Source organism: Chelmon rostratus, chromosome 3 (genome assembly GCF_017976325.1).
Source record: "Chelmon rostratus isolate fCheRos1 chromosome 3, fCheRos1.pri, whole genome shotgun sequence".
NCBI lineage: Eukaryota > Metazoa > Chordata > Actinopteri > Chaetodontiformes > Chaetodontidae > Chelmon > Chelmon rostratus.
The window spans coordinates 23,305,277-23,426,491 of record NC_055660.1 but is presented as its reverse complement, the minus strand read 5'-3'; the positions used below and the strand labels follow the sequence as shown (position 1 = coordinate 23,426,491).

The following is a 121,215-nucleotide window of genomic DNA, read 5'->3' as shown; positions in this document are numbered from 1 at the left end:
GTTAGGTGGACACACGGCAGTATGACAGCATTTTACATTAGTTATTGCTTTTTTGGCTTGGAAACTGGCAAGTGTAACAGTCCTATAACTGAGCTGACAAATACTAAATCTAACATAGATGGTCGGTTGTATAATAAACTTGTAGCTTTTTGTTCCCGCTTGCTGCCTTATGTATGAATGCTGAGTTTAAGTCACCGGGTATTTCTTTCTTTCAGTGTGGTGTTATCAGTCCACGTTTTGATCTCCAACTCAAGGACCTGGAGAAGTGGCAGAACAACCTGCTGCCCTCAAGACAGTTTGGGTGAGAATCACAAATACAAACTTAACCTTTAGGGTGGTGGTTAGTGTTGAACCAACTGGAATGATGAGACATTTTAGTGCTGTAGGGCTGTTTACATTGGGTGGGGGGTGAAAGATGTTTGATTATTACCTCTAAAAAGAAATGCATAGGTTCAAACCGTTGTCTGTGTGAATTATGTCCAGAAGAGGGAAAACCAATATGAGGCATACTACATACCTAATAAATCTACATACCTGCTCTTCATGAAATAGACATGATGTCTTGTACAGTTTTGTTAAATCATTTGCTCGTATTAATCTGGCCTACATTACATTTTCAAAGTGTCCGCATGTTAAGATTTGAATGTCCTGTACCAACCGATCTGATTATGGACCCTATTTTCCCATGTTTTTGTGTCTAAGTGACTACTGGGGTCAATAAGTTTGTTCTTGCCACTGACAGGCTCAGATTGTTTTTCTAAGTGTCTGACAACATTATGGAAAGGGTCTCAACAGAGACAGGCTGCTTGGTCAAAGAGAAAGATCTGTTTTGTTCAACCAGCCGTTAAATTGCTCTCGCCAAAGCCACCAGACTCCATTCACAAAAAGTGATTTTATTAACGTAAAACACTTCATCTCATCTTTTCACTTTCCAGTAATCATCACTATCTCTGGATTTGTTGAAATAAACTCTTAAATTTACTGAATCAGGATAGGATCAAGACAGAAGGCAGAACATCAGAGGTGCAACAAAAATAGGGAGAAAAGCCAGAATATTTTCACATCTAACTCAGGAAATATTCTCACCAGACATAATGACTGGAGAGTAACTAGACAACAGACACTCTGGTTTTGTGACTCCTGTCCGCCATGCAGTTCATTCCGCTGCGGTGGTGGTGCTCGCTCGAATAAATGGATTGATCATTTTATTTTTTTCAATTTGACTATAAACTCATTGAATATTTATTGACAGTCCTCGTCTCTTGTACTTGATCATTTAGTCACTGTGGTGGCTTGATTTCATGCCCAACCTGCCTGCTGTCCTGGTTACTTTTTGCTTGGTTTTCCTGTGTGGTTGCTTTGGAAAATTGGTTGTTTTGGTTTTTTCATCCAAGCGATCCAAAGATCATGTTAATGGTCCTGTTCAGAGTTAGAGCTGTGTGATGAAAAGACTTTGAGGATACAATGCAAAATGTAATAACAAATAGGCATTTTTGTGTGGTCATTTTCTATAAACCTTATTCATTGAATTGACAGAATGTGCTGTCTATTGATATTTGTCATTATGTGGAAATAAAATGAGCTGTATGGGGATTTTTTTCATATCACACATTCAGAATGTGTGTGCAATATGCTGTACGTTTGAAACAACTAGTGAAGAAACAAAACTGAAGTGCTTTAAGTACTGGACAGAATTGACTCTTTTCTGCAGTGGTTCATGCTGTCTTGAACAAAATAATTGCTAATGAATTTGATCAGTGGTTGGCTGACACTGTCACTGAACCAGAGTAGGTGCTAGTAAGAGCCTGGGAGTAGGTGTGAATTGGGGATGGGCATTTGACTGACTGTGCACACTTGTTGTAACCTTGTATGGTAACAGCTAGCTTTGACATCCTGAGTAGCATATTTGTGGAGAGTGACTGGCTTTAATGCGCTGCTTATATCACTAATGCAAGGAGACTAAAATTCAAACCAAGGAGACTTGCTAAGTTGGTTGGATATTGTGAGTTAGTAAATTGTGGAAATTTACATGACTTGATTGTGTACATGATGCCAGCTGGTGGTTATTTAGAAGATTTGAGGTGTAAAAGATGCCAACCTTTTTAAACCCACTTACTAATATTGATGACAGGCTTCTGTTACCCAGAGCACACATCAAATGGATGTTTTTGTTTTAGTCATTGAAAGAAAAAATGTGGGATATTGCTGAGCTGCAGAATTTTTTTTCTTTGAACTATGAAGAACAGTTACAGGAACCATGGTAAGAAGTCTCCACCACTATGACTTTGCTATTATAGGTATTTTTGTTTTATCAGATGTAACAGACAACAAGAAGTGGCATCTAAGACTGTTCAGACTGCAGATTTAAGACACTGTCTGCACTATTGAATTGCAAGTGGTCAGTTTTGGATTTGTGAGTCCACACATCATTAACTTGCCTTCCAAACGATAACGCTGTCTAGTCGCAGTTCAGGCACTCCTCTGTCGCAGCTGCCAAACTCAGCTGGAGATTTGTTCATTTGATCAGATCGCCTGTTCTTATTGTGTGGTGATTGGTTTGATGAATACTGCCTATCTTGCTGCACACCAGTTTGTTTTATTACTTTTAATTTGTCTTGTCTGGTTCCACCATGCTCAAAAAGCTTTTCCATCTGATGAGCACACGTTTATCCAACCTGCCTGGATTCGTTTTCACTGTTCTTTGCCTGTGGAGCAGGATGACGGTTGTAGCTGCAGTCTAAGTTACGCTGAACACAGTCATCCTGTCATACAGTTTAGAAAAGGTTTTCTTAGCAGTTACCTCTTAAAATGTACAATCCAAAATGTTTTAAATTGTGTTTTGCTGCTGTTCTTGCGTCTTATTGCTATCTGTGACACTTGCAGTGTGATGGGTTCTTTTGAGTTGTATGTTAACATGCTGACTTTTGTTTCCACAGATACATTGTGCTGACCACCTCAGCTGGCATCATGGACCACGAAGAGGCCAGACGGAAACACACAGGAGGCAAAATCCTTGGATTCTTTTTCTAAAATGTAAAGAACTGCAAATAAAAAAACAACCAGGGGAAAGCTGGTAGTCTGCTGTGACTGATTTCATAGAAAGAGGTGTCTGTGGAGAGATGGCTTTTAATAGACTGCAGCTTTGTCAGAGGTTCAATAGAGCAGTCCTTGGGACAAGACAAGGTCACCAGGGTGCTGGTATTCTTTAGTTGTCTGATAGAAACACAACTTACCACCTGCAACAGTGATTCGGTCCTTTAAAACACGCCACAGAAATACATGGGCTACATGTCATGGAAAACAGAAGTAACTTATGAATGAAAGCAAATGTGGGCTGACTAAGGAACATGGTAAAAAGTAGAATCTGCACACTTTCTGCTACAATGTTTTCTTACATTTACCGTTGCTGTGCAACATTTTAATCAATCGCATGTTGAGGCACTAACAAATTTTTTAACATATCTACAGATACATATTTCAAATGTATAATCGCTATATATCTATATAGCAGGTGACGAAGCTTAAAGGCACTGGCTTTAAGCCGAGTTCAGTGTTCATTAAACAAGGAAGTGATCATTGATCACAGCTGTCAACAATGATACATATTCAGAACCCAAGCAGGAAATGGGGGAAGAAAAAATGAATCACATCAAGTGAAAGTGATGATAGGAGTTAGCAAAGCATCATGAAACAACCGATCACAAGACAATAGTCCAAGGGCTTCGTGCCGACAAGATATCATTTGTGAGGCTCAAATTGGCCAACAGTATGTCCCGTCTGTGGTCATAGCTCTGCACCTGATTCGAGGAGAACAGGTTGTTACCAGCCTGTTATGACTTTGCCAAGCTTCTGACTAGAAGTGGAAAATCAGTCAACCCACCAACTGCAGCTGGTGAGGAAAAAGGTACATGAGAAGCATGTGGACGCCTATTGAGACAGTAAAATCATTACAGGAACTCATGACCGGGGCGCACACCTCAGCGGGCCACATCCATAAATGTTGTATATCTGACCGTGTACGGAAGCTCTAATAAGCACATCCCTGTTGCTGCTGTGGTACCAGCAGCTATTAGGAGCTGCCACATCACTGCTACAAGGCTGCCAGCTTGTAAAAAGCCCCTCAAATCCTCTCACCAGTGTGACCTTTTCTGGGGTCCGATGTGTATTTTGTCTTGTCCCCAACCTCTTTGGCGTCTGGCTGCTGACCTCGCTGTAGACACTGAAGAGGAGAGGTAACAGCCTGCTAATGCAACAGCTCTGTCCAAGTGCTCCTTGTGGGTTAAGAGCACACAGACCGCCTGCCTCCCTTGTGGGTTCGCAGCACTTAAGCGCTGCCTTGTAAAAGAAAAAACAAACTCTTACGCCGCTGCAGTTTCAAAGATCAGGAATACCAGCCAGCATACCGAGCTCAGTGAGTTCAGAGGGGCTGCAGAAGTACGGCTTTCATGCTCCGTTAGCTGTGAACCCTTTTGACTTTAAACTGTCTGGGGTCAGCCGCCTTGGCTGCAAGAAATAAACCAATTGTTCCAAAAGCTTGAGTGTGTAAACAGTTTGATAGTACTTAAAGTGCTTAAAGTGGAAGGATGCTGTAAAGTATCAAAGAGGATTTTAGCATTCAAGGGCAAATTCTCCCAGGGTGCATCTTACCTGGTTTGGCCACAGGTTCTGAGTGAGTTTCAAAATCTGCCAGGAAGCTTAAAAGTCTCAAACACCCCCTCTCTTGACTCTCTGCTGTCTTTTTCTCCACTTTGAACTTCCTTGTAAAGCAAAAATACCTTAAAAATCAATATCTGAAAGAGCACTTTCTGTCAGACTCCAGGGTAAAGATGCTCCCCTGGGGAGAAATTTGTGGAAATCTGCTTTTAAAAACCTAATTTCTGTTGAGCTTTGGATAGCATCATTTACATATCCTTTCAAGGGGATAAAAAGCAATATTGTTTGATTTCTTACATCTCCTCAAGATTCGTATGTTCTTACTGACCTTAAAATAAAGTATAAAATGCCAAAAATTGAAGTTGGAAATATCAAAAAGGAATGTTTGTAATTACCAAAGAAGTCGAGAAGGTATGTAGAGAGTGTCAGAATGTCTACATTATTTTACTTTGCGTATTCAGAATACTTGTGGCAGTGAACGAAATTCCACTTTAAACCAGAAGTTAACGTAAAGCTGAAGTGAATCAGGATTTACTGTTAGAGGTAAGAAAACCCAATGAGTTTTCATAACACAAATTACTTCAAGTCCAGCCCGACAGAATAACACCAGCCTTCAGTATTTGGTGTGGTTCATTCTATATATCCAGATAATGATGGTAAACATTTTTAAAAAGTGATCTGGTATCTTTGCTGATTTAACATTTGCCTGAATGAACACCATTTCTCACAAACCTGAGACCAAAGCGACTTAGTGGGTAGTCCAGCCAGGACCTTCAAAAACTGAGGTAATCCAACAAGTGACATAAAAGTAGTCTGATTTAAATATATTAAGTGTATAAATACAATAATTAGGCAATAAAACACTAACCATGTGTTATTAGAATATTTTGTTGCCTTTTTACCAAGAACCCAATTATGAGACAAAACATGGACGACACAACTTCAGTGACGGTCTTGGACCAGGCCTTAACGACGGCCTTGGACCAGGCTTTAGTGGCGGCCCTGGACCAGGCTTTAACGACGGCCTTGGACCAGGCTTTAACGGCGGCCCTGGACCAGGCTTTAACGATGGCCTTGGACCAGGCTTTAGTGGCAACCCTGGACAAGGCTTTAGCGAAGGCCCTGGACAAGGCTTTAGGGACAGCAAAACGTTTTTATACTGCAGAGATTACATCTGACATCTTACATCTGAGTTGTAAAGATGACTTTGGAAGAGATTGCTGATTGGTGGATTGGGGAGAAAGTTGCGATGACCTAACTCTGCATGTTGTCATGCTGGTAGATTGAGGGGTTTTTGTTTGCATGCTAATGATTGAACAGATGAAAGAGATGCTGAATGAGAGGTAGCGCTGAGTTAGAGAAGCTGGTCGAACAGCAGCTTTTTCTCAGTGAAGCATTCATGTAACCTCACCTGCAGTGCGTGAATGTTGTTCCGTTATTAACTAGCCTACATTAGGTAATAGAGCTTTAACACACTTCAAATCCGTTCTGGCTCCACGAGATAAGTAGAGAAGTAGCATCGCCGTAAGTAGCACTGAGAGCTCGAGGAGGGAAGCGTGAAGTTGGAAGCGCCCTCTGAGAGGCTTCCGTCAGTGTTTGTGCCACAGTGTCAGAGTCTGTTTGAAGACAATATGCTACCGCACATGTGGGGATCGGGGTTCGCAGCCTGGCAGCCTCCACGGCTCTCCGGTCTCCACCATATGTCAGCTGGATCCCTGAGACATCCCTGAAGGGTTTAAGGCACCGCTGTGGAGGAGACGAGGAGATGTGCAGCTCTCCAAACAAATAGAATACATTAATACCGAAACAAAAAGTCTGCTGTTTGGCCCACTTTGACAGAGAGAGCCAGAGGCAGAGGGGGTGAGCGAGCATCTTTGTGGGGGCTTCGCGTCAGACTGAAAACATTGTATTTCTGAACACATGATGACACATTTCTGGTTTTAATATTTTCAAATAGCACAGAATGTGAGATGGTTGAGCAAAAAAGGGGTTCAAGAGTCACAAAAAACACATTTTCCAACTTAACCGATGTGCTATGTTGCCTGGCAGATCGTTCTGAGTTGACTTGCCACTATTTCTGAGATGTTCACCTTTTAAATGTGTGACAACAACAAAATATAATAGATGTGAACAAAATTGCCTATAAACACTGATTTGGCAGATCAATGACGTGCAAATCATCAAATTTGGCAGTTTGCAGGACAAAAGAAACCATTGAAACAACTGTTGAATGAGTGCATGAGCAGGTTTTAACTATGCAATGTTTGTTTATTGGTGGTGCTGGTGAAACAACTGTTGCATGCAAGCAGTACATTTAAATACTTAAACTTTTGCTCCATGTTAAGCTCAGTTGTCCTATGGTGCGACTCCCCAAATCAATGCAGACTGGCTTCCTGTGTGTGCCTCCCAAAACATTTAAAAGTCCAATAATAACAGCATGTCTTCCTTTCTTCGTTTCCCGCAGCAGGGAGGGACTAACTAAAACAGTTCACATTAAAAGGTGAATAGCTCAAAACCTTGTCAAATAAAACAAAAAACCCTGCAAATGTGCATTACAGCATTGAATTTCACAACAGGAAGGACTTTCTTTTGCCTTTAGTTTTGTTATTTGTTATTTTTTTGTCTCAGAGCTCCTTTTGATTTTTCCCGCCAACAGTGGTTATGCTGCAATTACACAGCAGAATGAGTGAACTACTGAAGTTCAGTGTTTTTGTTATTATTGTGGTAAAAAAAAAAAAAAAAAAAAAAGAGTCACTGTCAATGGGAGCAGTTCCATTCCATTTTTCCAAATTGTGAAGTGAACGGGACACATTTTGTTCTGTGCCCCTCCGGCGCTGAAACAGCGCAGCTCCATCCACATTGATTTTTGCTCTGCTCGCTAACCTCTGAGACAAAATCTCCATCGCCTCCAGCGGTTCTGTTTGCGGCTCGGGCTGAAAAATGGGAGTTCTGCGAAATGATTTGGTCACTTGGTGTTCTTTCCCAGTGTGATGGTGATGGAGCTTGAGCAAAGCAATTCGGTGCTGCGAAGTCCTGGCAGGGAGAAAGCATTTTGCAGTTGACACCGAGGTCCTTGTGCAAACATCCCATCCATTACCACAGAAAAGCGAGAGACTGACCGTTGCAGTCTGGAAACTTATTAGCTGTTTGCTATCATGGCATCAGTTTTCATAGAGGCCCCTTGTCCAGCTGCGCTGTAGGTTACTGATGGTGTCAGTAAGGTCTAATACAAGTAACTCTATTTGTACTTTTATTGAAGTTCCCCTACTGACCACTTGAGGGCAGTAGAAATATGTCTTATCCAAATTATTCCTCCCCAGGTCCTGGTCCTCATACTGCATTCAGGCCAGGCTGGTCGGCAAGCAGCAAGACTAATTATGATTGATTCAGAGATAACAGAATTAATATTGGAATAGCAGCAAAAGTATGAAACGTTGAATCAGTCAGAAGAGAGAAATTTCTTTTTACTCAGCTCTACATTGTCTTTGGCCCCGTAAACCACTTAGTGGGTCACAGTGAAATGAGGGAGAAAGCCAAAGACGATTAGAAAAGTAAAAGTGGATGAGCAAAAGTGAATCGAGGCAGTTTTTGGCTTATAAATGTATATATTAAATGTGCTTTTAATATCGAGATTCAAACACAGGCACACAAAGACTGTTGGATATTAAATCTGACTCCTTCATTGATCTTGACAAGAGTTGTTTCCTGCAACAAAACAGCTCAGTCCGGTGTTTTTTTTTCCATCTAACTTCTTGATGAGAGTAGATGAGCTATTTTCACTTTGATCCTCCATCACAATAAAATCTGCATTTATGGGGAAAGAAAAGTGGAATCAAAAGCAAACAATACCCTTTGTGTCAGTGTACACATCAGCATAAAAGTGATTTCAGTTTCTCAGGTTACGCCGGCTCAGGCGGGGCTGCTTCTTCCACCAAAACAAACACATCTTCTTTATGTTGCCGTCGCCGCTTTGCATGAGATCATACTCCGCACTGCACCTCCACTTCCAGCCATGTGATTTATTCCACCACCCAACACGGCGCCGACAGACGCCGTATCTACAAAGACCCGAGGAAATTCGGGAATAAATGGTGACCAGCTGAGGAGAAGATATGAAAATGTATCTTTTGTAGGAACGAATGAACGAATCCACACATTCCAAGGTGAAAGAGAGGGCCGCGCATTGTCATATGGTCATTTCACTGATACACTTATCTCATGTTTTTCACTCTCTGCCCTATCTCTGTCTGTATGCCTTATTTACTAGGACGAAGCAGGGAGGGACGACTGCTGGCTGCGAAGTGTGCATGTGTGCAGAGGAGTCTGGTGTGCATATGATGAATGAGATAGTTAGGAAGCAGTGAATTTATGGCTGTGAATGCAGCCATCCATTCTGCCCTGCAGTCCCTGGTTGTCCTCAAGGTCATCGTGCTCCTCCGGGTCCCATCTTAGGTGCGGTGGCTCATTGGGGATCCCACCGCTGCTGCTGCTGCTGCTGCTGCTGCTGCTGCTGCTGCTGTGAGGACCACACTCGGGTCATCAAGGTAAACTACGCAGCAGCCATCCTCCTGCTCCCCTCATGGCATGTTAAGCAACGGTAAATTAACAGGCAATCAACGCAAGCTGCTAATGTACATATAATAACAGGGAGGCAAAGAGGTGCCAGCTAGAGACTGCCGTTATTAATTAGGCCTCTCATTTGTCCGCTATAGATCACCTTGAGCATTACCGTGCAGCTTACCCTCTTATGTGGATGCTGTACAGTATACCCCACAGTAAATCACAGCCTGAGAGCTGATTACTCTTCAGGCTTAAATAGTTAATCAGTGGGTATGTTATGTTATGTAATGTAATGTTACTTAAGGCACACTCATCATATCACATTACAGAGCACTTTACTGGGCCCGAGTACAAGCTGAACAAAACAGACACGATCAGTTTCTGATTTGACGGCCCTATCACATGCACGTTGTTTGGAAGTGCTTTACACGACCACCATAACAAGCCGGACTCACATGACTGGTTTCTGATCTGCGAAGGCTAGGTCACCCTAAGTCACCAACCCAGACTTTAGCACAAGCACTGGAGCCATATCAGAGGACCCCAGGTCACGACCTGGCATATCTGTGGGCTTACACTTCCAGTTTCTGGCAAATGAATACAATAGATTAGTCTATTGTATTCATATATATGGGCTCTATAGAGAGAGAGCGAGTTGATCTTGATTAGTTGAAATAAATGCGTCATGAATCATGATGGTAGGTCATGATTGTGCATCCATCCTTTATCCACCTTTATTTTTCTCAAAATGAAAAATTGAGATGAGCGTTCCATGGTTTTATCCCTTTCTTGACTAGTTCAGTACGATTCATATTGTGTGCAACATGATTATCTGTGCCAAAATTTCATGGCAATTCAAATAGTTGTCAGAATATTTCACTCAAAACCAAAACTGTCAGCCTGATTGTGGCTCTACAGGAAGGGTCTGGGAGCACCGAAGCCATGAGAGCTCACATTCTGGTGATTACTAGCGTGTCTTTAGGGTCTGTGGTTGATGGGGTGAATACTGGTCATACACTGCTCCCACCCTACCGCCCTGACCTCCTCCCTGAAGGCTTTTACAGCGTTAGAACTATTCCACACTGTTCCCTCCTCAGCTCCTCACACATTACGGTAATAATTTGCACAGCCACAAGAGGTATTTGATAGGAACACGTTAAGTCTTTTCATGCGTTTGAACAACTGATCAATCAAATCGAACCCATAGCATCATTTGTACCAGAGCATTTCATGACATCACTTGCATCTCCTGCATTTCCTCAGCTTCTATTTGTATCATATACTTGATGAACATTTTCTGTGCAGTCGCCGCCTCGGGCTCCCACCTGCCAATATCCCAGTCAGTTTATTATTCGCAGGTGGTGAATCACGCTCTTTAAGGGTTGTGTGTTCTCTGCATCTCAAAAATAAAACCTTTTTCCAATTATGCCTCCCGAACACAAGCATTTCATTTGCAAAGATTATGAAAATACCTATTGAAATAAAACAGAGCCTTCTGAAAGCCAAGGATTTTTACTAAATATGTTAATAGTTTCAACATCCCTCCAAGCAATATGGGGATTCAGGGACATTACGGAATAAAATCCTCACAATCTTAGCTCAAAAGGCAATAATGGGAAAACTACCATTCTGTCTTATCTTTGCTGTAGAACAGCCTGCTGTGGGTACACTTGTTGCTGATTTTGTTGTGAAATTTGTTGATGCATTTGTTCAGAATAGAAAGAAAAGACTATTAATTTCCCCATCTGGGGCTTAATAAAGTCTTCTTCTTACCTTAGAATAATTCACAGGGAGCTCGAGTGTGGTGTCATGTTCAAGGACACTTTGACTACAGCCAGGCAGTTGATGGATAGACAGGAAGTGCACCTTCTGTTAACTGACTCTTTCTCTAACCACTGAGCCAGCCGAGCACTGCTGTCGAGTGTATTTGTGGTCCTTTCACTTGGTCGTTTTTCAGATTTCTTAAGTTGTGTAATTTGGCCTCTGCACTGCTGTTAATGCCCTCTCAGCACCAAAGACTTTGTGAAATGACTTCACCTCCCAATTACATCATCCTGTCTGTGCGGGCAGAGGAAGCACATAAATGTGGAGGGCCAGTAAAGCCGAATGCTTTGGCTTTGTGTCTGATGAGAGTGAAGACCACTGGCGGACCGAGGGCCCGTGCGACAAGACGTGTGCACGTACAACTGCAAGGACATTAGAGATCTGGGGCACATGTGAAGGTTTGTGCTTTTTTTTCCAGCGCGTGTGATTGTTTATGTTATTTGTGTGTGTTTGACAGAGAGAGAGAGGCAGCAGCTGTAGGATCCGGGAGGCCCCCCCGGGCTCTAGAAGACGTCAGCCCCAGCTGGACGCCTCCAGGGGAGGTCAGGATGTGTTGACAGCTTCCTGCGGCAGATGAGAGAGCAGAAGTGGCTCTGCCTCTCGTCTCCAGCTTATGTGGATGTCTCGGAAGATGGCGCAACACGTCACACCAGGTTTTCGCTGTAATTAACACTTTTCAAGGCTTGCTGAAGGGTAGGTGAGCCTGATGGGGCTTGGAAGTTGTGTGTTTGCGTAGGCATGTGTCATCAATTCATGCAGAAATGGCTGAAGTTATTGGAAAAAGCGTGTGTGCCCTCGCGCCCTTGATGTCTCATTTGTATAAAAATGCCTGTATGTACTCATGCTTGCACGAAAAAGTTACACGGTGGACCTTTCTGCCATCGCAGAATCACTCCCCCTCTCATGCAAATGGCCATTTTAAAAGACAACACTTCATTCCCAACATCTGCTCCCAGGTTCTGTCCCCCTGTTCATTTAACTTAATGTTGAAGCAGCTGAGTAAAGCCAGATATCATTACCTCAGGATCGCTCCATCCTTCTCGCACAAAGAGATCCACCCCGCCATCAGTGCCACTGGCCCTCATCAGTTACAGCCTTGAAAAACTGCCTCCAGGTGCAAAGGTCAGAGGCGGCTGTGATCCAGGCAGCCATCCCGCCATCGAGGTGCCTTCCTCTTCGCTTGGCAGCCTCCATATTGATTTGATTAGTTGCTAATTAAAACTTGGCAGGCTGGGCCGGGCACAAAGGAGATCGCTCAATTAGCGGGGTGTCAGAGAATCTAATTCTCTCTCTTTCACCCTCTCCCTCTGTCTTCCTCTGCCTCTCCCTTTCTACTCTATCACACATCTCCATTCTGTTTAATGAGTATGAAGGATGAGCGAAGAGAGCGGGAGGACCGCTCTCTGCGGAGAGGGATCGAACCCTCTCAAGGAGCGAGCATCCAGCCCTGTAATCCTTGAGCTAATCTTTGCTTAAAGACGCAGTTTGTAAATTGCAAAGAAAGCGCCGTCTGCCAGTGGACGTTTGTTTGGGCACGTTGCCTCCAGCGTGCCTTGATGCCTGCTACCTTCTCCTCTCCTGGCAAGACAACCAAGTAACACGCAAGCTGTTGCAGTTTTAGTGGCGCGCCTCCGGGAGAAGGAGTTATGAGCTTTGAGATCCTCTTTTTGTGTTTGTCAAGACACCAGATTTTCAAAGCTCTCTCCGCGGGTACAGTGTTCTATTATGAAGGCTGCTGTCACCGAGGAGCCTCGTGTGTTGATCCCTCTCATTTCGCCATGAAATTTGAGGCATTTTGCTGAACGGCCATCTCGCAAAACTGCGTCTTTGAGGAAACATCTCTGGTAGAATAACGCGCTGCGGCTTTTTGGGGTTGAATGTGCTCCTCGCTGAATTCACCCTTTTATCCAAAACGGCCGAGCGCCTGCTGTGTTAGATCCTTGTCTGTCTCTGTCTTCAGCCTGCAGAGAGGTGTTGACAAGGGGAGGAGGCAAACTCCCTAATACCATTTTTATTAAAGAGATTCGTCTCAGCGCTCCAAATACGTGTCTTCTAATTCGTTCACTTTGTAAACCACATACAGCTGAATATATGATGCAGAGCGGAAGGCACGAGGGATGTATAACTGGGACTATTTGTTGATGTTGTTATCAGTTAGCAGCAGGAGTCTTGGCTTTTCTGATTCTTCTTTGCTTCCAGCGACTCTGCGTCTCCGGAGTCAGCTCCCACGTGGACCCCGGCTTTTCAATCAGCTTCCCACCAGCTTAGACGGGCAAAGTTATCATTGTCAAAACGGATTTAGATACTGTATGCGACTCTGATGTGTGTCGACATATACAGGCGCACACAGTCATGGGCTCTATAGGACGGAGAGCCGTTAGAGATTTCCAGACGGATAAAGACAAATGTTTTGCCGCTGTCAAAGGAGCGAAAGCAGCACTCCAACGGAGTCTGAGAGCAAAGAATTGTATAAATCAAGCGTTATATCTGGTTTTCATAACATATGAGTTTAGTTCTCTTCACTTTATAAACCCGTAAGGCTACAGATGAACACCTCCAAAACTCACACCCACACACACAAATACAGCCCTCCTAAATGTCCGTATTGTTAAGCCTAGCTGTCATCATCCTCCCGCTCCTGGCAGACTGGACAGGGCCCGCATTCATTAGTCAGCCTCATACTCTTATATAATTTTACAAGCAGCAGTATATGTGACTGCAGAGACCGGGTGCTTCCAGTGAGGCCTGGTCGGGGCGCTGACTGCAGGAGAGCTGGCTCGCCTCGGACCTGATTGACTGTGGCTTTTATACCGTTCCTCCATTTTGCAGTAGAGCCGCGAAGCCTAAAATGTCAGCAGTTGCCAGCTGTGGGTGCCAATGGCAATCGCTCATAGGCTGGCACTGATTAGCTTTGAATAAGCCTGAATGACAACCTGGTCTGTGGCGTACATAGTAGCCTATTGTCTGATGTCTGGATGCACACTAGGAGGATATCCCCTTGACATGCATGGATAATGTGGACAGATTAGTCCTATCATTCACACAAAGGGACTCCTACAGATTATGTTACTGCAGTGTACCTGTAAAGCTGAGGACAATATACCAATATATTATCCATAATGTGGTGTGAGGCTATCTGGGATTCTGGACAATATCATGATATGGTTTAAATGCTGTGTTTCCCATCTTAAAGCTCCTGCACACCTATTTTCTCAATCAGCGGCTTACTATGAGCGATGTAGCGCTCCATAAACAGTATTTTCTGCCAAAGGTTTGGTTATTTTATATGAGAAATGTCTGTATTTGTGGTTTTCTCTGTGCTCTTCTCACTGGTTCAGAGTGGGTGGGGCTCGGTTGAAAAAGGTGATGTCACATACTCCCCTAGACCAATCAGGTGTCAGCAGTGTCTCAGAAATGTTTGAATCAAAATGTGATGGATGCATTATTAGAGCTGGATAGTGAAAACTGCTCACCCAGTACACAAGTCAAGAAACTTTTCTAACTGGCGGGTTTACTTCTGCGTCACATGTGCCTGCTTGTTCCTGATCGGTCCGAGTTTGCATGTTCTCCCTGTGCAGCGTGGGTTTTCACCGGGTTCTCCGGCTTCCTCCCACAGTCCAAAAACATACTGAGGTTAATTGATCATTCTAAATTGTCCGTAGGTGTGAATGAGGGGTGTGCATGGTTGTCTGTCTATATGTGTAGCCCTGTGGTAGGCTGGCGACCTGCCCAGGATGTCCCCTGCCTTCGCCCAAGAGACGGCTGGGATAGGCTCCAGCCCCCCCGTGACCCTGCAAAGGATTCAGCGGTGTATAGATAATGGATGGATGGATATTGTTGGCCTCTTTGGGTCAGCGGAAACATATTGAATACAACAATGCCATATTATCACTTTTTATGACGAACTTGTTAGCAAACAGTTATTAAAATACCGACAATTATGGAGTAACTTCATCATTCACTGGAGCTGTTTCTGTCCACCATGATCAAAGTCCAATCTTCACTCTCTTTTAGGTCTAGGTTTGGTCTCAACCTTCACTTTATCAACATCAAGACCTTAAGTCAACCCTATTATTTGTGTGACAATCGACACAGCTGTGAATAAGATAAGAGGTCATCCGAATTACAAAAACAAAAACATCCTTTTTCCCGCTCACCTCTCGTTTTACCTAACCACTCAGATAGCTTGGGTTTAATTTGAACCAGGCTTTGAGATTTCTGCCTCCATCCCAACACCCAATACAACCGGGATGGATTTAGTTTCCTATGCTCACGGCACTGAAAAAAGGTCCACAAGCAACATCTGTTTTCAGACACACACATTTCTCTGGATAATCCCCAGAACACACTATCAACAAATTTCACCGGAACTACTTCTTCAGTAAAAAGCAGCGCCAAAGAAAACTGCCCACAGCGAGGACTTTTTTTTCCCATTTTAGGTCAATCGTGCGAAAATGTAACGGATGATAAAAACACAGACCTGAACGCATGCACTGCAGTGCCACTCTGGGAGTTCATCATCTTAGTTTAAAAATACAATCTCTGTGGAAGTCAGCATGTGTGTGATAGAGAACAAAAGGACACATGAAGAGGATGGAGATTAAGAGAGTGTGCATGTGAGAGTGAGTCTGTGGGTGTAATGGAGATGGTGAGAGAAGCAGCGAGTCATATACAAAAAGAGAAACGGAAGGAAGCCCACACAGACTGAGTGTGTGTGTGTGTGTGTGTGTGTGTCTGCGTCAGGTGACAGGGAGGGATGGGGACATGGGCAGGTCCTGGTAATGAAGGACTGATAAGTCCCTATTTCCTGGGCCTGGGTTAATTGTGCCTACAGATAAAGGGTAATAAATTGTCACAGGGCAATGGCAGGAGCCTGGGCTGGGCCCTGTTCCACATTCATCATGACTGGCTGGGCCGCTGAGCCTGGAGAGCAGGCAGGACTGAATGACTGCTAGAGGCCGGCGGGCAGGGAGGGAAGACGAGAGGGAGAAGAAACCTGTCAGGGGTGGAGGAGGATATGATGTTGATCTGTCTTACTCACAAGGCTTCTGCAGTGGGCTGGACTGTGTCGGAGCAAGGACAAGAGATGAACTGGTAGTGGAGTGGATGAAAAAACGAGACAAGAAGACATGATAACATCTGCATTTCTTCACCACTCACAATGTAAACAGCAGAAGTGGAAGAAGTACCCTACTTAAGTAAAAGTAGTCAATTACAAGTAATGGTTCTCCATCAAATAAATGTATAGTCCAGATGTTTTATCAGCAAAATTACATAAAGGAATAAAAAAAACCCTACTAATTCTGTAGAAAAATGGTGATATAATAATGCACTGTATTTTAATCTTAAAGCTTAAACATTAAATGTAATGGACTAAAATGTACAAAATTGTTCAATATACAGTATGTAATTGTTGCAGAAGTTTAATGTAACATAAGATGTGCAAGTAAAGGACGAGTATCTTGAGCCGAGTAAATGTGCTTAGTTATGTGTACTTTTTTGCAGTGGATATACCAGAATTCACTGCACTTTACTGCTTTTTCCTGACAGGCTATGATGCTATGGTGTATAATAGCTCTCGGACTTTGGAATACCGCTGCCAGCTTCGAATGCTGCCTCGAGAGCAGCAGCTCCTCCACCTTGTGCATTGCATTACGGGACAACACTGTGCATCAACAGCACGCTCAAAAATCAAGCGTTCTTAAAGCATGTCTACTTTTTAAGAGAGCAGCTAAAAACCTGCTGACCTAATTTAACTTCACCTCACTGCAGAGGTGTAGAAGGGTGCTCCTGGGTGGGGTCAGTGCAGCGTGATATCACTGTGGGGTGTGGTTATGGGTGCAACAGAGCACACGTCTGTGGCTCAAAATCCAAATGATTTTACCAGCCGAGTTATCGCAACACGCAGAGATAAAGATAGAAGATGAAAATAATATTCTCCAACATGCATATTTATAGAATCAATTGCAGCCAATGCTCATTACTCTCATTTAGCATGTGATTAGTGTGTGCATTCAGGCGGCAGTGGTGCACAGTATGGTGGCAGCTGTGGGAAAGGATAATAGGTGTCTATCTGTTCACAGTATACCACAATGATGTCGCTGTCTGCTGAAAACCTCGTTTCCAGTCTGCTGTAATTGTTTTCAGGTTTTCAGATATTATAGGAGCACGTGCGAGAAGTTTATGCGGCCTGCTGCGCTCATAAAATCTTTCAAAAACGCAGTTTCATCCAAGGAACATCAAGGCCGATTATGAGGATCTTAAATGCGGATCTTGGAGAACGGGACGTGCAGAACCGCCGGTATTACGTGTGCAGATACACGATGAATACATTCAGACCAAACAGCCGCGCTTGATGTCAGTGAGATGTAGTTCATTACATACAGAAACAATGCTCAGCGCGTGTTTTAGAGGGACTCGGTGTGCCACCTTGCCAGCATGACAGATCACTTCTTCACACTGAGGGATCGTGGTGGTTGGAGGTTGGTGCAGCGGCTGAGGAATGATGCATCCCACGCATTATAGCAGCAGAGCTGCTCTCACAGAGGAAGTTGATGTCCCCACCATGCGATGATGACACTCAGCGCGGTGTGACATATGATGTGTGTACAAACAGTAAGCACATGGGCTGGGGCCGATGTGCCTTTTGACTGTTTTATGTGGGTCGCGAGCGGTGTGCTGGGGCGCAGCGGGGGAGAAAGGACGTTTTTCATGCAACCCATAAAGGAAGGAAAAACAATGCCCTTGAGATGCGACTTCTTGTCTCGCAGGAAATCACCATGCAGAGTTATGTGGTACACGTCCGTGACATTGAGCCGTGAAAAACGTTGCGCTCTTGCGTGCTCTTCCTTTTCTGCCCTGCATCCAGCCACACTTTCCTCTCTGGCTCTTCTCTTTTCATTGAATCTCGTTTTGCCAAGCAGGAATGTTACAAGAGTCTTTTAACGAGAAGGAAAATGGCGTGTTAAGTGGAGCTGCATCGCAAGTTTAAGCTTTAGATTTTTCTGTCGTGTGGTTTGCGTTTGTCCCCAGGGGATGAAACGGGGCCTGCAGGAACTGTGACGTTTGATAATCTGTGATCACGGCTTGCTTTTCATCACTTACTGTCGACATCATCCATCAAATGATGGCAAGGAAAGTCTTGGCTATTTGTAAAAGAGCGGTTCTTGAAAAAGAAAAGAATTATTGAAGGATGCCTGGTCACCCCAGCATTTAAAACACAGACATTTCCTGGTTAAGTCTATCCATTTCTATTGAATAAACTGTGTGAACTTATCGTCCCGCTAACAACCCGCTAACTGACAGGTAGCTACAGCTTTACCCCTGGCTCAGTGACTCTTTCTTGAACGAAATGATCTACAATCCTGAGAGCAAAATGCCACGTGGGAGTAAACAGCCCAGTCCAGAGAAAACAGAAAGCTTGGTAACCTTTTGAGACTGACTAGCGCTAGCCCTGCAGGCTAAACCGCTGCAGCTCGCCATCAGATACAGTTGTTTACCAACTAGCCCTGCACGTAGTCACTATGTGCTTGAACAACATGTTCACAAAGACATGCGAAAGTGAATGTGTGAATTTTGATGTGTTACCATCTGGTCCATATTTTATATTGTACAGAAATTACATAAAATGACCAAAACCAACAATAGATTAATCCTACAAAGCGTGATGTGTTTTATTCCATGTGTGCCGCACGGCTCCACAGTTTAAATACAAATACACATTAATAAGCCTCACACGTAGCACTGGCTGACCGGGTGATGTTCCATCATGGCCGCTGCAGTTTATTTTGAGTAAATCCAACATACACCATGCTTTTATCCAGCCCTGAAAGTGCTTTGAGTTTGTGACCTGTTTTTAAAGATTTACATCTTCAGCAGGAACGAATGGGCTGAATGTCACAGTCAGTCAGGGGCAGGAAAGTGGGAAAGCGCTGAAAGGCAGACTGGTGCTTCGCCGGTTTCGGCCTGTTTATGCGTTTTGTTGAATTTAGTGTCGCCAGTCTTATCCTTTGAACAGCAGCAGAGAGAAAAGAAAAACACTAGAGGAAATATTAAAACACGCACGCGAGAGAAGAGCTGAAATCTGTTGTTTTGGACACAGAATAAAAGCTGGAAGGGAGGGGAGGAGAATTTCACAGTACAGAGGAGATGACGGCGGATATCAAGGGAAAGAGGAGGAGGCGAGAGTTAAAAAAGGAAAGCGGGGAGATGGAGAACCAATGAATGCTCAAATTCATTTGTTCTCTGCCTCTCTCTACCTGGCTGCACACACCTTCTCTCTGCTCCAGCAGCCAGTGTTCACAGCTATAAATCTTGGAGTGGCATTTTGGCCGGCGAGTCCCGCGTAAACACGGCCGGTGAAATGTCAGTGCGGAAGGCAGACAAGCCTGACTTAGGAAGAGGGAGAGTGGAGGCAGTAATGTCACCACACTTTAACGCACCCGCCATCAGTCTTCATGACATTTAAGAGATCTATCCCTCGCTCCCTCTGGCCACGGCACGCAGAGGGAAAGTTTGGAGAAGAAGCTGCAAGGACCTGATGAGTCAGGGGGTTTAATGGCTTGATCTGATCACAAACAAAAGGCTACTGCCCTCACTTAACGTGTAATCTTTCTTGTTATACCAGTCAGCAGCTTTCCGAGCCGTGCGGCTTAACAGCCTCGCATTAAAAATGAGAGGAAGAGTGCACCCTGGAAGGTAAATCCATGACGTGTTTTTATTGTTATTTTTACGACCCTCTGATCCGGGCGGGTCATTTAAGAACACATTCCTCTCGCGGTGCTCGTGCTGCTTTGTCTTTCAATCGTCAGCCTAATTCTAAGACAGCCATGAAACAGCGGCGAGGACGGTCTGACCTCGGCGTCTGTGTCTTTTCCCTCCACACTTTCACAAGTGCTGTATGGGGCTGTATGGAAATCACAGGCATCCATGGCTAAATAATTGATTAGAAATTAAAAACAAAATCAGGTGGATTCCATCATCCGCCTTCTCCTCTCCCGACGTTCTTTCTTTAACCTCCCTCGCTGCTGCGTGGGGGTCGTATTGATTCCTAAATGAATAATTGAGAAAGCCGGCGTAACTGCCCTTTTCAGTTCTCCCTGGCCTCCTCTCTAATTCACTTGGCCTGCCTCCCTCCCGTCTTTCTTCCCCCCTGATCTACCTCTTTCCCTTATCGTTCCATCTCCTCCCTTCTCACCTATTCCTCTCACTCTTTCCTCTCCTCCTCTGACCTTCCCCTCCCCTCCTTCTCCCCTCTCCTCCCCTCCCCTCTCCTCTCCTCTCCTCTCCTCTCGTGCACTGCTGATGTGGATCCTCTTCTGTGACGGGTTGTTCAGGAGGGAATGGGCTGCTCGCATGGCTGGCCAGCCGGCCTCGGCGTATCATCCGTCAGCGAGACGCGCTGTTGTTTTAGAGTTCTGCTGGGAGCTGTCTCCTTGTCTCTGTCTCTTTCTCTGTTGCTTCACTCCCCTCTCTCACACACACACACACAAACACACACACACTCTCCTTCGCCGTCTTCCTCTGTCTCTATGCTTACTTCTCAGTCTCTCCTGACTTATTTCCACTGTACATCTTAACTCGAACACACAGCTGATCAGCATTTTAAAATCGACCGCAGGCTCTTCGCTCTCAGTGGATCGATAGCTGAGTTAGACTGGGACTGAATAATCCTGATATGTTAATTCAGCAGACGTGGGCTTGGAGGAAACGTCTGCTTCGTTTTAGGATAAAATCTGTGAAACAACAGCACTCTCTGGTCTTTCTCCATTACAGGTGTTCCAGTTTAATGACCAGCTGTGTTTCTGACAGGTGTGTGTCTGTTGTGTAGTATATTATTGTATTGTTCGGTGTTACAGGCGGCTTGGACACAACCCTCCCTTCTCAGGTTGACGAGTTTTAACATATATCTAATATCAAAGTGGGCACTGGACAGACATGGTCACTGCTCCCTACAATTAATCAAATCACATCAAATATATCCAGCAAGTACTTCCTGAATAACTGAATCAAGGACTATATCAGCCCCTCCTCATCAGAAAAACAGCCGCACAGGTCTTCTAAGCAAGCAGGTTATTAAGACCTATGTTTACGCTTAGTTTTAGGTTGCAATCTCCAGTGGCTGTAGTAATTATGACAAAGCACAGTTGGAAGCCAGGTGGTGTGGTGTAAAGAGCAAGAAAGTCCACATATAGAGACCACTGGTCGAGTCCCATGTGAAACTGAAAGTTAGCTTTGACTTAAGTTGCATAATGTAAGCAACAGTAACATTTAAACCCTAACCACCATCTTTTGCTAAACCTAACAAGTAGCTTTGTTGCCTAAACCGAAGCAAACTGACCACAACACCACGCAGCAAACCGTTTCACAACATTAACCACATGACAGCGAAGGTCTGGGACGGCTATGGATGGCACTGTCCAACGGTCAGATATGCCGTTTTGGAATCATTGGCAATTGACTTATTCACTCATTTAAGTATGAGGACATGTTGGACTATGTGGTTCACCTTGATAAATAATAAAAAAAAGAACGGACTATTAGATACATAAACAACAAAACCAGGTCTCACAAAAACTACCAATATTTGCCTTTTCTGATCTCATGCCGCTAAGGGCAGGACAACACTGCTTGTCCACCGTTAGAAATGACCATTTTCTGATCTGCAGCCTCTATTCTGCTTCATAAAGTCATAAAGTCTGCAAACTGACTCAGTGATGTCAGTTAAACAACAGTATCTATCTAAAGCTAACATTAGCTAACAGTGGCTAACCATCAGCTACTTCACTAACAAAGACCACAGCGATAAGATGCAGATTTATAGTGATTTAATACGTATAATGGATGGAGGAGAGCATAGATGATGAAGGATGATATGTCAGGATGCGGGTCAAGGGATGAAGGGATGAGGAGATGAGGTATGACAAAGTAGGGCAAGACAAGTGAGAAATGAGAGGATGAATGGGGAGATCCAGGTCGTGGATGAAGGGATTATGGACAAGTGTGAGCTGTCGGCATGGAGACAGGATGGAGTTGATGACGTTATAACATACCTGTTAATGGAGTGTCAGTTTTATATGGAAATCTTCTCTGTCCTATGTGATGTAATTTTCCCCAGCCTGGAAATAAGCTAAATATAACAGTTCATTAAAGTTTACCACAGCATAGTATTACATAATGTCCCGCATTACACATCTGTCAGCCACTGTACAGTGACAGACTTATTACTACACAATGACGTGCACAGTTTGTTCATCACGCTACAGCTCGCCATGACGGGTGGATGAAGTAGTCACCATGAGACATATCATTCTAGTAAATGACCTCTGGGGTGGAAAACAACCCAAACACAAGATAGATGTGAAAGAAACTTACTGTTCCTTTTTTTCCTGTCTTTTAAAGCGGTACAAGCTGGACTACTGTGATATTAATCCAGGTGTGATCTATACAAGTGTGTGCGTGGGTCAAAGTTCCAGCACATTGAACTCTCTGGGACACTCAGGGCCCAGACTGCGGGTGAAGGATGGGTAGGCAGGGGGAATAAAACTGCCAGGCTTGTGTTTCTAGGCTGGTCTTCATGACTTGGATCCAGACTTTGAAATGTATGACTAGCGCTGAACCGGGCAGCATGATAATAAACGACAGTTTCTTGTATTTCCTCAAAGAAAATGGGATCAACAACCAACATCCATAAACCATCTCCACTGTTTTCTTTTTTTTTTATAAGATTTCATGTCTTCTTGATGTACAGCGGAGCTCTGAAGTCACTTTCCATTCTTCTTCTATGTACATACATTTATAAAAAGCTGTGTATGAACTCACAGCTTTCCCAGCTGGGCTTCCTCACCTGCGGTCATCCCCGCCTCCCCGCCGCTCACACACCTTGTACCGGCAGGTGTATAAGTGGGGCCTCAATGGATGCCCTCCCCCAGCCTCTTTGATCAGCCTGGCCCACATCTCACTCTTAACATTCCTGCTGTTGTCACTATTACGATTCCTGATGTTTTCAGACGCTTCCTCATGTAGCGCCGGCACCGGCCTGTCACCTCTCGCTGCTGCTCCCACAGCGTCTAGCACCGAGCCCTGCTGCACCTCCTGCGCCTCCTGCTCTCTCGCTCCCTTTCTCACTGTCAGTGAGCTGTTATTGAAATATTTAGCACCCACTAAAGCTCACAAGCATGTACTGCCTTTCTTCTGCCCGGCTGGAAATATATTGGCTTGGCAGTATAAGTTGAGGCTGTGCGGCGCGGAGCTGCTTCAAATCGGATTTGACTGTTAAGGATCTTTTTCTCGTGTTGGGCGAATGTGCGGCTGAAGCCTGCCGCCCTCCGTGGAGTAGCAGCAGCAGCATGCTGGCCTGAAAGATGATGTCATTATTCTGTCCACTGGAAGGAAGACAGCAGAGATAAGTGTCATTACCAGCCAGCTGGTGATCAAAATCTAACCATTTCCATTTCGTTTGAATCTCTTAGTGGCTGGTGATGGTGCCTTCAAATGGTAGTTTCCCCCAATCCGCGGTTTCAGATCGATTCTCATCCCAGCTTGAGTGTTTCACTGGCCACAGAGAACAACATTTTCAGTGGTGCCGCTTCAATGTTGCAGCGAGGAATTGTTCAAAAAGGCAGAACAGTGGTCGGTTGGACCATAAAAAAAAAAAAAAACACACACACACAAGGAGAAAGTCAGTGAAGCTCATCGCAAATTCAGTGTAGCTGATGAAAGAATACATGCATACCCTTGAGCTGTCACAAATTCTTCAAACTGAATACATTTCAGGCAGCAGTGGTGTCCCAGGAAAAGGAAGACGGGTTTGGGGGCGTTCAGTGAAAAATGCACTTCAGGGTGCATGTGATCGTTACTGACTGATTCCACGGAAATGGCTACTGTGAACATTTCCAGGAAGCAAGCATAATGACATTCTAATATTAAAATTCAGCAAAAATAAATATGTCATACATGTTGCATCATTGTTAAATACTAGTATTATACAGCAGCAGGACCTCTTGTGACTGTCTTCTGTATGTTTTGTTTAGTTTAGTGAAAGTTCGAGGATAAGGCCACGTTCTATATTTTTGTTTTTGTCAACAACGACCATGAAAAGACCAAAACCAACCAGGAGTTCATCCGCCTCTCCACACTTTCTGACTCCCCCGCCCTGTCTGTGGCGCTCAGCCCTCAAGCCTGTTTGTTCCAACTAAATCTTTAAAACACAACACAGACATAAAGTTTCACTCCTAAAAAAGGCTAAATAACTTCCTGAAACAGCTGCGCACTATAGTTTAGCAGTGGATTAATACTCAATACAGACTCTAAGTAACAGTGTCCGTGTTTGTGCTCATGCTTTGGCTACACAGGCAACACTTGTTAGGAGGGTCAACTCACGGCTGGTTTTGGTCTTTTTATGGGATTTATTAAACACAAGACAAATATAGAATATCAGCAGACTTATCTTTTAAATTATAGACTTGAATACCATTTTGTTTAAAATTACAAATACCAGATATAACACATTTAAGAAACTTAAAATCTTTACTACTTCAATTTTGAAATTGAAAACTTCTTGTCACCATACGTCATTTTTATATATGGGAAATAGTACGTTTTTTCACCTCCACTCGACAATGGGCTGGTTATTATGATAAGCTGCATTAATATGCAGCTTTCGGGTGAACTGAGGTACAAAGCGGGACACAACCCGAGCTCAGTCTGTGATTAGTATGCATGTGTGTGTGCTCAGTAAGGAGGCTGTGCCAGTTAAGGCAGACGTAATGTGCAGATTTATGAAGTCAGCTCAAAGATCTGAAAAACAAAACACTGCATCAGCAAAATACACGTTGTAATATTAGTATGGGTAATATAGAAGTACTGGCTAGTATACTAATGTGCTTTTCAAAATAAATGTGGGAAATGTATGTGCCGGGTTTGGATTATCGGTTGATTGACTCTTCAAACATGGACATGCATCAAAAAACGGTCCATCTGCGTGCTGGCAGGCCGACTGGCGCTGGTGGCCAGATGGACACTTGATGCTTTATTGGATTGACACTTGACTTGGCTGTGAGCTCCACGGTTAGACGGCCGCAAGCTTTGCTGATAAAGTCCTCATTGTTTCCAAAAGCAAAGTGGCCTATCGAAGTCTGGGCGTCCAGCAGAGCACCATGTCTGTGCTAGAGTTAAAACATTGCTGTTATACTGTTTTAAACTCTTATAAAGTTTGATTCAAGCATGCAGCAGGATTTTATTTCTTTTTTGTTTGTTTGTCGGTGTGCTGAACAGCATTTGCTTCGCTCCCGATAAAATATAATCATTTGAATCTCTTTCATCCAGTTCTCCATTGAGGTAGTAGTCTCCTTTACCGTCGCTTACAATATATGTTACAATAAACATTTTTTTCTTTGTTTGGACCTTGAAAATATGATTTGCAGTTGTCATAGGTTTCTGATATTTCGCAGTCAGTGTACCGTGAAGATGCTGGCTTGGCTTAAAGATAAGTTTGACTGCAGAACATTTTTGCCAGCTGGGATGTGAAAATCTTGATGCTCGGTATCTCAGAACTGCAGGCTACATCGAGGGTGAGGGATGAGAGGTGAAATCAATCATCGACTATCTCACCATTAGATGCTGAGCCTGTGACTTTAAATATAACTCACTGCCTATTACTTCGGATTTATGTAAATATTATTGGAGAGGAGTGATGCGCTACGCTATGCATGATACTATGTTTGACATTTAGAATTCCAGTATGGCGGAAAGAGGCCAGCAGAAAGATGAGGGCAGGAGAGAAACAGAATAGTTTATAAGGAAGAGGACACGTAAGACCCCCCTCAAGAGGAGTGGCAGCGTCATCCGGCGTCCCAAAACGACATGTATTTACGTTCAAGTGACAAAGCCCTCAAACCTCCACAGTTATTATGATGAGGAGGTGAGTTGACGGTGTTACAGAGCGTCAAAGTCCCCGTAAGGACGAGGTCAGGGTGGATAAATGGATTGGATTTTAACTCCATAGACCGCTGCTTCCTGTTTCCAACCGACAGTCGTTGTAACCATGACGCCAAAGTTCCCCTTACTTTAATGGAGTAATAATGATAGTAATAACTGTATTTATGTAGCTTTGCAAAGACATAAAACCAAGAAATACCAGATGTGTCGTTGGCATCCAGTAGTCAATCAAGTAGTCACTTTAACCCAAACCACATTGTTTCAGTGGGTGTGGACAAACAGCCGTTTAATGTCGAGGACGACCTGCCTGTGATGGTGAAACACACAGATAATCACACCAAACAAAACACTCAGTGCCACTCACGAGTCACCAGCACCAGACTGGTGTATTTCTGTTATTGTCAACAAATTCCATGAAAAGACCAAAAACCGTCAGCGTGTTATTCCCTCTCTCAGTACTTTCTGATTTTCGTGGCGTGTTTGTGGCTCTAAGCCAAAAACCCATCTGTGCTTCCTGAAGATGCAAATCTTCAAAAACGAATCACAAAAACAACAAAGCTGGGCACCGTTAAACACACATTGCTCAACAGGAATCATTTTGTTGCGGACTATTTTCAGCTGTGGATTAATACACGTTTGGCGAGCTAATGAGTGTTTAAGGCAGCAGGATGCTGCAGCCGTGGGATCCACTTAAAATAAACAACAGTGCCCGAGTTCATCGTAATAAGGGGACATGTCAGCCAGTGCAACAGTGTGCATATACACATATGCTTTTTCTTCGTCATATTTAAATAAATTTACATTTTCAGGTTCACCAGAAATAGAATTTGAACGCTGGAATCTTTACTCATACATTCCGGTGTCATACAGGTTATTTATCAGAAAGCCATTTTTTCCTTTTATTATGGCTCAAATGTATTCAGCGGTGATAAACATGCCGTCCCCTGCTCTCCATGTGCAGATGGCCACGCTACGGTGGTGAGAGAGATGCCTATTATTACAAGCTCTCTCCGTTTCAGGGGTCCTAATTAATCAAGCAGCGTGTGTGTCAGTGAGCTAGAGTTAAAAGCTGAGAGTGTTCATCAGAGTGTTTATCTGCCATTAATCCGAGTCATTTCCTCCCAACATCAGCAGGACAGCTTTTGGTGTTTCACATGGCAGTCAAACAAATATAATACCGCTCATCCCGCTGCGGGTGAGGCCAGCAGCGCAAGGATGCACATTTCTCTTCACATCCGCCGTAAATGACACACCCACACAGGCATGTAAACTTGCACGCAATGTTTTTTTGCTTCCTCACTTACTTGCTTACTCAGGAAACGCACACACAGCAGAGTAAGCGAGGACTAATTAGGCTGCCTGTCCCACGTCTTATGGGACAGTAAATGGGATCTGTTGGCACTGTGGTGTTCCTTTGATCTAGGCCTGTCAAACACTCAACAGTGCTGCGTTGTGCTAGAGAGCCTCTGGGGAACGCACACACAAACACACACACACACAAAGAGTGAACTAAAAATGAAGATTTGTTTGTGTACCTATTGACAGGACTCTGCTTTTGATTTCAGATGCTGCGAGCAGAACACGTGTAGCTGCACATCACGGCTGTACTTGTGGGTGAAAAGTACGACTTGGATTGTCTCGTTTGTAGGAAGTCATCATTTCAGTTGTAATGCTTAAACTGAGCTGTGTTTTAATGTGAGTGAGAATCTCTGCGAGAGAACAACTGTTGAAGCTAATTTGGTGGAAAACATATGGGAACAACTAGCTGTACCCACAGTTAACAATTCAACTACCTCAGTTTGACTGAGGAAAATACTTAAGGCATGAAGTGATGGTTAAAGGCTGAAATTATTTCCAACTGAGAGGCGTATAAAGATTGGAACGTCTTTCAAGTGTTGAGTTTAATACACGTTCCATTTCACATAATTTTTTTAATGATTTAAATTATTGTGTGTATGTATTAGTATCATTATTGTTTTTATTGATATCATTCTTTTTTAAAAAGCAGAAAACATGGATACTATGTATAACTTTGTAATGTGTTAGCGAACCGTTTCTTGGTTACAAATCCAGCAGACACAGAACATTAGCATTCATTTACAGCCATGTTTTTGACCACCTGGCAAATGTAAGTCCAACACTCACAGTCCTTTTAGCTCTACTTTGTTCTCCACCAAATTCAGCCGTGAAATGCTCCACTGCGTTAGCCAGCTAGTCGCTAGCTTTGTCTGCCAGCTGTTTGGTCCTGAGCAGATTCTGTGAGTTTATCGGAGTGTTTTTGCTGCATGCGACAGCTGGAAACGACGCTGGGCTGATGAGAGCCGTGGGAATAAACCAGTACAATAAAGCTGCGGGCTGTAAAACCAACGCAGTGAGCTGAAAGACAGAAAAATGCTCCCTGGAGTTGAGGGGAACTGCAGAGTCAGCTTCGAAAACTATGAGCAAGCCCTGTCACATGACAGTTATTTGATCCATTGTGAAGCTCGCATAGAATACATCCTTCCAGTCGTCTTGCTAAGCCTGTCTGGTGTTTCGAGACAGTAGAAGCTGAAACAAACTTAGTGTCCCTCCACTAACACTTTATATGAATATCCCTGACATTAAAATGATAAAAATAAAAGTAAAGTTTAATGATCCCTGTGAGTGAATAAAAATATCCCGTATTAAATGCATTATATTACCCAGTTAAATGGACTGCGGCTATATTTGCAAAGCAACGTGCATTTAATAAGCAGCGGCAGAGTAATGATGGAAAGATGCTTCGGCAGGCTTAATGCTTTGTTATCAACCACGACGTGCGCACTAGTACATCACCACACGAGCTGTTTTTCCATAGAATTTTATTTCCAAAAAGCAGTCAGAGAAAAGTAAAACAAGCCAGTCAAGTACAACAAAACAAATCCCCCAAAGGGACGAAATAAAAACAAAAGCTGATAAAGACAGAAGGCCTGATGATATATACAACAGCAGACATCTTTTTGGTGTTGCAGTACCAGTGAATCACTCGACATACTCGTGGTATTCTTCACGTGAAATCAAAACAAATAACAAAATAAGGTCTTTTCTTTCAATGGACAGAGAAGGTTCTAAAAGTCAGCTAAGGCACACAGAGCCTCCCCGCAAGAAAAGGAACGGGGGAAACGTCAGAGTTCAGAGAAATTTGTGCAACGGTTGCTCAACATTACATTCCAGCGAGAACAACAACAATCTGGCGTGTGATTTTCTCTGAGAGGCAAACGGGACATGGTTGCTGTCACAGCTGTCCATAAACACTGAAACAGGTTATGTATTTTTGATCAATAAACACCATCAATTCACTTTTTGTGCCCAGTTATTTCACTTCAAAAACTCTTAATAATTCAATGTCATTTTACCACATCTGTATTTACATGTACAATACCTTTTCAACAATAGTTCAATACAAAATACCTATGTACATCTTCTTCATTTGTTAATCATTTTGTTACAAAATAGGACTTCCACAATGAGTTACATTTATTTAATTCACCTTTTTCCAAAACTGGCATTGAGCTCCCGTAATGATGCGCATTGTGTGAAGTAACTGTTGTGAGCGCGGCGGCACTGTGAGTGAAAAGGTGGCAGCAGAAGCCGGCCGGTGAAAAACCAAAGTAGTCCTTTACGACCCATCCCCAGCAACAGGGTAGATTTGAGAGGGAAGGAGTGATAGCAGTTCTGACCGACACATCCGACTGAGAGGCAAGGTGAACTTGACATTAATGAGCAGTAATGTCTCTTAATTAGCCAGCGCAAAAACACTCACTTAGCTCGTGTGATGGCTAAACAATGTTGACAATCGTAGACTGAACTCCTAATTGGCTTCAGATGAAACTTATTTCAAAGTAAAACAAACGTGCGGCCGTCCCTCTTGTTCAGGATGTGTTGCTACCCTCCGCGGAATCGACTACTCTCGAATGTCCAGAGATTGTCTTGATGGCAGAAAAGGTACTTCAAATGCAGATAGATTGGAAAAGGCGCCGTAGCCCCGATCTAATACGTGATGCGTTTTGCAATCAAGACACGATATAATATTCACTTGAAGTTTTACATTATTGTCACAGCATGAAGATCACTACCACTCACTATCATTCTGAAACTGACGGGAACCATGAAACACCAAAAAGCACAGCTTCTCCTTCGACGCCCACACGTTGTCCGATGTGTTTGCTTGTGAGGAGTGTCCTTGTTCGCCTTCTCTGTTTGGTGAGGTTGTTAGGTAGCTGACCTCTGACCTCACGGGCCAGGGTGGCTTTCTCTTGTGATGCACTTGGCAAACAGCCACGTAAGAAAGCGAGACAAGAAGATCTATTCAGACAGGACAACACGGACTAACACACAGGTGCGGGCCATAAAAAGGTACAGTATAGGTTTGGGGTGTTGGCCTTTGTAAATAAAGGCGGCTTTCTTTACAAAAAAATATTTATCATGCTGCCAAGGCAGCGTCGCAGTTATTTAGTCACTGACTAAAAATATCAGTATTAATATAAACTTATAAATAAATAGCGACTCATGGACCCCCCCCCCCATTCACACTTTTTGAGACTTCATGTATAATCATGTACAACTCCGTCACTGAAATGACTGGAAGAAAGTAAAAGGAAAAAAAAAAAGATGACACAAGGAGGAGAATTTTAAGGTCAGGTTGAGATCATTTCAAGTTTGAGGCAAGTTGGTAAGAAAACCAAGACGGACAAATCAGTTCTGTCTCTGTCCTCTGCCTGTCACAACATCTGGGTTTGATTTAAGAAAAAAAACTACACTATGCGAATGTTAAGTCTTAAAATACTATCGTACAACAACCACAAACGAAGCGTTCATGAATTTAGAACGCTAAAACGTCTACATTAAGTTTCTATTATAATCCAAATAGGTTTCATTATTCTGAGAAGGCCTCTGGATTTGCATCTCTCTTTTTCCATATTGACGAAATGTGACTGCAGCAGATGTTTAGCCCGGCCGCGACAGTCCCACATCCTGATCAGGCACTGAACTGAAAGAAGTTGTGCTGCTGTTGCTGATTTATTCCACTGATTCACAAACGGAGTCACTGAGCTATCAGAGGCTCCAGAGTTTTGAGATAATTGGCTTTAATAATGCTAAAATATTTGTTGTTAAAAGTTTCTTCGTCTACGGGAAATTTGCTTTTATTGGTGCTGCATTTGAGTCGTATCAAAATGATCTTTTTATTCTGTTTACGGTGACGCGCACTTACGGAGGCACATTTCATTCGGTACCGGGCTACCTCCCCCCACACACGTCTTCCAGCTAAGGCCTTCGTGCAGCAGAGCTTCGTCTGCCACCGGTGTCGACAATCCGCACTCGCCTGACCGCTGTGCCCTGCGCAGGGCTTTAAAAGCTGACTTCATAATTCATTCAGCAGCAAAATAAATGCTCGAAAATTGCAACGTTTGATCACAGTAAAACTCAGCCATGAGAAGGAAAAATAAATACACTGAGAAACTGAAATAGCAAAGCCAGCATAATCCCCTAAAAGGAGGAACCCCGTGGGAGGATCTGAAAATCATTCTCCTCGCTCTCTGTCCAGACACCCTCGTCGACCCCCCCCCCTTAAAAAACCCCACATTTTCTTTTGTTTCTTTATCCTACCGAGACGGAGGAAGAACACTGTTCCTTCCCCCAACTGCAACAAACCCCTTAAATAAATAAAAAATCAACAGTGAATCTCCTGTGCCGCGGCCTCCTGTCCAGCTGGAGGCCTCGCTGCTACCTGATGCGGCCGTCGGCGCGCGGCGCTCCCATTTGGGATTTGGGGTCCGGGCTAAGGGAGCTCCAGCGGTTTTTGGGGCAGGCCTGCATGACGGGGCAGGCGGTAGGGCCCACGGCGCAGACGTCGGCTGCCTCCCACAGCTCGCCCACCAGGCCGTCTGCCCAGCGCTCGAGCTCCGGGCCGGTCAGGGCGGCGTTCCTCTTGGCCTGCTCCACGTAGCCCAGGCTGACGGGGATGTTGAGCACTGGGTTGAGGCCGTGGAAACTCTGCTCCATGTAGCTGTTCTTCGCTGGCCCGTTGTGGAGCTTCAGGGTATCCTCTGGAGAGACGTGGGAAGGCAGAGAGAGAGAGAGAGCGGAGAGGGGAAGAGATGATGCGTGGAGAGTTGATAATCAGTGGTCAGACAGAGGGAGGGGATTGCAGAAGTGGAAAAGAGTTGAAGGGAAAAGCAAGAGGGAGACATGAATGTTAAAATATCAAAGCAGAGAACGTGATTTGTTTTATTACTATCTGAACAGCTGAAACTGGTTGCTGATTTGCATGGATTGATTTCTACGGCCGGACTCCCTGAATCTCATTCCTTGACGTGGTGTGTCGAGCCACTGCAATGCTGACTGTTGGGAAACGGTCACAAATACACAGACGCGCCCTCATTCTTTCTTCCCATGACGGTCAAGCTCGGCAGGAGGACAGAACACGCAGACACAACTTTAAACACTTTCTCCACCCTGAGCACCACTGAAGCTGTAAATTCCTCACTGGCCCTCTAACTGGGGCGCGAGCCATCCTCTCTAAGCATGGCTGAGCAGACATCGGCGCTTTTCATGCACTGGTGACAAAAAGATGCAGTCAGACATGAGGTGCTCCACCAGGCAAGGAGATGTCCGACCTGTGCCAACTCGCTCTGCGGTAGCAGAAAGTGTTATGAAGTCATGCATCTGTGTAAAGTTTTGTGTTTGTGTATAAAAATGTGTAGTGTGTGTGTCTGTGTGTGCGTCTGCTGCTGCCAATGCGGGTGGAAGGCCACGCCATAAAGTTTTACTGGCACTGCACGTTGAAGGGAAACCTGGTGCCAGACATGGCAGTAAATTATAGATGTGTGGATGGAACAGCTAAGACGAAAGAACACACGCACGCACACGCGCGCGCACACATACACACACACACACACACACACACACACACACACACACACACAGTAAGCCAAGGATATGCACGATTATTACACGAGTGGCCACAAGTGACAATTACAATACATCCCAACACTGAACTTGACATGTGTTACCGTTGTGATGAAACGATTGAGACATTTATTAGTTAAATGCTAAAATGGAGTCTAACAGTGGGTAAGAAGAGTCCAAAAGTCAGTGAACTGACTCAGTAATAGCTACAGTTTACCAACATTAGCCACTATAAGCTTCTGGTCATAGCAGACCACAGAGTGTATGAATATTGCTTATGAATGTAATTTTACATAATCTGCCTCATTAGCTCGAGGAAGATTGTGTAATTTCTAAATGAAAAAGGTCTACAGTTTCACTTTTAAATATGCAATTACAGGAGTAACACAGGCCTATATTTTCAACTATGATCAGTTTAAAAAAAACAAAATACTGTGACTACTGTAACTCTTTAATCATGTATTAATATACCTCATATTTATATAGTAAAAAAACAAGCAAATGTAAAGTACACTCAGCTTCCAGTTTATTAGGTAGACCTCGCTAAACCTCATGTGATCATACAACAGCCAGCGGTGGAAAGTAACTAAATACATACATTAACTGTACCAGAAATGTACTAGTACAATTTCGAGGTACAGTTAGTTGTACTGGACTTCTGTACTGTAACTCCACTGTATTATTTATTACCATTGAGTAAATCTAGCTGATTATGCTTATGCACTTCTACTTCAGTAAGATTTTCCACCTCTTCCCACACAAAGTATGTCTGTGAAGATTCTCCTCATAAAGGCTAGAATGGTCGGGTTTGGTCAAAAAAGTTTCAGAGACATGCTGATTTAACTTCATGGTCATTCTGAGTTGGAGGCTGAATGGCTTTATAACAGGAGTGTTTTTCATTCCTTTTGGTTAATCCCATTTGTATTAATGAATCACCAGCAAATCATCAATGAATCAGCAGCAGCTGACTGTGTCTGACATTACTAATCTTCCTGGATAACTGTGCTACAGCATTGTAGGGACCGCAAGCCAAGAAAAACATGTATTGGGGTGAAACACAGTTAAATTACTACCAGGGAAATTTCTCCAGAGAAGCCACAGCATGATTATGTAATGTGATCCTAAACAGCCGTAAATCAGAGATGAATATTTAATGCATGCTGTCGCACAACAGACGCCCCTGCAGCCCCGCTGAGACTCAGGTCAAACACAAAAGCTGTAACTTTATTTGCCGTTTCTTTTCGTCATTAAAGCGGCTCAATGAGATTATTAAACGGAGAAAGGCGCGATTATGCCGAAGCTGGCGTCTCAACTCTCAGGTGACTTTGAAAGCAACGTGGCTGCTTACCATTTAGAACAATGCATTCTCGCCCCTTATCCATGCTGGCTGATTGATTTAATTGTGTCATTGTTTTTCGAGGGCTAAGCGTGCTGTTGTTTAACAGTCTGTTCAGTGTGTATGAGCAGCTCGCTGGGTTATTAAGGGTGACTTGATGACAAACAACCAGGGTCTGCAGAGGCCCACAGGCTTGATTAGAAAGGGCATCACTGCAAATACAACACTGCGTGTGTGTGTGTGCGTGTGCATGTGTGTGTGTGTGCAGACATTTTAGAGCACCTAAACTAGCAATCGTTACTTCAGGGTGATTGCAATGTTACTCTGCGACACTATGGCGGTGTCAACTGAAAAGAAAATACTCAAAATAAATCGTGTATTCAAGCTCTGTACTTTCATTTCCAGCATCCTGCATATGAACTACTGATCTATGGCAGATAAAGGGGCAGTAGGTGTGATTCAAATCTAAAATGAGCTGTCCATCATGGATTTATTGCAGCTACTAGTTACTGTGGAGAGCCTTCCATTCTACAGTAACTTACAACAAACACTTCCTTTGTTAGGCTTATAATGCTGAATGTGTGCCCAGACTGTGTCAGACTGAGCGATAACATGTCGCGTGTGACAAAATAGTCAATACACTCAGAGGTGGAAGAACAATAATCAATAATAAACTGTAATAAGCATCATCATTAGTACTCTTTCTCTGGAACGGCCCCTTTCATAGTGTTTTAGCATCTCATGTTATTGGATTTGTATCACCTTCGCATTCACCTTCAATCAGCATTTCAGTGTACGGAGGACTTTATTTTACTACTTTAATCATTATGTTATGTTTCACACAGAAACAAAACAGAATACAGGAGCTCATTCCTCTAAAATCAAGTAACAAATCTGACCTTTTTTGAGAAAAGTCATGAAACCAGCTCTATTAATTATTATTATTATTATCATTATTATTAAATTATTACACAGCAGCAGGTGTTTTTTCACAGAAAGTGAAAAAACACCTGCTGCTGTGTAATAATTTAATAAAGTCACTGGATTGTTGTTACTGATGCATTAGAGCTAATCACATCATTATTTACAGCGTTGCTTCGTCTCGATCATGTTTTAGAAGCTAGTGCAAAATGGAAATGCACAATAAACCACAAGCAGCACCAAAATGGACTTATGTACAACATTGGAGTAAATGCATGTAGTTACTCTCCACCACTGGCTACACTCGACAGTATAATGGCACAAAAATGACAAAATGAAGCCCAGATATTACCAACCAACTCCTCTGTGAACACTGCAGCAAAGTGCGGTGGTGCTATAAGCTTCACAAACACAGGATTTATTGCAGGGCTGTTGTATTTGATTGCACTCTGCAGCTCTTATTTTACCCGAGCAGTGCGGGACTTCCACCACATCTAGATATGTAGTGAGAAGTTTGGCATTTAGAGTAACACCTCAAGTACTTTTTTGATGAATGATGTTGTTGGAGAACAGCACATCGGTGCAATACGTCTAGATGGGCCATTTGTACAATCAATAGTCATTTTGTGTTATGATGAAGTGGAAACAAGTGCTAGTTATAAATAAGCCTTGTGACCATCACACAGAAACCTCTCTCTCACCTTGTCGTATGGGCTGGTGCTTGCTGTAGACCAGCGGGGCAATGAGGAAGCGCATCTCAGCCACGGGGCTCCAGTGGTGCAGGATACGAACGCTCCACACGCCTGGCCGCAGAGGCTGGTTGAGCGGCGGGCGGTAGTGGGTGAACTCGGCGCTGGCGTTGATGAGAATGTCGTAGGTGGCGGCGATGACGTTGGTGGGGTCGATCCACACGACTGTGACGGTGACGTTTGGACCCTTACTCCACTTCTGCATGCCCACCGTCTCGTCCATGGGGCCCATCAGGCCGCCGAAGTTTCGGAACATGCGTTCTTTGGCGTCCCACTCTGTGCCGATCTGACAACGGAAGGAGGCGGATAAGGGAATGAAAGGGAGCGTGAGCAGGGAAACAAGATTGAGTGACAGAATGAGGTAAGAAGAAAGACAAGGAGAGAGGCAACAACAAAAAGCACAAGACATGAGGGCACAGAAATTCACTCCTGCAGCTGCATGTAGAGTACAGAGATTATAAATAAGTAACATACTGTGTCCATGCATCACTATCTGACCAAGATCATACCATGAAGAACCAATATCTGCACTGAATTATCATGGGAAATAATCTTCAGCATGCATTTTTCATCAAACAGCACCACACTCCAGCGCAACCCTCCACGCAGCCATTATATAACGTTACAATATGCAGAAGCTGACAAGCCTGATTGCTTCGTCCTGCATGTTTGAATCCACTTGTCCACAGTCACTGCTACTGTATGCCTGAGCAATGTCTTTGGCAAGGAATATGAGAGACAGGCCGAGGAAGGCGCATGACTAGACCCCAACCATATCCCCCTGGGGTGAAGATCAAATGCATCCCTGTTTGCACATTTCAGACAGATAGAGAGGGGAGGCAATGAGCAGCAGTATCCAGTGTGAGCAGTGTTTAACCTAAACAGAAACTACAGGGGAGAAGATTACAACCTGACACGGACGGGAAAAATCCAAGCAGAGGAAGACACTTTACATACTGACATAATATGCAGACGCAGCGACCAGGATAAAAAGGAGCAAACCTCCATAAAAATAAGGTTTTAGCGCCTTCAACAAAAGGCTGAGAAAGGCGGCTTTCTCCGCAGCAATTTTGAGAAACTGAATGTAAAAATGTAACAGATAATGCCAAAGTCAAATAAATCTTTGGTGAATTGTGAGACACGCAGCGCCTCTGGCTGCAGAACACAGGACTAGCTGCCAGCCTGCCGCGCACTGGAGGACTGCCAGCGGAACAGTGAGCCATTTAAGATTATTACGTCCTTTAAGTTTACATAATTAACATTTTGGATACATGTGTTTGCAGGTTTGTTTGTTTGATTAAACTGAGATCTATAGGTTAAGTTCGAAGACCGACTCTGTCGCTCAACTGAAATGACATAAAGCCAAAAAAAAAAAAGAGCAGAGAGAGCAAATTACAAGAGGGGGAAGAAAACGGAAGTGCAGCTAATTGCCTTTAATGTCTTCGTGGCGGTCAAGGCTGTAACTGAAGAGGTGTGATCTGTGCTGGATCGCAGAGATTGCAAAAGCGTGCCATATGCAAAATGAGAGACATCGAGCGATCGAGATTGATGGGGGAGATGGGGTGATAGATACAGATACACACACACACACCTCACTCACGCACACACACACAGACAGTGAAAAATGTACCGGGTGTGAGCAGAAATATGAGAGGGATGGCGGCTTTAGGAAGCGCTCATCCTTACAATGGTGGCTGATTAACACAGCCTCACCCTGCTGCACGATCAATGGCTGACTGGAACTGATTCTGTCTTACATCCTTTGAGAACTGCGATTGCAATGTACAGTATAAATAGCCATTCCTTGCATAAATGAGGCAGCGTGTGTGTGTGTGTGTGCGTGTCTTGGCCATCCGTAAAAGACACCTCACTTTCTTCTCCATTATTGGACTGACCTCTGCCATTTCTGCCCCTTGGACCTCGCTTCTTTTCTCTCTAAATTACTAATCAACTCTCTTGTCTGGCACCTCTGTAGCTCATTACTTTATTCAAGGCTGACTCGCTGGCACGCGCCACATCCCCGATTGATTGGCAGCAGGCTCGTTCTCAGCCGCAGAAAGAAATGAAGGGAGTATTGACGGAGGAATCTCTTGGTAATCCACCGGGAGAGCGCATGCAGGAGGCCGACTAAAGTTAGAGTTGTGGGAGAGGGTTTCTGACAATGTTTGTGTTGGGTTTCTGCTTCTTGGCCCTAGTTTATTCTGCAACAAACCACTCAGAGCGATGTAAATTATACACAACACACCAACAAGTTGTGTTTTTGAGCCGTTTCGGGCCAGATGAGTGGGCGGATTTACTCCACAGGCTTTTCACTCTCGGTACCAACACACACACACACATATGGCACACACTGTACACACAGGTTAATAAGGGGCACATGCAACTTGTTGACTGGCTGCGTGCCTCGTGACCAAAGCTCGATGCCTACCCTGGTCACCACAGAAATAGTAGGCAGAAGGAGGCAGCTTTTCCTAAAAGAGTGTGAAAAATAGTACTATATATTGACCTATTGTGTTTTTCTGCAGAGAGCTGGAGGTCCTCATGCCCACACAAATATATGTTGTTGTTTCCACATCGGCTGAAAGTTTGCCGAAACACTTAAACTTCATTCACAAGGTTTATCGATTTAAAATGTTGCAATTACTTTTTCCCGTGGCGTCACTCTCTTGGCGATTCGGCTCAAGGTGCAGTGTATCTGCAGGTAACAGACGAGGCCACCAGCAGCAAGAAATTCTTTCTTCCAGTACGAAAGTGGGTCAAACAGGGATTAACTTCTCGCCCATTTCAGCCTCAGCCTATAGCTTACGCTGACCTCCACACTCAACCTGCCCCTTGCTGCTTCTACCCAATAAGCTTTGGCTTAAGACCAATAGCTAATCAAGCCTTATGACCCCTCACCAAGTCGCAGGCTTATGACCTTCTTTCACTTAGAGCCATACTTAGAGGAACCTGCCTTTGTGGAACTAGTGCTGATCTGGCAACCTCCCTGTGACCTCTACCCCCTCTTTTCATTTCCTCCAGTCTGTCTACCGGCCTGTTTACTCACACTTTCCACTCACTTGAACCAATTATTCAGACTTTCCATTCATAACCAGCAATTACCAACAATCAACTTTACAACAAACAGAAGGAGAAACTCACACCTGATGATGCACATTACACAGTATCGTACATTATACTTTTCTTCACGTATGCCTCATCGTTTAAGTCGATTACCCGCATTACTTTGATCTTCTACTCAATCTCATGCCGAGGAAACATGAAATACCCTCATCTCATAAATCACCTCTATTCCATTTCTTCCCTCTGACCCAGCAACCCTGCAAACCTTTTCTCCCCGTCTCCGTCTTGCCGGCGCCCACACTCTAACGCCTCTATTAAAAAAGACAGGTCAATTTGATCAGGCAGCAGCATGGACAGTCCCAGTCTACATCTGGCCCTACTTAAAACCACAGGGCATGAATGTCCCTCGAGGCTCTGTTCAGAGGCTTATTAGTGGCGCTCTTTGTGGGGGTAATCAAACACAGGTGCTCACCAGCAGTAGCAGAGGACTCCCCTGAGACGCTGTTTATGCTACTGAGGGACTACAGGCAAGATGGCTGCTTGCTAATAAAGATACACTCTGGAGCGATGTATGAGGAAGGAAGGGTGGCAAACAGAGTGTGCACATGGTGCAACAGCTACCCGGGATCTATCCAAAGGTCAAGAACATCGGCCCAATAACACTCACAAATTAACACGTTATATCCTGTTGGTTTATCCAGTAATGAACAGAAAAGGAAGTGTGAAGACGAGACGTTGTTTTATGGGAGGTTGCATGCTGGAACTGGAGCTAGCCAGTTTCCTCCTAATAATGAATAATCATCAGAACATAACTCAGCTGTCCACCTCTCCAGAAACTGTCGGTGCTCTGAATCAGCCCGTCTTTTAGATTTAGATGAAGTCATTTAGGTGTCTGGTGCATCATTTTGACAGTAGGGTGGAGGGTCAGCTTCATAAATATCACAATAAAAACCCTGCTTTTAGGCTCAGATTTTTCAGTTTTGATAGTAAATTAAATGATTACTCTGAAATAAAAGACTGAGGGGATATCAAAATTGGGTAGAAAAAAATTGCAACTAGAAAGGAGAGCACAGACTTCTGCACTCTGTGCACTCTGCAACTCTGCAAGCGCAGCCGCTGCACATGTCTGGACATATTTACAAAACTGCAAGAATCCTGTCAAGACATGTTTGTGGCCAGCTGAAGCCTCGTCATCTCAGCTGTGCATTTATTATGTACTTCTAAATCGGAAATATTTCACAAACTTAAACATTTGTGAAAAGCAGAAATCGTGACACAGCAGCTCCCATGAAGCCACTGTTTACATGCTGTGCTACCCCACAGGATTACTGCTACCCAACTATAGTTGTTGACTGTAGAACTGCCATTTACTGGATGTTAAGATGTATGCCGTTTATTGCCCTCCCAGGCACTGATAACAAAAGGGCTTGTCCGCCCTGTGATTCAGATCCGCTGTGGGTTCTTCCTTCACACATGTCACCCCCTTCTACCAAGTTTCATAAAAATTGGTCTAGTAGTTTTTCCATAATCCTGCTGAGAGACAGACAAAACAAACCAACAAACAAACCGGACCAAAACCATAACCTCCTAGGTAATAAATATGAAACATGTGGGAGCCTTATGGGACTGGATCTGGCCCCTGGGATGACACACAGTATACTACTTTGTGTGTACATTTTTATCTTTAAATGCAAACAGCGGACAAAATTACAGAAACACCTGGCAGTGTCCAGTCTGATGGGCTGCAACTCATAATGGAAGTTCACCATGTTCATTTTTTGTGTCAAGACAAATGTGTATTATACTTACATCAAAACGGGTTCCTCTCTCTCTATATATATATATATATATATATATATATACACTTACATTGTGGCAGACCATCAGTCAAAGTCAGTCATTCTACTGTATAAGATTTCTCGAACAAAGGGTAATGCACCTCTCAATGTCAAGTCTGAGTTGAGGTGAAATACTAATTTTAACTGTGTGGGCTGTAAGTGGCCCTACACTAAATCATGCAGTAAAAAGGCCTATAAAGGCAGCTGGGAGGCGGCAGTAGAGGAGTGAAAAGAAAGACATATCTGTCTTCCTTTATAGCTAAAGGAGGACAGGGAACACATTGTTAAGCCAACCATATGGTTTATCTAGCAAACTCCAGCGTATAGCGTTAGTATAATGGGTCATATCTGCTAAGCTGACAAAAAGTCTTATTTAAGCTCTTTCTGCTCTCGTTTTGAATGACAGATGGACAAACTGAGTGACTGTCAGCCGCTGCACAGTGCCAGACAGCGGGCGCTTTCTCTGGCTGAGCATCCAGATAAAAGCCACAGCTCACATCACTTCTCTGTCACTCACGGTTTCATAGGCCAGACACACAAACAGGCTTAGTGAGAGGGACCGGCAAGGCCACTGGAAAGAAGTCCAGACCCCTTCAAGTTCACTTGGTGACGGCTGGAAAAGGTCAAATGGGGTCAAGGTGTGTCAAGGTGTAAGCGTGTGGTCCACAGGCACAAACAAGACAAACACGTTCATTCAACGCTTTCTGCAAAGGTGTGCAGGATGAACCGGAGGAAAAGGTCAATTTATATTCCCTCAGTTAATTCTGTCCTTTTTAAAGCGACACTCTGAGGCTGTCACATCACAGCTGAGCTGTGTGTTGTGGTAAACATAAACACAGATTAACATAACAAGACAATCAAGGGAGGCATTCCAGTGTGAAGGTGAGAAGAAGTTCTATTAGGAAACAACAAATAAGCAGCACATGAGGCGCTCATCCCTATAAACTTGGATGAATTCAATCAATTTACATTTTACAAGGCCATTACAGGCACCAGTTTAATTGTGTGGAGATGCGCCGCTATGAGTCTTGGCAAGGTCGCCATAACAATGAATATAAGGTCACCATGGCAACGAGCTGTATATCGAACCTCTAATTATATGCACCACATAGGACAAACTATGAGGTGCTTAGGGTTTTAATGGAACTCATTTCCAGACACTGGCAATGGCTGACTGATTGTTTTGTGACTCATGCCAAACAAGCGACTTCAGTGAAAATGAAAACCAAACGTGGACCAATCTGCTGACTCACCTCTGCGTACTGCAATCTGCTGAACGTGCTGCTGGGCGGCGTGGTCAGCTTGAAATTCTTCTTGGGAGCCACCCAGGTCTCCATGGTCTCCAGCTTGCTGGTTGCCAGGTTGGTGGCGTGGTGCTTGACCAGGTAGCCCTGGAACTGGTCTGACTGGAAGTAGAGATGCACTGACACCGGGTGGCCCATGGGGAAGTACCTGGCAGAGCGTCGAGAGACAGAAAGAGAATCCATTAGCAAACTCGATACCCGCTGACCTACCTGCTGAGCCGCTTTTCGGGGCCGACAGTGTAAGAGGAGGAGAATATCTAGATCCATCTGGATAACGTCTGCGAGGGACCAGCCTTGGACATGCTAATGTGGCTGAATGCTAATGTATGCTCTCAGTGAAGATTAGCGGTCAATGTGCTCTGTGAGTGTGTGACATGGTGGACATTAATTCAATGACCTTTAACAGAAAACAAGTTGGTCAAAGACATGGGTCCACCATGCTGGTAATTCCCATTGAGTATTGCTTGTTGGCTGCTACGCCCACACTTGCATAACCGGGGTTTTCATCTATTTTTATGCTTGTACAAAGATAAGCAATGGATTAGTAAACAGTTCATCAAAGTGCCACTGAGCCCTTCTAAGTAAGTAAATGACAACCTTCTACTCTGCTAATTATGCTCTACATCTCGCTGGTTGCTTCAGCATGTGCTCCCGTTCTGAAGTGGAGAGGACGGTTAAAGAAGACATGTGACAGGGCAGCCCGCAGCGTTCTGCTGCCTCCAGAAAATTACAGAAGAGTCACGGGCGCTATTGGCAGCAGATTCAGATTAGTCAGAGTTCTGAACACACGCAGACAAATCCAAGTGAACACATTACAAGTCTGCTGAACAAAGTTGAACTGGGTCATCCAGTCAGCTGAAGCCCAATGAAGGTCTCGCCCCTCTGATTAGTCTGTTGTTTGTTTGCATGTCGCTTCATACGTGGCAGAGGGGCCGGCCCTCGGGGCAGCCAGCCCGAGTGACTTCTGGAAAAACAAAAAAGGGGCCAGGGTGGGCACTGCTGGGGAACGCTCCGCAGCTGCTCTCTGCACACGTCCTGACTCCTTCTCGCCCACATTTCTCATCCTTCTGCTTCCTTGAATTCGTCTTTATTCCCATCTCTTTTTGCACTCACACACAGACACACACACACAGACACACACACAGTCCCTCCCTGCCCCCCGGTGCCCATGGCCTCATCAGTATTCCACTAAAGGACCAGGAGTCAACCCGTCCCGGTAAATGCTACCCTGACAAGCAGAACAGCAAATATTTACACCCACAAGGATAGCAGTGCACACTCCCTCCTCTCCTGCTCCCTCTAACTGTGCCTTTCTCCCTTTCTCCTCTTCTTTTCTTCTCTCCTCTCCCATCTGCCTCTTCCTCTTTGCTCCTCTTTTCTCTTCTCCTTCTTTCATCCTGCTTTCTGTCCTCATCCCTCATCCAACCCCCCCCCGCCTGCCCCTGTCTTTCCCAAAAGAGACGTGGCTGCCAGTGTGAGAGGCGGCGAGAAGGGGTCGGGGCGTAGCCTGCACAGAAGCTCCATTCAGGCTTTTACTCCAGTCTCTCCAGCCGAGTCACAGTGGGCTGCTAAAAGAGCCAAATCCCTCTCTGTGGCCTTTTCCTCTCAGTCTCACACTGAGGCTGACCCATCCATCTGTTGGTAACACATCTGAATTCTACATGCATGCTAAATATGCGGCTACACACACACACACACACACCATATGTGGCCGTACTTGAGACTTCAGACCAGGACATGAATAAGATGGAAGACTTCAAAGCAGAACCTTGATCGGTTTTAATTACCTGGCTTGTTCAGTAAAAATCCAGGTCAATAAAAAAGAAATAAAGCAGGCCATGCCAGGCAGGCCTTGTGTGGTCATACACACACACACACACACACATGCACAGGGTGTGTTTAATTATAAGGCCTATAAATTCAAATATAAAATCACGGGGCTCATTTTGCTTTTTATTTCTCTGTTTTGTTCGGGCCGATCTTAACAATGCCTCACCGCAGCTGTGACTCATTGTAGCTCATTATTTATGTACGACGTCCTGATTCATAAACTGGTATCATATACTTATCTTGCAACACACCAAACACCATCGCTAATGCCTGTTTGTCTGTTTATTACGCGGGGGATTCGGAGAAATAGTGCATTATTTATGGCCTCCGCCTTGTGATGCTGCAGTGATGCATTTCTGACAGAACACATGATAGACCAGACAGGACCGCTGCGCCTTTCTGAGACTGCCTGTTAAATTATGACACCGTGTTAAGCCTCGGAAAATGTAGAGTACGGTATTACACGATAGCATGTGTAACACAATGCAACATGGATATGTTGGGCGCCTCTCATGTATTAGCATTACATTGAATCCACAGAGCTTAACACATGTTGGAGACGTTTGAAAGAGACACATTTACTGCTGCTCTGTCGTAAAAGCCTCTTCAAACCAACTGAATCAAGTGAAGACAAAAAACCTGTTTCTTCACGTCCTATTCCAGACAGCTGGAGATGACATATGTCTTTGCCGTTTTTGTAAAACACAATCAAATTATGAATGCACTGTTTTGAATTAAATATAGGAGATAAATATTAATATTTACCATCACTGGAATTATACAGTATGAAATTTTAGTCCACAATGTACAAACTGAGCAGCAGAGAAATGTCGTTTCCAGCAGCCATCTTTGTTTGCTGTTATGAAAAAAAGGGGCACAACTCAGGAAGGTTCACAATCTTTGCCACTGTGCAGCAGACAGAATGTTTTCAAATGATTAAAAGAGTCTCTGAGGATTCTGTAAATACTTTCAGGACAATGGAAAGTGATCTTCAACATCCTACCGGCTCCTGCAAAGATCACTGGGGAATCATTTGTTATTTTGTCGAAAATCAGACGCTTAGCTGTGTGACTCCAATGTAATGTTAATACACGAGAGGCACAAAGTGGGGCTAATGTTGGGTAAGCTTACGGGTTTATTTCTCCTTAATTCTGTCATTCACTGAGGAAATAAAAAATGCATTTATATATTCCTGCCACTATGTACCAGTAAGCAATACCTGCTTTTCACATATTCTGCTCATTTCAGAAAGGTGGGCACATACCACCGAAATCATTCTTCTCATTATGAACCCGCCTTCTCGTCCCAGCGAACCAGCGTCCCTGGACCCAGCGACACCAAAAACAGCTCCCAGGCTTCACCCTGACTAATAGTTTGCATACAGTTTGAGGACATGAGACTTGCCCCAAAAAGGCTTAATACAGCTCACACGCAAGGTGACACTTCAGTCCGCGTGCAGTTGCTTGATATGCATGGATACACTCGCCGGATCACTGCTGGGTGGAAGCCCACATACACCTACAAATACTCTACAAAACACACACACACACACATAAGGTGACATTTGAATTTGCGTGCGTATGTTAATAGGAAGCCTTGTATACGCAGACACATCAACAGGAACACTCTTGGGTTGCTTGCATAGACGCACACACTCGAAACTTACCCTGCATACACACACACATGCAGACATTTACAGTATTTCTCTCTATTTCCTCCGTTTTGGCCTTTGGCCTCTCAGCTTTGCTAAATTGCTTTTACATGTAAACGTTAAAGACTGAGGTTTGCTTGTGTGACTTAAATGCTTTTTCTTACGGGCTCATTTCCTGGCAGTGACAGAGATGTGGAGACCCCCCCCCCTCCCTGTTATACATGCAATGACACACACATGCACGGATGTACGTAACCACCTTTTCCTTGCTCCTGCTCTCTACTGCTAACAGATGCAGCCTACGAGCAGAAACAGCTGTAGCCAATAGATGGGTTTTGAGGTTTGACAGATGGAAAAATGCTTCCTTTCTCTTCCCGGTTTTACCCGCAGGACTTTACAGAACACCCACAATGCAGCGGGATGGGGGGTAGGGGCGGGGGCGCTGGCATGGGACACCTTGCTGTGCCGGAGTCCTGCTTACAAGGTGCAAAACATCTCAGCTGACACGAGGGTTTGTGCTGCCTCCTACAGCTCCTCTACAACAGCAAGTGACGCTGCGCTCGGAGACGCTATCAGTCAGCTTACCCGACGACTTCTGAAACTTTCCTGAGCAGAACAATATGAATCGGCTGCCTGGATGACTAGAAGCAAAAACAGCGTGCCTCCATATATTGCTGAAACAACTGCTTTCCATCATGTTGTGCTCCATTTACTTTCTGTTATCCTGTCTCATGTGGGGAGAATTCATCCTAATGTTTGTTGATGTCGTTAAGATGAACATAAAGATGCCATCTTGCTCCATCTTTTGTTTCGAGGTGAGATGCTTTTTGTGAGATGCATGGGGCTTCCTGTCACACGTACGCAAATGAGCAATCTACACCTCTGCTTTCTGTTTTGAATCAGCATATTTAATTCGTCACTGTTTTTTAATCGCTTTGTGTCTGGGTATCATCGCTGTGCAAATAAACTGAAACGGAAAGCTCACCTAAAATGCTCCTATGCCAGATGCTACTGAAAACATATGCTGCTGAAAACCCTCACTGAAGTACGTGAAGCTGAAATGTTCCATTTGACCATTAAATATGAAAGCACAGTGTGGTTCTCCCTTTTCCTTCTAACCACATGCAGTACGTTAACAGCGCTGGAATTCATACATTTCCACTAATAATACACTGGCCTGAAGGGACAGCTTTTGATGCTATGAACCATATAGCCTTATTATCTCTGGGATGAATTGCGTCATATCATGTTACAAAATGAACAGCAATACCCAGAGTTCCCAGCTGCTGACTGGAACTACTCATTGTTGTCTTATTTCCATGACATGCGATGCCAGGCAGATGTCACATGAACAGCGACACAAAGGGTTTTTATATGTGTTGTGGTTGCTCATGTTATGGGTGTGGCTGGCTTTTCAGAGTAAACACAAACTGAAGTGCACCTGTGGATGAAGGTGCATGTGTGTCATGATGCTGTGGTGGATGGTGATGGCGGTGTGATGGAGAACAGAACAAAAAAAAGTATTTGCATAGTGCATTCACAAAGCTAACCTGCAGCTGTGATCCTTCGGGTTTCCCTGCAGCGAGGCGGCAGCTCTGGCCAGGCCCAGCCGTGAGAAGGAGTGGTAGTACGTGAGCTGCGTGTCCGACAGACTGGCCACGCCGTCTGGCTCGTCGTACACGCTCTCCCAGTACGAGTTCAGGCCCGGCGTTCCCTGGGGAAACGGTCCAAACAGGTAGCTGTCCAGCTGGTTCACTATCTCCTGGTTCACACTGGCTTCAAACTTCCTGGCAAAGAAGGTGGGCCGCACCGTTTGCTGCAGAGGGACAGGGAGGCAGGGAGGGAGTGGAACAAGGCGGCAAAGCGGGGAGGGATGAGATAAAGAGAAGAAAAAAAGGAGAAGATTAGGAAACGGTGGTGTGAGAGGATGGCAGGGGAACAAATGTGATGTGTTAGATGTGTGGTGAAGTGATGTGTGGGCTGAGAGAAGAGAGAGGAGTATAGGTGGTAGCAGATGAAAGGGAGGCAAATCTGTTCTGTATACTTATGTGAATTAATTATTATACACATTATACACACACACAAACACGCACACACACAGAGCATATATACGCGTATACATAGATACATACATACATTAAACCATTGTCTCCTCAGTCTCCCTCTGTCGTTCATTTGCAGGGCGACCGTCAAAACGCATTAGTAGTGGCTTCCAACCTGGGGGTCAGGCCCACCACAAGGGGTAGCAAGATAAATTTGAGGGGTTGTGAGGAGATTAAAAGACTAATTTAGATTTGCACTTGCATTGTCAAAAAAAGGGATCCATCCCAATGCAGCAGAACCAGAGATATTGTCTTTTTTATTCCACAGCTTCTTCCACCTGGTGCCCACGTTACCCACAGTGCAACTCGACCCCCAGCAGCTCAGTCAGGGGCTCTGGTGTGCTATGCTAAGCAGAGAGGAGCAGGGGGCTACAGAGGCCTGGTAGGCTCACTTCTTTCTTCACAGTGACATAACTTGAGGCCACAAAAAGCTTTTTTTCCACATAATAAGTAAGTGAGTACCCTCCAAGACCTGTAAACAGACCTTGATGTGGAAAATTGACATAATTCCTCTTCGAGAACGGAGACACATTACTGGATAAATGTCCTTATTCAAGACTCTAAAACTTATCTGAGTAAAACAGGGGGAAAAAACATCAGCCTTTATGGTGATAACAGCTCACAAGCAAACATGAGTTTGTTTTAAAGGGTCACAAGCCAAAAAGATTGGGAACCACTGCTCCCATGACCCCTTATCCAGTGTGTCAGAACAATGCACCCACTATAATATTTGAATTAACAAGGAACTACACATCGTAAATGCGCTGCGTTAGCCCTGCAGACGAGATGAGAAAATCATACCGTACAGCAGCATACATTTTCTGAACTGAATACTTTAAAAGCCTGAAACGTTTATGGACAGAAAGACTGTGATTGCTATCTCAGATCCAGGGAGGGGTGTCAAAGGTTAAGGAGAAATTGAGAAGATGAACCCATTGAGAGAGGTCTTAAAAAACCTAATCACATCACAAAGAAACTATTGACGAAAGGCTGCAAGTCACTCTGTGCCAGACAGCTTCATTGCTGGAATTACAGTCAATGTTGGTGCCCAAAGGTGCCCGACGAGGAAAGATGAGAAGACGCCTCACATGTCTCCCTCATAAGGCACTGTCCCGTTCCCTCTGCTGTTTTTATCCACCCATTCATCATCTCTTTTCTCAACACTGCTTTGTATTTGTCGCTCTGTCTGGCCTCCTCCACTCCCACCACGTCTTTCTCACCCTCTCTGTATCTGTTGCTTGTGTGGTTGATGGTGCATCATGAAATCTGTCGCCTCCACGGCTTGGCTTCCACACAAAGACGTCTTTTCAGTCCCAGACACAAAACTATTTACTGATAGTTACCCAGCACCGAACACCTCGGTGCTACCTGCGAAAAAAAACAAACAGAAAAAAAAAACCCCGGAGACCTAATCAGGCCGTGGTGCACTTCGGCTCTTTCTAATGCTGCTCCGGCATGAGGAAACGCCGCCGTGGCTTCACGTGGCACCAGACGATGCATTAACCATTGGTTGATCGGCTACAGATATCAAATGAAACACCGAGGCTTTTTTTTTATTTTACACATTCCCAGGCTTTGTGCTTTCTGACATGCCCTCAGTGCAGTCAACTGAGAGAACCAGGCTGTCACAGCCCGTCTTTCCAACAGACGAAACACATTACTAAACAATGATGCGCGAAGACAAAAGGCACATCACCATCCTCCAGAACAGCCCCCTCCCCTGGTGAGTGCACGTCAGAATCCCTCTGCGGGACTCCACAGTTGTACCTTCAATTATTCGTCTCATCTGCAAACCAAACTGCTTTACTTGTCTGTATTTTCCCCAATGCTACGGTTCATTAAGTCCTATTAATACCGGGGCCTGGCTTTGCTTTTGGAAAGGCTGCTTTGTTCCCATGGTCGGACTTCAGTGATACCAGGGTGCCAACCAGACCCAGCGGCGGTGCCAAGGACCTGTGGTAACGTGTTGGCACCGGGCTGCCTGAGGCTGAGGCGAGACAGACGGCAGACGGGTCTGGCGAAGGGAGAGGCGAGGTCAGTGAGACGGCTTTGACTGGTCTGTGAAGGACAAGACAGACGGAGCGCGTGACGGCGCTTAAATGACGCGACTTCAAGAGAAACGTAACTGTGGCAGAGTGTTTTAAAAGTCAAACTGCGATAGTGGCTTTCTCTGGGGTCCTGCAGTCACTGCCATTCATTCACTTTCATTCTGAAAAGCTAACTAACCCACTTCTCTCCCTCATACTCCCAGCAAAGAGGATCTAATTACTATTAATTTTTTTTCTCCCCCCTTTCAGGGTCATACTAATCGAGGCATAATTTTGCCCATATTGATCGTGAAAGCTGTGGGAACAGGCTGGATGCTGAGGCTGAGAGGACAGACCTTGAGGGCAGAGAATTTAGAGATTGGCTGCAGCTGATTTCCCACGACATACTGAGACGCAAACGTCCGCTGGAAGTGATGTATTTCATTTTAATTTCTGAATGTTTGGAGGTTTGTCTGATGTCTCTGATGGACATCTTTTATCTGGAGCACAGCGCAGGGCCTGAACTTATCAGACTGCTGAAAGGGACATTTTGGACTTTAATGAAAGATAAAAGTGAAAATCCTTCACTTTCACTCCTACTCACAGATGTAAGAATAAAACCTACTGCTGAAATTTATTTTGACTTTAAAATACTCAAGACACATATTGTTTGTGTATGTAACCCTGAATCCTTGGATATTATATTGCTTTTTTCTAGATTTTCCTTATAATATATGATAGTAAATTTCCAACAGTTTCATCCCCGCTCATTGGATTTGAGGCTACTTGTTAACATCTTTTGTTAATAGCTGCTGAAGGTATTAGAATGAACAATATAGCAGCTGTAGGGTAAATACATGTGTCTGCTTCCTACTCTGAACATTAATGTGATTAATCACGCGATCCCCTGCTCTTTCAGGTTCCTCCTACATGTCACTGTCAGTAGGAGTAAGTAAGTACAAGTGTCTTTTTCTTCATTTTTAGCAAAGCAACATTTACTCCTAAACCTGCTCTTTGGAGGATTCTGCCTTTGCAACTACTGATATTTGAATGCTGAAGAGTGGGTCGACACGGGCCACACAATGCTCGTACACAGGCAGCGTCTCTCACTGACGTATGTAATGGATTACATCTTATAGGCGCGTATATGGCACACATGTAGTTAACTGTTGCAGCATTTTACATGATGTTCTTATCGTAGTCTTGAGATGAAGGCCGATTTCTCCATTCAGTGTCTGGAAAATGCAGTCCAGCCGTCCTTCGGTGGGGGGGTTTGCCTGCAGCTATTTCTTTGTGATGGCTTTCTTGCTCGCAGCCAAAAGGATTATAAAGAAATATTCAACCGGTACCTTAACTCATTAGCGACTTTGCCATGGCATTATGCAATAAAGGTTTTAAATAAGATAAGATATAACTTTATTGATCCAACACTGGGGAAATTAAGATGCTACAGGCAGCAGTAGTGGCAAGAATGAAAAGGAGACGAAGACATAGAACTAAATAGACAATAAAAAGGGATACAAAATAAAATCAACTATGTAGTATGTACATTATATACAAAAAATGTATTTACATTCTATAGTCCATGCTATGTTGCTATACTATACTATATATTATGTTATACAAAAACCATGGTTCATCTTATACTAGATTTTATATCAAATTCTGTACTTAATTTTATGCTTTAATATGTTAATATGTAAATCATGTATTATATCATATTTCTGTATGAATGTGGACAAACACTAAGTGTCATTGCTGAATCATATTGCATATTATTTTGGTGTACACTACTACAATAAATATATCATATTACTCTCATGTGTACTATAACCCCGCACCAACTAATCACACCAACATGCATGTCAGAGACAGCATTGCACTGTGGGTACTGTGTGTGCTCTGCCTGCTTCATAAGTTTGAGTTTAATTGCTCTTGTATAATTTCTATTTCAATTTTAAGTTAAAATTTTATGTACATGTAATAATTAATATTTAACTTTTCTTGATTTATCTGTACTTATTTATTAACTTGTGCTTAAACCTCACTCCTGTTGGATCAGTGCAGGCTTATCTTATCTGAATTATCATATTAAGGACAAAAAAAATGCCATTTTTCAGGCATCAGACAATATTTTTTTACCGGGCTGCCTTCAGCATTGTTTGTGTCAGGGAAGCCCTTTGTAGTACAGTACATTTTAATTTCAAGCTCTATAGAGAACGTTAATAAATTAGATGTTAATAAATACCGTCCCTGACCTTGCAGCGCTGCTACCTCTGCTTTTGGCCATCGATTGATTTTCTCCACATTAGTGATGTGTGTCATTATTACCTGGAAGCGGTGGAAGTCTGCAGGCTTGAAGTCATTAGGGGAGCACCCGCACCAATCCACGATGTGCTTGTACTGGCACTTGCAGCCCAGTTTACGGTTCCAGTTGGTGATGCGCAGGTTGTTATCCACCATGCTCTCGCAGTGGGCGCTGTTCTCCAGCACCGTGTGGAAGAACGACTGTGTGTGGAGAAACAGAGACAGAAATGGGATAGGGACACAGAGGGAGGGAGGAGGGGGGAGACAAAATTAGAAAATTGTATACTTTTTTATTTTTTACACTATTCAATTCACGGAGAGCAATAGAGCAGCAGCAGAGAATGGAGATTCACAGTAGCTCATGATAAAAATCCAATTTCCCCACAGAGATCATTCAGTTCTCATCCAATCCTTGTACACGGATGGAAAGTCAGCCTTTACATCTCGCCCTCACAGCGATGAAAAGACAGCGTATACTGTCTCTATAAGCGATGCTGCGTAAGTACAGAGCAGCGTTTACCTGTCAGTCAAAGGTTAAGAAGCACTTGAACGTGTGCGTACGAGCACGCGTTACCTCGGCAGGCAGCAGAGTGTAGGCGTAGAAGCGCTTCATGTTGGTGACCAAGTCGTCCTTGGAGTTGATGACATATTCCACGAACATGCGGTTGAGAAGGAACCAGTCGGACCCGCCGTCCACCGAGATGCCCTCCGGGATTTTACGGTCACCCAGCCTCCACATGTGGGTGTCGCACTCGTAGAACAGACGATCCAGTCCCTGCTTACGGATAAACCTAGTGAACACGTACAAAGATACGGTTAGACCACCGCTGCTGAACATATTTAAATTTACATAACCCTCTAATTATTTTTGTGACAGGAAAAAAAAAGTAAAAATCCAGGTGAAAATCATACATTAAGTTTAGCATTTACATAAAAACATGCGCATTACATTTAGAGGGACACGTGTGCATAAACAGCAGCTCATTTCTATTATTCCCTTTACTTTCTATCAACAGAAGACTCCTGAGCCGTGCTTTTCATAAGAAGCCCTCGCTGACTGTAAACACCAGCATTGTCCTCTTTCAGTGAGAAACACAACTTTTGAGAGCAGGGTGAAAATCTGGATCCTTCTGAAAGAAATCTGGGCTGAAACTTGGTGAAAACGGGAAAAGAGATGAGCTAAAAAAAAAAAGTACACCGGTAAAATATGCTCACAACTCACCTGCTGCAACAGACAGATGAATCACTTTTAACAGTAATTGTCATTAGTTTCTAATCGAAACACTTGCATGTCCAAACATTACTTTCCTCTGCATTATGGCAGAATTTGTCTCTTGTCCTCGGCCTTAAAAGACTTGACAAACGTGTTGTTCGCGCTGTCACGACACACTTTTATCAGCAACAACAAAAGTGACACCCGCATACATAATGGATGGCATTACTCCCCTGAACGTATCGAGTGTCAGATGGAAGGAGTCAAATTCAGGTCAACCCGGCTCAGATCGTTCCCTCTGTTCTCCAAACACTGACTGCTGAGGTACTGACCTTGTGGCTCACAGGCACGCACGCAGGCGACATTTTAGAAATGCACGCATGCATTTTTCAAGCACTTCAGTTTGCGTCATCCGTCCACACGTGTGGACACGCTGCAGTGGTGGATTACCGACATATTTGTTGTTTTTAATTTGGAATTAAATTGGGGAGAACAGCTTTACTCTCGTCAAACAGCACTGAACAAAATTCTGTGACTGCAAATATAAAAAGGTACTGCTGAGTCACGCTGACTCACACATCCTTGCTGACTGTTGTTTTCCTTCCCTTTTTTCATGCGTTTTGGGGGTATTTTTGCCCACAGTGTTGGGCGATGACTGGTTTGTCACCGGGGTGTGATGAGGCAGAAAGTAGAGGGCGGTGGGGTGGCGGCGGCGGTGGGAGAGAAGGCCGTTCTGGCAGCGACCTCGCTAGCTCACCCCACCAAGAAGGTTAATTAATGAAGCCACAGATGGGAGCTAATTGTATTATGATTCAGTGACCACGGCATGCTGGCAGGAGTGCACCGTGTGTGCACATAGGTGCTGCTGAGAGTGAGTAAAAGAGACAAACAGAGTGAGAGAGCGAGGGTGGAGTGTTGTGGGCTGATTAAAATGAAGGCTGAAAAATCTGCATCTCACCTGGCGTTGTCCCGGCCGTGGGACTTGATGAAGTTCATGTCTCTGTATTTGGACAGGAAGGCCACCAGCTGGTTATTGGTCCTGAAATGGAAGAAAATGACTGACTTTTGACTGGGAAACATATGGTGAGACGTAGCTGGAGGTGGACCGATCACTGCACATGCTGCGGGTAGAATGTGGGTTTTGGAGGAAAGCTAACTTCTTGCTATAAAAGTGTTGCTTAAAGACAGCTGAAGTCCTAATCCTGTGTCCCCAACTGTTCAGTTATCTCTCGTTATAAGCTAAATATATATATGTATATATATATATCTTGCCCATCTTGTGAACCCACAGCTAGCAGAGTGATATCATGGGCCAGAGGTGTGTGTCTGGATCTCAGTTGGATCTGTCTAATTTATTCATTTCTTTATTGTTCTCCTCCTCCTGCTCCAACAAAAGCAATCCGACCAGTTCCCAATGATTTGATTTAAACACCCCTCATAAACTGAACCCTGCCCATACAGTACATTCAGCTGCCCTGGGTAATACGTCATATAACAGTGACACTGAACTTTAAAGCATATTTTCTTAGTTAGCGTCCTGTGAGTGATGTGGTCTAGTATGAAGACACAGTTTTCTTCCAAATTTCAAATAGTTTGGGTTATTTGCTAAAAAGCGATATTTGCATGAGTGTTTTTACATTATCTTTGCTTCTCTCACTGGTTTGAAGTGAACTGGGCTCAAACGTAAAAAGCTAACGTCACATACTTCTGTGCATGAATCAGAATTTGATGTGACGTTTGTGAGAGCTGCTGTCAGTCAAATGTGATCAAACCACATCCACAAGTCCTGATCAAACTGATAAAGGTTTTCTGAACCGTTTTAAACTCTTAATGAAGAGTATCTGAGGCTCATTGTTCCAAACTTCAGCTCTGATTGTTGCATATTTAGTCATAAATATTTAAAGATCTTCTCAAGACACATAAAAACTCGGATCATCTTCTCAATCTCACTCATTGAAAAATCCCAAATCTACAAATATGCAAATATTTATGGTTTCAAAAGTCAACTACCACACAGAAGATGCCTGATGACACGTTCTCAGCGTGTGTGAACAGGAGCCTTCAAGTTTCCACATCACTCATGCGTAAGTTACAAACCGGACCAGGATTGGCTCCAAACTCCTTGTGATGTCACAGACCACTGCGGTGCGTGAGTGTGAAAACAAAACCCTGCACAGAGAGGGTTAAACATCAAAGAACAGAAAGCAAAGACACGTCTTTGAGTGGAGGCGGACTTTAATGTTATGTAGAGTTTCCAGCGGCTTTAAGTCACGTAGCGATCAATTAAAGACCTCGGCTGAACTCTGTGTCAGTCCCTCAGTTCCTTCAAGCCATTAAAACTATTTAGGGTTATACAAAAGATTCTGCTATCCATGATTTTGATGAATGACTTCATGCTGCTCTTATACTGTAGAGCAGTCGACTTCCTCATATACAGGCCAGACAGGCTAAAAGCTTTGCTCTGCAGGCTATGCCCCAGTCAATGGCTCTAACATTTCATCTGTGGTGGAGCCTTTCATGATGGCTTGGCTTGCCTTTCTAAAAGAGCAGCGAGGCCCTGGTAAAAAGCTCAAGGATCAGTGGGGGGAGGGACAAGCGCATATTAATGTCATTTTCTCTTGAAGGAGCAATTTCACAGCCTGGGGGGCTTATCTTAGGAGGTCCTGAGCCATAAAGCCTAACTGATGATGCGCTGTACAGACACATGCACACTTCTCTGTCTCTGCTTCCCACACACAGGCACACACGCTGCGTATCTGCTAGCATGGACACCGACAACACAATATACATGCACAGAGACACACAAATGCTCGTAGGCACGCAGACGCACACACACACACACACACACACACACACACACACACACACAGAGCGAGGGGAATTCATGTCAAGCTCCAGATTTGCCACCTGAGCGGTCACCCCGTCCTCTGGGTCTAGTTTGCTTACTGTCAGCCCTGTGGCTGCTCTGTCTCACAGTGGTATTCACACGCACACACACACACACAAACACACACACACACACACACACACACTGCTGTGAGTTTCAACCCCACCTGACGGCTAAAAATGTGCACCTTTTCAATATCATAGCCAATTAAACTTCATCATTATGCCACCGTTTCACTCCCATGGCCTTGCTGTTAAATTAATAATGTGCCTTTTTATAACAAGGACTTTAAATATAGCATTCCTGAGGGGAACAGTTGAATTCCACTGGCTGACAGGTTATGAACCCACACTCTAACAACACTTAAACAGACGAGAGATGGATCATAAATTCATCATGTTCGTCCTGGAAGAACGTACAGCGCAAAAAGTTCTGTGACTTCAGTCAAAAATCCTGCTTGTTTTTTTATTTATTTATTTTTATTTATTTATTTTTTTACAATTTTAAAATTACATGTTCAAATGAGGTGGCTCAGATCTAATGGGTGCTGGAGTTTGTTTTTTTTTTCCACAAGAGGAAATGTCACCTATCACTGGAACCTGGAACAAAGCTAGAATATGAGAAACAGCACCTCCCTGACAGATGACAAAGTGAGAGAGATTAGAAGATATGACGCCTGCAGCCACTCGTCGTCTCACAAAGCTCAGACTTCTTAAAAGCTGCTGTAAAGTTCATGAAAGGGGCTTTAAAGAAAAAAAAAGAGGTAAGAGCAAGGAGGCAGTGTAGATAAAAGCTGGGAAAGAGGGTTGTACTCTGACAAAGCAAGCGTGTAACTCATCCTCTGGCCTCTCTGGACACACACACACACGCACGCTTGCACACACACACACACACACACACACACACACATAGCATATCTCCCCCTGGACACGAAGCCCCTCTGCTGGTGTGAGGGGCTCTGGGTTTGCCTTTGAGAGGCATCCATGCGGCAGGACAGACATTATCAGGGAATTAGAGGGGAAATAATGCTTGTCTCCAGTCCCACTGATAACAACAGCAGTAGTCAGGGCAGTGCGGGCAGGGCAGCCCCCACCCCTTCCTGCCTGCATCTGCACAGCGTGGTCACAACGGAAAAAGGAGTGCCGTTCAGAAAATCTGTGCCCAAAAGTATTGAAACTACACTAAGACAAGCCTAGTGCAAGCTCACGTATTTTGAGCTGAATTAATGTAGAGGAATCAATATAAATAATGGCTTAATTGACAAAGAGGTGGCAGAATAAGGGCGGAGTTATACTTGAACATATTGTTGTTCCGAACAACCACTCTTGAAAAAAAGAGAGCTGAGAAAGTTCAAACCGTTGCTCCTTTCTCACCTTCCGCACTGCTGACCAGTCACGGCGTGATGCGGGCGTGAATGTCGATTTCAGAAAATAACAGCAATGGGAAAGTTGTGGGGGCAGGGGGTTTCTGAAGCTTTTCAACCACCTGACAATCAGTTCTGATGAAGCAGACCGGCAGCTTAACACAGGGTTGTATTTGCAGTCTGGCAAGAGTGAGGCATCTGTTTATTCCAACATGTTTGTCTGCGCTGCAGTGTGCTACAGTAAGTCCATAATGATAATGTAATGCTGAGGTGTTTATTTCTGAGGGAGAATGTCTCTGTCCGCCTGATCCTGTCCCCAAAGAAATCAGAAAGGATCGTCAGCAACAAAACAGCTGAATGGGTTTCAGTTTCTTGCTTGAGGACACTCGAGTTGCTCCCTCTGACAGAGGCTTGAACCCAGGCCTGCCACTTAAAAGGGACCATATTTGCAAGCTCACCTCAGTAAATATGCAGTACGAAGACTTGGTCAAATCCAAGCTGTGGCACACGCTAAGCAAAGATACAAGACGCAATTTACATATTTCCATATTGCATGGATCCAAAAGATGCTGTTCCCTCTTGTTCCCACACCTAACTGCTTATTCTCCCTCTCTCGCCTCTCCCTGTCATCGCTGCCTCTCAGCTCCCTCTTTCGCTCCATCAATCGTTTCGTTTCCCAACAGATGGGGCTTAAAACCTCCACTGTCAGCCCTTTCCTCAACAACATCACCCTCATGCAAATGAGGAGGCAAAAGACGGGAAGAAAACAGTGTCTGGTTGCGCACACTTGCAAATACCTTTAATCATGCCCTGGCAGACAGACAGACAGGCGCACAGACAGGATGAATATGCACACATGTACACACGCAGGTGTTGAGACACACTGAACTATGCAGACGGCATGACATAAACTAAGGCGTGCACACACTGCTGCAGAAACACTGACACACATGCACAGACCGCCTGTCAGCAGCGTTCATCGATACGGTGAAAAAACCAAAGTGAATCCCTCTATGAGCAAAATCCACATTTGTCCATGCATCTTGGCTCCAGCTGTGGACACATCAGATCCAGCTTCCTGTTAGCCAGTGGTCATTACAGCTTGTCTGAATTCAACGAGTGGACATCTGGCTGCACAGAGGAGATAAGTCTCTCCTTAATAGGAGGATTTTAATTGGCTGCTGCAGAGCTACATCAAAAACCCAGCAGAGCCTGAACTCCCACAAGGACTATAAACTCACATAGAAAAAAAAGCACGTCACAAAATTTCTTCTCCAATGGGCTATTTCCATGACTTCATGTCCAATTCACGTAGACTGTGTGGCTTTAATTACCTTTTACAGCTTTCTAAAAGCAATGGTTTCGAGTGGAGAGATGGCTTTCGGACCGTAGAGTACACAACAGGCCTGGAGAGTCAATAGGTATTGACCCTGGGCAATTAAATTGTAATCAGTTCACCATGTAACCCATTCAATGGAGTGCAAGCAAGGAAGCAAGGACTTGGAAGAGAAGGTGTTAACAAATAGTGTTTGAGAAAAGCAGAGGATCTACTTCATTGATCTGTTTGGTTTGGAGTGACTCTTATTTAAAGCTCACAGTTAACCACAAGAGCCCAGACCAGTGGGTATTGAATTTCTTCCTTATTGGCTGAAAGCCGTCTACGATTGTTTGTGCCCTGGTGACTGCCTTTGTCACCTATATTAGATGCTTGCCCCTACACTTCAGTTCATTTCCTTAAAGGACAATTTGTTACCAGACCGTCTTCACCTCAGCCCCGCCACCCCCATTATCCTTAACTGAACCCCCCTTGCTGTGAGATCCATCTTTGTTACCTGATGGGGTAGTCGGCAGCACTGAGGTTGATGAAGAAATCCCAGCTCCAGTCCCTCATGGCCAGCAGGTCAGCCATGCTGCGAAGATACATGGTCAGCAGACTGGCACCACCCCAGATGGTGGCCATGCGCCAGGGCGTCACCCTCACATTTGGATACTGCACAGCCAAGCCAAGCACCTGCCTGTGCAGGTAGTTAGAGCGCTGCAACAAAGGAAATGATCACACACCAAACTATATCGTGTCTGATATCAAGAGATTACATTTTCCAAGTTAATGCAGTAAACACTACATCACATGAAATGTGCATCGTGTCCGTAGGCTGCCTGCGGCTCACCTGATCGACGTGTATGTAGTAGTAGTGCGAGGTGTGGTAGATGGCTTTGAAGAGGCGCTGAAACTGGCGAGAGGCTCGTCCATGGACCACCAGGACAAACGCTATTCTGACTGGTTTTGACGGGAAGCTCTCAGCAGAGTCCTCATCCCACTGGACATTAGTGTTAGCTTTACCTGTGAGGGACAGAGACATCGTCTATACAGTATTTATGAAATCACACAAGGAAATACAAATTTTGCATTCATGAACCCCTTTAATTCACACACCATTGTACATATTCTTCATCACTGATATAATCAGGGCTTGTTTGCTTGTTTGATTACCAAATCAAATCTGTTATGCGGTACAAAAGGCGCCATTAGTCTCCATATGATGAGGAGCACGTATAAATATCCTCCAGGGACCAAGAGAACAAATGCCAAAGCAGAATGAATATAGTTATTAATGACAATCAAATGTTATTCTTTTATTAAACAACAACCACAAATAGCTAAACAATGAGGTTGCTAGGCGACACAGTAAGCAGCAGTTGGAGTGGTATGATTAGCATATCCATAATAATTAACTGCGATGTTAAAGTGAACATTCAGTGGGTATTGTACATTGTCTGACACAGACTGAACTGAGTTTTACTTCTAGTTTATAAGTGTCATTCAGATGCTCTGTTGAGGATGTGCAGTAAGACTATAATAGAACCTTGAAAGACGCTGCAGCAGGCACAGGTAGTAGTTTAACATGGGTTTACTTCCCTTTGCTCTCCACTGTGCCATTTAAAGAAATCTCAGGAGGCCAGACTAGACACCATTATGAATGAGGACAGAACTACAACTATCTGATATCTACAACTGAGATATTATTATATAAATGAATAAATGAGAAAAAAATAGTCATGAAGCTACTTCAGTCCTACTGTGGAACAAAAAACCCCCCCAAAACCCCAAAACCATGACTCACTCATCCATTTACTTATGTGATTGAATTGGAACTATGACAATTTTAACCCGACAGTACACACACACTGTAACTACTATCCTCATTCAGACAGGAATCCTATAAGCGATTCCTCTGGGGCTTTCAGGGTGGAGCACGGTTTGACAATGCGCCATCATTCCTCTCCGGCAAAACTCCCAGAAGATGCCTTGGATTTCACACAAATGACAACAATAAGCATGCGGAGAAAACACCGCCCCGTTCGCGGCCTGCCAAGCCACTATCAAATTAAACTATTCGAACCATCTCTGGAGAGCCATTGGTAACCTCACATAGCTCCATTGTGTGGTTTTGTACCACCCTTAACCGCTCCAAAACAAACACTTGCACTTCAAAACCGGAAAAAAAAACCTTCCTCAAAGCAGTTCTGCACCATCAAGTCCCCCAACATTATCCCAGGCATTGTTTGTTTTTAAATCTTCAGTTATTACAGCAAATGTGCACACGCAGCTTATGAGACATGTTTGTTCACAGAACGTGCCTTAAGGAGATTAATGACTATAATTTGGGAATTTGGTTCCCAAGAGCTTGGTTGTGCCGAACAAGTAGAGGAAGCTGAGGGAATCCTGGGGTGGGGGACTGTTCATTCCCCTGAGGGTACGCTTCCTCAAAAATGCCCCTCCCGGCTCCCGTCCCCGGCTGTGCCACCCAGGTCCTGTAATTACTTCAAATTTAAGGGGCAATTGTCTGTCTCTGAGCTGACAGGGGCGGGCTAAGAAGGCCTCCCTCCCGTTCAACTAATCTCATTCATTGTGATTTGAGGGCAGGTGACCAACATTTTAAGGGTAGACCACAAGGTTGAGGTTAATGACACACTCCCTTGGCTCCAATTGGCCCCAACTGGCCGTGGCTCCTGTCAGTCAGGCATATTTATTTCTCACTTCTCTCTCTCTCTCTGTGTGTGTGTGTGTGTGTGTGTGTGTGTGTGACAGCTGGGGGGGGTCTGCTGTGGGCCGTATCAGATTGAACGGTAATTGGTGGCCAGCTAAGAAGGTTCACTGGTTTGCTTTGCACACGGATAATTGGCCAGTCGCTTCACTCACAAAGCACTTTGAGAGCGTGTGCTATGCTAGCTAGCTGAACTAATGAGCACTGCTGTGTGTGTGTGAGAGAGAACTTAAAGTTTACTGTCAGTTCTGTCGAGCATGTGTGTTTATCTGCAGAAGAGCTTCATGTGTAGTATTTTTTTCTGAAAGGACCATGGGCCTGTTCCTAAAAGAGAAAAACAGAAGCCCTCCTCTTGCACTCATCACTCTTCATCATGCTTCCATCGCTATCAATCTTTTAAACAGCCTCTCCCTCATCTGCTATCACCCCATTCTCTTTCTTCATCATCTTGTGTAACTTCGGGCTCTTACCCACCCTCCATCTTAACCGCTCATATGAGAGGCTACAAAAAAAGTGAGCTATATCCCAAAGGGTTTGTATAAGATTGCATTTGAAAATGTCTCTGGGATGTTTTCCGCTCCTTGAAACCATCCACAAAGCCAAGTTTGCAGACATATAAATCATACCCATGGGTTTGATTTACTTGAATGCAGTGACAAATTTCATTTCCTTGTCTTTGCACCTGTAATAACTGATTTTTTGGCCACTTTGGAGCAGAGTAAACACACACAACACTGAACACAACACTTGCATATTTCCACCTCTTAAGCAGACGTGGGGAACTTGTTAGCAGACAGTAGCCTATTCAAGGCTCTTATCTATTCAAACCCATTATCTCCAATGTCTTGCGCTGCACCATGACGCCTTTTCGCTGCCTCGAGTAAAGTGGTGCACACAGCTCAGCGTGCTGCCTGGCGAGACGACGGACGGCTGAAGGCAGCTCACCTCGCGTTGGGTCTGAAAGGGCCTTCGCACGTCCAGCAGACACAAAGCAACAGAAGCACTCATTTGGAGTTAGCTACAACCAGCTAGCAACATGTTGAGCAAACTCACATGTTGCTATCACCAGCACTGTGCTGCTCAAAGCATCAAGTAACAAACAAGCTAACGGCTAACACCATCAGCTAACTAGATGCTAGTCAGCCAACAGCCAACTGAGAGAAATAGCTAAGTCTTTATCTGCTAAATGCTCCGGCTGTTGCTAGCTCTGCTGTTTGGTGCTTGGCAGGTAGCATGTGAAAGCTGCTGCTTCTCAGGACAAGGCCTTTAGGTCTGCCAGCTAGTACCTATGCTGGAGCAATGCAGCACAGTCATAGCATTATTAGCCAAGTTAGCATTTGGGAGGCACAGAGACTAAACATACTCCTCCTGTATTCAATGATGCTAACACCAGAGCAAACGTAATTGCTAATCTAGCCAAAGCCTAAAGGACAAAATACTGATAAAACTGGACAATTTCCTGCTAACAAGGTTCGGACTTGATTTGGGATGGGGGGCAGAGAAAGAGAGAGGGTATATACTAACACATTGGCAGGCAGCAGGCAGACAGAGAGAAAGAAAGAAAAGTGATTTAATTTAGCTGTCGTGTTGTTACAGTCCAGCCACCAGGGGAAAGCCCTTTTCAATTTCTTTGTCTCCTTTGATCAAACTGTCAGTTTGAATGGGATGGTGAGCTGCTGTGTGAGATGACAGGAGCTTAGGCACAGGCGAACGATACTCCTGCTCTGGGGAAGGCGAACGCACAAAACTTCTAAGTCACGGTGCCTCCTCGAGTTCCAATAACACGAGCGAGGGCCGGGAAGGTACCTGACTAGAAACAGACAGGATGTATAATGGCGTTCTCCTCCTCCCCTGCTGTCTGTACGGCATTCAGTCCACTCCCAGGAGTGTGAACGCACGTGTGTGTGTGTGCGTGTGTGTTTGTGCTGTTCACTTAAACATGGTTGCTGATGCATGCTGCTCACCGATGGCGGCAGCCACAACAGATTATGTTTACAGAAGCCACAACCAGACTGCAGATGTCCATAAATTCGTAGAGAAAAAAAAAAGCCTGTGTGTGTGTTTGTGAGCGCCTGTTTGAGAAAAAGAGAGGCAGAACCTGTGTTCTCTGGCCAGCTTGACAAAACAAATGAAAATTGGAAACCAATTTGGAGAGAGTACAAGTAGCATCCCTATTTTCTCCAACAGTTTACTTCACCAATTACACATCAGCAAAAAAAAAGACATTTCTTGCCTTTGACGAGAATTGCAATTACAAGAACAGGAAGCATTTCACCATGTACAAAAGCATGACTGGTCAGACTGCACGCTTTGTACTTAGCTTTGTGGATATCATTTTTTTTTCTTTTTTGCTGCGAAAAAAAGCTTGTGCAGCAGAGAGTAGGAGGAAATAATATGAAAAAATTAAATGTCAAATCATATGAGGAAAGACACTGACGACCTGTCAGCACTGTTTCCAGAAGGTTTTTCTTTGCGTCTTGTACTTTACTAAGCCGGCTAGAATAATCAACTCCAGCAAAAATCTCTTTTACCGTATTGATCTCCTGATTTTTAATCTCTTTTTGAAGGGATTTGAGATGAACAATTGTTTAAAGAGCACTGCAGTAAGGAGCTCCTCAGAGTGTCTCCTTTGCCTCATCTATTTTTACTGCTTTCACATAAATGCTGCATTTGGAAGATTAATTTCTCCTCATATGTCTTACAGCACCATGACTGCTTACATACAGTGTTTGGTCATGAACACAACTTTACGGTATTTCACAAAAAAAAAACATTTAGAACTCAACAATCAGATGTCCTCATGCTGGGAAGCTTGATAGGTATCGACCCATTCAGTCAGACATTTTTGTAATAATGCACTAGCTTCACAATCACTAAAATCAAAGAGTCAAATTAATTTGAATGATTAATTACTCACCCTCAAGGGGGCAGTAGCGAGTGACCTTCTCTGGCATTAACTGCCCTTCCTTGTGTCTGCAGTACACCTCAGCGATCTGTTTCCGGCACTCCTTGCTCTTGGCTCTGGATAGAGCTGAAATGGCTTCCTTCCCGCTGATCTCGCACTTGGGTGGCTGGTCGTAGGTCACTTCCATCGGCGCCGCGGTCGCCTGCCTCCTGTGGGGGTGCTGATGCCTGTGCTGCGACTGGGCCTGCTGGGCCTGTGAGGCACGGTAGTGTTGCCGCGACGCTGCCGCGGCGCCCTGGCCACCCAGGTAGGAGGCATTGTTGCCGACCGCCAGTGACTGGTGGCCTACGGGCAGCACTTCGTTAGAGCTGCGGCCCAGACTCGGGGAGTTGTCCCGCCAGGCCTGCTGCTGGGCGTGGGCTTTCTCCTGCAGACGCTCCCGCTGCTGCTTGCTGCTGGTAGCCCCTACAGACTGCCGGTGTGGCTGCGAGCGTGCGCCAAAGTTACTATTGTCTATGTTCTCAAAGTCTTTGGGCACAGAGTTCTCGTTGTTGCTGTCCACTCGACTTTTCTCCTTCGGACGGTGGGAGTAATATCCATCCTGGATGAAGAGGGAGGGAAGAGAGCAAGGGAAGTGTTGGGTAAATGGTGGGGAGCAAAGAGGAGGAGGGAGGACACAAACAAGAAAAACAAGATCAGAATTGAGTGAGCGCGGTGCATATCAAATGTCAGATTAACAATCAATGTGGCATGTATGAGTGGGCAGCGCTGCATCGAACCGTGAGGCATGAAATGAAGTAGCGAGGTATTGAGTGCGACGACTACAAGGTGCAACCTAACTGGAGGTGATGCAGGGCTGAGGGCTCTGCCGCTCCGTGCCATCATCAGATTAGCCCCGGCTTCAATTAAATTCTCCCTCAAATGGGCCCAGCACTCCGTAAACAGATTACCAAGAAGGGATAAAGGGCCAGAATATGACTGTGAGATTGTGTGGGTGTTTGTGTTTATGCGTGTGTGTGTGTGCATGCATGTGCACAATTCCTTATTCAGTCATATGAGAATGGAAGAAATTGTAGTGGTGTGGCATGTGACTGGAAAGGCTGCACTTGTCGGCGCTGTGCGTCTGCATATGTGAGATAGTGTGTGTGTGTGTGTGAACGTCTGCATGTACAATTTCCCTATCTTTCCAGCAGAATAGGCTGAAAGCGAAGGAGGGGCACAGGGGAGAGCAGAAAGAGGGAAAAGGGTAATGAGTGAAAGTGGGGAGTGCAGGGCGAAGGAGCTCTGACACGGCATGAGTTCTACTCCCAGGAAGCGACGGCTTGTTCCAGTGAAATGTGCCGCGATGCATCAAACGGAAAACTAAGAAAGCGGCCCGGCTGCCGCACCACTATTGCACACCTTGCTAGACACACAAGAGAAGAGGCGGAGGGCAAAAAGCGAGAGGAAACGAAACAACACACAGCAGCTGAGGAAAGATAGAGCTCATAACAACAGGGATCCCTGATGTGTTTCTCCATTTACAAGACAGAACAGAGGGGAGAAAGGTAGGGGGGGGCTAAGGCTAAGTGCAATATGAGGTATGCAAAATATAATGGAAGCAAGAGAGGCGACAGACACAAGGGAACCGAGTGAGATGTTACTGTGAGGCAGCCACTCAGCATGGAAATGTCTTTCCACCCCTAAAGCCAGGCATGTTATCAGCCCATCAACCTTCCCTCTGTGCAAACACCTTGTACCAGCACAATTACAAAGGTGGCTGGATGACACACTTTCACACTCGGAGAGGCGGGAGGGGGGATGATCTTATAGGAGCGAGACAAGAAACAACAAACTGGATGAAAAACAGAGGAGGAACAATATTCTCATTGTCAGCTCCTTTTAAGCTGCTTCCTTGGCAGAGGTCTGGTTCTCACAACACTGGATACGTTTAAGCTTCAGCCTCTCCTCTCCTTGTTTCCTCTCCTCTTCCTCCGCACTCGTTTCTCACCACGCATCTCTGACTTCTCTCCACTCTTTGCCTTTTCCTTCCCTTCACACTTCTCTTCGCACATCCCGATTCCACCCCTCTGCTTTGATCCTTTCACCTCTCGTCGTCTGCCCCGCATCTCGCTCGCCTTCTCTCGTCATGTGTTTCAACCATTTGGCGTCTTTCGCACCTCCTTTTCTCCCTCCCCTCTATTCCCGGCTTCATCTCTGCTCCTGCCTGTCATAACCTCTCCCTTCCCCTCCCCTTCTTGTCTCCTTCTACTTTCTTCACCCTGCCAGTTTAAACAGACCATGTTGTCTGAATGGCAGAACCTGCTAATCCTGCGTGTAACAGCTGCTTAGGCCAGTGATCACCTAAAAAGAAATCCCTACTTGCCGAGTTTCAAAGGGAATGCTTTAGGGAGCTAATCCATGCAGTGCAAGTCACTGGATGTTTGCAGAGGTAAGATGAGTCTGTGTGCATTCACAATTATGTGTACAGTGCATGCTTCTAGTGGATTTTTTTTCCCTACAAGTGTTCACTTGGGTGTGTTTAAAGGATGGAGAGAGCAACTGAAGCAGAGGCAGCATGTGTTTGCCCTGGGGAGCTGGATACTCTTTGAGTCCCACTGTGAGATACATGAGAAGATGAGGGACACAGTTACATTGGAAAAACTCCCAAGTGAGCAAACGTTAAAAACAACAGCACCCGGATGTCCCATAACCCATCTGTATCGGTTTTGCTGATGAACCATTCTCCATATTTCCTTCTGCTAAATTCAAACTATACCAAATATACCAAATCTTTACAAAAATACGCTAAGTGCCCCTTTACACAAAGAGCTCATCTCCACAGCAAGGTCAAATGAGGCTTACCTGTCCTGTATAGCCTATAGCAAAGAAAGAATTGTTGCCAGACTGCAACTAATCATTATTTTCATTATCAACAAATCTGCTTTTTGATGGGTGAATCAATAGATTTACAGTCTAAATACACTCCAAAAATGGGGCATACCATTTGGCACACAGCAGCGTTTCTGCATCATTTTAGAGCCGAGGTGTGGACAGCGTCCACTAAAGTCAGCATAAGCATTGCATTGTTATGAGATATTATATTGAGTTTATTGAAGGAATAGTTTAGATTATAGGCAATACAATACACACAGGAAGTTACTGCTCCCAGTCAAGCTATGCAACGCCAAGCTAACCAGCTTCTGGCCGTACCTTTTAAGTATATTCACTGTACAGCCAACTCTTGGCAAGAAAGCAAATAAGTGCATTTCCCAAAATGTCAAGCTATTCCAGCAAGCTTCAGGGGATACAAGCAAACAGTGATGCTACATCACACACCGAAGGCCATGTGTTCTGTAAGAGAGGCAATAACTGAACTGATAGCGAGACAAGATACGTCTCAGCAGGTGACACTGATTGACTGATCATATGTTCACTTGCAGTAATTAATGAGAACAATGTGGACAAAAAAGAAAAGTGAGAAGACACACAACCCAATCAGGCACAATCAGGTGCTGTGCGGATGTGTCTTTTGTCCAGCCAACCCCCCAAACCCCAAAGATATTTCATTCATAATCATTTACAACAGACAAAATCCTCACAGTGGAGATGCGATGAGAACCAGCAAATGTTTTCTGATTGATAAACGACTCATCAATAATTACTCAGCTACTGAAGTTGTCCTTGATTCGTTTAGATCAACTGGCTGATTACTGGACTTTTCATTTCAGCATGTGATAGCTGTATTTAAAACGAGTTCTTTGAATGCATTCCAGCTGAAACAAAAGCAAAAAGGCATCACAAAGATGCAGATTTGTTGCTAATTAATTGACACGGATGAGAGTCAGGCGAGGTTAGCCCCATGTGGCCCTGAAGTGGAAATGAGGAGTATTTGTAAGCTGGCGCTGAGGAGATTCCTCTGGATAAACAATCTTCACACTGTGCTCCTTTCTCCCCCTCCTCCTGTGAGCAAAGGACTCCAGTAGCTGTGTTGCTCTTTAATCTCAGGGACCGAGCTCTAAGCAGGAAGCGGTGGGGCACAGAATTAATAGCGGCGGCGGCGGCCATTGGAGATAGGAGCAGCGCTGGGCTGCAGATGGGGCTGGGAGCTGGGGGTCGCCATCGATTGTTACAGGGGATATGTTTTCTACTCCCTGGGAGTGTCGAGGAGGCCAAGCCAGGATTGCCTGGCATGCGGTGTGCTGGCTGTGCACACTCACAAAAAAACACACACACACACACACGCACAAACAGCCCTCCCAGAGCTCTGCTGAGGAGTGAGGAAAAAGCAGAGGGGGTAAACGTTAATATCATCCATCACCGGTAGGTACATTTAGAGAGAGGCCTGCGGGGCTGGGAGTTTCAGCATCCCCTCCGGGAATGGTTCAGTCCATTTCTCAATACAGAGCTGGCCCTTTCCACTTTCCCCCATTTCCTCTGCCACAGGGGGAAATATTTCACCTGTCCTTCTTCTCTCTTTCTCTGCACCCTCCTCCCCGCCATTCTCCTGTGCAGTACAGAGAAAAAAAGCACATATCTCTCTCTCAGCACCTGTCCAGCTTCACCGCTCTCCTCCTCCACCTCCTCCCCTGGCCCACGTTTCATCCCTCGCTCTAGGAAGGAAAGCAGTTCATCTGCTCCGCCCCCCTCCCCTCCTCCCTAATGCCATCATTTACTGTTGCAGTCCCATGGTGGATGTGAGGGAGAGCAAGGTAGCAGCACATATCAGTTTCATCCCACCCTCCCAGCCCGCTTCCTTTAAAAGACATCATTCCTGCGGGGCCGAGTGGAGATAAGCTACTGCGTGTGCCAGCAGTGCGTGCTCTGTCAACACAAGCCGGTGTACGGACAGTCATGTACATTTTCTGCCTGTGCATTTGTGCCTACCAGCTGCGTGCATCGATGTTTATGTCAGTGTTTCTTGCATTTCAACTACCAGCTCTGGCGGGTTGCTTTTAAATGTCCTTCATAAATAAGTTTGTCTTGACTTGACTTTACCATATAGTCAAGTTTGATAAGAAATGCAGCCCTGCTTATGTGTGAGTAGGTGGGTGCTGAGTCACCTCGACCTGCGAGCCAGCTTCTGCTATGACTTGCCTGCCATGTGGCTAACGAGCTCAGATTAATTACCTGGACTGAATCCCTGCAATACTCGGAGCAAGATGTGGCGTCTGGCATGACACGGAGGACTGATACCCTGACAGACTCAGTTCACAGCTGCTCCAGCACCTCAGGACAGCTCGAGGAGAAATGGGCCAGGGTGGATCGGGGACAACCTAAATGCTTAGTGACTTCTTAGAAGTCTTACTTATCGTAGCTTATCAGCTGTAGAGTTGGGGGGTGAGAGCAGCTGCTCTTTTCTTCTTTCCTAGACAGTTTAGGTATGAAACGCTCAAACAAGGTAAGGCAAAGAAGACTGAGCCACAAATTCAGTTCAGTAACAAACAGCCTATAGTACGGAGTTTTAAAGGGTCTGTTACCCCACAATAAGAACAATCAAGCTTGCAACAGGGTAAAGAAGTACAGAGATGAGCCATAAGAGAGTGCTTGGGTTGACTGAATTTTTTCATCGTGTTCTATCTTCTAGTTCTGAATATTTCCTGTGTTGCTGCTACATTTCTCTTTCTTTTTCTCCCTTCGGTCAATCCCTTCAATCCTGTTCTCTCCCGACGGCTAAAACTGGAGGAATGCTGGTCACATGTAATGTAAGTGTGTACGTGTGTGTGCGCGCAAATGCACGATTAGCGTCGGCTCTGAATGAACAGTCTGGGTTTGGTATGCACAGAAGCCTCTTGTTGTGTGCCCTGTAACAAGCCCCGGAGCGAAAGTGGTGAAAAGGGAGTGTGTCTTTGTGTATGCGTGTATGTGTGTGTATGTGTGTGTGCAAATGTGTTACAAATACCTAGAGGAGAGAGAGACAGTGAGAACCTCTGAAAACTACTTAACAGCTTTAGGTTTGGCAAATGGAATCTGGAGAAAGGGTGTATTATCTGAAAAAGAAGCAAAAATATTTAAAAAATAGCGCTCCTCTGGGAATCTGCTTAAACAGACTAATGATTCTAATCGGCTACTTGCTGTAGCCGCTGAAAAAGATCAAAGTCTTCCAGAGACAATGATCCTCGTGGGTGCTCACTAAGACTAGAGGGCAGAGGTGAATTCACAAACCGCTGTTGAATTTCCACTTCTTTCTGATGGACATTCTTGCATTGCAATTATACGGCTTCACTGACTATATTTGCATGCGTGGATTTCAACTGGGCAAGGAGACAAAAAAACCCAGACCTCTGCACCCATAGCCGCAGACACCAGGAAGAGAGATTTCCTCTTCCTTTAAAAAGCAACCGTTTCAAATAAAGCAAAGCTCTGCAAGAACAGCCCCACACAAACATCCATATGAAGAAATATATTAACTGTGTGGGACTCTCTAAGGAGTTCCCACAAGGCCACAGTGGAATTCAAAAATACTTCTGCGTCCCTCACAATATGTTTGCACCCCATGGCAATACCTTTGTGATTTCTTGCAACTGTTTTTTTTTCCCCAAAGCTTCCCTTGTGAGTGCATAATCCTCAGCCCACTCACAGCATTGATGTTCTCTGATGGCCTGTTGATACGTGCAACCCACATCTGTGCAGCAAAAATCATCCTAGGATGCTACAGATAGAATATTTAAAGCAGCGCGCGCTCACTGCAAACCCACACAGGTGATTTCAGTGATTTTAGCTGATCAGACCTCTTGTCAGGACTGCGTGGGCGTGCACAGACTGCACCGGAATGACACCTCCCTCACTCCTCTGTTAGCTTTGCTGCACCTGTTAGGGTGTAAAGAATAAAATCAACGAGGGCTGAGTTCCATTTAGCTGCTTCAGTTTCACGGTGCTGGTGTTGTGCATGCTGGCTCAGTCACACTGTCATGGCTTGCTGGGACATTTGCACAGAACAGAGCCATTGTTAGTGTTATTAGTAACACCTGTGCTTCTCCTACTATGACGGACCGAAATGTTTGAAATGTTTGTTTGCTGTGTTTGATTTTGACCCTTTTTGAAGAGAGCCAGGCTAGCTGTTTTCCCATTTCCAGTCTTTATGCTAAGTTAAGATAACTGGCTTCATATTTAACGGACAGGCATGAAAGCAACCCTAAGTTTGGGCCAAAATGTCAAACTGTTTCTTTGAAGGTGTTCACTGTGGCTGTACTTAAAAATAGCTTCCTGGGAGACATCCAGAATCAGTTGCCAGAGAATGCAAAGGCATTGGTCATCTAAAACAACTGCTTAGGGATGCAAAAGTGTCAATAAACGCAATAAAGGTTTGGTTAAGGATAATAAAAAGAGATTTATGGGAAATTCCTCTCCTCCCAAGGCAGTTTGAGAAATAGTTTGTAGCTGTTTGCGGCCTCCAGTGTTGATTCAGTGCCTCCTCACTATTTGTTCAATACAGCCACTATGTTTAATTACCCTCCTCCTGCACTGCAAAAAAGAATCTTTCGTTCTTCCCGACCTCTTTTACTTCATGTAGCACGATCCCACATCAGTATTCGACACTCACACTCTTGGCCATAGCTGTTTTGGGTATCAGAAATCTTAGAAATTCACCATTGCACTTACGATAAGTCATTAAAGCATCAGATAAATGATTGATATGTAAATGAGTCGTCACTTAATGGGCATAATCTAATCTAGAATCTGCTCACTGTTGTGGAAATGAACTGAAGTGAATGCTACAGAGCAAACCTTCGAAAAAAGCATAAATGTGTTGATATCAAAATGATTCTCTTCTGCAACTTTTCCCCCAAAATTGGATTAAGAAGAAGCAGAGTTGAGAGGCGACCTGAAATAACCTCAAATATTCATTCTGAGTGTGAACCGACAACAAGGAAACTCACACTGGGAACAATGTTTGAGCTCAAATCCCCAAAGCATGAGGCAAAAGTGAAGCCGGGCTGCCTGAGTCTCACAAGGTTTGGTTCGCCTTCTCCCCTTAAAAATCTGTACTCGGCATCCCAGCAGCTTACATAGATGGATTACTAAACACACACACACACACACACACACACACACACACACACACACACACACACACACACACACACACACACACACGCACACAAAAACACACCTTCATCTCCAGACTCACTTGTCCTCTGTTTCTAATAGACACACCATAATGCATACACACAGGTCTGCACACTTACAAACACACACACATGGGCATGCACACACACACACACACACACACACACACACACACACACTATTCACTTGTGAGACGGGTTTAGTGCAAGTCCCATTTATCCTGGGGCCTGTGTGTGTGTGTGTGCGTGCGTGTGTGTGAGTGTGGAGTAATATATGATTACTCTGCTGTGCGGCAGCAGAAGCCAGAAGCCAGGGAGGGTATTGAATGTGAGGGTGTGAGTGCCTCAGTGTTTATGTACAGTAGAGACTGAAGTGTGAAAAAAAATCAGCTGTAAAGTTGCACTTTGCATTTCTGTGCCCACCAAGATTTCCTCTGTTCAACACATGTGTCTGACATGCAAATACAACAGAGTGCTCGCTCACAAGTATCTCAATGCTGCACGCTAATCCATCACGTACCAATACGCACTTAGAATAACGTGAATTCCATCAAGGATTTCCATTTCTGTTCTATCATTATAGCATATTTGCTTGATGAGGCCATAACACACAAATGACATGTAACAGAAATGTGTCTATTTTGTTTTTAAAAGCAGAGCATTGATTGCTGTGTTTGGTCCTGGAGTAGCTAGTTAGCAACTGTCACATAATATAGTGCAGATGGAAAAATGACTGCTGTAAAATCATGACGATTCAGAAATATTCTGAATCTTAATTTACGGCTCACTGCGGAGAAAATTTGTGAAAATAGTGAAAATAACTACAAAACTAATAGTTTGCTTTAATCCAATTAAAAACAAGTCTTCCTAACCTGCACTGACAGAATACAAGTTTCTGGCCTACTGGCAAACTCATGCCACCCTTTAGAAGCTTAAAATGTTCACCCCGCCAAATTTTTAGAAATAATTAACAATGATACAGGAAGCAACTAATAAAATAGGAGTCAAGTTGAATTTTAGTGAAATTAAAGCTCAGCACAATATCATCAGCAAACTCTTGTTTATTTTCCCTGCATACATCATTTTCAATCAACTTAGTTTCACTCCATACACGCTCCATGGTGGCCTTTACCTCACTTTGACAACCACTGATGCAGATTTCGGTGAGTTGGCAAATGATTAGTTTCCTACATGTAATGAAGCATCAGATTGTCTTCATGAACATTAGAACAGCTGTGGGGTGGGATGGGTCAGGTCACTAGAATCTTCCGCAGCGCATCCGCATAATTTCAATCAACAACCCTCACTGGTTACAGCCTGAGGTTTGCAACTCAATACAGTGAAACGTTTCTCTCCAACCTCATTGCTGCTGCAGTAAATGTCCGTTTGTAGGGTCCAGTGAAATGATATGTGCCCATTCTCTTTCCTTGCCCTTAATTCTCCAACCCACTTCCTGTCCTCTGTCTTCCTCTGCCTCCCTGCTGGGTGAACCCTGGGAGTTTCCACATGACAACAGGAATCTAAATCATATGGCTCACATACAGTATATTAGGCCTTATATCTCTCAAGGGCATGAAAGCCCTTTAACAAGCCATGAGAAGATACTGGCAACCCTCCTACTGTGTCCCTTTACCCCCCTCCTCTCTCTCATACCGGCCCTTTTTTTTCCCTCTGTGAATAAACCCCAGAACTTTACATCTCCAGCTTTGAATGGAGCCCATCAGGCGATTTCTGAGCCATATCTCACAAGGGCATGAAAAAGCCTTACCCCCCCACCGCTTCTCTCCACACACCTCCCTGTTCAGCCATGAAATGACACCCCTATTTAATCAATTGTGAATCATGAAATTTTGCACAAGAGACCCCTTTTCTTTGCACTTGACAGTGATTGAACTGCACAGCCATGCAATTCCATTCACCACGGCGATGAGAAGAAAAGCGAGCGGAGGAGGGGCTGTGCACTGTGCAATGTGTGTGTGCGTGTGTGTGTGTGTGAGATGAAGGTGATTTCCCTGTGACATCATGGGCCCCTACTCAATGGCACCGCAACAGAGGGTCCCTTCTGTGCATTGAGGCCTCGTGGTCAGACAGCATAGTGGGATCCTACAGCTGATCTATAGGGGTGCAAAGGAGGTGTGTGTGTGTGTGTGCATGTGTGCGTACGTGTCACACATGAACAGCAACATGAGCCCTAAATAGACCAGGGGTTAAGAATAACAGAGAAAAAGGGGGATATGAGAGATTACAAGTGGAGGGGACAGAGTGAGATAAAGCCTGGGAGAAAGAGTAGTGGTTCATAGAAGCAGAATAAGAGAGAGTGAGAGGGAGATGGGGGAAGAGACCCCTGACGGGAAAGGCCCCCCATCCCCTTTCTTTCTTCTGCATGAATGGGCTGGTGGGAACAACATGTGAATGTATGATGTCAGGTCTGTAGGGAGCATGTCGGGGAACATAGCTGAGATTCCAGGCATCAGTGTGACATAGCGGTGACACAGCTTGACCCCGCTGTGACCGCCACGCAGAGGTCAGAGTGCACCCGCTCCTTCACGTCACGGCAAAACCCAAAATGACAAGCACTGGATTTATGCAAGAGCCATCCATTGAAGGTATCACTCTTGTACAGGTGAAAAAAAGAAATGTGGATGTGTGTGTGTGTTTCACTTATATGCCTGTGTTTGAGTACAGCGTGCTGATGATGTGCAAATATATCACAGCGGTGAGAGCTTTGGTTTCACTTCCACAATGCCATCACAAATTCTGCTGGCGGGACGGGCCTCCAGAAGCACATTATTGTGTAACATAAATAATATGAAGAAGTGCAGAAATGATTCCCTCATGATCAACTCGACTGAAAACACAAGCTATTTAACATAACAATTTTCCCTCCTGTCTGCGTACTTTCATCTCAGTTATTAAGGTGAAAGATGACGACACAAAGAGAGCACTCATAGAGGGTCAATGCAGTACGTCTGTCAGGGCCGCACACCGCTCTGGATTTGTTGTTACTTTAATCATAGAAAGCGTTTAACAAATTTAGCCTTGCCAGTGTCCCTGCTTCATGAAAGGCAATTTGGGCCCTTTGTTCATTCCACACCAGACTGAACGCCTCAGCAGCCATTTGGATGTGTTGCTGAGTAATCCTGTACATACATTTGTGTACTGTTTGAGGGATGAACCCTGCTCAAATTGGCAATCTTCTGACTTTTCGTCTGGCCCCACCGGGAGTTTGACATTCGTGTTTCTGAGTAAAACGTCCTGTGGCTTTTCATCCAGCACCATTATCGAGTCAAAACTGTCCAGTACTTTGGTTTAAATACCTGTAAACCTACTTCGTTTCAGCCATTCAAACATTCCGACCAGCCTCAGCCATGCTTTGTGTTTAGTGCTAATGAGCAAACATTAGCATGCTAACACACTAAACGCATATGGTGGATTAAATTTACACTCGCTTAACGTCAGCACACTAGCAGAGAAAACAAACCACAAATGAGTGTTGCAGAGTCATGCACTCAATTAGCACTCAAATGTTATTTGTAAATGTTAGCATGCTCTCAAGCCCCAAAAGTGCTCAGAGCTAGGTTTGGATGGTATAATGGGATATACTGTGCAACGGCATAAATGTGTCCACAGGTAGAGACACAAGCAAGTAAGTGGACCTTGAGTTGGGATAGTTTTGTAAGCTGCTGCTTTGATGGGACAAGTGAGAACCGCCAAGCTCGAGGTTTCTGAGATATTTTACTTAACGACAAACAAACATGAGAAAAACATTTCCTCCTTCTCTGAGGTAAAGACGGACCAGGGGATTGCTTTCATTTGTTTTGCTGTATTTCCTGTTCCATCTCTGCTGTCAGAGGAATTCAAGGCACCTGTTAATTACAGTTTTTAATTATATTCTGGTTTCCTGGTAGGCCTGGTTACTCGGATGCAACATGCATCTCAACATGGGTTCAAATGAGGCTCGTGCCCTGTCACACATCAGCTCCCTCTCTCATCTGTATGCAGTGTCAAGACAAATTCAGCTCTGGAAAAGAGCACCTGGATGCATCAGGCCCAGGCAGCGACAGAGAGGCATTTTCCTGGGAACACAGTTTTGCAAATGACATAAACTGCCAGTGACCTGTGTCACTCTAACAATACAAAGAACACACGTACCGTGCGCCGAGGTTACGACCCAATCTGCTCTGTTTACACCTGCAGAGGAAATTAATTTCCGTGCACTGATAGACTGCTGGTGGGGTGCAAAGCAAGATGAAAAGACGGGGGAGAGGCACAATGCTAATCACCTGAGGCTTTATGTGTGTGAAGACTTGAGCTTCTCCAATGAGTCTGACTGCACCGACAGCTGCAGGTTGCTTAGAAAGCTTCAGACTGGAGTGGGTTGGAGTTTGAATCGCTATACATGCAGGCTCTTGTCTTAGTGCTGAGGAGGCTTAGGGATGTATTTAGCTTGCTTCAGATGTCAGTCCTAAATATTCTGGGTCCAGTTTCTGGAAACACTGTGAAGGACACAAAGTCATTAAAAAATTACCCCAATTTGTACATTTCTATGGGAGCCAACCACAAGGCTCGTGGGTCCTAACCCCGGGGTGTGCTTGAAACGAACGAGTTTGTACAAAAAGTCAGCCCTTTACGTCTAAAAGCAACAGCATTTATGGGGGGTCTGAACGTCCCCTGAAAGAGAGGCGAGATGTCGTAATCGCACAAATGGTGATGATGCCGCACAATTTCAGACAGCCTCTCCTTGAAGGTTTACACGGTGCCGCACACAGTCGTACACACAAAAAGTGACGGAAGTGGTTGAGCCGGAATGAAGAATGATCTTGAGAGGGTTCAGATAGACCAAGTGCCAAACCACAGTGGGCGCGCTTGTCAGATTGTGGGTTTGGGGAAGCTACAAAAATTAGGCCCCTGAGTTCTGATGTAAAAATGGTGTTGGTGGAGGTTGTTCTTACATTGAGGCATAGATGTGGGAAGGAGGGGTCAGGTCTCTGTGGAGCAGTAACTGTAATGTAATTACTGAATTTCAAGTTGTAATCCCTTACACTACTCGTTACTGAAAAAGGCTCTTGTCTGTAGTTGGTCCAGCAGGCAGGGGGAGGGTGACAGTAAAGCAGGCACTGAGCTGAATGGGACTGCACAGTGTTGCATGTAGTGTTTAGCCATCTTTTGAATCAGGGCGACGCCATGGTAGCACTCTTAGGCTAACCCGGGAACCGTGCAGACAGAGCCAGGACGAGTCCTACGCAGAGGTGTCATGTATGCATAAATGCATGATGCGTTTCAGTGTAACTGAGGACCCCCGTAGGACTCCAATTAATTCCAGAGGGGATATTTTGAATCTTGTCACAGTTTTATAATCACTTCTTGGCTGTCAGACAAAAACGGCTCAGGCTGTGTTGCAGGAGTCAGAAGTAGCCTGTGGAGACAGTTGGTTGGATATCCGCCGTGAGAATCGGGGGTGAAAATCTGTCAGTGCGCAGCACAAATGTCTACTGAAGCAGAAATACACTAAAAATTACTTTTTCAAGAGCGTGAATGGTCCAGTTGCTGCATTTACATTTGCTTAATGCATTTTGCATGCTGAGCAGTTAAACGTTTGTTTGGAATATCATTTTCCAAATGATTATAATCAATTCATTTGAAAGTCACGTCATGTGGTCAGATTTGCATTTAAACAACAAACGCGAGTAACTAATGGCTTTTCTCCAAACAGCTGTGATCATCCCGTTGGGTTGCTACGGTTGGCCACCACCAAACTCCCACAATAATGTGTGGTTTCAGAGGAATGCAGTTGATAACTTTCTAAAGTCACAAAAGTCTAGAGAGCTATCTGTCTGATGGAATGACAGGGAGATAAAGATCAGAGGAAAACAGTGGGAGGAGGAGAAAGTGAAGGTGAGGAGTTAAGCACATAAGCTAGCAATAACGAGCGGCGAGACGGCTGATACGATCTTTCGGTCTGACACCCGGATCATTAAAACATCTAAATGATTGAGGGCCCCACTGTCCAGCACAGCGGATCCTGAGGCAGAGAGGAGATTTCAGACTTTAAGCTGTTTTCACAGAACCTCAAATTCAAAGAAAAATCAACAGTCCAGTGAAACGTTTACAGGGTGAAAATGTTATACAGTCATTTTGCAGCTAAACAACAAGTCTTTAGTCTCTCTCTGACAGAATGAGCCCCGGTATTGCAATTACTGCAGTAACTGTGTTTATCAAGGGGGCTATTGATTAATTTTAATCCTGTTGGGAATGACACAGCCAGAGATTTGCCTGCTTGACCCTGGTATTAATTTTGCCATTAGCTACCTACAGTTTTTTTTTGTTTTTGACAACACTGATTGGTGAAATTGACCTTTGTGGCTCAAGTTATTTGCAGATGATTTGGACACCCGTCGACAAAACGCTGCCAGATTCCAAACGGCTGCCCGACTTTTTTTTTTTTTTTTGTGCATTAAGGATTTTGTTGATCCGACCAGTTCTTAAATTGAATGTTTTTCTTTAAATTTAACGGAAATGATGCATGTGGGTGATGACTCGAAAGTGAGTGGAACTGCTCAACATCTGTGAAGTGCAGATGTTTATCTAAAGCAGCAGCTAGCTGGGCCAAATTGATATGGAGGTCACAGTGAGATTATTGATGATTTCAGATGCACTGCTGTGAGGCTGTACAGCAGCGATTAAAAGCTACAGTCAGCAGGCTAACATGCTCACAATGTCAATGCTAACATGCTGACATTTAGCAGGTATAGTGTTTATTAGCACTGAACAAACGTCCAGCTGACGGGAAGATCAAGTAAAAGAGCGATGCACCATTGATTTACCTCACACACGCCTACGTTTTCACTTTAAACTCTCCATCCAGGTGGTTTCAGCACAGTTTCAATCTGGATGTACTGCACAGGTGCTGCTGCTGTAATTGCATTCATCGCACAAACCAATTTTTTCCAAGCACATGCAACACGTCTGTTGCACTGCACAGCCATGTTATGTACTGGTTGGTACCAAATCACAAGGTGCTGATCGATACTTTTTTATTGACACATTAGGTTGGTGCAATGACAGCCCCGCTTTTCAGAAATAAAGTCACATCTAGCTGCTTTTTCCTTCTTTCTCACTCCGTCATGACTTTTAACCTCCTGGCAGCCAAGCAAACAAGTGGCTTTCTACATCTGACAAACCCTGACTGGGTCACAAGTTTGAACTCCTATTTAACCAGCAGGACAACAAACCCGCTGCTGCCGTGTCTCCTGCAGCAGCCTGGGGGAGATTCTTCAGTGGCCGGGATCACGACAGACAGATGTTGACAGTGGAAATGTGCTGTTGTCTAGATAAACAAGCACAGGACAGCAAACACTTCAACTTTTTAACCAAAGCACGCATTTTCACTAAACCAGAATGTGGTTTTATACTGACTTGAACCCATTCACTACCTCACCCTAACATTGTGAACATAACACATTAATTTGCCTGCAATAAAATCATTTAAAAGCAAAAATAGCATCCAATTCACCAGCAATTACAGCTAATCAGCCGCACTGCTGAGGTGCCCGGGAACAACAGGCACCATGCCTCTCTTCTCACTGTTGACTTTCCAACACTAATCCCACCTCAGAACAGCATGGAGTCTCTCCAAAATCCAACCAAACCTTTTAACCCCGACATCAAAAGCCATTTGTTGCCAGCAGGGCTGTCGGACGAGGCCACACCCAAACAAGTTGCAACACAAGCTGGTCAAATTACAATGTTCACCTCCCCCTTTCCTATCCTTAAAGGGCACCTTAATATCCCCTCCACCACCTGGCTGGCATCAAAGCCCAGAAACCCAGTGCTTAGCAGAGAGACACACCAGCAACATTGTTGGCTTTCATTTCCTTCTCCACAGCGGGGGTGCGCAGGGACATGCCAGGGCCCCTGCTCAGTGTGAAAGAGAAAAACACCGAGGTAGACAGGGAGGCTCTTTTGCAGCCAATAATGTCTGTAATTTGTCCGCAGATTGAGGAGAGAAGAGACAAAGAAAGGCCCTCAGACACCACTCATTCAGCTGAAAGCACATTTATGCATGTGTGTGTGTGTGTGTGTTTGCATTTGTGTATGTGTGTGTAGTTGGCAGCACTGTGTTACATCTCCTGCTGCTTGGCTGCAGGGTCATTGGACACCAGGACTCCTTCACCTCCTCCTCCTCCTTCACCACCCCCCAACTTCCATCGCGCAGATGTTGGGTTTGGCACAACAATGGACCAACACGCAAGTGGACAGATGTTTCCACACACACACACACACACACACACACACACACGCGTGTATGTCATGTAAAACTGCACTGAGTGTGATGCACGAAATCACACACAGCGGAGACACACATGCGATCTCTTCACTGTCTCTCCTCCAGTCTTGCCTGCTGGCCTTGTATGGCCTCTACACACCCACCATATGCTAACTGCTGGAAGAGAGCTGTAATTTGTAAATGATTTAACCTTTTAATAGAGAAAAGATGAGGTTGGCTACAGCTGAGTCCCTCTGGATGTGAAGCCAGACAAGAAAAATAAGGATTGGAGCTGTGATTTAGACATCATTTAATTGTACCGTCCAATTATCTATGCGGTTCATGTACTGAAGTGATCTGTCTGTTGTGTGTGTGTGTGTGTGTATGCCTGAGTGTGCACTTGTTGGTGCATTCTTACTCTCGGATAAATGTGTGCGCACGCAAGTGTGTGTGTGTGTGGTTTTTCAAAACAAGCTGGTGCCAAGGCTTAGCTGATAGGCTAATTAAGCTCACCACAGGGAATAAATGTTTCCTCTCTGCCTGCCATTTGTCACACCTGGCACGGAAATGTCACTAGGAAAAGAAACACACACATGGGCGCGCACACACACACACACACACACACACACACACACACACACTGGGCGCAGAAGGGAGAAGTGCTGAGGCGACAGAGCTTCTGTGTGAATGCAAGTGGAAGCGAGAAAGAAGAGGGAAACAGAAAGAGGAAAATCAGACAAATGAGACACAGACGTAGAGCAGGGGAGAAAAGGACGGGGGGGCGTGCAAATGAGGAAACGTGATCGAAAAAATAGTAGTGAGAAAAGGAAGGGGAACTGGAGAGAGAGACAAAAAAGCTCCCTGAGCTCTGCCAGACAACAGCATCCTGTTGAGCCTCAGTCCTTATGTTTTCATTACAGTGACATTTCTGCAGAATGCCATGTGAGGGAGCGCATGTTTCCTTCAGCTACGGCTCAATTGAATATATATTCAGGAGGACATCACGAGATTGCATAATTAATTGAGCACCAGTAACTCTGATAAAGTATGACATGTCACCGCTGCTTCGCATCTAAGAGGGCGTTTGTGTTTTGTCTTGTGAGTGTGATGGTTTCATCAGCTGCGATGTGATAGGGGGGTGAGGTTGGACTGGAAGCTGCAGTGACAGGGCGTACTCACTCGAATCAACAAGACATGCCGCGATTTTTATTCTTTTATTGTTTGGCTTTTTCCAGGTGGCAGCTCTATTCTGCGAATCTGTTCCTGTCTACCTTCATCGCAAGCTCGCTTTTTCAAAACGCCAACTCTCCCATCAAATGCTACATGCTAATATGTTCACAATGACAATGCTAACATCCTGATGCTTGTGATGTTTTTATTGTGTTAGCATGCTAACATTTGCTTATTAGCACTAAAAGCAAAGTTCAGCTGAGGCTCATGGGAATGTCATCGATCATAAAGCAAAGTGATTAGCAAAATGTTGGTTTCCTGACGACACATCTGCTAGTTATACAGATGTTTCCCTTTAAACTGCAAATGTCAACCTTATGGTGGCGCAAGAGGAAATGTCGAGAGATCATCATCAGGATTCATCGCCTGGGAGCCTCGACTGTCTGCACCAAATCTGGTGGCAATCTATCCAATAGTTGTTGAGATAGAAGAGGCAACGGCAAAAAAAATCACTTCTTAATGGAGCAAGTTTAAAAAGCAACTACAACAGACCAAGTGAAACCTCAGCAGTCAGTCAGACCGTCTCCCATAAGCTACAACATTCGTCATGTTATACTACACTTTAACTCCACACTCCCCTCACTCTCTCAGACACACACACACTCCGGTAGATGAGCTGCTTCACACTGAAATCTGCTGTTCATTACAGGCGTGACAGCTTAAGTGGAGTGTAGCCCCACAGCCATTGTTGCACTACTAACCACCAACACAGACCCGCTGCTGCACGCTGCTGCACAGGAGAGCAGAGCCTAAGAGTCCGCGGGAGATTTAAGGTCGGGATAAGGAGCAATGACAGAAATTATGGAAAGCCTCCCAGGGCCGACGCAAGCTTTTTGGGCAGGAATCGGGAGAAAAATAGATGTTGCAAGCGTCTCTTGTTAGATTGAAACAAATGACCTGCTGTTGTTGTTGTTGTGGAGTGCAGCGCTGAAGTGGATGCCCTCCGAACAAACACTCCACGCCTGGATTACACGGTGTGGGTCTGGGTGCCGGAGTGTGGCACGCAAGCGTTGTGGGGCAATTCGCTTTCATTTCAGCTCGCCTGAAAATGTAAACTGAAACCGCTGCTCATTTGCAAGCGATCATTGTCCAATAGATTAGACATAACATCCTTCTCGGCGCAGAAGTTTTTCATTATCAAACTTTGATGAAATCCAGCTTTCTGAATTGATTGCAATTGAAAGTAAAGTGACCGCTTATTGCACAGGCAGCGTGGGGGTGCATCCTGGCGTTGTGTTGTCAAAGCACGAGGAAAAGCTCTGCGGCTGTGCAAGCCAACGCGAAGGCTCGGCATTAGGGATGCCGCACCAGGCTGGGTCTTTTTCTCATCCAGTGCTGAAATTCATGCATGCCACATGGTGTTATTTCCATGGATCACTTCAAAGGGAAGTGGAATCAAAGATCTTGTACTTTACTAAAGCACGCTGGCATCAGAGGCTCACTGGTGCTTTCCTTTTTCATCTTTGTTCCATGGAGTCCTCTTATCTGTCTCTTGTCAAGATGTCACTTAGTCATCCTTAACTAACACCAATCTTGGTACCAGCTGTCCTTTCTTCCCTCTCCTCCCTCCCTCCCTCCATCATCCTGCCCCCCCTCATTGTTCATCCCATCTCTTTCCTCCTCTGTGCTGACAATCGTAGCATCGCCGCCATCATCTGCTCTAATACACGCGACACGCCGTCCGACAGCGCCCGTATGGTCCCATCCTGCCCAGCACAGCAGAAACATGTTGGCCCCATATGGAGCTTCCCCACGGGGGGAATGTGTCTGGGACGGCTGGTGGAAGACAGCGAGAAGGCTAGCTGAACAATGCTAACACACCGGTGGTTTTCATGCTACTGCACAGGACTGCTGTGGAAGCCTAAGAAGCTTACACTGCAAGGTGGGACTGTTCTGATGAAGCTCTGCAGCTTCCTCTCTCTCTTTCTTTCTTTTTTATTCTCAGATGTCCAGTTTCATTTCAAAGTTTCCTCAGGAATTCTGAAAAATATCCGCCGTGTCAGACGAGTTACACACCCACTGGACTTTCTTCTAACGTGACACCGAAAGCTAAAAACTTCCTCAACTTGCAACACCACACTCCCTTTTCTTTTCACACGCCACTGCGAACACTGCGTGTACTCCAATGGCAAATTTCAGGGCGATTCCAACTCCCCATGTTGTTGTGAAAGACCAATGTTCCACGCAGCAGCGATAAAGGAGAAGAAGAGCAGAAATAAGACAGTGTTGGAGCTTGCGCCTCTTAATCTCCCCTCCTCCGGCTCAGCCTAACTGACATTTTCTTAATTTATTCCTCTCAGGATTCCAACATTTTAATTAGGTCACTCCAAATCTCCTCCCACGCAGCGTTATTCCAAAAAAACTTTTTTTTATTTCATCATGTTTGTCATTTGCCTCCTTCGTCTCTCATTCTCTTGCTTCCTTTTCTTTTTCGCACTTGTCAGCCTTGCTCTGCGGGTTATCTTGCTAATGACGTTCGGCGGCTTTTGCCAAAAGTAAATACTGCAGAGGTAAATACATAATTGAATCGTGGAATTAAACAAATGTGCAGGTTTTAATGGAGAAATCTCTCGTCAGTGTCTCTGTGGTGGGAGAAAATGACATGGTTTGATAATTAAAACTGAAGTGCTGCTGTCATCGGCTGTTAGGTGTGTGTGTGCGGCGCGTGATGCCGGCTGACAGAGTGAACACGCGGGTTTATGTGGGTCAGTGCGTACAGTACGTGTGCAGGAAGCTTAGACTTTGTGTGTTCTTGAGACCTTAACGTGCACGGTTGTGTGTGTGCGCGCTGTGTGAGTGTGTTTGTTCTCCACAATAACAGAAAGTGTGTATAATCTGTGAGTTGTTCCTCAGTGTACCAGGAGTCCTGGCTTATCTCCAGCCTGAACAGAAACAAGAGGAAATTACTTTTCTACAAAGCGTCTGACAAGGCAAAATCTTTTACACGTTTTCCGTCGGCACAGCAGACGCTTGCTATGACTTAAGTGCTTTGCTGAGGGGCTCTAACGCGCAACCGAGGTGAAGCCTTTCTGGTTGCAATTCTCTTTTACGATCAGCCAGTAGGTGTCAGCGCCCGGGCGCTGCTGGGTCGTGGATGAATATTTTCGGTCGACCGCCGCCTGCAGCTTGGGTCGTGAGTAACGTTCTGCCGCTGCTTGCGCATCAGTTGTTTTCTTTGTGTAACTTTAACGGAGATTCAAAGATCACTTTGAAGGTGGCAGCTCTTTAAGGACAGCTTGTTCGGGGAGGAGGAGTGTTATCATCGCAGCAACACGCTGACATCACTTCCACACTGTCTTTCACACACTGTAAGTTTGCTTTGCTCGATCACAGAATTACACAACGGTCCAGAGTTACAAATAATTCAAGATAATAATGTCGGGGGAAGCGCAGAGCTAAAGCTATTGGTCAATTGATCGTTGGGCGGAAAGTTTATCCTCAGAAAATGTGGTAACTGATTAATAATTTAAGTCACCTTCTAAGAAGACATGCCGATAATTAGCTGGTTCTAGTAACGCAAATGTGGTACTATCATATATAATATCAATGTCTTTGGGTTTCTGGCTGCAGGCTGGACATAAGCAATTTAAAAAATGTCTGTGATAATGACGATGAAAGACCTTTTTCACTATTTTCTGTCAGCTTAGAAACCAAATGACTGATGAACTATTTAATCGGTAATGAAAATAAAAGTTGGTGTAACAATGTTTCTCTTAGTTTCTCTACCTGTGAGAAGTAAACGAAGCAGAAAAAAATGAAAAGTATCTCTGGAATTAAAAACAACTGAATGTATGGAAGACAGGGCTAAATGTCACAGGTAGCATTAATACTAATCCTTTAATGAGTCTCATAGAAATCCTCCTTTTGTCTTAAAGCCAGGCAGCATCAGGTGGGGAGACAACATGCTGTATGTTGACCCTTTCAGACTGATGGCAATTACAAGCCTGTGAAACACTGTGAGATGTTTGGAGTTAGTCTGACTGGAGTAATCTGATGCTGAGACGCTGAGGTGAAGCAGAGAGATGGAGATGATATAAGAGGAAAAAAACAAATGATTTCTTCAGTTGACACATTAATCCTTTTCTTTTAGATCTTCTATGTTTCTCTCTGATGTGCACTGCAGGAAAAAACACGTCTGAGAAAGTCCCCATGTTTCATGAATGACTGCACAGACAGACGGTTCAATTAAAGTATTTCCTGGCTGAGTTTTGTCTACTTCTTCTTTTCCTGTTATGGGGACAGGATGTGGCCAGGGGAAATTCATGTCATCCATGTCCACTCGCTGGTACGTACTCTATATGAAGATTGGGTATGAAACGGTGCAGACACTCCGGAACACAGGAAAAGGCATATCTGCCATTCCCACGCAGCCCCCCAACGCTCATTCACTATCTTCAGCCTCAGTCTGTCTGGACCCCTCTGCGCCGGGGTAGCAGAGCGACTCTCCAGCCCTCCAGAGGAATGCCAGCACGATCCCGTTCCAACGCAGCCTGACCGGCACCGATCAGACTTTCCTACCACAACTCCGGGCCGCTCAGGCCGCGATACCGGTTTGTTGACTGAGCTCGACGCTGATCCATAAGAATGAGTCAGAGCTACAAGGCCCAAGGATTGCTAATCCATGACCTTCTGAGAAAGATAAGCTGAGAAAGTCGGCTGTATCTTCAGCACACTGCAGTGTGGGTTATGAGGGTTGAGCTGTAGCCTTGTAGTCTGGAGCGCTCGAGGGTTTGGCTAAAGCGGCTCTCTGCAACTGCAGGATCATGCTTCTGCTCTGCATTGAGAAGAGATTCGGCCAGATGAGTGCAGTAATTATGTGGTTAGCCTTGGCAAGTGCTGGAGGTTAGCTGATTATTGGTACTGCTAAAGGCACCGGAAGCTGAAGGCAAGCCGGCTAGCCGGCTACAGCGGCGCGCTGTGTGGCAAACCAAAACCAGGCTGGAGCTAAACTCCCTCTGTCTGAGAGGAAACTGTTAAAGAGCCATACAGAGCCCACCGTGTGTGTGTGTGTGTGTGTGTGTGTGTGTGTGTGGTGTGTGGTGTGTGTGTGATGCGGTGAAAAGGAGTATCTTTACTGAGGAGTGTAGGGATAGCTGAGGGTCACTGGGTTCGGTCACACTGTGAATGTAAAGACTGCTTTGTGTGTGTGTGTGTGTGTGTGTGTGTGTGTGTTTGGACGTGTGCATACGCGTGCAGGGGAGTGTGTGAGATTAGACTTAAGACTGCTGCACAGTAACATAGCAAAAAAAATCTATCACACATTTAATGAATCACTAGCCAATGTCCAAACACACACACACACACACACACACACACACACACACACACACACTCCATTTGGATTAACTCAGCACCTTCTACATTGATGTCTGTTGTCTTTTCACATGTACAACAATCAAACACACACACACACACACACACACTGTCCCTGTATTGTTGCTCAGATTTAATGGTTATATCACCATGTAAAACACATTCTAATACAAAGTGACAGATCAAGCCTAGTGCTTGCTAGTACATACGGAAACCATATGGGCTTGTCACCATAGTAAAGACAGCTTCTGCTGTGCTAATCACTTCGACATAGCAGATGCACAGACTGAGGCATTATTGGCAAAATTAAAGCTACTTTCCCTCCTTTTCACAGTGTGAAACAGCTGTCCAAAATTTGAGAGAGCTAGCTAGATAGAGAGAAAGGGGGAGAAATGGAGAGAAGGGGAGGGCGAGGAGGAATGGAGCGATGGCCAATAGCCAGACCCCGCAGTGACTCAGATCAGATCCCCCAGAGTTGAGGATTAGGTTTTTGATCCAGATTTCAGGCTGGATTTGGGGCTTTTTCCTCAAGCTGGGCCCATCTGAAATTCTGGGTTTCGTGCGATGATGTCACATTGTTTGTGTGTGCGTGCTGGTGGGACACAAAGACAGAAAAGCGCTCGCGGCCATTGCTTGGTATTCAGAGCGCGCCGCGGCCGATGCCAGCCACAGAAGGAGCAGTTAGCCAGTCCGGCAGCATCAATTTGTCAGCATATCCCAGCAAAAAAAAATCCTCCGGGGCCCCCGGGAGCCGAATCAGGGCACTGGCAAGAGCACAAAGGGCCTGGGGTGACCCGGCAGGCACTAAATACACACAGCTGTACACTGATATGAAAAACACACAGGGATATACATATCATTCACAATGAATGCATACTAATGGTGACAAGTGTGTGACAAACGGACACATTTAGTCCCATTTACAAAAGCCCTCTCCGCCCATCAGCACAGCACAACAGCATAAACAAATACACAGCTGTAGCGTTATATTAACAGCTGCTGTAGAGGAGGGTCAAAGACAGTGCACGCCATGCAGCCCGTGTCCTCTGAATCATCGGCACCGCTGCAGGCTGGGACGCCATGTGGCCCAGAACGCACACAAACACGACGAGAGAGAGCTATCACCTTCCCTGACCTTTGATGTTCAATGCAGCAAGCGCGCATCTCCTCAGCCCCATCCCACTCCTACACACACACGCAGACACACAAACATAAAGAGTGTGTACAGCCACAGGCCATCATAATCTCACAACCTTTCATCCATTAAACATAAGTAACGGCAGACTGTTGTGCGTGATATATATAGTGTACAGCGCACACGTTGGACAGCACGAGCCCTGCTGGAAACACGCACCTGGATCTCAGGCTTCTCTGACGCTCAACACAAACACTGCTTTTATAATTCAGCGGATACTTCAGCACAGTCCCAACTTTCTCACAGGGCTTATGTTCCTGCTCAGTGTTTTCAAGTCAAATCAATTTAAAGCATTTTGCCTTGGTGTCAGTGGTGGAGAAGACACTGGATCAATGCGACAGCGAGCGTGACGTGCTAGCTTTGGTAGCTTTACCATAAAACGAGAAAAAAACGACACAATATGAAAGTAATGGAAAGCTGCTTCACTGTCTATACTTGACCTGCAGACTAGTATCCCAGTTACTGGCAGGCTTCTGGTCCCTCCTGTTTATATGCTTGTATGTAAATATTATACATCAGCTCAAGATCCACTTACACTTGCCTTCTGGAGCTTTCGGGTTCAGATGGTGCTCAACATAGTGGAAAATTTGAGCAGCTACGATTCCATGACTTAAATGCGCAAAACTCCATCATGACCATGTGCTAGGGTCGAAAGCTCCAGAATATGCGAGTAAGACGACCTTGAGCTGAGATCGTTCCATCCACTGCTGTTTCAAACAGATCATGTACTGGTTTTGGAAATCTGGACAAGACCTTAATCCCATTTTTGATAAGACCCAGTAATGTTGCTTGGATGGACTCTAAGGAATGGGAGCAACTTTTACAGGTTTCAGGTTGTCTGTTATGTGTGCAGGTGCATCCTCGACTCAAAACACACGGCAATTAGTCAGAGCAACATAAACTCTGATATCAAATGATGTAATAGCGATGTTCACTGAAAGTGACAGTCTGACACCAGTAATGTGAAGGATAAATTTGATCGCTTGTCTCAAATTGCAAGTGATTAGATAGAGAGGCCAAATCTGGTAGAGTGATAAAAGCTGCAGTGTCCTCAACAGCTCAGGTAAATCAAATGGCAGACGCTTGTGCATGCAATAATAAAGACAGCCAGCAGCCTGGATAATGACATAACCATACATTCAGGGATATGAATAAGCATTATCAGCCTCTGTGTAAACATCCCAAATCCGATTAAAACCAGAACAACACTTACAGTGCGAATAGTTTGACATTTTGAGAAATTTGTTATCTTGCTTTCTTGCAGAGATTTAAATTTGAAGAGCCACACTACTCTGGTCTGGATGGGATGTAGCTGGAGCCAGCAGTCGGTTAGCTTAGCTTAGCATAAAGACTGGAAACAGGTGGAAACGGCTAGCCTGGCTCTGCCCAAAGGTAACAAAATCCACCTTCGAGCACCTAAAGCTCACTGACAAACAGATTTTGTTTGCATGATCTGTAGTGTAGTTTCCAAAACATTGAACTACTCCTTTAACCGCAACACTGGCCTGGCCTTTGTGGAGCTTCACAACTTCATGCTACTGGCACCAGGCAGCAGGCATCATTACAACCACCAGCGTTCACACCAAGTATTATACAGAATCATTTCAGCAGAAGTAATACATAAGGTATATTCTGAGTCTATTAGGGGATTTTTTTTAAAAAAAAGGTAGCAGAACAGCATTGAGAAGCTAATAAACCTCACGCTCATTAATCTCCATTGCTGCCACCGGACATAATGCCAGTGAAAATATAGTCCCATTCCTTTGATTATTCTTCCCACCTTAGAGCAATGCGCTCACATCAGGCAAATAGTCACCAACTCATTACAGTCCGTCTCTATTGCTGTTAAATTACAGTCATTTGTGTCTTTTAGGTAAATAGACTGGGTACTAGGCAAGCAGATGTGCCCTGGCTGGATTATAATTGCCTTGACCAAATCTCTTTCTCAGCAGTAAAGACAATTATGTCTGCATACTCTATATGCCTCTGGAACACACGCATACGTGCAGGAGGTTATTATTAATAAACACACTAACTCAGCCACACACATGCAGTGTGTAGTATATATACAATCCCGTACACCAGCTACTTGCTACTGTTCTGCTTGTGCAGATATGGGATGTGGTCGGGTGTGCTTACATTTCAGCCCCACAGAAGCAGCCAAGCCATGTCCACAGATAACCTCACAGAGCCACAAAGTATGCATGAAAGTTAGTGGAGGAGAGTTGCGAGACCTACTTGGCCCTCCGCGTAAAAAAAAGGGAGGAAAAAAAAGATGTATTCATCTATGCTGTGGATAAACTGAGAGTTACATAAAAAGATTGTTGTAGGCCTATTTGCCGGAGTAAAACGGATTTCACTCACAGCAGTTAAGGAGGAAACTTGAGGACAGAGAGAGAAGTAAAAAAAGAAAAAAAAAGCGAGACCGGCCATTCGAAGGAGAGAGAGAGTGAGAAAAAAAGAGCGGTATTGTTCTTTGTTTGAGCTCACACACACACAAACACACACATACAAACACGAATAGAGTGTTGACACCAATAAGGAGTCAATGATTTTCCTAATAGTTCTCTTCTATGGAAAGGCAATTCTCATGAGGATGGTTAAAGCACTGAAAGCCATATGTAAACTCCCCCCATACCAGTGGCACACACACACACACACACACACACACAAACACACACACACAGACACACACACACAAGTGTAAAATCTGTCTTGGCAAGCGCTGCCTTTCCTTTAACCTCTTTTTCTCTTTACATCTGAGTCTGTGTGTCTTGGAGTCGATTAACCCTCTCTGTCTCAGTTTTTTTTCCCCCTTTACGCCACAAACTCTTTTTTACTTACTTTCCTCATTATTTAACCAACTTTCCAATATTGCTCAGCTACAATTTCAGTCTTTCTCATCCTCTCTCACATTTACATGCACACACACACACACACACATTCCCTCACCTTTAACAAACCGCTTGCTACTGCCATGGAGGAAAACACAGAGGCCTTTATGCTCTATGGAAGTTTTATGTGGGAACGCGTGAACAGGAGGATATTTTGCAACAGCACAGAGAGAGTTAGAAAAAGGCAGCACTTATGGGTGAAATGTTGAAAAGTGTTAGAAATTCGGATCATTTTCCGAAAAAAGGAAACTCAAACTGTTGCACAAAAATGATCAAGCTTCCCCGCTTCCTGCCACAGAGGCATGAATGCCTTAAGTACGTAGCAAAGAGGCATTTGACATTGTGCTCACACAATCACCCATCCTAATTATCTTCTCTCCGTCTGCCCCCCCGCCCTCCCCCTACACACACACACACACACACATTTTTTTCGTACATTGTAATTTCTGTATACCTCTGAGGCATGCCGTCCAATGAAATGGAACAGAAACGGGAAGGATGGTTGGAGAGAGATGAGAGGAGCGAGGACGGAGCGGGAGGAAAGTGAAATAGAGAGGAAATGGGAATAAAATAAGTGGAACGAGAGCAATTGACGAGAGAGAGAGACGCAGAATCGAGTGAAAGAGCAGGTCAACTCCGGCGGCGGCGGCGTGGAAGCGTCTGCGGAGCGTTGCTGATGTGATGGCACGATGATGATGGTGTTGATGATTCACCGCTGGTAGGAAATCAGAGAGAAGAACGTATTATTATCAAGCAGCTCAATTACAGCGCAATTTCTCCCCGGCAGCGACAGCCTCTGCAGGGCTCCTCATTGAAGCTGATTTGGGAGGCCCGCGGCGTCTTGAGGACCAGCAAGCGACTCGGCGGCGCAGTAAGACACCCCCACTCAAGACGGGAGAAGAAGTGGAGGAGGCAGGAGGGGACGGCCGTGTGGGGGGAGCAGGCGGGATGAGGAGGGCGAGGAAGTAGTCAAGGAGAAGGATGCAAACGCGACGGCGTGCGTTCAGACCTCACGAGCTCCGCGCTTCGGCGGAGTGGAGACAGGCAGGAAGGACAGACTGGATCTAAACGCTCTGCTGATGGAGAAAACACCTGTTCAGTAATGAGCATGAGCTCGCCGGCTGGTCCTGGTGGTTCGTATGAATACTGAAGAGCAGCTATTCATGTGGCACACAGGGTGTTTTATAATTCTATTTACTCTCAAAGTGTGTGTGTGTTGTGCGCGAGCCAAGGTGGAAGGAGCAGGCAGATAGAGGCCATTGTGTACGTGCAAGCGTGTGTGTGTGTGTGCGTGCGTGTTTGTGAGAGGGAGATTGTGTGGGTGAGTGTTTTTTTTTTTTTGTGATGCAAGGAAGAGAGTGTTTTATGATTTTATGCATTCTGTAGGTGTGCGCCTTCAGCACCGAGGGTATGCTGAAGTGTGTGTGTGTGTGTGCGCGCATGTGCATGTCTATGCATTTGTGTGGATGTTTTGCAGGTGTGTACATCCTGACTGGTGCGTCCTGGCTGTCTCCAGTGCACCTTCCAACATTTTTTGATGTGATGCATATTCCTAATCTTCTTACTCCACATTGAGTGAAACATTTAAATCCAAAAAGCATTTTTTTTTTATGGCTGCAACATTTTATTCGGAATTTCAGTTTGAGCGTTACCAATACCAAAATGAGGCTTTTTTGATATTGGAGAAATATTGATGTGTTAAGATTTCTCAAACACAAGTGGACATGCAGGAAGGTCAAATAACAAGTCCATAAGATTGACTGACCAGGTGTTTAATGCCAAGCTACAGCGCTTGCCAGTTTTTGATACTGCGCTACTGGCACATTTCAGTCAGAGCCAAACAAAACACGGAGGTTCAATATACAGCCCCAGTGGCACCATTACATAAAATGGAAAACTGTAAATGCCTTTTGCATAATTTAACACACATTTCTCTGCATTTATGATGATGATTATATCATCGGTCTGTCTCAGAGTCTGTGGGGTTGAATAGCATTAAAACAACAAAAGTTCTCCTCGTTTCAAACTGTCAGCCACTCTGAAATGTTGCCCTGATGAGGACAATGCAAAGAATGATCTGTCAGAAGCTAGACTCCACCCGGGTGGGTAATTAAACCAACGGAATCACAACCAAACAAGTGGCAGCGGAGAACTGGGATTATTGGCCAGATTCCCTCAACCATCCTATTCAGTGTAATCCCAGCTCCTATTTAGAGATGCTTGATAAAACCAGCTCGATCAGTGTCTTGGCATCAATTTACCTCTAAATCCTAAACTTCACCAACGGGGGGGGAGGGGAATTACAGACCTGATCCCCGCATGCGTGGAGGCCGTTTGGACTCAGGTTAGTTTCCAGAAATGTTCTCCAACCACGCAGTCTTTGCCAGCCGGGCCCAAGCTACACTAACAAGGCTTCAAACCAAACCGGGTTCCCCTGAGGATTACGCTGGGATTTGAGTCGACGTCGGATTTGTAGAGAGGATGAGACGTTTATCTTTTCTCCCCCACCCCCCCCCCCCCCCCCCCCCCCCCACCCCAACATTTCTTCCTCCAGCTTTCTACTGTCTTGCATAGTTTCTGTCTGTCTCATTCTCTGCCTGTCTCTATCTCTGCTTCTTTCTTTCTCCTCTCACTTTCTCTCTAATCACAGATAGAGACAAGTCTTCTGGACTGTTGGCATTCAGCTCCATTAGCGAGAAAAAGAAAAGAGGAGGAGGAGGAGGAGGAGTAGGAAGAAGAAAGGCGCCGCTGTCAGTTCCTCTCCTCTTGCTCCACGGGACTGGAAGGACAAAAGGTTTGCCTGACAGGCCAGATCGCCCCTATCTCTACCCAGCCGACGTGTCATCACCCTGTGTCCTCGCCACACTGCCACGTACTCTTTTCTCTTTCTGTCACAACCCCCCTCGTCTTATTAGAATAGCACAATTCATGGGGATTAGCGCATGGTGTGTTGAGGAGGAGATAGCGAGGCAGCGGCTCACGCTCAGTGTCGTTACCCTGCGTGGGTGTGATTACATGTTCATGTGCATTTGGGTGTCACATGTGGATCAGCATGTTGCTCGCCTGTGTCACGGCACTGCAGAGATTTCAGAGAAGTGGGCAATCCGCCGCGCGCCTCCCCGACAACGAGGCCGTCAAGTGCCTTTCAGCGCGGTGTGACCAAACACGCTCCCTCCTGTAAAATGATCCCCTACAGAAGTTCATTCATGGTGAATGTTGCAGGGGCTGCAATACACTGTAGATGTTACAGATACAGTGCAGACTGTGAGGGGGGGTGAAAAATGAGCAGCAGAGAGGATATATGAGGCAATCTGACCTGATGGGAACATGCCAGCGCAGCTCCTCATCATGTCGCACCTCGCAGCTTGGCAGCTCACGCCATCAAGAGGAAATTCACTTGTGAAAAAAAAAACATATGATCCTCCCAAAGTCTCTCCAGAATCTGTGTATCGAAACACAATCAATAAAACGCTGCACTGATTGTCCCTCTGCTGGCTAGAAATAAAGGTTAGTGTGAGCACAGGCTGTTTCTCAGATGGAGTCATTTCCACGTTTCATGCTCCCAAGGAACCAGCCAATTAAAAAAATGCATTTGTTGAATACAGCTCTTCCAAATCTTAGTTTGTGGGGCATAATTACAAATTAAACTTGATGGATTGAAAGTAAATTTGTTTAAATTTACCTTTTACTTTTGAAGCCCCAGAAAACTTGGTTTCTAAATTTGAAATTAGAAAAGACAGATTAGAAAAGAATGGTCCAAATCTGTGCAGCAGAGCTCAGGATATCCTAGTCCTTGTCTTTAGTCCCCAGGGGCCAAAGGCCAAAACATGCTGCATCCTACGTTTCCCATAAATAAAAGTGCAGTTTTTTGGTAGACCCGTTTTCTTTTAAACTCCTTCACACCACCAGTCTGTCACGCAGACCTTCTGTTATAAATCTGAAGTCTCCGAGCCTCAGCCAAGTTTACAGGGATTTAAATTTAGTTTGCTTATTTTTTTTTCCAGTTCTGATAAGGCTCTGAGACACATGCTGTGTGCATGGGCCTAAAAATAAAAAGCTGATCACACAGTACTCAGAGAGTTTTCACAAGCTGTTTATTTCAGCTTTTTTTTAATATATATATATATTTAAAATTGTACCTCAGGGCCCTCCCTGTCTGAAACTGGCCCCAGCATCTAATGAAAACTAGAACCAGTATGTTCTCCCGCCTTGAGTCTTTGAATCAGTCCAGAACAAGAGACACGCCAGTAAATCTACAATAATCTGATTACGATTCAACAGCTAAGTGTGTGTGCATTTTTAAGAAAACATTCTTTTTGGTTTTTTGTTCAGTTCAATGCGAAATGATTCAATTCCAGTACAGTGTCTTACGGCAGTTGGCACTGATCTGTATGAAATACAGCAGATCTATTTAAGTGGATAATCCTGCAACTGCTAAACAGCAAGGGAGTTGAACGATTGGTCTAATAACCCCTCCATATGGTGGTGGTCTAGACCAGACTGTGTGTGTGTGTGGCTCTGCGCTAAATATCAACATGGATACCTGACTTCAGCTAAACCCCCCCACCCCACCCCACGCCTTGTCTTCCTATCTCTCACTCTGTCTCTCTCTCAGGGCTGTCTGCTAAGCCTCTTACCTGTGGGATTATTGGCAACGCTAGGTATTATATAGCTTCATTCATCTGGATGATGCGTTATTAATGTGTTGGGGAATGAAACCATCTGTAACGGCGGCAGAGGATGATGGGAGGATGAGGGGAAGATTGGGGGGGAGAGAGGCAGGCTGTCTCACAGAGGCAGCATAGACGGCTGGGCTGGAGCTGTGGTGATGGTGTGTGTGTGTGTGTGTGTGTGTGCGTGTTTGCGTGTGTATGAAGGGAGGGTTGACACAGAGTGATGCAACTCTAATTGGTGGTAATGGTGAGGTTTGTTTGAATAGACTTGACAGGAGAGAGATGAACAGTAGCTACGATCTTTGATTTTGCAGTTTTACAGATGAGGCGCACAAAGGCATCACGCTGAGCACAAAGCACACACAGACACGCAGGCACACACACACACACACACACACACAGAACAGAAAGGACAGTAAATTGTGTCTCTTAAGCCCCTTCCAGGCATGTGCATTACTCTGTCAATGTGCTGTCAAAAGAGACCCTTTCCTCCTAACTTGTCCCCTTTCAGACACGGCGTCTGGAACATTCCCATGTTCATGCATCTGTTAAAACAATTGATTTGGGGCTTTCAAACACACTAACAGGTTCGCAGTCACCAGATCCCAACCTAGCTGAACACCTTTGTTGGACAACGATGTCAGACGACGCTCTCCACCATCTACAATCATCAAAACACACAATAAAGTACCAGAGACTTGGAGAGTCTATGACAAGGAGCCCTTCCCTTTCCATATGCTGATTTTTCTTTTCATTTGTCTCCAATCCGTAGGTCTCCGTTATGGAAAAGCTTGACTTTGTTCAAACGTGACAGGACCTTTACGAATGACGAAACAGTGCTTGCGCAATTACTGATTCATCTTTTGGTCAATAGCACGTCAGAAAATAGTAAAAAATGCTTGTGAGAATTCCCCAAAGTCATATCTTTAAGTTTCTTCCAACAGCGTGAAATCCACAATATTTAATGAACGAGTATTTCAAGCAGAGAAAAGCAGTGAAGCCTCAGATTTGAGAAGCTGCAGCCAAACGATATTTGGCAAAATGTGACATCAAGAGAGAGAAGCGCTCACACTCGCTTTCATTTGTGAGAGCGGTCCAGCAGTCGGTGCTCAGAGCTAGCTGGTCTGGCCTGGCTAGCATCCTTTCTTCTCCAAGTGTTTTTTTTTCTCGTCACAGTAGCTCGCGATGGCACGATGCACGAACTAGCTCCTCTACCGCGCCCAGTGGCGGCAGATGGGTCTCCATCAATCAGCACACCAACTGGGCGACGACCTCGGACCGGCGCCCATCACATCTCCTCCACCCGGCTGGCAGCGGCGTGATCTTTGGCTGCGAGCCAACCTCGAACATGGCAACTTGTTCTTAATGTGGTGCAGGATAATGATAGTAGTGTGTGTGTAATAACCCATAGCCCAGCATGCGTAATCGGTCAAAAATATTCTCAGAGGTTAACTGATTAACAGTTAATGGCTGAAATCCCTCGTTCATACAGTCTAACTCTGTGATCAAATATAAAGATTTGACTTTTTTGTGTCCGCAGCAAAAGCTCAACAGTTTTTTGAAGATCAAAAAATATGTTAAGCACTTGAAGTTGACACTGACTGCTTGCTCAGAGTTCATCTTATTCTTTAATCGGACATGAACAGTTCTCATACTGAAACTCCAAACAACGCCTGCTCTGTTCTTCGTGACTGCATTACTTCCAAGCTATTTTGAAGCAGAACTACCGCACACATGATGCAGGAGTTAAACCCTCGACACACTGTTTGCTATCGACTTGATGATGCAGTTATCCATTTGCCTTATTAAATATAACACGATAATGGAACTTGCTCGTCTCTCATCTCCAAAGCAAGACTCGACATAATTGGCAGCGCTGTGTGAGTCATGCGAGTGCGCTTTCTGCTCCCGTGTGTGCGCTTAGTGTTTCTTCCGTCCTGACACTTGTGGAATGGTTAAAAGCCCATTCCTCCTTTACACAAAGTCAGCAAAGAGGACGGAGGGGTACAGAGAGAGAGGCTGCTGCCTCTGCTGTAAACAGATTACATGGATGCCGCTCTGAAGAGGCCCGCAGTACATTCAGCACCTGCGCCGCAAGGAGTGTTTCACGGGCGAGTGTCTGCTGTGATGTTTGAGCTGCTATGGATACCCAAACTTTCAGAGCACAGAGTACACATAGTCTGAAGTGTTGGGATTCCATACTGACACTGATATTTTTACGTACGTGCAGGATCGGCTCAGTGAAATGACAGGAGAGGGTTTTAACGGTGCTCTGCATTATGAGAATAATAAAATGTTTTCCCATCGCGGGTTTTGAGGGACGGTGTCATGTATACAAATTACACTTCGACATCAAAGTGTCTGGGGTGTTCGATGTCTCGCTTTCAAGTCTGAGGTGCACACTTCTTCCCTCAGATCTCAATATGTTCCCACCTCTCTCTGAGACTAACGGCACTTGAAAAAGAAGCTCCGTGACGACAGATGGACGGACTGATGGGCAGGCCGTACTTCACATTTCCCTCATTACAGGTTTTACAGAGTAACACTTTATTGGTGGAATGATTGGGACGTTTGAAATTTTAAATCACACAGTGCATCTTCTGGGTGTCTCTGGACTGTAATTATGTATGTTCAAAGGTCTGTTTAAAGCAGAATAGCTCACACTTCAAGACGATTTACTTTTTGGGAGTGCCAATTTAACTGCCAATTACAACCGCTGAAGTGGTTTGCTATGATACAAAACCCGGCACTGACAGCGACTGGCACATGAAATGGCACCGGAACAAGCGACGCGCTGCCAGGAGCGCGATGTGAGAAAGAACTGACTCTGAAACACGTAGGAAAGGTGAGAAAGGCAGTTTTGTTAAGAAGTGAATGAAAAGACGTTCAGGGAATGAAAAATGAGAAGGCTGGCGCACAACAGTGCACTTCTGTATCACTCCTCTGTAATATGCAGGACGTATTAGAGCCGCCGCTGTCAAAATTTAAGTTCGAAAGAAAGAGAGCTGAAACAGAATATGTAGCCTGATCCTAAACTAATGTTGTAGAATTGACTTTATTGCTCCGCTGCTTCACGTGAGTGATATTACGCTAACACCAGCATAAGGAAGTCCACAATGGTCAAATCCAGTACGCTCACACTGCTTCTCTGAAAGTTGGGTGTCATGGTTATCTGTTATTAGTTTACTCCATTCACATTAGCAAAGCGAAGGACAATAGCCTGTTTCTTCTGACGGCAGCAGGGTGCACAATAAAACAGCCAACAGTGCAGCAGGAGCACGAGCCAGAGCCTTTTCTGCTTAGAAACGGCAAAGCTTGAGCGTGGAGGCTCATTCTTGATCGTGAATGTGGTTACGAATAACGAGTACATTTTCTCACACATTTTTTTACATGCTGTAAATTTAGAAACCAAATGCTTGATCCTATCCCACATTCAATAAATAAAACAGAATGTGATGACTTGCTATTCCTTTTTGACATATGTCAACTGTCAACTGGACTGAAAACAGTACAAAGACAATATATTTAATGTTTGACCTCATCAGCTTTAGTGATTTTTGCAAATATACTGTGTATTTATTCTGAATTTGATGCAGCAACATGTTTCAAACATGTTGGGACAGAACGCTCCAAAAACACCTGTTTGGATCATTCCACAGGTAAACAGGTTGATTGGTAACAGGTGATAGCATCATGATTGGGTGTGAAAGGAGCATCCTGGAAAGGCTCAGTCGTTCACAAGCGAGGATGGAGCGAGGTTCACAACTTTGAGAACACATGTCTGTATAAAGGATGTCACTACAATGACTACACAAATGACTGCTTTCTGTTTTTACTCACGATTTTATACAGCGTCCCAACTTTTTTGAAATCGGGGTTGTAGCTATGACTGCACACCCCCCTCATCACAACCGATGTCATCACGCTATGTGCCAATCCAAAGAAGGAAATTGGGATAAAAGGACTCGTTGTGACTCTTTTAATTTGTGCACTACTATAAATATGCATGTACATGTGGGTGTGTTTGTGTGGAGCTGCTTCCCTGCATTTACGTGCACACATACAAATTTTTGGGTGTTTGTGTGAGTTCTGGTGTGTGTGTGTGCGTGTGTGTGTGTGCGCGTGTGTGTGTGTGTGTGTGTGTGTGTGTGTGTGTGTGTGAGTCAGCACCGTGATCATGGACACAGTGGGATGATTCACGTTGTGGTTGTGGTTGGAGAACAGACTGGTAGCAACAACAGATTTCGGCAAAGCTCCTTGATGCAAAACATATGCACGGTGCATTGTTACTTGGGCTGCACATGATTATAATTTAAACGACGAGCCCAACATGTCTGAAGTGTTTACTCGCTTATTTCATTTTCAGTCCCTTTAATGTTCGCTCTGAACGCCTTTACCAAACATCGCAGAGCTCATTCATTCTCATTAACTCCCGAAAAACAGCTTCAAAGACTTTGATTGCAGTATAAGTAGCCATCACTATAGGAGAATTAGGAAGTAATATTTAAAGTTACATAAGACCATTAATTTCAGGCTATTTACGCTCACATATGGGAACCCCCACATAGCTGGTGAGACAGGAGTTGCAGACTTTCTTCCTCTTTTTTCTTCTTTAAATTCTGTTTCTCTCTCTAATACAGAGTGTCCAACATCTTCTGTCAGTCACAAAATACTCAAGTATTTTAAAAAAAATTAGGTCTGCAGCAAAGTGAGCCACTGTGGGAAAATAACAGTGACATCTTTAAGGTAAAATATCATGTATAACAATTTGTGGTTAAGCTTGTCACATATGTATTATCACCATGCAGTGGAACGGTGTAGATAAAACTGTGGTGAATGTGCGTTTACACAGTTTCTGGTGGTTTGTAATGCCAGCTTTGCCATAGGAAGCCTTTAGGAAAACTCTGACAATGGAAAAAGGGTAAATCAGGGGGAAAGCTACGTGTAATACCATGACTATTTGGGAAACTCTTTACAACATGTGTGAGCTGGACACCCGCTGCGCACACGGGGATCATGACAGTATACGGCTACCGCGGCAGATGGAAAGAAAACGCTGACGGCCAGATGTGAAAGGCTGGAGCCAGACACTTTTCAAAGCTCTGCTCAGTCTCCTGCTGGAGGTAGATTGGTTTAATTCTGGCACATTAACAGTTTTTCACATCCATCACCAGCGCCGCCTTAATAAGCACCTATTAATAATAATTGCACGATGCTATCTCCAATAATAAACTGATGTCAAGCAAAACAAGACGGAGTAATTAATAAGTGCGGGAATTTAGAGCGAGGAATCTGCAACAGGTAGCCGGCGTCGCAGCTAACATCATAGCATTGGTGCGGACATGCGCGGCGGTGGAGATGTGAACAACAGAACTCGACCGGACTAGAGGAGACAGCATCTATGCTCTCTAGCAGCGTTTCCCTCAAGAGACACAACAGGAGCGAACCACTAATTACAGCTGTAGCTCCTGCCTGCTGCGATGACACAGCTCTGCCTGATGTTTCCATCCAACGCAAGAAATTCTGCTATTGTCATTCTGTAGCTTCTGGCTCAGTCTGTTCTGGATCAAAGTGCTGCTCTCCCCTCTCTCAGGCGCGGTGCTTCATATAGCATCAGTTGGCACTTATGCGTCACCCTCGGGCTGGACGACTGCCTCGCCAAGCCACACACACATACACACACACACACACCAGCCACAAGGGGAAAAAGAATGAAAAGGCAGTGATTAACCAGTTGAGGGAATGCATGTGGCCGAGGGTGACCAGTTGAATGTTAAGAGTCCGGGGGCCACGGAGCTGCAGAGAGGGAGTCTCCGATGTGACAGGCAGGCAGCAGGCGAGCTGACTGGCTGATGGTCTGACTGGCATACAGGCCGTGTGAAGCGCCTCGAGGCGAAGGGGATGAAAGCCCTTCTTTAAAAGGTCACGGTTGCAGATCCACTGTGTGCTTTAATAGTGGAACACATTTGGACGAACGGGTGATGACGCAGCGTGAATAGGTTCTGACACAACCGAGCCACAGTTCCTGTTATGTCACTTCGTTGCTCATCTGTGTACGGCCCTTATCTGGCTGCTGCAGTAATTCCATACAGCAAACAATAACCACAGCCCGAAGAGTTGGGATGTAAACTCACTAATGAGCACCACGAACACACTTTGTTAGAGGATTCTCCAAGTGTCCAAAAATAGACTCAAACACAGGCCGTCCTCAGCGTGACTTTGTGCTGTGGAGATGCCGGCAGGTGGGACAAACAGTCCTACCAGATTAAGTGAGTGAGTCACTGTAAAATCTGCAGAGGAGACGGATGATACAGCGCACGGCTCCGAGTGACTGGCTGAGCGAGGAGGCCACAGTGTATCATGCCACATCAAAGCCGGTTATCTGCTGGTCGCACGGTGGCTGAGGAGCGGGCTATACTTGAATGGCTGGCAGCTTTGTGAGGGGGGGGCTGCACGCTTGCCAGGAACAACCGTGTCCAATTTCTCCAGGGCAGTCTAACTGCTTGAGAGACCACGCGAGCAAGAAGCCTAATTTTCGAGAATTTAATTCCAGACATCAGGTTGTGAAAATTAATCACATGCCGCGCAGGAAAAAGCTCTGTACGAATACAAAACCTGCTCAGTGTGCAGCCTGCAGGGCTCGGGGAGCAGCCAGTGGACTCCATGAGTAAACATTTGGCTTTTTTTGTAGGGGGGGGGGGCAATTGTTAGATTTTCGAGGAGCAGAGCAGGGCAACGAGCTCCTCCGCCTCTGCCTGCTTCCACAGGCTATCTTTAACTTCATTTACTCATTCTGTGTGCAACATGTTCATTACATTTGCTCCACAGTCGCATCCATCTTTAACCTTCGCCTCTCATGTTGCCACTGCCAATGAAACTCTGTGTGTTCACACAAGCAGCAGATGCCTCTAATCTTTTTGTACGCCCATCAAAAAAAAGCAACTCTGCAAATGAGGTTATGTTTCAATTTGGCCTTGCTCAGACAGCGCTGCTGAGCCATGCGGCTCCTGGGTTTGACTCCAAATGCCAAACAGACCGTGACAGTCAGAGGCTGCAGCCCCGGTCAGCGGCTCTGCCGTTCGGGCACCTCCTCGGCCACTATCTCCTGAAAGGATTCGCCCCGCCACGGCCGTCGTTCCGCCCTGGAGGACCACGCTACCCTCGGTTCACGTTTCCCACTCAGCTGTGGCATTTTCCGAGCGGAGGCAAGGGGGTGCGCGGCGTGTCCCCAGCCTGCGATCAGCTGAGGATGCTCGTCTCTCAGCGGCGGAGGAGCGAAAAACACGGGAGCTCGTCTGTCTCTGCTTCGTTTCCCTACGAGGCAGCCTCCGTTCAAGTGACAGCAGTCAAACATTCATTCATTTTGAGGCCCGGCCGTGTGCTTGTCTCACACACACACGCACACACACACACAAAAGCGCAAACTGGAGATGTTTTGACCTGCCTGCCAACCCCTCCGGGCTCCATCCCCGGCGAGGCGGTCTCTTTTTAGCGGGGGTATGATGTGAAAACATGTGCGGCGCCTCTGTCTTACCGGCTGCTGTATGTGGCGAGACGTCCCCTTCCCCGGCGGAGGAGGATGCTGCCGCTGCCGGACCCCGTGCTGGAAGTAGTCGCTGCCAGCGGCTTTGTTGCCTGCGCCCCGGTCCCTCTTCCCCCGCAGGCTGGAGCCTGCGTTTTCCCTGTCTTCGCCGGAGTCGAGGCTGCTGAAGTTCCACACAATCAGCGTCTGCACCAGCAGCACCGTCAGGGCTGCTATCAGGGCGGACCGCGACCGGCGGGCCAACCTGCGAGCACACAAGCCGCCGACCATCTTCGCACCGGGCTGCACGGAGCTGGAGGAGCGTCTGTGGCTCTGCGCAGCGCGACGACAGCAAGGAGTGGAAGTGGAGAGGGAGGACGAGGAGGAGGAGATGGTGGTGGTGGTGGTGGGGGAGGAGGAGGAGGAGGGACGGAGGGAGGTTGAGCTTTACGGTGGAGGAGGCGAGGCGGAGAGGCACAGGGCCACCGTGTGGTGAAACTCGGCGAGAGGCAGCTCGGCGACAGCCACGATGCTCCAGGCTGCTGCAAGACTCAGCGTCTCCTCTCTGAGCTGTGTCCTAAATGTTCATCTCTCCAAGAGGTGATTATGAGAATGACTGGAAACCTGCAAATGCTGAAATTTCCAATCCTCAGTATCATTATGATAAAGCTGAGGACAGCAGCCTGATTGGGCCTGCAGGGCTTCACAGGGGCGTAGCCAGGAATCCCCCCCCCCCCCCCCATATAATGCTGCCTGGGGCACCTTTGAACTACTTCAAACCTCCCAATGAAACAGTTGTAGGGCCTCTCTACCTTTTAAGAGTACCTCTTTTTTTACACCCACAGCTGAAACCCAACAGGAACACTTACTGTTCCTTCCCTGCCAACCATGATGGAAGTTACAGCTGGCTGAATTCGGAGATTTGCCCCCGTGACACCCCCCCAGTTGGGTGTGCCTGCTCATGTGTTCTTCCAGGGGACTGTTAGAAAGGGCTGGTTACTCTGTACCCAGCGCTCTGAGCCTCTCTTATGTTTCATCTTATTGTTTTTCCTCAACAATGTCCACACGTCACATTTATCACATATCCACGCATGTCTGGTACTGATATGAGATTTCCACTGTGGCTGCTACTAGCGATTATTTTCATTATCAATTAATCTGTTGATTATATTCATTATGAATAGATTAATTGTTTAGTTTATAAAAAAAATGCTCATCATTATTTCCTAGAGCCCAAACTGACATCTGACCAACCGTCCAAAACCCAAAGACTCTTCACTTACTTTCATAATTGACAAACAAAAGCAACAGATCAGTTTGACATTTTTGCTTGAAAAATGACCGAAACGATGAATCGATTATCAAAATAGTTGCCAATTAATTTTGTTATGATGACTAATTGATTAATAGACTACTCCTTGCAGCTCTAGTTTCCACACCTCATCTTTTTCACAAACTTGTAAATAGCTCTCACGTCGCTAAGCCGTTCATATGACTGGGAAGCTCTTATATTCCTGACTTGGCTCGTAATAATACAGAGATGCCTGAAAGCGAAACAAGCACAGACGCTTCACATTAAATGCTGCCATTCAGTGCAGGGAAACCCAAATTTAATGGAGGTATTTGACTGTCAATCCACTGTATTTGAATCCACATACGACTCAAGAGAGGCAGGAAATACACAAACAGTATGAAAGAAAAGAAAAAATGAAATTCGAACAGGCAGTTTAAATGAACAGAAGACATTAGTTCCACGTTAAAGGAAACATTTATGAGAAAGGTGTTTAAACCTCTGAAAGGAACGAGACATTTTAATACTTTTTGTCAAGCTGAGTTTGAACATGGGGTTTAGTTTAAATTAACATGCCAGTAAGCGGATTTGGACATGAACAGAGGGCAGAGGTAGCTGAAAAACATAATACAAAACTTTTGATTTTAAACAAGCTTCTTCAAAGATTTAAGACATGCATTTCTTTTGCTGTAACGCTGCATCTACTCTGCAGAAATCTTGCAACTTCAATTTAACGAGCAGCAAGAAAACACAGCTCCAGAAGAGATCGTCTGGTTCCCTCACAACTCTGATTTGGTTTGTTGCACCTCAGTGCTCCAACCGGACCACACATTCAATCATGTCTCTGCCACTTAACGTGATTAAAAAGATGCGACACGAACCGGTGGCCTCCTTGGATGTGTCGCTGAATAGCTCACGTAGAATAATTTGTGTCGCAGAGAGGAGGACACCTTGTAAATGAAGCCAAAAGCACGTTTGCGTTCGATGCTTAAAATTCCTGCAGCGGACTCTGCATGTAGATCAGTCTGTTCGTCTTGACTGCACATGGTAATTACTAAGAAAAACTGCAAGACATCTTAAAGTGATGCTTTCATTCACACAGGAGACTGTCTCGCAGTCGCCGAGAGTTTGTGTAGGAAGCATCATAAATAGCTCTCAAGTCCTACTCTGAGGTGGGAATATTTTTAGTCCAATCAAACGTTCCGCTCAGTCCTAAGGAGTGATTCAGAGATGCTTGTTAAAAAGCGCTTCCTGAGCTCCACTGACACGGAAACACCAGGAGTAACAGAGGTGGGAAGCTTCTCCGGCAGCACAGCAGTTCACCTACGCCAAGAAGGTCAGTTTGGTTTTGCTTCTTGGTTCGTACAGCAGCAGGAAGACGGTGATGCTGCCAAGCTGAAGACCTCAGCCAGATCTAAAATGAATAAGAAACACTCATAAGAATAATCTTACACTTTGACTTATGAGTCAAGAAATTCCTCGCAAAAGTAGGGCTTAGGCACTCTGCATGAAGTGCCAAAATAAACTTACAGCTAAATCTAAATCTGTGACTCAAGTACTGATGGCAAAAACTCCTGAGTGTTGTGAAATAAGGACCAGAGTGGTGCTACCAAAACATGCTCAAGCACTGAATCAGCCAATCGCAGGCCTCCAAAGGTTATGTGTCAGGGCTGCATCACATCATTCATGGTTTTGTGTGCACCACTCATCACTCTAGTGTCTTATATCTTTTTCTCCTTTTATTTCATTGCTGCTTTATCACCAAAAGTCTTGTTTTTAATAGTCCTGCTAATTGTTCTTTTTATATACATATGTTTATATGTGGTCAAGCTGGAAACTGAGATTCACACAATTCAGCATGCCATGAACTTGATGATTTTCTCCACATTTGCTGGATACTACCAGACTGCAAATAAGCCAATATCCATGTAACGTAACCACCAACAACTGGAGAGATGTGGCACAGAAGAGCATGATGCATTGTGGGATACATTCAGCTTGACTACGGCTTTGAGGCTATAAGATCTATTTATTTTACAGAAAGTGTCCACTCAATATGGCCTAGGTGTGCTTGGCTTGCCAAGTTACCTGGTGGTGCATAAAGACACACTTAAGAGCTGAAGTGTGGGACAGAACATCGGACTTCTATCAGTTTCATGTCATCACACGTTTCCAAAACGCCTTCCTTCACCTGCCAGTTATAACAGTGTTGGTTTCACCTCAGAGATTTCTGTTTTCCTCCCTGCTCTTCTCACCTGTCTGAGGTGGGCGGGGCCCCATTGAAAAAAGCAATGTCACATACTTCTGGTTTTGCTTGTATAATATATACAAATATACTTTTATTTTGTATTTTGTTTTTTGAATTTCTCTATCTCTGTTGCTATTTTTCTTACCAACTGCTATCACATGCTGCTGTAATGCCTAAATCTCTCCAGCTGGGGGTAAATTAAAGTTTCTAAAGTAATAATAAAGTATCTAATAAAGTATCTTATCTTATCTTATCTTATCTTATCTTACTCCTGTCCACCAATCAGACTTTAGCGACATTTTAATCAAAATGTGATGACTTGTGTGAGGCGGTTTATTTTGCAAAGCTGTCAATCAAATTTTCTCATACCCACACCCACACAGATCTGATGAAGCAGATAAGTTTCACAAGTTTTTTAATATTAAACTTTTATATGTAATAATTAATGTTTTTCCTCAAACCTTTTCCAAATTGTTCCCCACTTCATCATGACGTTTTAATGTTATAGAGAAATACTTGAAATCAAGCTTTCAGGGGCTTTAAATCCATTTTAACGTTTAGTAATGATAACTACAGCTATGTAATGTACTCCCACCACTAATTAATTGGAACAGGCTGTATTTGTCAGTTGCTACATTAATTTAATAAATGTTGTATGTCTCCAAAGGTGTTGTTCTGTCCATTAAATATGGTAGCACTGTTGTGGCTTACACTAGCAGATAAAGAGCAACATTAGCATTAATCTGAATTTTTCTTTAGCTGCTAAATGCTCAAATATGTTCAAATGCTAGTGGCTAACTTTGTCCATCTGCCGCTTGGTGCTGAGCAGCAGAAAACAAGAACAACGAGAAAATGCTAAAAATGCTCCGCACATCGGAGGGGAGCCGTCAGGGATAATTCCCAGTGGGTTTGTCAATAAGAGTGCCACCTTTCACGACGCGTGTAGTCAGTTGATCCATTGTTTACATAAGAATATTAGCGCAGCTTTGAAGCCCCCAGGAACAGCCGCCCATAAACACGGCACTTCCCACGGGGAAGCGCTGAGTGACAACTGTGACACTGTGATAAACAAGAGCCATCAAGCTGAAGGTTTAGAGCCTCCTAATGTGAAAGCCACTGTAACACTGGTTCACCTAATCACTCAGAACAGACACCTGGCTGATGTTAAGGTTACCGTTTCATTTGCCTCATATTCAAACAAGAACTGACGCTTTTAATGAAAGCTGCTGTGCTGTGAGGGGAGTGTTTTTCATTTACCAAGATCTGACACACAGGGGACAGTTACATCAGACTATTGGTAAATGAAGAAGAGGCTGCCTACTCCAAGCACTTATCGCGTTTACTCTGTGGTGTTGAATAAGCAATTGAGCTTTAGGCTACTAAAGTCTGCAGATGAGATAAATGATTATTAGCCAACAAAAAAGCGAAACGTTAAGAGGTTTGACTGGACTGCAGGAAACCTTTGAATGTACTGTATATGCGCTCTGTTTGCTTCTTTGTGGCATGTTTCAAGGTAGTCCTTGGTGAACTTCTAATTGCAAACCAAGGCTCAGGAAGCTTTGGGAGACAGGATACAATATTATTTAACGGTGAAGAAGGAGAATGCACTCAGCACTTCATTTAATAATGCTGAAGAAACTCACTGACACTCTCATGAAAGTTATTCATGGTCAAAGCCATTTTGGTCTGTTTTTTTCTTTGTTTCTGGGCAACAAGCCATTGAGGTGAATAAATAAGATTGCAGACCTGACAAAGACAGTGGATATAGCTTTCTGGCACATAGCTGGTTATATGGCAGGAAAAATAAGATAATTGGGGGCAGAAAAGAGGAGAAAATTGCCGGATGTGAATTCTGACACCAGACAAAGTTTTGCATATATCAAGCCTTGAATTGGGAAGTGAATTATATGTTGTGGCGGCTGCTGAAACACAGAAAAAGAAGTGATCATTTTGAGCACCACATTGTGGTTTTCATCTTCAGGAATGGCTGAACTGACACAAAGACAAAGCATATAATGCAAAGCCCAAAACAACAGCTCTGTAGGAGACAAAGGCAGATATTTCTCTCAGAGCGTGAGCCGCTGACCTTGTGGTTCTCCAGTCGACATGGCAATTAGACATTCCTGCCATTTTCAGAATTACTTATGGGTTTTTACAATGGCTATTCATTTTCAGCTTAACTGTTTGTCGAGCTTATCCCCATACGCTTCTCCCTTATCAAACAGTTGGAACAATAAGCGATGGAGCACGTCTATCCAAAGTTTAGCAAAATGAGGGGGAGCAATTTGTTCATGTTGCCCACTTTGCAGGAAACCATAGAGCTGGGTAGGCAGGAACTTAAAGCACAAAGAGGAGCTGCTTAAGCATTCTGTTGTCCATGTTCAAGTATTTAATCCAGACCGTCCTCTCCTCAAAAACAGCCGTATAGGTCGTCTGCACAAGCAATTTATGGATATAACCCCAGTTACACGGTTATACGTCATTGGCAAACAGCCTATTCTGTTCTTTAGGTGTGAGCACACATTCGGTTTAATCTGTATTCTCGTCATACAACTTTCATAAAGTATTTTGAATTGCAGCACAAATTATTAACATTGTGGTATTTCTGCAGGCAAACAGAGCCACCGCTACACAGATAAGGCTGCAGACTACAGGCAGATAAATGTTGCGTCAAATTTCAAAATGTCTTTATATGCTCACAGACAGGTATATTAGCATCTTATAAATGTGAATTCTCACTTCATCAAGGGGAGTGAGGGACAGGAGGATGGAGAGAGAGAGCCTGCAACAGAAGGAAAATGTAAAGTTGTTCATTACGACCGAGATGAGGAAGAATGGATGCAGGACTGAGGGAGGAGACGCATGTGCTGCCATTAATGAGAGCCAAATGAAAGAGGAGCGAGATGAAGAACGGTTAAAAGACCAGACTAGATGTACTTAGAAAGTAGGGGTGAAGTTGGAAAATGGGAGAGAGAAGAGAAAACGTAATCAAAGCATGGCAAGAACGCCTATAGGTCTACTAAATTAGCAAAGAGCCAAAGAGAGATAGATGAGGGTAGAGTCAGAGGAAGACAAAGAGAAGGAAAACAAAAGCGTTTATGAGCTCTATGTAAAGATGATTAAAGACGGAGAAAAGGGGCCGTGTCAAAGCCGTGTCTTCCCTTCTCATTAGCTGTAGCTCTGTTGCTTGGGGGACCGGGTGGGCCGACTGTCGCCACGACAATAGTTACCATTCCCTGCAGCAAGAAACACTGATTTTAATTAGAGCTGACCTCTTTGTCACTCAGAGACAGAGACGCACACACATAGACTGACCAGAGTCGCTCGCTGGGAGATGCAAGCCAGCATGCAAAGCCGTCCTCACAAACACCCTGACCGAGTATTCTGAGGAACTAATGGCAGAGACGCAGAGGTAGAGCCAGAGACAGATGATCAGCCAGCTGGTGGAGTGAGTCTGGGACAGGAGGGAGAAGAACTCGGGTAGGCGCTGCACGACATGACTGCTGAAGCCTTAGGCGTCCCGCTGTGGGACACTCTCATGCATTCAGTGCTTTATGTAATCAGGCAGCGTGCTGACTGGAGTGCAGTAGAACACGGCGAAACACAGCAGCAGACAGGTGTCCTTGACAGCCATGTCCCCGGGGGACCAGAGGGAGCCTTTTTACTCCCACTGTGATACGACAAGACACTAAAGCAGCAGCCGCGGTTCGTACAGAGCTGATGCTACTGTACGTGCAGGAAGGGAGGAAGATCCCTTGACTTTTTTATGTAAGTGCAAAGAGCTGCTACAAAGTTCATGTGATATAAGACGGACCAGGGCGCAAACCCTCTGTTCCGCCTGTGTGAAAGATTGAACATGTCGCAGTCCTGAAGGGTGGAAGACCTGTGGTTCTGGTGTAAAGCTGATTTAATTGACTGTTCATAAAACCCCTGCCCTGGACAACAGCCGGCCAATTACAGCTTAGCAACCGTAGCTAGGCACAGCAGGCAGGACGTCGTCGAGCTTTGGATTTCTGTGTGCATGAGTGCTAATAAATTTGGAGGGTAGTGTCTTTTAAAAAAAAATCCTTTCCAAACCAAAACCACAACCTAAAATGTGTAATCATGCATTAAACTGTTTGTCTGCTATAACCCACGCTGCAAATGTGCGTACCTTGATGTACTGCGTTATGGTCAAGCTACCTCCATTATTTAGTGGGGTTTCTAGATAAAATACATATTCACGTCTGGAACATCGACCATGCAGGCGCCAGTATTCATCATTGGTTATGTTTCACCATCAAACCCTTCTCTCTTGCACAAGTGAAGCATAACGTCTGAGTATAGAAACATTAAAGCATGATTCTAACTTCTGTCTAGCTGTCTAGCTTTAAAGCACCCAAACCAGCCAAGGGTTATATTAGAACAAATAACCTAATTAACCCCTTAATGCCTATTGTCACAAATTTGCATCATACCGCTTTAATCCACATTGCAGCCGAATTGCACATGCATTCCTCTAATGCCAGTTTGTGCATATTCAACACTCACCTAGGAACCTTTGCAAGCACTGTTCTCTCGTCTGACTGGTCAAAGTGAAAGAACCCCTGTTCTAATTGTTGTTACGATGTATTGGTTGTAAGCCAATTTTGTGGCTGTTTTGACGAAATAAAACACAAACACAAAAAAAGATGTTTTTACTGCATTTAAGCTTTGAAAAAAGTGGACATATACTGTTTGTTTGAACCCTATTCTAGTTGGTGAACCTACCTAAATGTATATCTACTGTATGTGCTACAGAAAAATTAACAAACTCCTCTTAATTTAGGATAATTTTGAAAGCAAAAACACAAAGAATTAATTTTTTGATATAATTCTAAATAAATTCAGGCATCAAGGGGTTAATGACACTGCCTTTTAAAAAAAAACTGTACTAATATACTATGACTAACCCTGCCATCAGGACCATGCTGAATACAGCAATGTTTTCTCTTGCAAACCATCACTTAGTGAACTTACAGACACAAGCACAGCTAAGATTAGCATGTATCTTTGTCTTGTGGCCCTGAGCACCTACAGCCAGGGGTCACAAAGGTCACTGCAAAGCTATAAAAAGGTCGGGGCGTTGAATCCAAATATCCAACCATGTGACACATCCTTGATGTGACAGTGCCATTAGCACAGTGGTGACAGCTTGCTGTTGTGATTGGCTCATTTGGTCGCAGAGCCTGGTGATGTGAAGCCAGTTACCTTATCTCGTATGGTGAGAAGCTGCATGTCAGTTTCCACCAGCACGTGTGCACATGTGCATGAATGTGAGCGTGTTTCCCGAGGAAATGGATGTATTCCAGGATACTAAGCTTTTCTCACATCAGACAGCTTATCCTGGAGGAACACAGCACCTCTTATCAGGTACAAAGCTGCAAACCCCACCAGGGAAAACAGACCGTCCAGTGCAGCGCGGAGGGCCAGCTTCAAAAGGGCAAAGGGATGAGGAAAAAATCAGCCCAGAGAAAACTTCTACAAGACAGTGCATTTACACCTTCGCTTTGTAAAGAGGAAGACTATCAAAAGCTGTAGAGAGATATTTGCACATTAGAGTGGCCATTTGATGTGTTGTTTGGAATGGGGCCGATTTTCATATTTGTAGTATTAAGGGGTTTTATGCATCTTTATAGAAGTAATCTAATACCACAGCAGTCATCCGGGGTCCCACTTTCAAGGTAACAGGTCAGCACATCAGTGTTACTAATCCATAACATGTTTTTGTTGCTAGGCAACAAAAGCAGCTATTGTTGTGTGTCATTAATACATTTTTTGTTTTAAAGAAGCGTGACATTTCTTGTTGACTTTCCTGGATAATTTAGAATTGGAATGCTCATAGTTGAATAATGGTGTGTAATTTGAGTATTTGTTGTTGTTACCTTTTCTCCTTATAGATTCCTGTGTTTAAAAAACCTAGCACCAAAAATAACAGATCAGTTTTGTATTTCTGTTTCAGGGGCTGTTTCACCTCTCAGGGCTGTTGTATTTTTGGAAACTGGAGACATATGGGTGATTTTAAAGCATACACATCCTTAATTGAGTACCACCTGTATGTGGTACCATGGTACCCCAGGCAGCCCAGCAGGTGGGGCACCATTCCGGCGTTGGTGCATAATCAGGGCATCAAACACAAGCCCTGGATCCCTGGAAAAAAGCTCTCTTCCATCCTCGCTGTATTCCTCAAGGGTCAGTGATTGAAGAAGCTCCCGAGAAAGCAGATGGCACAGAAAACAAGCCCTTCAATTCAAATAATTACACTGCCTTCAAGGCACAAACAGAACTGACAGATACAAACAGATTTTACACATTTTTTTTTGCAAAGTGTGCAGATATGACTGTATTCTTTAGCACTGGAATGGAAATAAGACTTTATACAAAGCTGAGTCCAGACCCTCCTCTCCTCTCACAGCACCACCACTCTCTCCTCCTCTCCATCTTTCTGCCTGCCTCTGCCTCCTCTACCTCTTCTTCCTCCTCCTCTGGTCCTGTGTGCCCTGCCTCTCTCTCCTCTTCCTCTCTCCGCTCTGTTTCCAGCCTAGGACCATCGTCAATAACGTTAGTCTTGAAACACCAGCACACACAACCTACATCTATAGCTAACGCATAGCTACATGCTGCAAAATGAATTCATTATCCACCTCATGATTCTTGACATGACCGAGTCTCTGTGTCTTCCTCCCTCTCTGGTCCTGGTCCCCCTCCTGCCTCTGTTTTTCCTGGCCTCACTGACACCACCGTCTGACTGCTCTCCATCAGGCTGCAGAGGACAGGAATAGTTATCATTGCTATGGCAACAAGTGACAACTGGCATTAGCACATATTATATAGCTTAACTTAATCGTCAGAACAACAATAACCCATAAATGTATACAATTTAAACAAAAAATCAACAACAACTACCAACAGCCATACAAACACCTTAACTAACGTATTGTCACCAGTTACAATGTCAAAGGTACATGCAATGCCTACTGAGAAATAAGAAGATATACGCTGTGTACCTGCATGTATCCTGCACTTCGCCTCTGCTTAGATGACAAGCTAAACGTTACCTTAGAGGGGCAACACAGGCTGAATGTTATCAATAAATAAATACATGCTGGGAGCAGTATAGGCAGCATGCAGACTTCATTTCTATTTCATTTGTTTATATGTTTGTCCACCCGGGAGTGTGTGGGAAATGCATTTTCATCTTATTTATACTTCATCACTTTTTCACCTTTTGGCTTTATTTCACAGTTTGAGGGTTTCTCGTGGCTGTGAAGAGGCACAACCAAAAAAATCAGAAAGAAGCCCTGTTCGAAATGACAGCAACTGAAATTAGAATAATAATAAAAAAAATGAAATGCATTAGACAGTAAAGAACTACATGTGTTATTTAAGATGACAGATTAATCAAGGCGGCGTCCTGCCTGTGATGTTAGAGTGCGGAAAACAAACCGCAGCAGCGTCTGAGGAGGGAAATAAGAAAGAATTAGCTCTGTGGCCTTCAACAGAAAAGGGCGTCTCTAGTACGTGTCCTATTCACATAATTTAATTTCTGGTGGAGGAACATAATCATATGTAATCTGTGCTCATTTAAGAAAAATTAATGAGGCTTGACTGCAAATACATCAGTGGGTTTAGTCTTGTCGCGTGTTAAGGGGGACAGGAAGCAAGTAAAATTAAACTGGTAATACGCTTTGGAAGTGCTCAGTGGATGGGAAATGAACGGTTTCATTATAAACAATAGATCTATTCCCATTATGTAGCATGGATGGGTTTAGTAAAAACCGCTGGTGGAATCACAGCTAATGTTTGTCCTTGACAGCCAAGAGTGAGTGTGAAAATGAGGAACAAACATATTGATCTGAACACACCTGGATTATCGACTGTGATGATTATGACTATGATTGTGACGGACGCAGTCAACAGTTCTCTTTTGCTCTGGTAATTGATTTGTTCTTTCTCCGTGCTGTGAACATTTTTTGTCCATAAAGTGATAAAATACTTTTTTTCTTCCCTTTGTGGAGCAGCAAGCGCATAACAAAGCTGCTCATTGTGTTTCTTAGTGTTGACAGCAGCAACTCGAAATCAAGCGGCGGTCTCCCAACATGTGTACCATCGCACAGAGTCTATGTTGTACCGCTGTCATACCGGTCTGTTTGAGAGAGGTGAGCAGAAACACTGAGTGTCACTGAGGGTCGCACTAAGAGCCGCGTTAGCTGCTCTGTGAGGCTGTATGTTACTCAGACTCAGTGGTGCTTTGGGCTGAATGCTGATATGCTGATGTTTACCATGCTCACCATCTTAGTTCAGCATGTTAGTATGCTAACCTTTGCTTATTAGAACTAAAAGCAAGCTGGTGCTGTTTTTAGTTTCTTTGGTCATAAAACAAAGTATGGGACAAATAAAAACTTTGACATAGTGACGTCGATAGATGAAAAGTCGGAGGATCAAAGTGATTACTGTTCATCCTGTGGAGAACATGAATGTCTGGAGAAATTATGTCACAATCCATCCTGTAGTTGTTGAGACACTTCACTCAAAAACACAGAATTTCCAGCCTCTTAGTGGTAAGTTGGTGGCAATCCATCTAGTAGATGTTGAGATATTTCACAGGATAAGTGAAAACTTTGACCTGCTGGTGGTGCTGTAGGAAGAATGAGGGGTTGATCAAATTCATCCTCTGGATGTCATGGATACCTGTACCAAATATCATAGTCATCATCCAACAGCTGACATTTGACAAAAAAAACTAAACTTTAAACCTTATGATGCTGCTGGAGGAAGTCAGGGGATCATCAGAGACTGTGGAAGTCATCCCCTGGAGACCATGAATATCTGCACAACAATAAAATAGTTATTGAGATATTTTCACTCTGGACCAAAGTGATGGACCGGCTGACATTGCCAAGCCTGGAGCTAATGAACATTTTGCATGCAAATGTTTTAGAAAGCCTGTGGAAATCTTGGATATTTGGTATATGATGGAAATGTTATTTGGACATCTAGCAGCTTTTGTCTCTCAGCACTCATATTGTCTATTTGGGATGTAATTGGCCGTGGTCCCTGGTTGTCACAATGATTGAATAACGGCACAGGAAGAGGGCACCTTTAAATCCAACCTCCCCCTCTGCAAGCCAGACTGTATGGATGTCGTGTCATGTAACCTGTCAGTAGCATTAACCTTTGGGGAACAGTACAGCTCTCTGTAGCTTTACATCTATTAATATTGATATTCTGTGACCTTACAGCTATTCTGTTTGTCCCGAGTCACTCAGTGAACTTCCTCTCCAGGGGACGCACCGTTTTACAGACCAAATTTACCCCTGTGCACCTTCATTAAAGCACTGAATAATTCATCCTTCCCAGATCCAGCCCCTCCTGGTTTTTTTTTTTTTTTGCTGACTAGATATCATGTAAAGCGCAGTTAAATAGGTTTGAATGGATCCACATGTCTGACAGACAGACAATGACTTCTTGGGCATTGACGTCTGCTCCCCTGAGCATGAGTTATTCATATGACATGGAATCCAGTGGATTGATTATATCAAATGCACTGTGTGTGACCTCTATGTAAATAGGATGATATTGTATTTTACAAGACCTGGCGCCTTCAGAGCCCGGCTCCATGCAGCACTTCTATTAAAAAGGAAGCCATCACATATTTCTTTTATCACAGTCTAATGCCTGTGAAAGTCATTTTGTACATAGACAGAATATCACTAAAGATGCAATGTACATATAGTATATTGGCAGTGCACCAAAATTTCATATGCATACTTTAAAAATTTATTAAAGGTATAGTTTGACACTAAAACATGCTTAATCACTTTGATGCAGAAAGGCGACCAGTGGAGACTACAGGAAGTCACTGCGCTCATCCAAGAAATAGTTCGGCACACAATCCTCCATAACACCACAGTTTCATTTTAGCGCTCAGTTGTATGTACAAGATATAACTTGTTAATTTTTGAGCTTTTGAGGTGCTGATAGGCGTATTTTGTTGCCTTTGAACAGCTACCTTTATGCTAAGCTACAGCAAGCTAACATTCTGCTGGTGGTAGCTTTGTATTTGTCGTTTATTTATTAAGTCTCAGCAAGAAAAAGAAGATATATTTTTTTCTCAGTTGGTTGCATGGCAGCTGTATGATTTAATTCAGTTCAATCCAACAAAGACACAAACTATGACCCCAAAATTGCCTCGAAGCTGAATTTAAACCTTGCTGACAGGCTGGATCACCAACTGCCGCTGAAGCCCCAAGTTCACTGTGTGTCAGTTGGCTTTGCTAATTAAGTAATTAACTAGTTCAGTCTCATCTCCCACATTATTAGCTCATTTTGTGGTCGTACCTTAGAGAGCAAAATCTAGCTTTTTTGTTTCAGTTTATATAGTTATGTTTTTACATGGTGCATTTTACTACATAAAGTTGTTTTTCATATATATATAAATAACCGCATCTAAAGTAAATTGAGTAATGTTCCAGCGCAGGAGTAGAGATTGAACTGGACTTAATTGGAATTTAGAGGCGACAGTGCATATACATGGGTTTCAGATGTGAGGCCGCAAAGCAAATTACCCGCTATCCCCATTTTTTTACATTTTGGTAAATACATTATCTTGTTTTCTCACAGAGTAAGACAAGAAGATCTGTCTGTCTGTTAAATATGAAGCTGGAGCCGGTTAGCTTAGCATAAAGACTGGAAACGGGGAAACAGCTAGCCTGGCTCTTTGAAGGTAAAAGCTTATGTAAATTCATAAAGGAATGGCACAAATCGAAAACAATCATTAGTTCAATTGGTGCCTCCAGTTAAAGTTAACATGGTGAGAAGGTAAGACAGTTCAAATGGTTACTCAGTAGTTCCACTTTATTCAGCACATCAAAGTCTTTCTTCCTTTTTGACTTTTCAAAGGTTCAACTTCTTCCCCAAATGACACCACACAACCCTGATTTAAGCCCTGATTTTCTTCATATTCACTCGGCTCCAGGCTGATTCTTTTCATCTGTCTTCAAGGTTAAGAGTTTGTCTAACCATCGTCTGGACTGCAGCAGCAGCAGCAGCAGCTCTGTCTTCTTTTCCTCCCATCTCTCTCCATCTCGGGGGGCTCCACTTTCAGCCCCAGGGCCCTTTACTCTGAGGGCGAGCGTAACAGAAGTAGCGTGCCTGCATCTTCGATCTCAGTGAACATTTCTTTGCTTTGCCGCTCCCCACAGCCCTCTGTGACCAAGCAACCTTGTTAGATTGGTAAAAATAGCAACACCAGCAATGATTTGAGAGAAGCAGGAGACTGTTTAGAAAAAAAGACAAAGAGAGAGAGAGAGAGAGGGAAAGGAGACAGGTAATGAGGGAGAGAGAGCCTGGGAAATATATGTGCCAGCCACAGAAGCCCTCAGAGCGGCCCAATTTTCAGCTGCGTAGGTGAGGGAGATTATATGCCCCTGCTGGTTTGGGTGATTAGCAATGACCTCTGCTACAGAGGCAGCGACATCGCAAATTACCTCACTTAGATCACAGCGCACTGCTTTATTCAAATCGTGAAGTTGTCTAATTTGAATATTATAGGCAGGTTTTTTCCCTTTATGCAGCAGTAAGTACTTTTTGTGCCTTTCTGTCCAGAAACGGCGCGTCAAAATCTGTTGTTATGGAATCGTTCCAGGAGGAACGTTGCATTCATGGGTGATTATATGAAATCAAACGCGAAAAATAAAAATGTACAACAGATGGCCTGAAAGACACATCTCGCCTCTTGATATTTACAGTAAGTGCAACCTTGGAGACGGCGCTTTTGAGCATAGAAATATCACATCAATGTTCAAAGTTGCTTCTGAAGTTTGGAGGAAACTCCAGACGGAGCTGAGGTCGAACTTTAGTGCGATACCTGGTATTTTTGGCAGACGTAGCGGTGGCACTGCAGAGAGCGCTCTGCTGAATTCAGCATTAAAACGGTTTCCACTCAACTTGTCCTCAATGAATAAGATGCCAGTGTTGGTGTTTGCTCTCACATGAATTTGGAATTCATATTGTTTTGGTCCCCATCCTCCTCCCCCCTGATGACCCTCCGCTGCTGTTATGCTCCCGCTGCTGGTGCTGGTGGTTAACTTTTCTGCCCGATAATGGAACAGAGCGGACCACTCATCGATTTGTTTGTCCAGATACAAGTTGCAGAGCGCTCTCGGCGGAGCAGCGCTGTTATTTCTTCTCGCCGCGTGGCGGCCCGCGACGTCGATGCTTCAAATTAGGGAGTGACAAGAGGGGGTGGGAAATAGGCCACATGTCAGCTAATGACAAACATCGTACATTTTCAGCCAATTTGTTTTCTTTGTGCACTTGATGAGGTCAGTGATGAATCTAATCTATGAAGTGCCCCTCACTCTGACAACAAGCAATGCGTCTTTGGCAGGGAGCGCCGTGTGCAGAAGCTTGGTCTTCCTCAGTGAGCATCGTGATGAATGAGAGCTATTATACTGATGCATGTGATTTCCGCTCCTTGTGGACTACTAATATTGGACTGACCCCACAAATGTATGTGTTCACCCCCCTCCTCCCCCCAGCCTTATCTCCCGCTCTCCCTCTTTTCCTTCTGCAGGTTACGTACACCTGAAGACGAAGACGTTCACTTCATCTGATATCCCGGTGGCTCGGCTCCAGCAGCGGGGCAAAGATCTATTATGCGATAATTGTAGTTGCCTTTTAGCCGCGGGAGTGCAGGTGCATGTGCTCCGAGGATGGCATATGGAAGTGTGTGTTGGTGTGTGTGTGTGTGTAAGGGTTGGGGTTGTGGGAGGCTTTCATCTCAGCTTCGCTTTAAGGCCAATATAGCAAATGGCGCGGACTGACCAGCTGCTTGACGTGCTGTTCAACCGCCAGCAATCCCAGCTTCCTTCCAGAGCCACCACTGGCTGGCTGCCCATCTCTCTCTCTCTCTCTCTCTCTCTCTCTCTCTCTCCTTTTCATCTCCCCTCCACTATGTCTGTACTACTGTCATGCTGCTATCTTGTTCTCCATCCTGTCACTCAATTAAGCCTGCCTGTCTTTCGTTTTATCTCAGTCTTTTTATTTCAGTGTAGAAATTTGACTCACCTCCTGTCGATGCTAAAATGCCCAACGCGCCTCTGAGACTGCACATCAGATGTTTGTCTGCGTTTCAGGCAGTTGCCTTTTTTTTTTTTTTTAAAATCTAATTCTACGCTACGGGCGCAATCATAATTGTCTTGACAGTCACGCGGTGAGAGAGGCCGACCAGTCAGTGTGGGTGGAGGCATCCTTACACTCTCACGGATTCAGCGCTGTCAAGGTCCTTCTGTCCTTAGCCCATAGCCCCTGGACACGGCTGGTCCTGTTGTCTGAGCAGATTAGCATAGCACAGCACAGCAAAACCATGCTCAAACAGTGAAAGCGTACACACACATGCTCACGTATGCATGTTGCACACTGCAAGAGCATACACGCCAACAAGGTACGTGCACACGCAGGTCGCCACGGCGCTGCAGGAGGCCGGCCCCTGCATCTCGGCAACGGAGGACATAAAAGGCTCAAGATGAATCTTGACTTTTTGACAGGTTGAACCAAAGCTGTGTTTTGGGTTGGAATATGGTTATTTGATGAGTCAGTCCAGCTGAGCATCTCCCGCCTTGGCAAATAACTCCCTCATTAATCTGACAGACAGCAGTCTATTTCTGGTCAGTGCTCCGCGGCTTTTTTGGAGTCGAAATCGAGCGCATCATTTTATCATCTTTTGAATCTGAAGCTGAGGAACAAAATGCACTCGCAAGCCTTTGTCAACATAAACAAACAACAGCTGTGTTTATGCAACTGTTCTGCTTGGCTTACAAATGAAGTCTAGCTTCGACACAGCCATTAAAATGTTGTGCATCACATCATGCCAAAGGGAAATCACATTGTAGCATCAGAGGCATCTGTAATAGGAGCAGTAGTAGAAGAAGCTCAGATCACCATAGTAGCAACCAGCCGAATGATAACAATCACGGCATTCAAGTGGCATTCAAGTGGTGCAGATTAAAAGCATTCTGCTGTCACATGCAATATTCAAGCGTGACCAACTTATCATGTCGTCTATAAAGGA

General features: G+C 44.7%; 2 protein-coding genes across 2 annotated transcripts in view; one reads left to right on the top strand and one right to left on the bottom strand.

Moving 5' to 3' along the window:
- The window catches only part of rps15a (ribosomal protein S15a), a 4,781-nt gene extending 1,712 nt beyond the window's left edge, over window positions 1–3,069 (top strand). The window contains exons 4-5 of the mRNA XM_041933276.1: window positions 216–301; window positions 2,937–3,069. Of these exons, the coding sequence (XP_041789210.1) occupies window positions 216–301; window positions 2,937–3,030 (180 nt within the window). The 3' untranslated portion in view covers window positions 3,031–3,069. The remainder of the gene's footprint in view (window positions 1–215; window positions 302–2,936) is intronic.
- A 28,640-nt stretch (window positions 3,070–31,709) lies between these two features.
- On the bottom strand, window positions 31,710–103,875 carry LOC121604294 (xylosyltransferase 1-like). Its single transcript, XM_041933773.1, has 11 exons — window positions 103,597–103,875; window positions 64,456–65,044; window positions 59,661–59,833; window positions 59,325–59,527; window positions 54,201–54,281; window positions 52,604–52,820; window positions 52,054–52,230; window positions 47,144–47,409; window positions 42,062–42,260; window positions 35,860–36,193; window positions 31,710–32,039 (listed from the first exon to the last, which is right to left on the bottom strand). The coding sequence occupies exons 1-11, from the start codon at window positions 103,873–103,875 to the stop codon at window positions 31,717–31,719; spliced, it is 2,841 nt and encodes a 946-aa protein (XP_041789707.1). The 3' UTR covers window positions 31,710–31,716.
- Between the last annotated feature and the right edge of the window lie 17,340 nt (window positions 103,876–121,215).

Coding starts and splice junctions, on each gene's coding strand:
- LOC121604294 (XM_041933773.1), bottom strand. CDS start 103,875: ATGGTCGGCGGCTTGTGTGCTCGCAGGTTGGCCCGCCGGTCGCGGTCC. Junction 52,231..52,603: donor ACACTCTGCTGCCTGCCGAG/GTAACGCGTGCT, acceptor CTCCACACACAG/TCGTTCTTCCACACGGTGCT. Junction 47,410..52,053: donor CAGACTTCCACCGCTTCCAG/GTAATAATGACA, acceptor GTCCCTCTGCAG/CAAACGGTGCGGCCCACCTT.